Source organism: Camarhynchus parvulus, chromosome 2 (genome assembly GCF_901933205.1).
Source record: "Camarhynchus parvulus chromosome 2, STF_HiC, whole genome shotgun sequence".
Classification (NCBI taxonomy): domain Eukaryota; kingdom Metazoa; phylum Chordata; class Aves; order Passeriformes; family Thraupidae; genus Camarhynchus; species Camarhynchus parvulus.
In genome coordinates this window covers 81,756,327-81,878,222 of record NC_044572.1, presented here as the reverse complement: position 1 = coordinate 81,878,222, position 121,896 = coordinate 81,756,327, and the positions used below count along the sequence as shown (strand labels likewise).

Sequence of the window (121,896 nt, the reverse complement as noted above, 5' to 3'; positions counted from 1 at the left end):
ACAGAAGACTAGATTGTTACTTTGTAAAAGTTATTAATATGTTTTCCAGTTTAAAGACTCATCAAATGTAGGGAGACTGATCTTCATTAGCAATTTCCTGTTCATGAGTCACCCTTCTTTTTTTAATGTTTTCATCACATTGTTTCCAGTCTCAGTCACTTGGTGATTGTGCCTACTACTAACATCCCTCTCTTATAGTTCTAACTCTTGTGCTTGTTAACAGCATTGCAGACTGCAATCCTCATCAAAAAAAATTCATTTTGCTGGGTCAGCCACAGCTGTTCTGAGAGCTTTTTCCGACTTTTTGACTTGTGACCCCTGCTAGGACTGGACCCTCCCCTAGCTGCAGTAGAAAGAAAAATAAAAAATAAAAAAAAAAGAAAAAGAGATGAACATATTTTCTTTAACTGACCACGTATTTACATTCAAACTACAGCAGCAAAGCAGCAATGAGTATGATTAAAAAAAAAACAAACCACTTAGGCCAACATTAGTGGAAAAAACTGCATTTGCAGAAGGGGTTTTGATGGCATGTACCACTAAGAGGTAAACTTCAGTTCTCCAGAAAAACTGGGAACCATTGCAACAGTCAGTGCTACATCCTGAGAATAGAGATGAATACCAATTATAAAAAAAAAAAAAAAACAAAGTAAAAGCAAGCAAAAAAAAGGGTTACCATAATACAGGCCTGTGGACTTGCTGTGCATCTCCTGAATGCCTTCGGTTCCTCTTCATAAGCACGAGTCTTGTTTCAGCAAAAGATTGCTAGTACTTCAATGCAAAATTACTTAATGCATAAATATCTCCTGGGTATTGATTCAATTCTTTAGTTAAAATATTGCTGGATTAGTATCTAGGCAGTACTGCTATTCAACAGTTCAGTGTCAAGTCCTTAATGCTTAGAAATTTCAGTCCCACACTTTGCAATTTCATGAAATTTTAATATATGAAAATAGTATTGTTTATTTGTCAAAGTCTGCAAAAAAAAATAAACTGCATTCACTTTAAGTTTTATTTACAAGTGAAGAAACAAAGACAATTATAACTTATTTAATTTTTTATAACAACAAGAAAATTATTCAAATTTTTAAGTTAATTTGCTGGTATGCATGTACTTGGCCATAAAGTTTGATCATCTCTCTAGTTTTTCCTTTACAGCAGAGAAAAATAAAGCTTTTTCATGTATTATCACAGACTTGTCCTTCACAACAGATCCACTTTCCAATTCGCAGAAAAGTGAGTTTTCTATCCAGCAATGCATAACTAAGCAAACCTTAAGTGAAGTCCTTCAGCATATTCAGTTCCCAAAGAGCAGTGACATAAATGATTAACTTCCACTGACACACGGAATGCTGTAAGTTACTCTGAGGGAAAAGACCTGCAATGCACTGAAGGCATAACCAGATCTGTACAAAGGCCTTCTCCTGCTCTAAAACACGAGATGGATATTTCATACTTTCCCAAGACTTTTCTTAATGAAATATCCCACTAACTTCTGTGGCCTCTGCTGGTACTCCACAAGGACATCATGTGGGCTGCTGATCTGATCCCCTTCGAGTCGATTCAGAAGAGTGACACACACTACAGCAGCTAGAAATGAAAAGACAGCATTAGTTAGGAATGACACTCTTACATTTTACAGTCCAAAAGCATAAACATTTGAACAAACCACTAAAAGAACAGAAATACAAGAGAATACAACAAACTCCAAAAAAGAGTGTGCAGTACCATGAGATGCTAGGGGACTAGCATGCTGTGGATGATACAAGGTAGAAAAAGCCCGAGCTGTCAGGCAGCTGCAGACACTTATTGTTATATCATTATTTCTATGTTTTCCTTGATAGGAAGTGTATTTCACAAGTACCCAGGACATGCCTGGTAGGAAGTGCCTGACACAAGGTTCTAGCAGAGCCACAGTCCTGCCCTGAGTGCCTGTGCTGTAGGTGCCATCCCTCAGGAAGCAGCAGAAAAAAGCTGCCTCCACATTCATGGACAGGGAACGCTGCAAGCACACAGGGACCCCAAGGATCATCTCAGGTTCACATGCTGCCTTTCATTAATCAAAACCCCAAAGGCAAAACCCCTCCTTTCACTCATGCTCAGGTCTATCACTCAACCCTATAACTCTGCTCTGTCTGGGGTTTCTGCCAGTGGCAATTTGCAGAGCGCAAATAGTAAATACATATTAGGGACCTACAAAGCAGAGACAGCCAAAGGCCTCCTGAATTGCTCGGGGATAGTTCTAGTTGGGTTTTTAATTCCTTTCAAGCCAGTAAGAACTCAATGTGTTTGATATAACCACTGGCCTTTTTGCTTATATTTCATCATTTGACTTTGAGTTTAAAGGAGATTGAGAAACATCAGTGTTTTAAATCAGCATATTCCTTGCTAAGGAAAGTGAGAGAAGACAATTAATATGATAAGAAAGACACTGTATTACATTATTTTTAATTTCCCTTTTTTATTTACCATGCATTAAAAATTTTTAACTCATTTTATGATTTGGAACAGTTTATTCATGACACTGCTAAAAATCCTCAACTGTTTAAGAATCATAGTCTTAAGTCTACAGAAAATAATTTTATGTTCCATTTGATATGGAAGTATAGAAACTGAGTATAGTTACATATATATAGATCTGAGAATCACCTGATTGATTGAACTAAGCAGTTGCTTTCTGTAAACTTCAAAAGCTACCTGGAAAAAACAAATTAATGCCATAGGGTAATTAGGCACTTTAATGATTTACATGGTTGCCATGGGCTGGAATAGCAAATGACAGAAGTAAACTGTGTAAAAACTGCATGAGGAATTATTATAAGTTGTGACAAAACTGACGCACATTGAAAAGTGATAGCAACAAAATTATAAGCAGAAATATCTTTTATATATATGCATATGTGCAGAAGGTATATTAACATTTCTCTGCAGTTTTTAGCCACAAACCCCCTGCAATACAAAAAATTTCCTATAGCTAGGATAAAGTGACTAAGTTAGTTTACCTTTGACACCACTGAGATTACACATTGCAGCAAATACAGAAGACTCCATCTCGATGTTTCTCACGCCAGACTCATAAGCATTCTTCAAATATTGCAGCTTTTCTTCCTCATCATATAAGCAGATTGCACCATCCAACCTGCCCTGTCCTAGAAAGTAATTTTGTAGAACATTTCAGACTGATGAAGTCACAGACCAAATTCAATTTTGAAAACACCCAGTTATTATAGTGTCCTCCATATAGTGCTCAGCTTTTACTACTACTCTTCATTTTTGTGCATAAGACAAATAGGACAAAATGATTCTTAGCTATTGCTACAGCGTATACATATTATTTGTATTCTTTATAATCATGGTTACTTAATCGTAATTGGTGAATCATGGTAACTTAATTAGTCCTCTTCAGCTTCAATTCTCAAATTTACAAACAGGAAAATGTATGTTGTACATTCCCACACATACAAGTACCAAAATTCCACAAGAAACTTAAAGTTTTATGGAAGAGCTGCATTTTTAATATGTTTAATCACTGTCTAAAAAAAGCACCAGGCTTAAAAATGCTTTCCTGTTTCTACCTTAAAAGGATGAACATTTTATTACTTACAGACTTTCCAAGGTAAGAGATGTACAGTCTCTTAAACTAACTAGCTAATACTGTTGTACATTTTGAGAAAAATTTTACTCAAATTATTCAAGGACATCACCTACAGACAAGACAGCAGCAGGCTAAGTATAGTAGGGTTGAAATACACTGTATTCTACTTAGTCTCTTCTTGGGTTTGGGAGATGTACTCCTAAATTAATGTCCTCAATCCTGTTCTCAGCTTTTGCTGTATGAATTGAAAACATCCCTGACACTTTTTTAGTGTTGCTTGCACCTGTGGCTGGTGCCTGAGATACACAAACTGACAGTGTGTGCTTCTGCCCAAGCTGGACCACTACGATGAAGATCATTTGTCACCTACTCAGCAACAGACAGAGAAAGTGGGATGAGGTGCCACGTACAGTCTGTTCTCGCAAGGTTTGAAACGCGTTTCTGAATGAACATCTAGATTTGGGAGATCAGAAAAGCACCTGAATGCCTGTATGTTTATCCAAAATAGGCCTTGCCCATTTGTGTCTCCTACATAGCCACACTGACACAACTCAGCAAAATACTATCTTTGGTTGTCTGATCACTGCTTTGCTCAAACTGAAACAAGTTTCAGCCTTTCTTTCATAAAATATTTACTTTAACGAGTGCAAAGAAAACCAACCCTAAACAAGTCGCAAATAATTCCCACTCCTCTAATCCCCTAGGATACTTCAATAAATCACATAAATTTTGTGACAAATATACCTGACAGGTACATGAGAAATGTATAGTAGACTATATCTACTTCAGAGGATCTATTAAAGCTGGGGAGAAACCTCCACAAAATTAAAAGTTTGATGCAGCCAACTGCAAAGTACAATGCTTGATTTTACACAGAAGAAAAAAATAGGCTAATTGAGATCTGTGAGACAAGCCAGAGTAGGGAACACATTCTGTTAGTGAACTGGAAGCTTAATGTTATATATTATTCAATATTTATCTATTGCTGCTTACCAATATTCTTCTGTTAGTCTATCACCAGCCTTACCTTCATAAAAATCCAAAGTGCACATGGTGTTTCCAATGACTGTATTGAACTGACCAATTTCTTTACTGCACTGCATCAGCTCCTTAGCCAGCTGTTCATCGAGGTTGGTGCTGCGAATTACTGTCTTTCCCAGAACAACCTGTTCCAGCTGAGGCTTGAAGGTGGCATCTACAGACTGCCTAGTTATAACCACTGAGCCTGGCTCCAGACCTGCAGCAAAAGGAAATAGATATATCTTCACAATGCAGTTAACCAGTGGTTTCCAGACACATAAAACATACATCTTGACCCAACCCTGCTTCTCTTAAAGGTGGGGATTTTTCCTCTGAATCCACCATGAATTTTTTGTCCAGGCCTAGCTGCTTCAGTTAAATTATTACAAATAATTTCTGAAATAATGACATTGTTCATTTTTCACTTCTTTCTTATATTTCCATACAGGACAGGAATGTCCTTCTTCTCACATTGTCAGATCTTTAAGTGCATTTTCCCTATGCAAAAGCAGATGTTGCCTTTACTTTCAAAATTACAGAAGGAAAATTATGCATCTCCTGTGGAAAACTGTTCTGACCATTAGTATCTTACATGCAGAGAGATGCTTTGCTCTCCTGCAAAGACACTTTGGTTTGCAGAAATGAAGAAAGAAATCAAGAGGGGAAATACCTATTCCACCAGAGGTGCCAATGCGAATGATGGTTATGTCGGAACACTTTGCATGATACAACAGTTTGATCAGCTCGTGCAACATGATTGAAATAGAAGGAATGCCCATGCCATGCTGAAAAGGAAACACAAATTAATATTCCACATTCACACAGACAACACAAAATATATATGGAAGAAGCAGCTGGACATTATCTCCTGCCTGATGCTGTTTTCCCAAATGCCACCTAACTCACTCCCAAAAAACCCAACCTCTGGGTCTACAGAAGGATACTGAAAGGGCCTACAAATAGACTCCCACTAACTTTGACAGACTGTGGATGAAATACAGTATTTCCAAAAATCATGAATTACAGAACATTTACATTCTCAAAAGTATAGAGTGTCCTTTCTCAATAGCTGACTAAAGCACTTCATCACGGAGCATTTCCTAAACACAAGAAAAGCCCCACTCTGATTTTTCACGAACCTGAATTGCTAGTGAATAGTTAAGCTAATTTTCTTCACAACACAGACACCATGGTTTAGTCTTGACGTTCAGCAAATATAAATCCACATTAGCTTGCACAATATTCTGATAATTACAGCTTACAAGAAAGGGTACAAAATAATACTACGGTTTTGCAATTGCAATTGAAGCATGTAATTCTATCTACAAATTGAAGCTATGAATTTCTTTAAAATGCATACCTGGGTTGGCAGCACCAGTCCCATGGAATGCTACTCTTAAGCACATTTGACAGTGCCATTGTAGATACATAGATCTGGGTGTGATACAGACATTTTCCCAATACCCCACATGCATCAAGTGACTTTTTTCCCCCCATTTCAGGGTACAGAATGAGGCAACAGTAACAGCTTAAAAAATCTGTGAGACCATTCCTGCAACGCCTCAGTGGTACACTGAGGAAAGAGGGATGCAAGAAGGAGCAAACAAAGTTATTGGAGATTTTCCCTCTTACAAAAAAGGGCTGAAAAGGAATCCTTAATTAGCTGACTGCCCTATTTTGAGCAGACTGTTTAGGACTGTGAAGTATTTAAAAGAAACATGCATTCAAATTTTCTGCTTTGAACGGCATCAAAACTGGCCCATGTCCCGTGTCAGAGGAGGGAGGCACTTACGCTGACAGACAGCACGGGCCCCACTTTGTACATGGCGTAGCGGTCAGTGCCCGCGCAGATGTTGGGGTAGTCACACCCGGGGCTCCCGAGCCCCAGCTCCTCTGCTATGTAGGCAATGAAAGCTTTCATCCTGGAAGGGCTTCCTCCAACACACACAAACTGGGGTGGAAAGGGTTCAACAAAACAAAATCAGTTGTGTGGTTCCGTGTGTCAGAGAACATGCAAAGAACAACATGAAAGCAAACGCCTTCAGTTAGCACAGATTTATCCCCAGATATGGTGCTTCTCATTATCATTCTAAAATGCCGTGAAGAAGAATTATGGAAAAAACTCAGCTGTCTACAGCACTCAAATACTTTCACCCTGTTTAAACTAATGAAAGACAAATATTGATATGAAGACCCAACAAACTGAATAGACCCTATAGCATTTGCCTTTTTACTGGATGAAAAGAGACAGTCAAAAACAATTACCCTCAGCTTTGCTAGATAGCAAAAGTGACAAGAACCCACAAAATTTTTCCCCTTTTTTACTCCTCAGTCGCTGGTAGTCTGACACATTTAACCTTATTCTGAAGCCAGCTACACTTTCACCTTTTACAGAAAAGCTCAGAAGCTTTGTTCTGCTGAACAAAGCAAAGCATCTCACCTTTACATCCCCAAACAATGTTGGAAAATCATGGGTACCGGTCCCAAGAGCAAAATGGTACAGGATGTCTTCTTTCATTTTCTCCAGGTGAGGGTTGCAGAGATGAATAAAATTCTCTCTACCAAGAGACCAGCATTGTGAAACATATAGAATATATACAAATATATATAGAATATATACAAACATTGAACAGATGACAATTCTTCAAAGTCAAGCAGTCAAAAGTTGGGAAATGCCACATGTACAAATGCCTGTACTACCTTATTTTGTTTCCTTGTGCATTGTGTTAAAGAAACCCTAAATTTCATAACAGGATGAAATTGCTGAAGAAAAGCCCAGATGTTAAGATGCATTTGCAGCAGTGCAATCTTTATCTCATTTTATCTTGTTTTCTTAAATAGTATTAAAGCTGGGTAGCACAGTGGGTCTTTACAGTGAGCAGAGCAATGGGAGCAGGACCAGGGAACAGTCAATAGCCCACCATACTATACAGGCAATCTATAGCAAAGCTGAAAAGCAAAACTTGACCTCTGTTTAGACTGAAACTCTGTAAGACACCTGAGAAGGATGGGATGATTTCAGCTTTATGGACAAGCACAAACTAGATTTCTGGCAATTTGTCTTACTCTGTCATACAGACAGGAGAAAAAAAAACCCTATGGCATGAAACTGATAACAAGGGTACAGAGGATCTGAAAAACAAAAGAGAAATGTGGAAATCTGAAGCAAGGAGAAAACCATAGAAGTGAAAAAAAAAAGAAAAGGGAAAAGAGAGGAAGAGGTAAAAATAATTCACTTCTTCCTAAGTGCTTCTTGTAAAGAAATGACACATCTTCAAAGAAAAATAAAAATTAATCTGTCTGAAGAGACAGCAAATGATAGGACAAGGAGGGAAACCTGAACTACTTGGCCTGTGGGATCACATTCATGGAAAATTCAGTAGTGGACTAACTAAACAAGCTGAATGATTTATAAAACGTCTGCTTTCTGTTTGATGTTTTAAGTTGAATTGAAACAGGTAGGAAAGACTAGTCAATAAGTACAAGCTTAAGCAGAACACTGGCCAGTACTTCAAAGTAATTTCTGAGAGATGGAATCAAGCAGTAAATACCTTCCAGACACAAGATGACTTAATAGCTTAATGAAGTCTCAATGGAGGCACAGCATGGCTCAGCAAATTCAAACTGCTTTGTCAGAGGAGATGAACAAAAGACTTCACCTGGACTTCATTCAAAAAATCATTAGGACAACTTAGGAACAACTCTGAAGCCTAAACAGAGGTGTTTAGCACTATTTTAGATGGTCTAGGTCACAAAGTTATCTTATCTGTCTTCTAATGCCTCTCCAGAAAGGAGATAAGGCAGAAAGGAACTATGCTTTTCCATTACTTCCTATGCCTTATCTACCTATGCAGGATGAAGGAAGTCTTCAGTTGCCAAGATGCCCGTGCTGAGGTCACTGAACTGTTCCTCAGAAACCAAATAGTTCCAACCCAGATATTCTGAGGACAGCAATTTCTTCTGTTCCTGATGGTCTCTCTCCAGCAGCATTAATTATCCAGTAAAAGCTGCCCAACCAAGGAAAGAGGTGTCATCCCAGCCCACCCTATCTGTCCCTGCCCACTGCAGACAATCACCTTTAGCAACTGAAAGATCTGCCCACCCAGGCAGCCAGTCCATTCACCCCTTCAGTAGGAATGCCACTCCATGTCCTATGGTCTCCATTTGCATCCTTTCATACAAATCCTGCCTGAGGTGGAACCAAAGGCTTTGGCTGCCTTTGTTCTTCCTTCCAAGAGACCTGTTTGACTCTGGGGGAACTAGAGAGCAGGTTTATGGCCTGTCATGAAGACACAGACAATATAGGAATTCACCAGCTCATATTAGCAGAATTTCTAGGCTGCCTCCCCTGAATTATTCCTGTTCAATTTTGTGGGACTCTCTGCATTTATTTACTGGGTCATTCACTAATGCAGATCCAATATCTGGGTATGCTGATGTCCATTGGAATGGTTGTCACATACAAATAGGATAGGCTATGATTTGAAATCATTTTACAATCTATCCCCAAGCAACCAAAAAAAATTTCCTCCCTCATAAGAACACTGGCAATAAAACACTTCCTCATAAGAACACTGGCAATAAAAGCCTCTCTCCCGGAAATAAATCAGGGAAAGGCGAGGCCTCTATTAAAAGTTCAAGGAAATTCATGAGATATGTGCCACCACCACTGTCCTCATGCCTGGCCAAAGCACAACCTCCTTCCTCATCAGTAGCTATATTCCACCCTTTTCACCTCACAGCCCATCAATAGCACTCTCTGACCCACAGCCTCAACACAGTGAGAGGCTGTTATCAACTCGCTCAACTTATCCACACATCTGATTGCAGACTTGGACCCTGAGGTAAAACGAGCAATAAAAACTAGCATGTTGTTATATGTACATACGATCAATGCCATGGATTTACAGGAGAGGCAAAGTTTGCTTGATAAAAATACTTGGCATGCAAAGCTCAGGAGCAGAAAATTTATTTCCCTAAAGCTGTTGTAAAGCACCTACAACTTCTAAGGGTGTAAGTAAAATATAAATCCAAAGACAAAAGAAGCATGTAGCACGTTTTAGTAAAATAAGCTTAAAGTAAGGATTAGAGAAAGACACTGAAATATTTGTTTGAACTCTTGAAGCAGCAGCCAAAATCAACATTTCAGCAGCTCATTGGACTAAAATAAAAATAAATAAAAACATCACCCTGCTTTGAAGTATTCACTGTTGAGAGAAGTTCAAATGGCTCACCAGCAAAGTCCTCTGTATAGGTGTGGTAAAGCAATAAAGCATCCAATTCTCAAAAGAGCTACTACCAGGTACTTGGCACTAGTATCATAAAATTTATCTTAAACTAAATGAGTGTGTAATGAGTTTGGGGAGGAAATTTAAGTGTAAACTTGGACAAAATAATTCATTTGTCAATCTTACTTTGAAGCCTGTCCATCATCAGTTTTCTTCTTATTTGAGGAACCAGGAGCCATGTATGTCTTATACCTAGAATTATATTAAAAAAAAAATATAAGTGCATCAGAATAGTCCCATCTGTAAATCTGGAAGCACTAACAGAGAAAGAAACCTTGTATTGTATTGAGGATAACTACCATGAATATTAAATTCCCAAATAATCCAGTCACACCACAGCTTTTATAACTGGAGCAAAAGGAGCAAAATTATCATCCACAATTTTTACAGCTGAGCATCACCACTTTCAAACATTTAAGCCTAAATTAATCCCTTGCTATTGCAACTCCCACCTCATCACTAGCTCTGTTCTGTGGGGTGAACAGCTGCAGGTTCACTGGCCACAGAGAGGCAAGTCTCATTGCTAACTCACTCACCCTCTTTCCTCCATACCTCCCAACAACAGTGACTGCTGAACCAGCTTCACTCCCCTTCCACCTCTGGCTCCAGGTCTCCAAAGCTAGTTCAGGCTGGCAGACACCTGACACCCAAGTCCAGGAAGCATCTTACTCATAATATCCTCCTCATTAAACTCCTCCTACTGACCTTAAGTGCACTTCTTTCTCCAGCATAAAGCAAGGAGCATGAAACTAAAACACAGCTTCAAAAAGCCACAGCTCTCAGCTTATCATCTATCCTGAATACCTTCTTTTCTGATCCATTACCTTAACCTACATGCAAAATCTTCTCCCTATTGCATTCTTCTTTACATTTAAATAGACAAATGTATCACTGAGGCTTTCATGCTGGTCCGAGGACAGAATCATAATTATAGGATGATTAATTTGTTATTATTTTCAGAAGTGACTAAGGCTACATGCCGAAGCTGGTACTTTCTGGGGATGTCCTTATGGGAAGTATTGAATCATAATTTTCTCTACCCTCCATTAAGCAGGGCCTGACAGCACAGAGATTATAACAGAGACAGGACTGTAATCCTTAAAAAGCCCAGGATTACACCACAAGGAAACAGGAAGAAATTGATCTTGCAACAGAATTACATCATATGTGATTTTCTAATGAAGCGCCCAACCTAACAAACTAAACAAGAGACCTGCCTGTTAAAAGCCACTGAATAATGGAAATGTATTAAAATTTATAAAGACAATTCATTTTCTTCATTGAAAATATCAGCCTTTATTAAGTAGACCCAAATTTGCAGGTACTAGGTATACTAAAAGTACACAACCAACTATGATCAAGGAGGGGAAGTATAAAAGTTGCATTTATAATCAACTACACTTCCTTATGGTGGTATGAAGTATAGTCAGCTACTACTGGGCAACACCACATACCACACACATTACAGGAAAAAAACATCATTTCTTCCTTCAGTGCCACGAATCCTGATAAAGAGGAGTTAGAAGCTAGGAAGAAGAAACAGAAGAGTGATTTTTATGTAGCAAGAAGAAAAATGGCTGCAAATAAACCAGGGATATTCATTCATCTCTTGTTCACAGTATTAAGCATCCACAAGATTTTTAATTGTTCTGGGTTCTGATCCCCTAAGTAATCACAGGTACACTTGACACAGGTACACAAGGTACACAGGCACACAAGTGAATACACTTCAAAAAACTGAGAACAAAGTTCTGACAGTCCAAAGGTCCAGCTTACCCCTTCAAGAGCACCTAGCTGGAGGCGTCTTGGCAGGAATTGAAGGACGCAGCGAGCATAAAGCAGCCTTCCCATGGCAGACCCTGACAGCAATCAGGTAGTTGTTGACAAGCTACCAGTTAATGTAAAACCACAAAACTCTCACGCTGTCTAACCAAATGGAAATTTTTACAGACGTGTCAAAAGTTACTGCAGTCTTCTTCAGCCAAAGTTAAAAATGATGTTCAACAATAATATGCACCCAGCAGGACTCAGATAAAGAAAGGACACAGCCTGTTTTAAGGTGTGTGCACATCCTAGAATGGTTTGGGTTGGAAGGACCCCCAAAGATCACCTGGTTCCAACCCTTCTGCCATGGGCAGAAGCACCTTTCACTAGACCAGTTTGCTCAGAGCTTCATCTAGTCTGTCCTTTAACGCTGCCAGGGATGGGGCATCCACAACTTCCCTGGGCAACCCGTTTCAGTATCTCACCATCCTCAGTGAGACAGTGAGTGAAGGATTTCTTCCTGATATCTCATCTAAGCATCTAAATCCTCGCACTGGTGCTTTAAACCCACGCAGAATCCACTATAATTGCCATCTCTCATTTCCCCCCGCCATCCCTCATTTTTGAAGGAAGCCCACAGTCAGTGGTTTCTGCAGGGAAAAGCTCTTGTTCGGTGTTCGTCCATCATCAGGAAAAGCTGAAGTCGCTGCAAAATCGATTTTACCCTGCTGGTCCCCTCGCTGCTGGCGGGGCGCTCGCTCCCCGGCTCCGCAGACTGAGCGAGCGGCCCCATCCGCCGGACGCCGCGGCACGGCTGAAAGGAGCGCTCGCCCGGACCCACGCCCGCGCCCGCCGCCCCCGCTTCCCTACCCACTCTCCGCCCCCGCCGTCCGCCGACCGGGGGTGGGAGACACGTCAAGCATCCCACCATCCACCCGGGAGCGGGCCGCGGGCTGCCGGAGAGCACGGTGGGACGCGGTTCTCACCGGGGCAGCGGGATCCGCCTCTGGGAAACGAGGAGAGCGGCTTGCTGTTCCCGGGCGGGCTGCGGGGCTCCCGGCCGAACCACATCCCGCCAGCGGCGGCACCGCCCCGCCCCGGGCCCGGTTAACTCCCTGCGCGCCGGGGAGGCTGCGGGAAGTGCCGCGTTCCGGGGCGGGTACAGGGAGCGGCTGTAGCGGTGATGTCGGGAGCGGTGAGGATGCAGCCCGCGGCTTCGGGCATCGGCGGGAGAGCTGCTGCCAAGGGCACGGGCCTTCGGGAGGACTTTATCATGGAGATTACAGATACAGATACAGATACAGATACAGATGTAATATATGTTAGAAATAACTCATGCTATTAAAGAATGTATGTTATAAAGATTGTAAAATCCGAAACGTGTCTCTGACCACACACGGCCCCAGAGCAGATGTCTATTCAGACTCCAAAGAATTCCCGGACGCGGCTAAGATAACGATCGACGCTTTAGCGTAAGAATAAACGCTTCCAGGACGATGATCACCGGTATCTCGAGTCGTCGGAAACCGCCTAAGAGCGAACATCGCCCTGCAGATTACATCAATCAAGATAGCCAGCAAAGCCAGAACTATACATCTGAATACACGGCTTCTCCAGAGCCCATCAACGCTGACTACACGCCTGGAGCCGATCTTTGTCCAGCTCTGCACGTTGAAACAGCGATGAACATGAAGAGTTACAAAAGAAATTGGGACTCCTTCGCCTCGGGCACAACAAACTGTATAAAACCTCGCCGCTAGAAGCGGCTCTCGTGAACGGGGTAGGGTCCAATGCTACAGAGGTCGGATCCAGGTTCACCCAGCGCCGATCCCGGGCCCGACACTGTCTCTTTGGCTGTGGCGGTTTCGAAGACCGAACTTCGGTTGTGCAGAAAGATTAATAAATCTTTTCGCAATTTTTGAAAATTTGGCTCACGACTGATCATTTATAACACAGATGATACAGATACAGATACAGACGCAGGTGTCGGCCGAGGATGGCGGAGTCGGCTCGGTGCCTGTGTCTGCCCTTGCGTGTGTCGGTCGGTGCGCACACACCGTGTTCCTGCTCTCATGGCCATGTGGGCACGGCAGTCACGGTGCGTTTCGGCTAGTGGAAGTGTAAATTTAACACTGTTCATGTTCATTGTTTCAGTAATTGAAAACACTAAACCCACAATCCTGCAATGCAATTTTAAAAGTAAGTTTTCCTACCAGAACCACACTGTAGTTTGTCATAGTAGGGAATACTTGAGAGATGGAGCAACTAAAATCTTCATGGTAGAGAACTTTCTGTGCCTCAGGACACAGAAGGCACAGTAAACACATTGGGCACAAGGCATTGCTGAGATGTATTTTTTAAAAAATCATGTATTGGGCATTTAGAGTAAAATCTATTCATATCCTGTCTCACACCAAAGGACTTTGATGGGAATATAAGAAATGTTCCTTGCACAGATACATTTCTAGGCGTAAACAATATGCAAAAGGAATTGCTCAACAAACTCAGCAAAAAGTCACCTGTTCAGCTTCTTTAGATTTCTAGTGGGTGAAACAGGACAGGTTCCTAATCCATCTTCCATTTTCCTGTTCTTTAAATATTTGTCAAGACTTCCAAGCTACAGTAGTGGACAAGCACCTTATAAGAGTGTTTAATTCTGTAGAAGAAAGTTTTCCCTTAAACAGGAGTATTACCTATCCCTTCATCTCAGGATCCAGTGAAAAGTTTGCTTTAGCTTTCAGGTTATTTTCCATTCAGCTATATATTAAGAGAATCAATGTAGATTGCTTTTGTGTAAATAATAAAGTTACTGTAGTTACCTTGTCTGAAATGTTCCATAAATTATGCATTTCTATGAGTCTAATAATTGGTAGTAACCTTTGCTCTCAGTTATCACTAAAAAACTTTAAATCTCCTTTTAGCTTCCTGGTTTTGTAGTGTAGTGTTTTGGTTTTCATTCTATTTTGTATTTTAGCGGGAATGATTCTAATGTCGTTTAGAAGGGTGAAAAATACACAGCTATATACTGGGGTAATAACAACAATATGCAGCCCGTGTCTGTTTTCAGGTTTTTATATTGCACGGGTGAAAATTTGAGCTATGGAAAATAAGGCTGTGTGTCATATTCAAATGTATTCTCCCTTGTGCTCACCATAAACCATTTTCACAATCAATTGGTCAAATAATTCAGTGCAGCTGTTTTACCCACTTCATTTTGATTTTTCAGTTATTCTGGATGTTTTGTATCATGACAACTATTAACAGAAGGACAAAATGTGCTAAGACTGAACTTCTTTATTTCTATTTCTAGCTTTTTCTCTCACACTGTAGCATAACATATAACTATATTCTGAAAAAATATCTGCAGAGAAGAGCAAGAATATGAAGATATTTATTTAGAGAAAGAAATTGGGCTTCATCCTACATCTTTTACAACTCAGCCTGCATATTCAGCACAGATAATAGTATTTAAGAAATAGATAAGCCTAAATCAAGGGAATTTTATATGCTTCAGAAGCACATGGGGCAATTGAATTTTTGTTTGTATTGCTACACAAAGAAAGTTAATGAATATGGACCCTTGATCTTTGGAGGCATGTTTATATTGTAGTCTAGTCCAAAAAGACAGAAGTGGTTAGAATTATGTATTAGTTATATATTAGACTTCATTACAGTGAAATGGCTGTATATAAAAGGAAAATTACTCTCCAGTCACTAAAGCACCAAGTTATTGTTAAATCTTTATCTAGAATTCTCTTTTAGAAACATTCATATACTCAGTATCTTGGATGCAATTCATAAAATCTAACTGCACTTTTGTTTTATCTTTGGACTTGCAAAGCAATCAGTATTCAAAAAAAAGAAAAAAATCTCACTACTTAAAGGCATTCCGGGCAGAAATAGAGCACAAGACAATGAAACAAATGTTTCAGCATTTAAAACAATAAGGCAAGATTTTGTAATAAATACCCAGCTTTTGACTTTGGCATTTCTCTGAAAAACAGAAATAGAAAACCAGAAGCTTCCACCACTTTTACATGGAACTGCTGATGACTTTGAAAACTGCCAGCTGCATGACTGCATTGACTCAGAAGCAAATAGAACAACATTATTACTCCGATAAGGTGAATTCAAGCAGCACACTTCCACCCTTGGGGTCAGCTGGAGCTTTTTGATTTGTTACACCACTTTGACTTCATGGCCCTTGGAGAACAGGCAGGTTATGTGTCTGGAGCAGCTCTCTGTTATTCTGAATGCACAGATTCCAGGATCACCCTCCTCCTCTTGTGAAGAGAAATCTCAGGCTGTTAATACTCTAACTCACAGTATTTAAACTGTGATCGATTCAGATTCAGTTGACCAACAGTGCAAATCAAAGCTCTCCTTGGCTTCACTATGGAAAGCTGAATACACATTAAAGACCATCATTTAAGTTGGAAAAGACCACCATGATCATTAAGTCCAACCTTCAACTGAACACCACTTTGTCAACAAAGCCATAGCACTGTCATGTGTGGTTGCTTCTTGAACACTTCCAAGGATGGTGACTCCACCACTTCCCTGGACAGCCCATTCCAGTGCTTAACTGTCCTTTCAGTGAAGAAATTCTTCCTGATGTCCAACCTCAATCTCCCCTGGCTGTTTCCTCTCATTTTGCCAGTGGTTGGCTGGGAGAAACCTACATCCACTTGTCTACAAACTCTTTTCAGGCACTTGTAAAGAGTGGTCAGGTGACCCCTGAGGCTCCTTTTCTGCAGGCTAAACAACCCCAGCTCCCTCAGCTGCTCCTAGGACTTACTTTCTCAAACCTTCACCAGCTCTGTTGCCCTTTACTGGAGTCACTCCTACAAGTTCTATTCCACCTTATTTTCTTTCCCCTGTCCGGCTGTGAAGGGGAGTGACAGAGAGGCTTGGCAGGCACCTGGTGTCCAGCCAAGGTCAACACACAACTGGTCAGGTTTTAATGCTACGAGCTCCAACTCTGGCATCCCCAGATAAGGGTGGCCTAGAAAACTGGATTTCCCCAAAAGCTCTGCTTTCACTGCAAAATTAATGGTTTCAATGTATCTGGACAAAATTCGCAACACAAATTGTAAGTGAAAATAGATACAAGGTAAGTAATCTCACACATCACTAAAGTTACAGCTCGATGTAAGCTTTTTTATATTTAGAAAATTTTGCTGAGCAGCCAATAACTGTACATTTAAGCATTTGCATATGTCTTAGCCTTTTATTTTTTAAATATAATTTAGTTGAATTGTTCAAAATGATGGATAGCAAAGATGGACACAGGTGCTAGGTCTAACAACATCAACAGCAAAATTTCTACAGTTTGCTGAAAATTTTGAGGGTTCAGATTAGCAATGGTTTACCTATTTCCAATCAATTTTTACATCAAGATTCTAAAGGAACAGTATTAAACCAAATACTCTAAACATTCTGTTCAAAGAAATCTATATTTATTAATACATTTTAGAACCTTCAGGACCTGGATTCAAAGGTGTAAGATGTATTGAATGTCATCTGAAGAGGAAATTCTAAAAATTAGGAGTTTACTTTTCATGGTATTAGCAAAAAACATGGTAATGAAATTGCACCCACTTTCTAGTGGACTTTATAATCAATATTTAATTATTAATAAGATTTCAGGGATATATCCTAATCCAAGTAGATAAAATAGCAAGTGTTGAAATATCAGTGTATCTTAACTTCTTCAAAATATTAAAGTACAACATTTATACATTGCTATTTCAAAGTACAAACTTCTGCTGCTGCAAATAAACACAGTGATCTAGCATATAATATTTTTGCTACAGTCAAGACTTCAGGATAGATATTTTTTTTATGTAACAGCTGAAAGTGCTGACATCATAGATAGCTGAGTCCATAGAACTGTTAAGTAATGATTCAGCTTCTATACAATGAGACTATACCAGGAAATGCCACCAGATCTTTAATTATGTGGCTGAACACTATGACTGATCAACTAGTTCTTGTGCAGTAGGCACAGCAATAGAACTGTCCTAGAAAGCTGAGTGTCTGTTCAAAGTAAATGAGCTTTTGGGATGAAGAAGCAGTCTTTTCAGTGAAGGTTTGACATTTTTACTGCAAGTATCCATACCAGTTCAATTCTTTCTAGCTACATTTCATCCCATATCATACAGTTCCCCTTCACCTTTCTTTGTGGCATAATTCATGAGTACAGCTGTACCTAACTAAAGAAATTTGCTGATTTGACACAGCATGCCTGTGTCTAGTCAAGTCAGCAGCAATATGGTAATCCTGTTTGAGAACAGCAAAGCAGCAGGAGTCTTGTGCAGGAGAAAACCTCAGCTTAGCTTTGTTTATTACATTAAGAAAAGGTCTAGGACTAAGCACTGACAGCTGTTGTCTGTTCTTCAGAATTTGCTGCAATCAAGCCCAACGAAGTTCATCCATGTCGCAAACATCTCAATCAGGGATGCGTTAAGTTACAAAAATAATCTAGCCAACATGTAAATAGTGGGCTGTATAAGCAATACAAAGCTTTTGTTTCCCCAAGAATCTTTCAAGTTACTTATTACATCCCTCAAATGGTGGCTTTTAACTCATTGCTTGCAGGTGGTGATTCAGAGCATTCTGAATCTGCAAAAAGGAAAAAAATATTAAAGTTCACAGAGTAACTTCAACCATAATGATAAAAAGGTCAGCTAAAATTTTTGGTTTCTTCCTCATGTCAAAATACACATAAATTCCACTACTTTTAATTTTTAATTAACAAGATAAACAAGCTACCTAAGAAATTTGCAGATCTGTACCCCAAAACAAAGGGATTATAGATTTACATATGGAATGGGTTGTATCCCCTTCCTGATGTGTCTAGGGCTTATTCTGTGCAAGTAAGAACAGAGACAGCTGCATCTCAAAAGGGAGCTGCAAGGTGCTTATGCTGCCAATTTCTTTGGATAAACAGAAAAAAGTACACAAGTGGGAAAAAAAGTAAAAGCACTACCATCAGCAATCATCTAAAAGAATGAAAAGGACATGGTCAAAACTGAAGGAAGACACGCATCTGGATGAAACCATACTGTTAAGAGCATTAAAAGCAATCTCCTTTTACACTGTGATAAAGAACCAATCTCAATTGGAATAGCTATGACTGCAAACAAAGGCAATAGAAGCAAAGCAGGTATCATCTTATCAAAAAAAAATGAAAAATAAAAGCAACTCAAAAATTAGACGTATCTATATGTCAACCTATGCAGCACACTGACTTTTCAGAAGCCTTTACAGTGTACCCATATTTTTCTTCTCTTTTGCCTAAGTGGTATAACCAAACCAATTTCATGCTTACTCTGAAAAATATTCAAGTTTTCTTTATATCTCAGATGTCTCATTAGAGGCACACATATTAAAGAAATCAACTGTTACCAAATTAAAGAAATTAAGATTTTGAAATCCCCTTTAATTTTATTCAGAATAATGGGAAAGAAAAATGACAGCAAACAAGAAAGTTGAATAGAATCTGAAAACAAAGAATATTCAAGGCTTTCTTTCATTATGAGGAAGAGCACTTTTAGACTTCATGGTTGAATTGTTGGGTCATTGAACCTCTCAAAGCAACATCCTCTGCGTGATCAGAGTTTGGATACTTAAGTTAACTTGAAAAGTGGCTTCTAAGGTTATGCATTCTCCTTCAGATCCAGACCAAGATCTGGCTTCATCCCGCAGTTTTATGACATTTTTACTTCTGAACAAAACCACACAACTTCTAGTTCTCTGTTTTCTCCTGATACTCACCTGGAGGAAGAGGTTTTGTACACACAACAACAACAAAAAAAACAAAAACAAAAACAACACTGTAGATACATTAATGGAAGACACAAAAATTAATTCAGATAGGCTGAAGTGTCAGAAAATTAAAATACCTGGCCTCTAAGACTTTCATACATTAATATATCAAGGGATACAAAAGGGATACAAAAGGATTCCCTGACACAAATTCCAGTGCATGGAATGGGAGGTCCAATAGCATTTCCAAACATTGCCTTAGAAAACTGAGAGCCAGCATGGTTACCAAAGCAAAAGGCCTTTGACAGAAGTATGAGAAATTTTCCCACTCTTTAACCTTTATATTTGTTTCCAAATGAAGTATTTCATAGCTATTACTATTGTGAATGATAAAGTAAGGTTTGAAAGCATGACATTGGATAACTTTTTTCTCTTAAACTGCTGAAATTCCACGGCCTTCAACAATGCGCGTATATTTATTTTGACAAATTTCTACAAGCAATGCTCTATTTCTTAAACATGAGAATCAATGACACTTGTGACAGAAGTTTTTGGAAAAATACTAGGAGCAAAATAATATTCATAACAACAAGGCAACAAATATTTTACTGTCTGCTTAAATTTAGGCAGGATGGCCGTGTATCTGCAGCATTTTATGGAAACACATCGCAGAGAAGCCCCTGGATCAGAACACAGAAGCCCCTGGATTGGAACAGAGCATACTGCAATTGTAGAGATGAAAAAAGTCCATGAAAGCGCCTGCCTTCACTGACTACAAACAGGAGCACTCCTTTCTTTAGCTGGTCACAGGGTATTGTAAACCAAGCACAATAATTCAGTGTGTCTCACCATATTCACAGAGCCGCACAAATACTGAGGCTGCCCTCTGCTGTTACCTTGAGAGTCCAGCTCATTTTAAAAGAAACAGCTTTCAATAACGTTACCTTCAGAGTGTCCACTGTTTTCTGATATTTCTTCAATCTGTTTTTCCCATCCAGTACACTGCTGCAACCAGTCAGTCCCATAACCATTGCTTATTAATTTGCTAAAATTTACTGCTTCAATTTTTCTCTGAGCAGGCCTGTAAATACAAATGTATTAAAGGAAAACAAAAGCACAAGTAAACAGAAATGGGGGCTAGATGGAAAAATCATATTCTTCACAGAAAAGGCCTTATATTAGAATTTATTTCTAATTATAACATCAATTTTAAAATATAACCATTTCTAGCCTTATAATTTATTTTTTAAATAACAAAACATATATTCTACATGTAATCATCTAAGACGAAAAACCAAAAAAAACCCAAAGAAACAAAAGCACAGAACTGAGCCTGATTTAGTACTGTGCAAATTTACATGAGAAGAGATATCTGTTTCACTGGAATTTCACATTTATAATGCTTACACAGTTCTGATCTTAAAGACAAAAAGTGCAAAAGAATGTGTAAATGAAAAAGACTGACAGTATTCATTCTGTGGTGCACCAAAGTGAAATTATGTTACAAATTTTTTCTTAAATTCATTTGACAGTTTAATCACTTATTTGGCAGCATTAACATAGTTCTAAAAAACCCAATCTAGAATATAAAAAAAAATCTGCTACATGAAGATATGCCACTCTGTCCTCAGCTTTCCTAACACAAAGTTATATTGAATAATTTTCTAATATGAGTTAAAGTACTGTTATTTTAGTTGCTTTAGACACTTTTAAAACTATTTAAGCATCACATATGATACCAAATTTAACAGCAATAAAGATCCACAAGGACCATACACATATCTGCTAATTCCTGCATTTTCACAATGAGCAATTTTACTTGTACACATGAATAGTTGCAGGCTTAGGTGGTCAATGATTTTCGTACATGTACTACTTACACGGGTGGCAAGGAAAGCTTATTTTCTCCACTAAATTCCTGGTTTGTAGAAACAGTTGGCATTCTGCTTGGATATTTAGGGCTTATAGGTGGAAGCTTTACCTGTGTTAGAGAAATCTTAGCTCAAAAAAAAGGAGTTACGAAAAAAATAACCAAGATTATATGATAGCATAGGCTTAGAAAGTGAGGGTGATACTAAAGGCCTAAATGTGTTCAAATTTCCATGTCTTATCTACATGATTTCCATAAGTACTAGTAATGGATTATTGAGGAATAACAAATGATTAGTTATTCTACATGAGATTCACTGTTTGCTCTCTCCACAGCGTGCTGTACACAAACCTTTCCTCACAGTACACTTCAAATCAAGCTTCAAATTCAAACTTATCCATGGCAACTTCTCATCTTGGTCCATTTCTCTGTATGCAGAATATGAAAACAGACTAGTCTTACTAAAGTCAGGAGGACTAGAAATTAACTTATGGTTTAATTGCTACTTCTTTTTTAATTTGTTTGGGTTTTGTTTTTTAATAAAAAGCATAAAACTTCCTATATAATAAGAAAACTGATGTGGTATACTAATTAGAGGTTTGATATTCAAACAAATACATATATATTGGGGGAAGCCTACAACAGAACAATCTATTTTACTTTCATCATCTTTCCAATGACAGGTAAAGAGACTCAGTGTTGACTAAAAGACTGAAAGATGACACCTAGAAAGCCAGGGAAAGACAACACACACTCCAGAACTGAAAGTGGGAAAACCAAGAAGTAGTGGAGAAACATGAGCAACATATACCAAAGCTCTTTATTTTAACTTTGATCAAAATCAACAGCTACTAAAGGGTCACCTTACCTCCCTCCTTTTATTTGATAAAAGCATGAAATTAAATATCCTCAAGAACTCACAGATATTTTTCACTAATAGTTGCTAAGAAATTCTGAGTTTAAAAAAAAAATCTTTAAAAACTACTTACAGCTTCCATCATTGCACAGAGAAAAGTGGACAAGGGGGAAGTCCTGAAGATAGCACAGAATTTTCAAAGCTTGTTAACAAAGTTTTTGTGTTACACTAACATATCCTTTTAGTTATAACCTACATATTATTTGACCATTTTCTTTTTTAACATGCGACACAGGAGTGTGCCCCATGGAACAAGAGATGTTATTTGCAGGTTATTTACCAAAAAATCAGGACAGAGTAACTAAAAGTGAAATGTATTGCTCTGTAAACTTTACAAGTACATTAAAGATAACAATACTTTCCACCTATGTGGACATAGATACTGCAATAGAGTTAGAAGAACAAAAAATTATGAAGTGCAAAAATTAGATGCATGAACAGCAGTCACACTTCGATTGCAGACACTACAAAACACCTATGAAAACCTCTATAAGGAGAAGATTCCAAAATGTAAACGCACCAAGGACTTCTCAAGGAGCTTGTGCACAGTGAGTATGGAAAGAGCAAACAAAAGCTTAATGGCCTTTGAGTACATCTAATCAATGAACTAATTAGGAAGCCACAAAGAAAAAGTAGATCTGAATGTTCAGAGAATGGAAGTTTCCTTATTATCTCAAAGAAAGTGAAGCCTGGGACAGACAGTTGTACCAATTCTGAGCCAGCATGTCAATGCAAGCATGTGTAAAGTCAGTGCTGAGACCCCTTCAGACTTCAGTGGAGTCAGACTGGGACATTTGTCAAAGAAGAGATCAGCCAAGAGCATGCAGTAATATCAGAGGCATCTAAGTGAGATGAAAAGGAGGGTCTTTGTCCAACCTGGAGGTTAAAAACCACATTAGCTGCTTGGAACTGCTTTTCAAGTTTGTTCACACTGCTTGCTTAAGCAGCCTGTTTGTGCTTTACATTTCAGAAATGCCATCCCGTTGTGCAGAAATGATAGCACTGCCTTCCCTCTATCACCGGACCACTTCACATTTGACCTGCAAGTTTCAGATCCAGGACACAATTACCTACAGTTTCAACTGACAAAAACAACCTCAGGTGACATTTGTCACATGCTGAAGGCAGGATGGCACACAGGGCAACACAGAAACACAACTCAATTTGATAGGATAAACAAATAGCAGATGGAGAGAGAGAGATTTCCCTCTTGGCATCAAACAGAAGCACAAGGAAAGGAGCTCTAGTAATTAAAGAGTTAATTAAAGGACAAAGGGAGAGCAGAAGCTGGAGAGATTTTGACTGGAGACAGAAAAAGGTTCAAACTGTCCAAAAGAAAGTCAAGAAAAAGAAAGGGGAGAGGAAAGGCAAAGTCTTGAAGGCTGCAAGCAAGAGCTTTGTTTTAAATGTTGCCTTTCTTGACATTAAATGAGAGGCTAGCTTATACTGCAGGGATCAAAACACTTCCTGCTGTTCAAGTAAACTAATTAATGACAAAAGTAGCAATGGAACAGATCAGAAATTGGCTTTGGAGGGCACCTGCAATCCATTGAGGTGCTATTTGCTACTTTGCTGGGCAAATTCAGCATTAAAAGCAGACTCTTGTGCCACTACACTCCAATGATTACAACTGAGGGGGATTTTTCCCTTTGACAAGTCTCTATGTAGTAGCAGCCATCAATTTTCCCAGATAAACTGCACAGGGCAATTTTTTTTACAAACAAACTACACAGGACATGTTCTTGCTTTAAAGTGTTTTCTCCCTCTGTGCAGAGATGGCAACAATATACTGTAAAAATTACTATGTTTATTATAAATACATATTTATTAATCTTGGATTCAAGAAACATGACCTAGAATATGTACTGTGTCTGGCTAGTATATGAAGAACAATGGATATCTGCAGCCAGCATGGTAAGATGAAAGCCTTTAGATAAATCATGGCTCCTGTGTGATAAAGGACAAAATTTCAAATCTCTCTCTGAGGTAAAATCCTGGCCTCAGATGAGCAACAATTTTGCACATACCTAAGTACATATGCATCTATACACAGACATTTCAGACAAGTGCCTGAAAGAGAGGACTTTGGAGATGAAGGAGTAATCATACTGGTGGTGCTGCAGGGATATTGTCAAATGCTGATGCAAACTCTGATGACACCTCCAACTGATCTCTCACCCCAACAGGCCTCCCTCCTTCTTAAAGTTGTGGCTTTTTCAACCCAGCCCAGCTGGGCCATAAGATGCACAGGCAAAAGGATCACTGAATCACAGAATGGTTTGGCTTAAAGATCATCTAGTTCCACCCCCCCTGCCACAGGGACACCTTTCACTAGACCAGGTGTCTCAGAGCTCCATCCAGCCTGACTTTCAAGCCTTCCAGGGATGGGCCATCCGCAATTTCACTAGGCAACTTGTGCCAGGGCCTCACCACTCTCACAGTAAATTTTTTTCCTAACATCTAGTCTAATCCTACTCTCTTCAAGTTCGAATCCATTCCTCTTTGTCCTCTCACTACCTGCCCTTGTGAAAGGTCCCTCTCAACCTTTCTCACAGGTCCCTTCAGGTACTAGAAGGTCATAACTAGGTCACCCCAAAGCCTTCTCTTCTTCTAGATGAACAGTCCCAGCTCTCTCAGTATTTCTTCATAAAAGAGCTGCTCCATTCCTCTGATCATCTTTGTGCCTTCCTCTGGACTCCCACAGTTCCCTGTCCTTCCTGTGTCTGGGGCCCCAGAGCTGGCTGCAGCACTGCAGGTGGGGTCTCACCAGAGCCAAGCAGAGGGGGCAGAATCCCCTCCCTCCCCTGCTGGCCACACTGCTTTGGATGCAGCCCAGGACACGTTTGGCTCTCTGGGCTGTGAGTGCACACAGCTGGGTCATGTCCAGCCTCTCACCCACCAACACCCCCAAGTCCTTCTGGGAAGGGCTGCTCTGGATCTGTTCATCCCCCAGCCTGTGCTGATAACAGGGGTTGTCCCAGCACAGGTGCAGGACCTTGCACTTGGTCTTATTAAGCCTTGTGAGATTTCCATGGGCTGCTTCTCCCTGGGCCAGAAGTCCATTACTTTGCCATGAGCACAAAGGCTAAATCCTTCATGCAGTAATACTTTTTGCTGATTTGCAAAATTCCCACGTAATAGTCCCCCAGATCTCCAGTCCTCCTCTAATCAGCAATAACCACAAGGACCAGCAGAGATTTTAATACTTCAGAACAAAGCAGCATAATACTTCAGAGCAAAGGCCCACTTGGGAACAATGTTTTCCAAACCAAGCAGAAGAGGTACCCTTAGAGGTTAAATGGTTTTGCACTTGTTCCTAAGTGTGCCCTTTGGGATTTAACTCCACAGTTGCATCATGCATGTCTCTTCTGAATAACTACTTAGTCACACTGGACTGAAAAATATTTTCAATACATTCAGTCTCATACTACCAGAAATACTTGAGGTAGTTTGCTGCTGCAATATCACCATGAAGTCAAATAAATAAATTGAATATTCCTTAGAAATTTGCCTGTGGTGTTTTGGAATGCATTATTCTTACCTTTCAACATACAAGATGTATGGCGAAAAACTAAAATTGAGACTCTTTGGTAGTTAGTTACCAAAACTGGTAGAGTTAGTTCCCTTGTCTCACTTGGAAGACTCTTTGGGAAGGTACTCTAAGAGCATGGGATAGAAACTTCCCAAAAGAGGATATTCAAAAAGTAGCTGTGAAAGAAGCACCATGTGACATTTCAAGATACATGATACACTTTTCAGCGTACAGCAAAGATACTGTGAAGCACAGCCAAATGAGAGTTGGTGGTGTGGAGGTAGAGCTAAACGTACCAACACAGAATTTGTCTTCCCAGGCACCTAATATTACAGAAAAAGACTTGGTAGATTTAGAACCTTAGGCAAAACTTAACTTCAGCTTCCAGGAGAATAGTGTAAATTATATATGAGGGCCTCAGCACATTTGCAATCTGAGCTGAATATTGAACATATATTCACTTTGTATTTAGTCCTAAATAAAGCACATGACTGAATGAAACTGGGTCTCAAGCAAACTCCACCAAAACTGAAATGACCCTCAGTTTCACTTTACAAGTCAGCACATGGGCTTGAATTACTGTTATCAAAGTTAAGTTTGACTCTTAGAGCACTGAACATAATTGGTTCTTAAGTAAAGGAGTGAGGAAGAGAACTTCCTTTCTGTCCTAGTTCAATTCCTTTAAGAGGCACAGCAGCAAGTTTTTATTTTCAGTGCCTTAAATCTATGATAGGAAAAAAAAAGAAGCTTCACCTACAAGCATCAGGCAAATTACAGTTTAAACATATGTCACTTGTTTGCCTATTGCCACAGACTCTGTAAACATTCCCAAGCCTATTCAGTAATGAGGTGTTCCCATTTACACAAGACATCATTCTGAATTTGCACCAGTTATTCATCTCAGCAAAGTCTGAGGACTTTTTCTCCTAAAATGTCCAACATCTGCCCTTCTGTTGAAGAAGGGAGGTACTAGTGTTCAAGTATTGTAGTAGTGTGTAGTAGTAGTAGTGTTTAAGTGTTTCCAGGTATACCCCAAAGGCCTATGGGAGATGCAGCAACTGAGTTTACAGAGGCTATTTAAAAAACATAAGGCTTCAGCATCTAAACTGGGGAGGGGCAGGGAAGATGGAAGAGGGAGGATAGTAGAGAGGTCTTCAAGACAAAGTGTCAATACAGAAAGGTTTGTTTGGGGCATAGTTTGTTCTATACTTACTTTGTCTTGGAATCTTTCAAATTCATTCAAATACAGCTAACACAGTATCTCTGGGAACTCTCCTGCATTTCAAACTAAATTAAACTCCTTTGTCAGAATAGTCTTCTGTTCTCATCTTCTTTCTTTCCCCCCCACGATTACTAAACAAGATGTCTCTTCACCAAGAATGAATTGCAGGGGAAATAAAACATAAGATAGAAACTAACTACTGCTTTTTATTTATACTGATGTATATATACCATATAATGTGATGGGAAACTGCATTTCTGGTTCTCACACTACACCTGCAGCACTTGAGAAAACATGGCTTTCTTTTTGTTCTCTAACTGCACTATAAAAATTGATTCTGGAATACAGAAATATGGATTACAGCTTCCCTCCTATAAGAAACAACAGAGATGTGTTCACAAGCTCTACAAACAAAGCATCATCACAGCATGCCTCTCCATCCTACCTTCTTTTTCTGTGCATTTTCTTTGTCCTCAGCTTCCCGCTGCCAAACATTTTTTGTATCAAACTCAAAAGGTCCTCTTCTTCTCTCATAACTCTTACCATGATGATCATCAGCCATAAACTCTCTGTGAACCATAAAATCTGGTAGAGAGGAAACACAGCTCCTGCAGGCAAAGATTTAATGCTTCTTTGTACAAGGTATACAAATCTTGCACTCTAGTACTGAAGCATTCAGAAATGTTAATAGGTGAAGAGAGAGGCCAAAATGTGTTGGGCCTCAGCAATCTTACCGTGGCTTCTCAATCCCTGCAGAATTTACACAGTGTGTGAACCAGTCAGGTGCAGCATATGCTGCTGGAGGGGACTTCATTACCACAGGAGTGTAGTGCTTCAGTAGGTCTGGAGAGAAAAAGACAAAAGCCAGTACTTTTCTGACTTCTTATCTAGTTGCAAAAGCACTACCTTTGTTTTCAGACTGCTGTTTTGTCAGGAATAAATTCATTTACAAATTTTTTCCATTAATTTATTTCAAAAGTCCAGAGGATCTGGACTGTAGTATCTATGAGCATTTTACACTGGACTCAAGCAAAACCAAAAAAAAAAGGAAAACCAAGTAAAACAGATGCTCACCAGGTCGGCCTCCTTGCTTTGCCAGCTTCACATAGGCTGAATCAGTCTCTTTGATCCTCTTCCTGTGGCACCCAGGCAGTGGCATTTCAGGGGGAGCTCTTGAAAGGTCACTGAGACCCAGAAACTGGGAGGGAAGTGGGCTCTTCTCTGGTTGTTTCAGTGACATGGGGTATTGCTGTCCTGCAATAATGGAAAAGAAAATATTTATGGTAAAAGTTAACTGATAGCATCCCTTTTTCAGGCTACTTAACAAATTGAGCCCACCTGGAACATGAACGAGGTGTTACATTTCATTGTGAAGACAAAAGACCAGGCTTGCTTATTCTGGGGGATATAGCACAAGCCATTTCTAGAGAATCAGATGCAAAACACTTGTTTCAGTCCTTTCAGTTCTGAGACAACATTCAAGTTTTCCCATAGAGTGCTCTTATACAGAGGATCGTGCCTCTTCATTCAGAATACTATTTCCAAGGACACATCAAAAGCTGCGAGAGGCACACAAGACAGCAGAAAACACTTCAGCCTTTGGTTTCCTTTCCTTCCCATGTACTAACTAAAAGCAAAGACAGTAGCTGTCCATTGGCAGGTCTTTATTTGTAAAACCAAACCTGATCCCGAAATAAAAAAAAATAAAAATAAAAATAACATAAAACGCCCTACTTCTCCATACGTTACTTTCTCAACTTCTAGTGAGCAAAAGAAAATATAAACAAATCCTTCAAAATGGGAAAATGAACGGCAGATAAAAAAGAAAAAGCCAGTCCGAGGTACTGTGCCATAAAAGATGCACAGGCACCTACCGGCGCGACTCCAGCCGCAGCTGATGCCGTTCGTCGCTGTAAGGACACCACTTCCAGGCAGCAGCTCGCTGAGGAGCTCCTGGCGCACACGCACACGCTCTGGCTGTTCCCAAACCCAACCCCAAGAACAGCCCAAAGGCAGAGGCACCACCCCGCTCCCGCTGTCGCCTCCGGGCGGGTCCGTCCCCGGCGCTCTCCCGCTGACGCTGCCCGGGGTCCCCGGTACCGCCGCGCCTGCAGTTCACAGACCCACGGGCCATTCCCCGAGGGATGACCCGCACCCCCCTGGAAAGAGGCGGGACGGAGCCCGAAGGGGAGAGGCGGGCGGAGCCGGACCCGTCAGGGGCGGAGCGGGACAGCCCGGCCCACGGCGCCTCCTTCCCTCCTTCTTTCCTCTCTTGTGCCGGGCTGAAGCTCGGCGCCTTGCTCGCCACCGCCAGCAGCAACAGGGGCGTAGAGCAGAGTGGGGCCGCTCCCGGCGGGCTCCCGGCTCGGGAAGCGGCGGGAGCTGTGCCTAAACGCCTTCCTCCCAAAGAGGGAAAGACGCTCTCCCACTGTGACGCCCGCCCGGACCTTGCCCCTACTGAGAAATTCCATCCCAGCTGAAACGAAGACAAAATCCATCCTTTATTCCATGGCATTTACCATTCTGTACTATTTAATTTTTGCCTTCCAGCCGGTCCATATACTGAAAGCCTGCTGGAACCTTTTTGGGTCCTTGAAATAACCGGCTCTGAGATTTTATTTGTGTTCCTTGAGCTGGCAAGCCACTTTATCCACCAATGCTGCTTCTTCATCTTTCCATGTCTGGGACCTGGAGAACATGGAAGGATGATGGGATATTGTGGGATGGTTGGATGATGGGATATAGTGGGAGAACGTGGAGGGATGGAGGGACATGAAGAAAATGGTGGGGTGATGGAACATGGAGGATGTAGTCAGATGTAGAGGAGATGGAGGGCCAGAGAGGTGGTGGAATGGGGGCATGATGAGTCATGAAGATGTTGGGATGTGAAGAGAATGGATAGATAGTGGGACAAAGAGATTGTGGGATGTGTAGGGACATAGAGGAAATGGAGTGGTAGAAAACATATAGGGATGGTGGGATACAGGGGGACAATGGCCCATGGAGGGACAGTGAGAAATGGAGGGTAACAAGTTGGAGGAGACAGGGCTGTTGGGCCAAGGGGTGGTGGAACGATTGATGGAGAGGCCAGACAGGTGAAAGCATTTGGGACAGAAGGACACTGGGACATCTGGGGAAATGGAACATAGTGGGACAGAGCAGTTGGTGGCTAGGGGAACACTGAGGCCAGAAGCAGCACGAGCTGCAAGCTCAGGAACCAGGAGCTGAAGGGCTCACCCAGGCCCTTTGCTACATGTGGAGGTACCAGATGCTGCCTGCCACCTCCTGGGCACTCCCCCTCCCATTCCACAGGCACATCTCTTCCCACACACAGACGTGGATTGCTGTGAGGCAGGTTGAGATACCCTGTGAGGCAGTTTGAGGTCGAGGTACACCCCATGCGTGAAATCATATTGCATGTGGGGTGGGCTGCAACATCCTGTGGGGTGCACCAGGTCCACACGGGTTGGCAGTCCACAAAATTTTTAGGGTTGGAAGGAACCTCAGAAGATCATCCAGTCCAACCCCCCTGCCAAGGCAGGGTGACCTAGAGAATTTACACAGGATCGTGTCCAGTTGGGTTTTGAATGTCTGCAGACAGGGAGACTCCACAGTCTCCCTGGGCAGCCTGTTTCTGTGCTCTGCCACCCTCAATGTAAAGAAGTTCTTCTTCAGGTTGAGGTGGAACTTCTTGTGTTTTAGTTTATGGCCATTGCTTCTTGTCGTGTCTCTGGGCACCACTGAAAAGTCCAGCACTACCCTCTGGACACCAGCATTTGAGATGCATTGATGAGATCCCCTCTGAGTTTTCTCTAGACTTAGGCCCAGCTCCCTCAGTCTCTTTCCCTGGAGAGATGCTCCAGATCCCAGATCATATTCATGGCCTGCTGGACCCTCTCCAGTAATTCCTTGTCTTTCTTGTGATGAGTAGCCCAGAACTGGAGCCACAGCAGATGTGGCCTCACTATGACTGAACAGAGGGGCAGGATCATCTCCTTTGACCCTCTGGTCACACACTTCCCGATGCACTCAGGACACTATTGGCCCTCCTGGCCCCAAGGACACACTGCTAGCTCATAGTCAACTTGTTATCCACCAAGACTCCCAGGTCCTTCTCCACAGTGGTGCTCTCTCATCTGATTCAACAGTGGCCTCATATTTTCCCTAATCTTCCTTTTGCTGCTGATATACCTGTAAAAGCCCTTCTTGTTGTCCTGTTATCCCTTGCTAGATTCAATTCCAAGGTGACTTTGGCCTTCCTCGCTGCATCCCTGAATGCTCTGACAATGCTCCCACATAGCCTGTCCCTTTTTCCACATCCCATAAATTTCTTCTTCATAAATTTCAGATTTACTAGAAACTTGTATGGGCTCCATCGATATTACAGGTGCCATACAATGGGATAACCCCACCCTCCCCACACAAATCCAACCCCACACAAACGGCTGCTGCTCAATGGTTTTTATTGGCTTTCCAAGCTTGGGGGGCTAGGGGGAGTTGGGCAATTGGAAGTCTAAATGGGACAGCTGCAAGTTCAGGTAGGATACTTGGGGATCCGGATCTTCACTCTTCATTGAGTCCCTTCTGATAGAGAAGAAAAAGGGGCTGTTGTGGGGCACCCATGGGGTTGCCCATGAGGCACCTTTGGGCAGGGGAAAGTCCCACCTTGGCTCCAATGTCACGGCTCTTGGCCCGCAGCTTGTTGACCTGGGACTCAGCAATGTCGGCACGCTCCTCTGCCTCATCCAGCTCGTGCTGCGCCTTGCGGAACTTGGCCAGGTTGGTGTTGGCCTGTTCCTCCTGAGGATGCAGGGACACCAATGAGGCTCCCACACAGCTCTATCTGACCTCCTGCCACCCCATCTGCTCTCCATACATCTGACTTTTTTATTGCTCCATCTGGCCCACAAGAGAAACACCTGTTTCTTTAGACATTCTATTTTTGAACCACCCAATCATCTACCTAATGATACATTCATTCATCCATCCATGCATCTGTGCATCCATCCATGCATCCATCCTTCCATCCATCCATTTAATCTTCCACCCACATAAACTTTGTCTTCCTTCCTTCCTTCCTTCCTTCCTTCCTTCCTTCCTTCCTTCCTTCCTTCCTTCCTTCCTTCCTTCCTTCCTTCCTTCCTTCCTTCCTTCCTTCCTTCCTTCCTTCCTTCCTTCCTTCCTTCCTTCCTTCCTTCCTTCCTTCCTTCCTTCCTTCCTTCCTTCCCTCCCTCCCTCCCTCCCTCCCTCCCTCCCACATCCAACCATCATCTCTCAATCCCACCACCAACCCACCCATCCCATCCCCTGACCACCTCATCTCAAGGTCTCCTGCTACTCCTTACATCCTCTCCCACATCCTAAACCCACACTGTCCCCTCCTGGGGGGTTGTCCCATGGCTGCCCACCCAGTGCTCACCGCCTCCTCTGCCTGTCGCTTGTAGGCCTTGACCTTCAGCTGGAGCTTGTCCACAAGGTCTTGGAGCCGGACCATATTTTTACGGTCTTCCTCCGTCTGTAGGGTGAGACACACATGGATCATGACCTGACCCTACCTGCGCTTGGAATCGCCACCCAGCGGCAAGGGTCAGAAGACAGTTAATGATGTTCTGAGGGATTGGAGCCACTCTAGATCTCTGGGTGGCCTCAGCTCTGGGAGGCCACCCACAGATCTAGAGATGTCTTCTTTCCCTATATGAGGTCCCACCTGAGGTCCTGGATCATGCAAAGACCCCATGGGTGCTGGGACACTGAGAGGTGGCCTGGGTGGCTCACAACCCAGACAATATTCTGGATCCCACTGCAGTATCAGACATACATGCAGTGAGTGCTCTAGTTTATTGATGTCTCTCTGGCCAGCAGGTCAGCCATATTCTAGGTCATGTACAGGATGAGATATGAGGCCCTGTGGCCAAGGGGCAGGAATTGACCTGGGCCAGCTCAGAAACCCCACCTGGTAGCTGAGTTCCTTGACACGACGCTCGGACTTGCGGAGACCCTTAATGCTCTCAGCATTGCGCTTCTGCTCAGCCTCCAGCTCATTCTCCAGCTCCCGCACACGAGCCTCCAGCTTCTGCAGCTGCTTCTTGCCCCCTTTGAGGGCCAGCTGCTCAGCCTCATCCAACCTCATCTGCAGGTCCTTGATGGTCTGCTCCATGTTCTTCTTCATCCGTTCCAGATGGGCGCTGGTGTCCTGCTCCTTCTTCAGCTCCTCTGCCATCATGGCCGCCTGCCCGAGGAGAGAAGCAAGCAGAGAAGGAGGACCAAAGCAAGTTCTCCATCACCCTCCAGTGGAAGGTGTCCTAGATGCTGGTCCCACCATGGCACTCACGTCAGTGATGGCTTTCTTGGCTTTCTCCTCAGCATTCCTACATTCCTGGATGGCCTCTTCCACCTCTGTCTGCAGCTGGGAGATGTCAGCCTCCATCTTCTTCTTCTGGTTGATGAGACTGGTGTTCTGGAGTTAGAGGAGAGGATCTCAGGAGGTGTCTCTTGAACTGCTGGCCCATCCTTCTTCAACCCCCCAGTACTTAATGACCGCCTACTCCCTGCCAACTCTGTGGGCTTAAAGGATCTGAAGATCTGGGTAACTCAACCCTTTAGAAGCCCACATCCATGGATGGAGGTGACCTCTATCCTTGAAGGTATGTGATATCTCACCTGTGAGTGGAGAAGCTGGACCCTCTCACTGGCCTCAATCAGCTCCTGCTCAGCCAACTTGCGGGCCCTCTCAGTCTGTTCCACCACTGCCTGCATCTCCTCCAGTTCGGATTGGAGAAGGTTGTTTCTCCTCTCCACGATGGCAATATTCTCCTTCAGGTCTTCATTGGCTCTTACCACATCATCCAGCTGCAGTTGGGTGTCCTGTTGGGATAAATAAAATGGACATCAGCCAGCAGCTCAGAGTGCAGGGAAGATCTCCTTATAGGGTAATCCCACCTTGAGGTGAGCCTGGGCTCCTTTCAGGTGGGACTGAGCTTCAGCAGCCACGCGGTTGGCATGGCTGAGCTGAATCTCCATCTCATTGAGGTCACCCTCCATCTTCTTCTTCAGCCTCAGGGCCTCGTTGCGGCTCCGAGTCTCAGCGTCCAGCGAGGTCTGCAGTGAATCCACCACCCGCAGGTGGTTGCGCTTGGCCTGCTCCATCTCCTCATCCTTCTCGGCCAGCTTGCGCTCGTAGTCTGCCTTAACCTGGTTGAACTCCAGTTGGGCCCTCAGGATCTTTCCCTCCTCATGCTCCAGAGAGGCCTGGTGGAGACAGAGGGAAATTAGAGGGCCACAGAGAAGACTAGGACAACATGGGACTCATGGGAATGTGATTTGGCTCACCTCAGCCTCTTCCAGTGCAGCTTGGAGCTCCAGTTTCTCAGCATCCAGCTGCTTCCGGACCTTCTCCAATTCATGGATGGTCTTGTGGCTGCCACCCAGCTGCTCCGTCAGATCCGAGATCTCCTCTGCTCAAATAAGATCTCATCAGACTTGGTGGAAAGTGGTGGAGAACAAGGTGGGCAGGCGGAGTACCACAGTCTCACCTTGGAGGTTCTTGTTCTCCCTTTTGAAGGTTTCCAGGTGCTCAAGTGACTCCTCATACGCATTCTTAAGCTTGAAGAGCTCGGTGCTGAGAGACCTGGCCTCTTTCTGTGATGCCTCTAACTCCATCTGTGACTCTTCAAACTTCTGCTTCCACTCAGACAGGATCTGGAGCAAAGCAAGGGGTCACTCTCTGTCCCCATGTCTCCCATCTGCTCCTGTCTCACCACTGTGTCCTCCCACCTTGTCAAAGTTTCTCTGCTTCTTGTCCAACGCAGCTGCTGCTGCATTTGATCGCTCCACATCTGCCATCAGGTCTTCAATCTCATTTTGCAGACGGTGCTTGGTCTTCTCCAGGGAGGAACACTTGGCATTGACCGCCTCCACCGCCTCCTCAGCCTCCTGCAGCCGCTGGGCCAGCTTCTTCCTGACGTGGGAGAACACCTGGCTGTGGTGACCCATGGACCAAGTGGGCCAAATCAAAGCTTATTCTCCCTATTCATTGGCTGAGGCTCTGGATTTCTACCATCTCCAGATCCCTATACCTTCTCCATATTTTTCTACAGTGGAAGTGTATGCACTCTTCTCTGCCCCATAGAAGCTCCCTTCATGGGGAGATGACTCACTTGGCCTCCTCCAGTTCCTCAGTGCGCTGGATGGCATCTGTCTCATACTTGGTCCTCCACTGTGCCACCTCAGAGTTGGCCTTGGAGAGTGAGCGCTGGAGCTCAGCCTTGGCCTCTGTCTCCTCCTCATACTGCTCCCTCAGAAGGTCGCAGTCATGCCGGGCTGACTGCAGGGCATGGGCCAGTGCATTCTTGGCCTGGGAGGGAGAGGCAAGGAGTAGGTGAACTTGACCTATGTGTAGGTCCTCAAACTGAGTAAGCACCAGTATTTGTCAGCCAAACCTTCTCTAGATCATTCCAACCAAATTCAGCACATCTAGACCAAGAGTGATCTAAAGATGGGTACCTCTTGTCTGGCCCAGTTTGACTTCCCCTCATCCAGTGCCACTCAACCACCCATAGACCAACCCAGCTGCTTCAGAACTGACCTGCTCAGCCCAACCTCTCAGCTGTTAGACCAATGCAACCCAACTCAACCACTCTTAGATGCAACCACCCCACTGAACTGGCCTGAACTTGAATTCCATTTTGGTGCTACCACCATGAGGGTGAAGGACACCTTGTCTTGTGGTCCTCCTGGAGACCCTACCAGCCATCCCACAAACCTCACCTTCATCTCCTCCTCCAGCTGCCTCTTCAAGTCCTCCATCTGCTGGGTGTATGACTGCTTGCCCCTAGTTAATTGAGAGACAAGGGCCTCCTTTTCCTCCAGCTGGCGGGACAGCTCTCCTGCAGAGGTAGGGCAGGTTTTCAAGGTGTGGCAGGGATTGAAGATGTGGGACAAGGGCTGAGGATGTGGGATGAGGGCTGTGGTGGGTCAGGGTTCACACCATTCTCAGTCTGGAGCTTGGCCCGTTGGGTGCTGGTGTCATTGAGGACTCGTTGTGTCTCCTCCAGCTTGGCCCGGTGTTCAGCTGCCTGGTCTTCCATGGTGCGAGAGATCTTCTCCATGCCCACCTTGGAGAAGAAAAGTATGGAGGGAAGGAATGAAGAAGGAGAATGATGCCCATGGTGGAGATAAGATGTCCACCTCGGCTTCCTTCTACCTTGGCCTTTATCAGCTGCTCCATGTTGGAGCTGAGGTCATCCAGCTCCAGCTTGAGCTCACTCTTCTCCTTCTCCAGCTTCTGCTTGACGCGCTGTAAGTTGTCGATCTGCTCGCTGAGCTCGGCCACACTGTCGGCGTGCTTCTTGCGCAGCGCAGCAGCCGTGGCCTCATGCTGCAGCGTGGCCTCCTCCAGGTCCCGCCGCATCTTCTGGAACTCTGCCTCCCGCTTCTTGTTGAGCTCAATCTGCACTGAAGTGGCACCACCCGCCTCCTCCAGCCGCTCGCTGATCTCCTCCAGCTCCCGTGACAGGTCTGAGCGCAGCTTCTCCACCTTGGCTCTGCCTGTCCGCTCTGCTTCCAGCTCCTCCTCCAGCTCCTCAATCCGCGCCTGTGCTCCAGGGATGGAGCTGCTGTCAGCAGACTTGGCTCCACCCAAATCCTCTGCTCAACTCAACCAATTGAGCTGGAGAGTTTTCAACCCAACTCACCCCAATAAGCTGAAAACACTTCAGCTCATGCCAGACATCTGAACATTTGTCAACCAACTGAAAACTCCTAAACTCAGCCTAACCAGATAGAGACTCTTCACCTCAACCCAACCAGCCAGTGACTCTCCAGTCCAGCCCAAATAAGCAGAGAAGGGATCCCTCACCTGCAGCTCTTTCAGCTTCTTCTGGAGCTGCAGAGCCAGAGCCTGCTCATCCTCAACCTTGCTGTTCTGCTGGTTGATCTCAAACTCTTTCCTGAACATGAAAGCAGTTACCAGTGAGGTCCCTGCCCTTGCCCCCAGTTTAGATTGAGGAAAGAGGTCCATTTTTACTTCTTGAGCTTCTCCTCCAGCTGCTGCTTGTCATTCTCCAGGTCCATGATGTTCTCCTGGGTTAGCTTCAAGTCTCCTTCCAGCTTCCTTTTGGCCCGTTCCAGGTCCATCCGGACCTTCTTCTCCTGTTCCAGGGAGCCTTCAAGCTGTGTGGAAACATGGAAATGGGGAGAACCTCAGTTTTCCATCATATCTGCCCCAGAAAGCTCCTTAGCACTACTCATGGTAGGACCAGACCACACTCACATCATCCACTTGCTGTTCCATCTTGAGTTTGGCCTTTGTCAGGGTGCTGACTTTGTCTTCCTCTGCCTGCAGGTCATCCAGTGTCTGCTGGTGAGATTCTTGCAGGGCCTTCTTTTCCTTCGTTAGTTTTGCAATGGTTTCATCCAGCCCAGCCATCTCCTCTGTGAGGTTCTTGACCTGAAGGAGGAGAAACACTAGGCCTCCAGCTTGGTACCAGAGGTAGGATAAAGCTGGGTGATGCTGCTGTTGTCCTTGGCCAATGAGGCCACTGCAGTGGTAGAGAAGCCAAAGGATGTTGGGTCTTCATGTAGCCCAGATCAACTAGCCCTGGATTTCCTCAACCCTACACAACCAGGTTGTGTTGACCCAAATCCCCACAACTTAAGGTCAAGACCTCTCTCCACCCTCACCTTGTTCTCAGTGGCATGTTTCTCCTTCTCCACCTTGGCCAGAGTCAGCTCTAGATCATCAATATCCTTTTTCAGCTCCGAACACTCATCCTCCAGCTTCCTCTTCCTAGCTGTCAGCTCTGCGTTCATCTCTTCCTCATCCTCCAGTCTCTCTGTCAGCTCCTTCACCTTGGCCTCCAGCTGGATCTTGTTCTTGATCAGCTGGTCACAGCGCTCCTCAGCATCATTGAGGTTGTCCTGCTCCTGTATTGGAGTGGTCGATGAAGTAGGGTGGCCCTGGAGGGCTGCTGGTCACCCCCCCGACATGGTTTTTTGAGGCAGTCTCACTTACGGCCTGCACTTGGAGCTGAAGGTCATTCTTCTCCTGCAGCATGGAGACCATCTTCTCCTCCAGCTCCTTGCGCCGGCTCTCCGACTTCTCCAGGGCCTCTTTCAGCCGCCCAAACTCTTCCTTCATGTTCTAAAGAAGAACGCAGGCGACCAGTAGCCGCATCCAATCCACTCCATCCATCAACCCCACCCAACCCATTTTGGATCCCAAGCTGCCCATCTCATCACCTCCTCCCACCTGCATCTCCTTCTCTGTCTCAGCACTCTTCAGCAAAGGCTTGATCTTGAAGTAGAGCTTCATCCAAGGCCAGTTCTTCACCCCCATGAAGGCCCTGATGTTCCACTGAATCACCAGCAGTGAGTCCCTAGAATGGTGGCACAGATGTCACTATACCGCCAATCTGGTGACCCACCAGACATTCCTTCTCAAGGAGAAAGACCCTTCCCCTCTCACCGGCGCTCCAGGATCTTCTTGAACTCAATGCGCATGAGCTGCCCTCGGGCCTGAGCCTGGATGCGAGTGATGATGCGGGAGAGGCGCTCGTCCCGCATCTCCTCCAGCAGTCCCAGCAGCCCAGCCTTGAAGAAGACCTGATGGAGGAAAGAAGCAAATGAGAAGGTGAATTGGTTGGAAAGAGTTCGTGGACAGATGGATGGGTTGTTGGGGGAATGAAGCGATGGATGGTGGGGTGGATAGGCAGGTGGACACATCAGTGGTGAGACCATGGGGTCCATATGACCCCATGGGTGGTAGGACCATGGAGACACCATGTGCCCTTACCTTGGTGTGTCCAAATTTGTACTGGTTATGGTCAATGTCAATGGATCCCAGGAGCTTCTCAGCACCCTTGCGGCTGTCAATGAACTGCCCCTCAGGGATAGCAGCAGGGTTCAGGATGCGGTACCTGGTGACCAGAGAGGGCATGAAAACCCTGAGGTCAGCCCCAGCGGGGTTGTCCACCCCATCCCCACATTTTCTCCTCTGTACCTACCGCTGTCGGAAGTCCCCATAGAGGATGCGATTGGGGAAGCCCTTGCGGCAGATGCGGATGCCCTCTAGCACCCCATTGCACCGCAGCTGGTGCATTACCAGGGGATTGTCCATCACACCTGGCAGAGGGTCAGAGGGGTGGTGTCAGCCACAAGCCACACCTACCACCCTTTTCCCTGCCCTCAGCCCTGCTCTTTGCTCACCTGGCTCCTTCCGCTCATTGGGGATGATGCAGCGGACAAAGTGAGGGTGGGTGGTCTTGAGGTTGGCCATCAGCTTGTTGAGGTTCTCCTGTTGAGGGCGGGAGGAGAGAAGAAGCTGACTAATGAGAGAGCAAGAGAGGGTCTGTGGGACTGAAGGGGTCTTCCATCACTCAGGAGATTGTCCTCTCATTGCCCCAAACTGGGTCCACTATGTACGTCACTCACCCGATGCAGGGCTGAGACGGTCTGAAAGGAGGAACCTTTCTTCTTGGCTCCTTTCCCCTTCCCTCCATCACCACCTGGAGAGAAGACAGGTAGGGTAATACAGGAAAGAGGGTGACTAGTGGATAGTAGTCTTCTCCATCAACTCATTGATCCATCACCCTATCCTCCATTCACCCACCAGCATCTGCTCCAGCATAGTTGGAGAAGAGATTGGCCAAGAGCTTCAGGGCTGATTTCTGGTAGAGCCCCACCACTGTCTCATTGAGAGGGTCCTTGTTCTTCTCCAGCCACCCAATGATGTTGTAGTCCACTGTGCCAGCATAGTGGACAAGAGAGAAATGGGCCTCTGGCTTCCCCTTGACATTGCGTGGCTTCCCAAAGTTGGCTGACTTGCCCAGGTGATTATCAAAGAGCTTGGCCTTGAAGGTCATGTCTGACGCTTTGGGAAACATGCACTCCTCCTCCAGGATGGACATGATCCCCATGGGCTAGGAAGAAAAGTGGTGGTAGAGGACACCAAGCACAACCCTGCTAACCAACTTTGGGGCTCCTGGCAGGCTCCAGCTGAAAGGGCCCTTCCCCCAAAGTCCTTTCAGCCCCCACGAGACCCTGGGGGAGGTGGTACCTTCTCAATGAGGTCAATGCAGGCCTGGAGGTCCATGCCAAAGTCAATGAACTCCCACTCAATGCCCTCCTTCTTGTATTCCTCTTGCTCTAGCACAAACATGTGGTGGTTGAAAAACTGCTGCAGCTTCTCATTGGTGAAGTTGATGCAGAGCTGCTCGAAGCTGTTGAACTTGGGAAGGAGACAGAAGATGAGATTAACTGGATCAAGTAAACACCCAACAGGGTCTACAGAATGCCTGATGAGATCCATAGGTGAACCTGAGCCCCAGCTGGGTCAACAGAATGCCCAGTAGTATCAATAAAGTCAACTCAACACCCAAGAGGATCAACACAACCCCCAAGAGGAAAAATACCCTGCCACCTCCTCAGTCCTCACATCAAAGATCTCAAATCCAGCGATGTCTAGCACACCGATGAAGTACTGCCTTGGCTGCTTGGTGTCCAAGGAGTTGTTGATCCTCACCACCATCCAGTTGAACATCTTCTCATATACAGCCTTGGCCAAGGCCCCGATGGAGTAGTACACCTGCTGGACATTCTGCCCCTTGGTGACATATTCATTGCCCACCTTCACCCGGGGGTGACACAACCCCTTGAGAAGATCAGCTGAGTTCAGCCCCATTAAGTAGGCTGACTTGTCAGCATCTGCAGAGCATCAAGAAAAAGACGTGCTGTCAGATTCCACCTAACCTGGTGACCCCAAGACCCATGTCATCCCGTACCCACTCACCTTCAGTACCATCTGGCTCTGCCTGCTCTTCACGTTGCTTCTGCTTGAACTTCATGTTGCCGAAGTGCATGATGGCACCCGTCAGCTTGTAGACACCAGCCTTCTCCTCAGCCGTGAAGCCCAGGACATCAAAAGCACTCTGAGTGATAGGGAAAGGGCCTTGCCACCAGCTGTGGTCATGGCCCTCTGCTGGCCACCATTTGTCTCTCTGCCCTTCCAGCTCATCAACTCCTCCGTCCATGTGCAGACTCATCCATCCATGGACTCACCCATTATGGATTCACCCATCCATCCATCCATCTGAGGACTCATATATCCATGGTTCTGTCTGTCCATCCATCCATGGATCCATCAATCCATCCATCTGAGGACTACATACATCCATTTACCTATCCACAGACTTTTCTAACCATCCATCCATCCATCCATCCATCCATCCATCCATCCATAGACTCATCCTTTTATGGACTCATGCATCCATGGACTCATCCATTCACCATTAACTCCATCCATGCACCCATGGACTCATCTATCTGTTTGAGGACTTGTTCACCCATGGACACATCTGTTCACCTAAGCACTCCCCCTGCTGTTTATATCTCCATCCAAAACCTCCTCCACTCCCTGCCTCCTGTCCTACCTTCTATCCCTCACTCCATACCATCCCACTCCACCAACCCACCATCTTCTGCCCTTCCTATCCTCCACCTCTCATCTCTATGTTCCTCCTCTCCTCCACCCACCCATTTTCTATTATCTCAACCATCCACCTGGCACTTCACCTTCAATTCATCACGGGGATGTCCACCTGCCCACCCCACCACTTACGTCAGTTGCCAACAGCTCTTCAGAGTCATCGATGGAGGCCACAGTCACCTCTCCTTGGGAGACATAACTGTAGTCATAGGGGTTGTTTGTGATGAGAAGCATCTCTGTTCCGTGGGGCCAGGATAGAGAGAAAAACTGAGCATTTGCACTGGCTAAACAGCCCCAAATCATCCTCAATTGCCCCAGGAAGGAGCGGAGAATTGGAGAAGAGGAGGCAGAAGACTCAAAGCCAAGCACTCTACTCACCCAGCAGCTCTGGCTTCTTGTTGGAAAGGATCTGGTAAAAGATATGGTAGTTCCTCTCAGCCTTCAGCTGGAAGATGACACGGGACTTCTCCAGGAGGTCTGAGGTGGATATGGAGAGAAGGAGGATGGAGGTTGGGGTGAGGAGATGGATTGAGATATGGAGAGATGGATGGTAGGATGAGGAGATGGAGGGAAGAGAGGAAAATACAAGGTCAGATGGATAGTGGGATGAGATGATGGATCCATCAACCATGAAGACAGATGAAGGGATGGGCATGGGTGAAGGGGAGCCAGGCAAGGAGGGAGGGAGGTAGACACAAGGAGATGGAGGGACAAAGAATTGGAGATGGAGGGTCAGGTCAATGGTGCGATAAGGAGATGGAGATGAAGAGGCGACTGGATGGAGGGAAGAAGGGAGATATGTGTGGATGAATGGAGCTCCTGGGTGGATGGATGAAGTTCATGGGTGGATGGAGGAGTCCATACATGGATGAGTCCTAGGATGGATGAATAAATCCATGGATAGATAAGTCCATGGATGGATAATGGACCACAAGACAGCCTCTCACTGAGCTCTCAACCCACTCACAGGTCTCAATGTCAGCTGATGCCAACTTCCCAGTGGCCCCGAAATGGATCCGGATGAACTTTCCCTGGGAAAGCAGTGGCAGGAGGTGGAGGTGGCTGCCTTCATGCAGCAGATCCCACACCATAGACCCTGTCCCACAAACTGCCCCACAGACCCTTCCTCATACAACCCACCCCCATCACTCACAAATCGGGAGGAGTTGTCATTGCGGAGGGTCTTGGCATTGCCAAAGGCCTCCAAGGCAGGGTTGGCCTGGATGATCTGGTCCTCCAGGGTGCCCTGCATGGGGTGGGACAATGCTGGGTGTGGATACCACTGGGGTACACTCTTGCCAAGGGTACATGGACTGAGGAACTCACCTTGCTGCTATTGGTCACCTCCTTCTTGCGGTCGCCAATGGCAGCAATGCTGGCAAAGTATTGGATGACCCTCTTGGTGTTGACTGTCTTCCCCGCCCCGGATTCTCCACTGGGGGAGCAACAGTGAAATACTGGATAACATCCTGGTGGGTCCTTCATCCCACCCCGCTGCTCTGGGGCGGGGCTGGACAAAGCAGGGCCTTACGTGATGAGGATGGACTGGTTCTCTCGGTCTGCCAAGAAAAAAGAGGAGTCAGGTGGGATGAAGTTGGGAAACATACTTGGGGTCTTGGGGTTGAGGCTGAGGTTCTCCATCCTCCCAGGTGAGAACCAGTTGTAAGTCAGGAGCCATTTATTGGAGTAGAGTCTTCTAGTTTGAGGTCCTCACAGGACATCCTTACCTGTCAGCATGTTCTGGTAAGCATTGTCAGAGATGGAGAAGATGTGGGGTGGAGCTTCACTCCGCTTCTTTCCCCGGTAGGCAGCCACCACCTCGGCATTGTAGACAGGCAACCACTTATAGGGGTTGACAGTCACACAGAAGAGCCCCGAGTAGGTCTGAAGAAAAGGGCAGGCAGGTCAGAGCCAGGAGGTGCCACCCCACCTGGTGGGGACATCCTAGGTCTAGGTGGCCTAAGGGATGTGGTGATGGGATGTCCTGATCTTGGTTGTCTGAAAAGGGGCTGGAGAAGGGACATCTTGGGTCTGGGTGGCCCACAACCTGCAGAGATGGGACATGTCTTGTCAGGTGCCCAAGGGGTCTGGGGATGGAACATATTATGTCCTATCAAGGGAGCTATTGAAGTGGCATATTGTATTTGGGTAGCCACAGGGGTCAGGTGATGCAACATCTCAGGTCTTGGTGGCTGAGGCAGTCTAGAAATGGGATATCTTGGGTCTGGGTGGCCCAAGGGGGCTGGAGAAAGGGCCACCAGGTTCTAGGTGTCCCAAAGTCTGTGAAAAAGCCACGCCAGGTTTTAGGTGGCCCATATGTTCTCTGAAAGCCCCATCTGTACTAGGTATCCCAAGATCTTTAGGGAAGGGTCACTAGTTTCCATCCATCCCACAGGCTGTGGGGAAGGCCCCGCCTACTTCCCAGGTGCTCCAGGGGCTTGTGGGAAGGCTCACATAGATCAGCCAAGAGGCATAGCGCTCCTTGAGGTTGTAAAGGACAGCAGGCTCATGGAGGAAGGTCAGCATCGCCATGTCCTCGATCTTGTCAAATTTGGGCGGGTTCTGCTGGTGAATGTCAGCTTCCTTCACTGTCACCGTCTGGGGGGAATGGGGAGACATGGGGATGGGGTTGGGAAATGTCCATGGCTTGGGGGGTAGGGGGTGCTCCATTGGTAGGATTTCTTCCATGGGTTGAGAGGGGTCTCCTATGGTTTGGAGGGTACCTCCCATCCGTTGTGATACTTCAGTGGGTCAGGGCTCCCACCACTATCAGCCTGGTTTCCCCCTCCTCTGTTTTCTCTCTCCCAAACCTTCAACCCCCTCCCTCCTTTAACCCCTCCCCCATAAATTTCATCCCGTTAATCCCTTCCTCCTTAACTCTTCACCCCCCTACTTCCCACCAACGCCTCATCCCCCATGATGCCCAATCCCCTCTTTTTTCCCCCATCAGTCACCCCCTATGGCCCCACCTGCCATCAACTCTTGCCATCCTTATCCCCTCCCTCCATTACCCCCTCATTAATCCTTTGCCCCCACGTGGCCCCTTGCCCCCTTCCCCTCACCCCCCCATTCCCCAGCTGCCCACCTCTCCCAGCTCAGTTTGGACGGTGGCCTCCCCTCCTTGCCGCCCCGTCACCCGTCCCCGCACGAACTCCTCCCGGGGGTGGGGGACGAAGCACTCGCTGCGGGGATCGAAGGGTCTGGTCTGCGCTGCCAGCCGCTCCCGCTCCCCCGGCCGCAGGAACGGCGCTGCCGCCCCCAGCGCTGCCAGCACCGCGTCCGCCATCCTGCCCCGCACACACACGGACCCTGCATCACCTGGGGGCTGTCAGCCCGTGGCCACAGGGTCCTGCCCCTTGTTCCATGGCCCCACACAGCCCCACTGGCCAGAGCCCGTTGCCATGCATGGGCCCCTTAGCCATGCCCAGACCCCTATGGCTGTGGCAGACCCCTATGGCTGTGGCAGACCCCAAAGCCAGACACAGAGCTTTGCAGCTGTGCACAGCCCCATGCATGGGTCCCTACAGATGTGCAGGGAGCCTTATAGCCCTCTGCACACCCATGTCGTCATACACTGCCCCATGCACAGACTCCTGCAGTCATTCAGGGACTCCCTGCAGGGACCCCTATAACCATTAAAGGACCCCTAATGCTGGTGTACAGGGCTTCATAGGTGAGTATGGCCCCATGCACAGTATCCTATAGCCATTCATGACCCCATGTATTGAACCCTACACAGTGCATAGTCCCCCTATAGCTGTGGGCAGACCCCTATAGTCATGCAGGGACCCCAGTCCCATGCGCAGTCCTGTGTACAGACTCCTGTACGGATGCAAGCACCCCCACAACCAGGGACCACCAACCCCTGGAATGATCCATGGCCCCCTGCAGCACAAAGGCCCCTATAGCCACGCACAGACCCCCATAATGATTCAGGCACCCCTACAGTGATGCACAGAGACCCATAGCAGTGCAGGGACCCCTATAACAATGCAGGGAACCTTAGAGTCCTGCACAGCCCCACATGCAGACCCCCACAGCAAAGTATAGATCCCCTGTAGTGATGTGCAGACCCTATAGCAACACACACACCCTATAGCAGCCACACCACTCCCCCCAGCCCCCAAAGCACCCATCCCCATGCTGCCCCACAACACCACCCTCACCTGGAGTCTGTGGATCTAGCAGGTAGGATGAAGGAAGCTGGAAGAACATGTAGAGGGTGAGTAGGGCTACACCCCTTGCCCCCTATAGACCCTCTTTGCCCCATAGACCCCTTTATGCCCCATAGATCACTTTGCCACATAGACCCCATGTGCCCCATAGCCTTGCTGGTGCCACATAGAACCACCTGGGTGCCCCACTGACCATCAGTATCCCCTAGATTGCTCTGCCCCCATACATCTCTCTCCCCTACAGTTCCTCTCAGTGTTTCTTATATCTTCTTGCTTCATAACCCCATGTGTACCCCACAGGTCCCCACACCCCAGAGAACCCCTATGTGTCCCATAGGCCCCCTGTGCCCCATATCCCCCCACAGATTCCTGTGTCCCATAGATCCCCATATGCCCCATAGCCCTCCTGTGCACCCCATAGCCCCCCATATCCTCCCTCAGCCCTTCATATCCACATCCCACATTCCCACTATGTCCCCCACCCTCTCCCTCTCTGCCCCACGCCGACACCTATGCCAGCCCCGCAGCCCCAAGGCCTTTATAGACCATCATGGGATGGGGAGGAGCATTCCTGGGGAGGGGGTGGCTGATAAAGGAGGAGGGGGGCACCTCCCCCCCGCTTCCCCAGCCACAAGGTGGCATCTCTCCTGTGACTCTGGCATCCAGGACCCACATAGTCACCTCACAGGATGACCTGTGGGGCAGAGCTCTAGGGGTGAGCAAGGGCTCTCCAGACCCCTTGTAGGGGTGGGATGTGGGGTGGGCTAGGGGCCTGGATGCCTGGGTCCCTTGTGTAGGAGGTGTCTGTGGAGCCCAGATGTCTGGATCCATCGTGTGGGGGGCCGGGGGGGGCGGGAACTAGGGAGCCCGGACGCCAGGGTCCCTTGTGTGAGTGATCTCTGGGGACCAGGGCACTTTGGTGGCATTTGTGATGATTCTATGGGTCTCAGATGCCTGCCTTTCTTGTGTGTGTGGGAGCTACGGAGCCCTGATGCCGCCCTGGGTTCTTTGTGCATGGAGGGGATCTATGGGGCTAGGGCTCCAGGGACCTATGTGGAGGGGGTGCCTATGGGGCTGGGACGCCTGGGTCCCTGGCCAATGTCCTGTCACCCGTGGGGTGGTGACAGCTCTACCCTGCCAGGTCTATATTGGGACACGACCGGAGAGTGGGGGGGAGATTGTTATCTCGTCCCCCCCTCAGTGAGGCGCCGTGGGGCCGCCAGGGGTCTGAGGGACGGGGGGGTCTGGCAGCAGTCCCCGAACACCGTGTCCACTTTGTCATCAAGGAGGTGACAAGCGTTCCCGCGAGGTGACACATTCCCGCGGGCGGGGAGGTCCCCACCTCCCCATTGTGCCCCACAGATCCCCCTCTCCTGCCCCACCGATCACCTCCTCTACCCCACAGAGCCCTTACAGAGCCCCGTAATTGCTCCATGGAGTCACAGAGAGTCTCCACAGATCCCCATAGAGTCTTTTTAGAGCCCCATAGGGCCCCACAGAGACATTACCACATTTCCCCACCCTCCCTAGGCCCCAGTCTGGCGGGGGAGGGGAGCCGCCCGCACGCCGGGTCCCCTGGGGTCCATCCTGCGGCGCCGCCAGGACCGGGAGGGATGGGGCAGCGACAGATGGACGGCTGGAGGGAGGGCGAGGGGGGAAGGGGGGAGGGACAGGCAGGAGACAGAGGGACAATGGGACATAGAGAACCTGCAGGGACTAGGGGGTCATGGAGAAGGCAGAAGGACTGTGGGAGATGGAGGACGCAGGGCTGATGGGTGAAGAGGTGGTGGGGTGATGGATGGCAAGTCCAGAGCAATGGAGGGACAGGTCAGTAGGGAATGGGGGGCTGTGGGACATGGGGTGCAGTGGGATACAGCAGCTGGTGGCTAGAGGAACACTTGAGGCCAGGACAGAGGGACCTCAGCACCTGCAGCAGGAGAAGGTGCAACCTCAGGAACCAAAACATGCCTGAGGGGCTCTGCCCCACATGTGGGGATCCCAGATGCTGTCCCCCACATCCTGGGGTCCCCCTCCCCACCCCCACATCTGCCCCCAGACGAGTGTCTCCCCCCACATGGATCTAGGCTGGTGTGGAGCAGGCTGAGGTTACAGATCACCATGGGGCAGACAGTAGCTGCCCCACAGCGGATACACTGTGAGGCAGCTCAAGGTCGAGCTCATGGTTCGCATCACATTGCACTGTGGGTCTGGTTGTATCATGCTGTGGGGCACACGGTGCTGCACACTCGTTGGTGACCTTGTGTGGGCTACAGACATCCTGTGGGTGCCATGCCAAGGGGAAACCGCACCCTCCCCACACAAACACAGCCCCACAAAAACTGATGCTGCTCAATGTTTTTTATTGGCTGACCAAGGTTAGGGGGCTGGGAGTGGGGGTGGGCCACTTGGCGGTCCAGGGAATATTGTTGGGGGTCCAGAGCTTCACTCTTCATTTAGTCCCTTCTGATGGAGAATGAGAAAAAGGGACTGTGAGCACAAGGAAGCTGTGGGGCACCCATGGGGCAGCTGTAGGGCAGGGGAAAGTCCCACCTTGGCTCCAATGTCGCGGCTCTTGGCCCGCAGCTTGTTGACCTGGGACTCAGCAATGTCGGCACGCTCCTCTGCCTCATCCAGCTCGTGCTGCGCCTTGCGGAACTTGGCCAGGTTGGAGTTGGCCTGTTCCTCCTGAGGGGTCAGGGACACCAGTGAGGCTCCCACACAGCTCTGTCTGGCGTCCTGCCACCCTGCCAGCTGTTCCTCCATCCTATCTTCTTATTGCTCCATCTGGCCCACCATGGACCCACCTATCCTTCCAGACATCCCATCTTCCAGCCACCCAACCATCTCCTTAACAAACCATCCATCTAACATTCCTCCCATCCATCCATCCATCCATCCATCCATCCATCCATCCATCCATCCATCCATCCATCCATCCATCCATCCTTCCCACCACCATCTCCATATCCCACCACTCACCCACTTTCTCCACTTTCTCTTGACCTACTCTCCTCACCCCCTGATACCCCACCCTGTGACCACCCTAAGGCCCCCTGCTACTCCCCACATCCTCTCCCACACCCCAATCCCAAACTGTCCTCTCCCAGGGGTGGTCCCACATATGTCCCTCCAGTACTCACCGCCTCCTCTGCCTGTCGCTTGTAGGCCTTGACCTTCATTTGGAGCTTGTCCACGAGGTCTTGGAGCCGGACCAGGTTCTTGCGGTCCTCTTCTGTCTGTGGGGTGGGACACATGTGGGTCAGGACATGATCCTACCTGTGCTTTGAATCACCACAAGAGCAGTAAGGGTCAGGAGACACTTAATGATGTTCTGGGGGAATGGAGCCTCTCTAGACCTGTGGGTGGCCTCAACTGTGGGGCAGGAAATTGGTTGTCTCCCTGTGTGAAGGTATCTTCCTGCCCCTGATGAGGTCCCACCCAAGGTCCAGGATCATGCAGAGACCCCATGGATGCTGGGACACTGAGAAATGGCCTGGGTGGCTCATGACCCAGACAATATTCTGGGTGCCACTACCTATCCGACAGTAGACAGTATCAGAGATACACACAGTGGGTGGTCTAGCTTACCCATGTCTCTCTGGCCAGCAGGTCAGCCATGTTCTAAGTCATGTACAGCTAGGGACATAAGGCCCTGGGGCTCCAGGGAGAGTGGATGACCTCCAGCACCAGCTCAGACAACCTACCTGGTAGCTGAGTTCCTTGACACGACGCTCCGACTTGCGGAGACCCTTGACACTCTCGGCATGGCGCTTCTGCTCAGCCTCCAGCTCATTCTCCAGCTCCCGCACACGAGCCTCCAGCTTCTGCAGCTGCTTCTTGCCTCCTTTGAGGGCCAGCTGCTCAGCCTCATCCAACCTCATCTGCAGGTCCTTGATGGTCTGCTCCATGTTCTTCTTCATCCGTTCCAGATGGGCGCTGGTGTCCTGCTCCTTCTTCAGCTCCTCTGCCATCATGGCCGCCTGCCCGAGGAGAGAAGCAAGCAGAGAAGGAGGACCTCCTTCTCCATCACCCTCCAGTGGAAGGTGTCCTAGATGCTGGTCCCACCATGGCACTCACGTCAGTGATGGCTTTCTTGGCTTTCTCCTCAGCATTCCTACACTCCTGGATGGCCTCTTCCACCTCTGTCTGCAGCTGGGAGATGTCAGCCTCCATCTTCTTCTTCTGGTTGATGAGGCTGGTGTTCTGAAGTTAGAGGAGAGGATCTCAGGAGGTGTCTCTTGAACTGCTGGCCCATCCTTCTTTAACCCCCCAGTACTTAATGACCACCTACTCCCTGCCAACTCTGCAGGATTAAAGGATCTGGAGATCTTGGTAACTCAACCCTTTAGAAGCCCACATCCATGGATGGAGGTGACCTCTATCCTTGAAGGTATGTGATATCTCACCTGTGAGTGGAGAAGCTGGACCCTCTCACTGGCCTCAATCAGCTCCTGCTCAGCCAACTTGCGGGCCCTCTCAGTCTGTTCCACCACTGCCCGCAGCTCCTCCAGCTCTGACTGGAGGAGGTTGTTTCTCCTCTCCACGATGGCAATATTCTCCTTCAGGTCTTCATTGACCCGTACCATGTCATCCAGCTGCAGCTGGGTGTCCTACAAGGTGGCATGGGGGAAGAGGGTGAGTGGGGATGGTAGGGAAGTGACTCAAGGTCTACTTTTCTTCTACTCTGGGGTGGTGGGACCTACTACATGTCAACATGCTTATGGGGTAGAAGTCTGATGGGTACCTTGAGGCAGCCCTGCAGTGTCTTGACTTGCTTCTGAGCTTCAGCAGCCACACGGTTGGCATGGCTGAGCTGAATCTCCATCTCATTGAGGTCACCCTCCATCTTCTTCTTCAGCCTCAGGGCCTCATTGCGGCTCCGGTCTCAGCGTCCAGCGAGGTCTGCAGTGAATCCACCACCCGCAGGTGGTTGCGCTTGGCCTGCTCCATCTCCTCATCCTTCTCGGCCAGCTTGCGCTCATAGTCTGCCTTGACCTGGTTGAACTCCAGTTGGGCCCTCAGGATCTTTCCCTCCTCATGCTCCAGAGAGGCCTGGTGGAGACAGAGGGAAATTAGAGGGACACAGAGAAGAACTAGGACAACATGGGACTCATGGAGATGTGATTTGGCTCACCTCAGCCTCTTCCAGTGCAGCTTGGAGCTCCAGTTTCTCAGCATCCAGCTGCTTCCGGACCTTCTCCAATTCATGGATGGTCTTGTGGCTGCCACCCAGCTGCTCCGTCAGATCCGAGATCTCCTCTGCCCAGATATAACCCATCAGACTTGGTGGAAAGTGGTGGAATACAAAAAGGTGGGCAGGGAAAGACCATGGTCTCACCTTGGAGATTCTTGTTTTCCCTCTTTAAAGTCTCTAAATGATCAAGTGACTCCTCATAAGCGTTTTTCAGCTTGAAGAGCTCAGTGCTGAGGGATCTGGCCTCTTTCTGTGATGCTTCCAGCTCCACCTGTGACTCTTCAAACTTCTGCTTCCACTCAGACAGGATCTATGAAGACATCACCTGCTCAGCTGCTGCTTTGCTCATGAAGAACCCTCTTTCCATTCTCCTTATCTTTTCCCCAATACTCTCCTGAAAGAGACTTGAGGGCTTTCTAAAACATGGCCCTTGAAAGTTGTTCAGCTTTCTTCTGGACTTCTCCTTTTTTTTTAAATCATGGGACCCCCATTTCTCTACCCCCTTCCCACCCTTCTCCTTTCATCATTTCTTGGTCCTCCCACCTTGTCAAAGTTTCTCTGTTTCTTGTCTAATGCAGCTGCTGCTGCATTTGACCGCTCCAGGTCTGCCATGAGATCTTCAATCTCATTTTGCAGCCGGTGCTTGGTCTTCTCCAGGGAGGAACACTTGGCATTGACTGCCTCCACCGCCTCCTCAGCCTCCTGCAGCCGCTGGGCCAGCTTCTTCCTGACGTGGGAGAAAACCTGGCTGTGATGACCTATGGACCAAGTGGGCCAACTCAAACCTTATTCTTCCACCCACTGGTTAGCTGAGGCTCTGCTCTGGATCTCCTCTACCATCTCCAGATTATTATACATTCTCAAGATCTTTGTACTGTAGAAGATTCTCCCTGTGCCCCATAGAAGCTCCCTTCATGGGGAGAGGACTCACTTGGCCTCCTCCAGTTCCTCAGTGCGCTGGATGGCATCTGTCTCATACTTGGTCCTCCACTGTGCCACCTCAGAGTTGGCCTTGGAGAGTGAGCGCTGGAGCTCAGCCTTGGCCTCTGTCTCCTCCTCATACTGCTCCCTCAGAAGGTCGCAGTCATGCCGGGCTGACTGCAGGGCATGGGCCAGTGCATTCTTGGCCTGGGAGGGGAGAGGGCTACAAGGTGAGGAGAAGTTGGGTCCATATCAAGTTGAGCTGTATTGGCATTCTCCAACTCCAACTACGTAGTTACCAACCAACCAATCCAACCCAACCTAACCCAACCCAACTTCCCTGTAACTCACCAGCACTACTGAATTTCTGAGGACCCTCGATTCATTTTCTCCTACTGTGAGGGCAGGCTCATGATGCACTTCTCAATCCCAGACCAACCACATCCTTGGCACTGGAGGTGTCTTTCAGCCTCACTGACCGCCCAGCAAAGCCCTACCTTGACTTCTTCCTCTAGCTGCCTCTTGAGGTCCTCCAGCTGTTGGGTGTAGGTGAGTTTCCCTCGTGTCATCTGGTTGATGAAGGCTTCCTTCTCCTCCAGCTGCCTGGAGAGCTCACCTGTCAGGTGGAATGGCAGATAATCAGTTTCAGGACACACCCCAAAGCCACCCCACTGGGGATGAGTCAGGCAATTGGGTTAGGGAGGAGCAAGACCCTCACCATTCTCAGTCTGGAGCTTGGCTCGTTGAGTGGTGAGGTCATTGACCATGCGTTGAGCCTCTTCGGACTTGGTCCGGTGCTCATTCATCTGATCTTCCATGGTGCGGCACATCTTCTCCAGGTTGGCCTACAAGCAGGAAGGGTAGAAAGATGAAAGGGAACCTTGAGAGGGCAGTGGAAGTGTTGTTCCTTCATGGCTGGAGGCCTATTTCCTACCTTGGCCTTTATCAGTTGCTCCATGTTGGAGCCGACATCATCCAGCTCCAGCTTGAGCTCACTCTTCTCCTTCTCCAGCTTCTGTTTGACACGCTGTAAGTTGTCGATCTGCTCGCTGAGCTCGGCCACGCTGTCGGCGTGCTTCTTGCGCAGCGCAGCAGCCGTGGCCTCATGCTGCAGCGTGGCCTCCTCCAGGTCCCGCCGCATCTTCTGGAACTCTGCCTCCCGCTTCTTGTTGAGCTCGATTTGCACTGAAGTGGCACCACCCGCCTCCTCCAGCCGCTCACTGATCTCCTCCAGCTCCCGTGACAGGTCTGAGCGCAGCTTCTCCACCTTGGCTCTGCCTGTCCGCTCTGCTTCCAGCTCCTCCTCCAGCTCCTCAATCCGCGCCTGTGCTCCAGGGATGAACACGTTTTCAGTGGACTTGGTTCCACCCAACTGCTCCCCTCAACTCAGCCAATCAAGATGGAGAGTCTTTAAGTCAATTCAAGTCAACCCAACAAACTGTAGACTCTTCAGCTCAGCCCAGACAGCTGTAGACCCTTCACCTCCACCAGTCTCAATCCCATCCAGTTCTTTTCGACCTAGTCAAGATCTGAGCTCTCCAGATCAACCTGGCCTTTGAACACACTCCACCTTCTCAAATTACCTTGAGATTCTTCAACTCAGCTGCTCTTGAGGACATTCCAATTGGTCCATTCTAATTGGACCAACAGACAACTCAGCACAAACTTCTCTAAGGACATTAGAATGAATGTGATTCAACCCAGGTGGTCTGCTCAGCTCAGAAGATTCTACCCAAGATGCTCCCTATACCCCTGAGCACTCTAAACCCATTGGTTCAGCTCAACCCCCGTGAAAGCCAACCTGTCCAGGAGCCCGTGAGTCATTTCAAGGCAATAAATGACAGAGAGGTTCTGGGACAAGGGATATGCTATGGGCTTCCAACCTCAGGTGGATGGCATACTGGTTCTCAAAAAGATATGAAGATAATGGGGAGGACCAGTTCCTCCTTCTGCTTGACCCCCAATCTGAAGCCCACCTCACCTGAAGTTCTTTGAGCTTCTTCTGGAGCTGGGCTGCAACTGCTTGCTCATCCTCAATTCTGGCGTTGAGGGCATTGAGCTCAAAGTCTTTCCTAGGTGTGGAGAGAAACACCAGTAAGTCATACTTCTGAGTGCTCAGCAGAGGTGTTAGAGGTAAAGAACAAGCAAGGGTGCAGCCCTTACTTTTTCAGCCTCTCATCCAGTTGTTGCTTGTCATTCTCCAGGTCCATGATATTCTCCTGAGCCAATTTCAAATCACCTTCCAGCTTCCTTTTGGCCCGTTCCAGGTCCATCCGGATCTTCTTCTCTTGCTCTAGTGAACTCTCCAGCTGCAAGTGAGGAAGAGACACAGCCATCAGTCCCCACAAACTCGCACTCCAGAAGGACTTCCACACCCCAAGGGACCAGTTATGTGCTTGTCATGGACTATACTCACGTCATCCACTTGCTGTTCCAGCTTGACTTTGGCCTTTGTCAATGTGTTGACCTTGTCTTCCTCTGCCTGCAGATCATCCAGTGCTTGCTGGTGAGATTCTTGCAGGGCTTTCTTCTCCTTCGTTAGCTTGACGATGGTTTCATCCAGCCCAGCCATCTCCTCTGTGAGGTTCTTGACCTGCAGGAGGAGAAATATCAGGCCTCCAGCTTGGTACCAAAGGCAGGACAGGAGACAGGAGGTTGTTCTTGCTCTTTGTGAAGCTGGGTCTAAGTCAGGAGATGCAGGAAAACACAACCAGCCTTGGTTCTTGATGATGCAGTCCAACTGGTCTTGCATTATCACAATCCAACCCAAGCAGTTTTGGGTCTTCATGACTCTCCAGCCTTGAATTTGGCAGCCCAAACAGCCTTGATTCTTGGCAACCCAACCCAGCTAGCCTTGGGTCTTCACCAGACTCTATTCACTTTGGCTTGAGTCAGCTCAGTTCCCCACAGTTTGAGGTCAAGACGTCTCCCCACCCTCACCTTGTTCTCAGTGGCGTGTTTCTCCTTTTCCACCTTGGCCAATGACAACTCCAGGTCATCAATGTCCTTCTTCAGCTCTGAGCATTCATCTTCCAGCTTCCTTTTCTTTGCTGTCAACTCTGCATTCATCTCCTCCTCATCCTCCATCCTCTCAGTCATCTCCTTCACCTTGGCCTCCAGCTGGATCTTGTTCTTGATCAGCTGGTCACAGCGCTCCTCAGCATCAGCCAGGTTGTCTTGCTCCTGGAAGGGATAAGCTTGGTTTGAGATGAATGAAAAAGGAGCATGGGGCTGGGACATTTAGGTCACTCACAGCCTGCACTTGGAGCTGAAGGTCATTTTTCTCCTGCAGCATGGAGACCATCTTCTCCTCTAGTTCCTTCCGCCGGGCTTCTGACTTCTCTAAGGCCTCCTTCAGGCGCCCAAACTCTTCTTTCATGTTCTGTGGGAGGCACAAAGGTGCCATGTAAATCTCATTTCTTCCTTTTTGTCCCCACCTACCACTTCCTCTCTCCATCCACCCACCTGCCTTCCCTACCATGGCCCTGTCCTACCTGCATCTCTTTCTCTGTCTCGGCGCTCTTCAGCAAGGGCTTGATCTTGAAGTAGAGCTTCATCCAAGGCCAGTTCTTCACCCCCATGAAGGCCCTGATGTTCCACTGGATCACCAGCAGTGAGTCTCTGGAGAAGCCACATAGGAATGTGGGTCACCAGGGGCTTCCACTCAACATGGATACAACACCATCTCCATCTCACCACCTACCTGCGCTCTAGGATCTTCTTGAACTCCTGACGGGACAGGAAACCACGGACTTGGGCTTGCAAGCGGGTCATGATCCGGGCCAGGCGCTCATCCCTCATCTCCTCCAGCAGCCCTAGCAGCCCAGCCTTGAAGAAGACCTTTGAGGAAAGATGAAGATTAGCGCTGCTGGCATTTGAGGGCATGATGGAGGGATGGGTGGTGGTGTGGATGGAGGGAGCTCAGATGGGCAGGGGGACAAGCAGATGGTGGGACCATAGAGTCCATCTGGTCCCACCATGAAAACCTTGTGGATGATGGGACCACCAGAACTGAGATCAAGTGACCTCACCTTGGTGTGTCCAAATTTGTACTGGTTGTGGTCAATATCAAGGGATCCCAGGAGCTTCTCAGCGCCCTTGCGGCTGTCAATGAACTGCCCCTCAGGGATGGCAGCAGGGTTCAGGATGCGGTACCTGGTGACCAGAGAGGACAGGAAACGTCTGAATTCAGTCCCAGTGGGGTTGTCCACCCCATCCCCACATTTTCTCCTCTGTGCCTACCGCTGTCGGAAGTCCCCATAGAGGATGCGATTGGGGAAGCCCTTGCGGCAGATGCGGATACCCTCTAGCACTCCATTGCAGCGCAGCTGGTGCATTACCAGGGGGTTGTTCATCACACCTGGTGGGTCATCAAGACTGGTGAGTCAAGGCCTGCCCCAGAGCACTGCTCCCCACCACCACCATTGGGCAGAGCCCCACAGGGTCCTCTGGATCAACCCTCAGGGGCTGACTCACCAGGAGACTTAGTCTCATTGGGGATGATGCAGCGGACGAAATGAGGGTGGGTAGACCGCAGGTTGGTCATCAACTTGTTGAGATTCTCCTGAAAAATGGAGGAGGAGATGACAAAGGGAATTAAGACACCCCCCCAGCCTGTCCCACCAAGGGTTATCTCTTGCCCTGTGACATGTTTTTCATGCGCACACACCCTGGGGTCCACCAATAACCCTTGAACGCTCACCCGATGCAGGGCAGAGACAGTTTGGAAGGAGGAACCTTTCTTCTTAGCTCCTTTCCCCTTCTCCACGGCTGTTGGAGAAGAAAAAAGGATGAGATAGGACAGGGACAGGGCAGAAAGAACCCCAGATGCTGAGGAAAGGGGTTCCTCTTACGTGCATCAGCCCCAGCATAGTTGGCAAAGAGGTTGGCCAAGAGCTTCAGGGCTGATTTCTGGTAGAGCCCCACCACTGTCTCATTGAGGGGGTCCTTGTTCTTCTGCAGCCACCCAATGATGTTGTAGTCCACTGTGCCGGCATAGTGGATAAGGGCAAAGTGCGCCTCTTGCTTCCCCTTGATGTTTCGTGGCTTTCCAAAGTTGGCCGACTTGCCCAGGTGATTATCAAAGAGCTTGGCCTTGAAGGTCATGTCCGTGGCCTTGGGAAACATGCACTCCTCCTCCAGGATGGACATGATTCCCATGGGCTAGGAAGAAGAGACCTTGTTGGCTACAGTGAACAGCAAGTACAACCCAACTGAACATCTTTGGGGTTCCTGCCAAGCTGCAACTGAAAGGGCCCTTCCCCGGCCCCATGAGGCCCTGGGGGAGATGGTACCTTCTCAATGAGGTCAATGCAGGCCTGGAGGTCCATGCCAAAGTCAATGAACTCCCACTCAATGCCCTCCTTCTTGTATTCTTCCTGCTCCAGCACGAACATGTGGTGATTGAAAAACTGCTGCAGCTTCTCATTGGTGAAGTTGATGCAGAGCTGCTCGAAGCTGTTGAACTGGGGCAGGAGAGAGGAGATGGCCAATGGGGTCAACAGAACAACTATGTTCAGCAGGGTCAACCTGAGCCCCAGCGGGGTCAACACAAAACAAAGTCATCTGACCATCCAGTAGGATTAACTCTGCATCCAATGGAGTCAACACAACACAGTCAACCAGGGCTTACATCAAAGATTTCAAAGCCAGCAATGTCCAGCACACCAATGAAGTACTGCCGTGGCTGCTTGGTCTCCAGTGAATTGTTGATCCTGGTTACCATCCAGTTGAACATCTTCTCATACACAGCTTTGGCCAAGGCTCCGACAGCATAAATCACCTGGAAGAAGGATGCTCCACCAGTGAAAGGGCCTCTTGGTGTTCTCCTTGCTGGAGATGGCACCATGTTGCCCCAAAAGGAAGACATTTTGTGATGTCGTACTCACCTGCTGGACATTCTGCCCCTTGGTGACATACTCATTGCCCACCTTGACCCGAGGGTGGCACAACCCCTTAAGAAGATCAGCTGAGTTCAGCCCCATTAGGTAAGCTGACTTGTCTGCCTCTGAGGATGAAGAAGTGAAAATATGAACCTGGAAGGATCATGGAGTTCACCCCAGTTTCCGCCTCAACCTTGGTTGGACCCAACCTTCTGTGCCATCTGGTTCTGCCTGCTCTTCCCGTTGTTTCTGCTTGAACTTCATGTTGCCGAAGTGCATGATGGCTCCTGTCAGTTTATAGATGGAATTCTTCTCCTCTGGAGTGAATCCCAGGACATCAAAGGCACTCTGTGGGGAAAAAATGTGTTCAAGATCTTCTACAGCCCACAGAGACACATACACACTGCGTGATGGCCTCCCGTCTCACATCCGTGGCCAGAAGCTCCTCTCCATCATCAATGGATGGAACTGTGGTCTCTCCTTGGGAGATGAAGGCATAGTCGTAGGGGTTGTTGGTCACCAGCATCATGTCTGAAAGGAGAAAAAGAAGTTGGGACAGGCAGGTCCCAAAAGGGGTGGAGGATCAGGTATTTACGGGATCAGGTTGGGAGCATAGCTCACCCAGCAGCTCTGGCTTCTTATTGGAGAGGATCTGGTAGTAAATGTGGTAGTTTCTTTCAGCCTTCAGCTGGAAGATCACACGGGACTTCTCCAGGAGGTCTGGGATGGGAATGAAGAGAAGATGAGTGGAATTTGGGATGAGGAGATAGAGGGTCAGATGGATGAATGGAGGGAGGCTTGAGGATGTGGAAGGATAGATAGATGGTGGCATGAGGAGAAGGATGGACAGGTGGATGGAGAGATAGAGGAAGACATGGTGGACAACAAGATGTCCTCTCATGGAGCCCTCAACCTACTCACAGGTCTCAATGTCAGCTGATGCCAACTTCCCAGTGGCCCCAAAATGGATCCGGATAAACTTCCCCTGGAAGAATAGTGGAAGGAGGTAGAGGTGGCCACCTTTTCCCAGAACACCCCAACCCACAGACCCTTCCCCACAGACTCCCCCCCAGACTCTTCCTTACAGACACTACCCCCATCACTCACAAATCGGGATGAGTTGTCATTCCGGACAGTTTTGGCATTGCCAAAGGCTTCCAAGGCAGGGTTGGCCTGGATGATCTGGTCCTCCAGGGTGCCCTGGATGGAGTGAGACAGTGTCAGGGGGGTTCTCACGGTAAGGTGCAGGGCATGAAAGGTGCGAGGTTGAAATGGATGGATGGGAGAACACAGTGGTCCGTGAAGGTTTGAGTGGGTGGCTGGGTTGATGGACAGGGATGTGTGTTGATGCCATGGGTGGATGGAGAGATGGTTAGTTGGTTGGATGGGGATGGGACAGATGAATGGAAGGTTGGATAGATGGTTGGTTGGTTGGTTGGTTGGTTGGTTAGTTGGATTTTTGGGTGTTGGGTTTGGTAATTGTTTGGGTGGTCGATCGTGTCATTGGTTGACAGACAGGCGGCAGAATGTTGCCACACCCCAGGGTGTCATGCCCCACCTACTGCCCTTACCTTGCCCGGGGCCCCTGCCTCCTTCTTGCCGCGGTCACCGATGGCAGCAATGACAGCAAAGTACTGGATGACTCTCTTGGTGTTCACAGTCTTCCCCGCCCCGGATTCTCCGCTGAAGGTAGCCAAGGAGAGCAATGGTTCGATACTGGTGCTATGGTGCTGGGGGTGGGAACTCACTGGGGAGGGATGGATAATGGACCTCCACAGACAAGTCCATGTAGTGATAAAGGGTTGGCCAGTGGGCATGACTTCAAGAGGGAAGGGGAGGGGCTACGTGCCAGGTGGGGGGGTCTTAGCTGTGAGCAGGATTAAGACAGTGTTTACAGATGAGATTACTCACGTGATGAGGATAGATTGGTTCTCCCGATCTGGTGGGATGAGGAGAAGAAACATGAGGTTCTGAAGCCCACCTTGGCTCTGCCCCACATCTCCTGCTCCCCGAAAAGGTTCAGGGAATATGGTTATGGGGTCCCTGCAGAAGGTCCCTACCTGTCAGCATGTTCTGGTAGGCATTGTCAGAGATGGAGAAGATGTGGGGTGGAGCTTCACTCCGCTTCTTTCCCCGGTAGGCAGCCACCACTTCGGCATTGTAGACAGGCAACCACTTGTAGGGGTTGACAGTCACACAGAAGAGCCCCGAGTAGGTCTGGAGAAAGGAGCAGATGGGTCAGAGCCAGGAGGTGCCACCCCACCAGGTGGTCCAAGGGGTCTGCAGAAGTGATCTCTTGTGGCTAGGCAATATCTTGGGTTTAAATCACCCCTGTGGTCTGGAGATGGGACATCTTGGGTGTGGGGGACCAAAGAGGTCTGGAGAGAGGATGTCCCAGTTCTGGGTGGCCCATGTGATCTGGAGAAGGGACATTGTGGTCTTTAGTGGCCCAAAGGGTTGGGGATATCTTGGATCTGGGTGGCTCAAGGGGTGTAAAGAAGGATCATCCCAATTATAGGTAGACCATGAGATCTGGAGAAGGACCATCTTGCACCTCTGTGGCCCATGAGGTCTACAGAAGGGGTGTCTGAGTTCTGGATGGGGTCTGAAGACCCTCATGGGCTCACAACTCACATAGATCATCCAAGATGCGTAGCGGTCCTTGAGGTTGTAGAGGACAGCAGGCTCGTGGAGGAAAGTCAGCATGGCCATGTCCTCAATCTTGTCGAACTTGGGGGGGTTCTGCTGCATGATCTGGTCCTCCTTGACCGTCACTGTCTGCTCAAGGTAAGGAGGACCCCATGGAGCAGGAACACAGGGCAAGGAGTTGCCCCAGTTTTTCCCTCCCAAAGGGCTGGGAGCTGGGCATCTGAGTGTTCACTTGAGAGCCAGAGGAGGTCTAGGTGTCCCTCAAGTGTTAGAGAAGATGTTTTGGGGTCTGGGCGTCTCTGGGGTAATAGAGGAGGTTGGATGGGGTCTAGCTGTGCAGTGGGTTCTGGGAAAGGTGGAGCAGGATCTAGGTATTTCCTGGGTTCTAGAGAAGATGCTGTGGAATCTGAGCGTCCAGTGGGTGCTGGAAAAGGCGTGTTGGGGTCTGGATGTTTCTTGGGTTCTAGAGAAGGTGGGTTGGGTTCTTTGTGTCCCATGTGGAATATTCTGGTGTCCCAGGTGTGGCTGGGGTCCCCCCACCTTGCCATATTCGGTCTCAGCAGTGATCTTGGAGCCCTCGCGGCTGACAATGGTGGCCTTGACATATTCCTCTTTTTCATCAGGGACGAAGATGTCCTTCTTTAGGTCGAAGGGGCGGGTCTGGGCAGCCAGCCGTTCCTTCTCCGACTTGCGGAGGTAGGGGGCGGCCTCCCCAAATTCAGCCATCTCCACATCAGGCATGGTGGTGCTGGACAGGGCTGGGTGAGGTAGGAAGGATCAGACCCTCCAAGTGCTGCCACTTCCTCCCAGTTGACCCAATTGCAGCTCTTTCCTTGGTGAACCCACCATTCCCTGTTCTTCTCCACATCTACCACTTCCTCCTGGTCAACCCAACTCCTTCATTCCTCCCCAGTGCTCCCAGTTCCTCTCCAATGCTCCCACTCCTCCCAGCTGGCCCATCCCAAGTCCATCCTCAGTGCTTCCATTATCTAGAGTTCCCTCTCTATGCTTCTAGTTCCTGTCCAGTGCTCCCAGTCAGCCCCATCCAAAGTCCATCCTTGGTCATCTCATCTTCTCCCATTCTTCTCCAGTGCTCCCTGTTCCTTTACAGTGCTCCTAGTTCCTGCCAGTCCTCATCTCCATCCCAAGTTCCTTCTTGGAAGTACCAGTGCCCTCCCCAGTGCTCCCTGTTCCTTGCAGTGCCTCACAGTGCCTGTCCTTTATCCCACCCCAGCACCTTCCAGTACCCCCCATACTCCTGCATGCCTCCCAGTCCTTTCCAGTTCCCTACAAACCCTCCCAGTATCATCCCAGAGCCTCCCAGTCCCCCCCAGTCTCCCCAGACACCCCTCAGTTCCTTCCACTACTCAGCCCCACCTCTCTCTGTGGTCTCCGAGTCAGGGGATGACAGTGCAGACTCAGGGCGGTTCTGGTCCTGCTCCGGGACACAACAAATCCCCCCCACAGTATGTCCCAGTACGTCCCAGTATATCCCAATATGTCCAATTACATCCCAGCATCCCTGCCCAGCCCTGCCAGTACTTCTTTAGTATACCACCACACAGACACACAGACACACAGAAACACACACACAGTACTGCTCAGTAAGTTCCAGTATTCCCCTAGGATTTATCCAGTACCCTCCCTCCTCCCCCAGTATCACTCCAGTCCCTCCCAGTTACCACATATACTCTCCCAGGATCATCCCAGTCCCACCCTGTTTCCCCACAGATGCTCCCAGTATCATCCCAGTCTCCTGCAAAGACCCTCCCAGTTCCTTCCTAGATCCTCCCAGTCCCTCCCAGTCCCTCCCAGTCCCTCCCAGTTCCCCTACAGACCCTCCCAGTATAATCCCAGTCCCTCCCAGTCCCTCCCAGTTCCCCTATAGACCCTCCCAGTATAATCCCAGTCCCTCCCAGTTCCCCCATAGACCCTCCCAGTTCTCCTATAGACCCTCCCAGTCCCTCCCAGTTTGCCCACAGACCCTCCCAGTTCCCTCCCAGTTCCTCCCTGTTCTTTCCCAGTCCCTTCCAGTTGCCCCTAGTTCCCCCATAACCCCCTCCCAGACCCTCACGGTGCTCCAAGTGCCCCCTGCCCCACCTGCCCCTGGGTCTGCAGGCGCTGGCTGCGGGACCCCCCTTATATCCCCCCCTCCCCCCTGCAGCTGCGTCACCAGGAGGGGGGGGGGGACATGTACAGACGGGTGACCTCAGGGCCACCTTACTGCCCTATAGGGACACGGTGACCCCTGTGGATCTACAGTACACTCCCCAAATCCATAGGGCCCTCCCTCTGCTCTGTAGTCCTACAGGATCTTCACTGCCCCACAGGGTCCAGTGACCCCTATGGACCCATAAAGCTGCACCAGTCCCGTGGGACCCCCATATCTCACACCCACAAGGACCCTACAGCTCCCCCCTACCTCACAGGACCTATTTCCAGCTCCACAGGACTCCCCCAGCCCCATGAGACATCACTCCAGCCCTATAGGACACACATAGAACCCTTCTCAGCCCCACACGGTTCCCATTACTTCCTTTCTATAGTATCCCTGTAAGTGCACACAGCCCCACAGAACCCACTCCCAGACACCCCTCCCCAGTCCCATGGTCCTATAGGACCCATTTCCAGCCCCGTAGGACCTCTAAATGTTTCCCTGTAGGACCCTCATAGTTTCCCCCCCCCTTAGCACAGGCCACTCCTAGCCCTATGGACCTTCCATACAACCCACTCCGAGCATCACAGAATCCTCATGGGCTCCCTCAGACCCATAGGACCCCCCAGACCCACAGGATCCCCCACTCTCAGCCCCCATAGGGGCCCCCTCTAACTCCCCTTGCCCTCCACTCCCCCAGTTTATTACGGGATAGATGAGGCAAGCCAAAAGACTCGCCTGGATGCCTGGGTCCCCCTGGGGTGGGGAAGGGAACAGACAGACAAAGGACAGGTGTGACCCCCCTTCCCCCTCCAAGGGAACTCAGGCATCTGTGCCCCTCCTCCCATCCCTTTGTTCCCTCTCCCTCCCCCCACAATGGGATATTTTTGGGACATCCCCCCCCCACAACCCCTGATATCTGATCAGCTTGTGACGCCAGTGGGGCTGTGGGGCACCTTCACCTCATAACCATATATGGGGCTGGCCCCACAGGTTCCCCTTCCTCCCCTCGACCCCCAAAGCTCACCTAAGAATAGACAGGGGCACCCAGGCATCCAGGCCCCATCAATCCCATTAGATGCTCTACAGAGGACCAGGTGTCTGAATTTCACCTAATTTTTCTGATTCCCCACAAAGTTTCCTGATTTTCCCCCAGATTTCCTTGGTTTTCCCCTGATTTTCCTAAATGTCCCCTAGTTTGCTACAAATTTCCTTCATTTCTCCCTGTTTTCCCTATATTTCCATCAATTTGCCCTGAATTTCCTTGGTGTCCCCTAATTTCCCCAAATTTACCAGGTTTTTCCCCAAATGTCCTTATTTTATACTGCAGTTTCCCCCAAATTTCTTTGTTTCTCCCTTGATTTCCCCAAATTATGGCCAAATTTTGTTTTCCCCAATTTCCCCCTAATTCCCTCACTTCGCTAATTTTCCCTCAATTTCCCCTTATTTCCCCGAATTTACCCTCATTTTCTTATTCTGACCTTTTAGACCTAAATTTCCTCTTATTCTCACTGTAGTTTCCCTAATCTCCCTCAATTTGCTCCACTACCCCCAAGTTTTTCTTTATTTCCCCTACACTTTCCTAAATTTCCATACATTTTCCCTGATTCCCCTAAGGTATTTCATTTTTTCCAAATTTCCTCGATTCCCTCTATTTTTCCCAAAATTTTCACCAGACTATATCCCTAATTTTCCCTAACTGAAATTTATCTCCCAAATTTACCAAATTTTTCATATATTTCTTCTAATTTTTTATTACTTTCTCCAGATTTCTCCTAATTCTATCCTACTTTGCCACAATCTCCCCCAATCTTCCCCCATTTCTCTGAATTTGACAGTTTTCACAGTTTCCACAGTTTTCTCAATTTCACCCTGATTTTCCCCTGATTTTCCCCAACATTTTCATAACTTATCTTGTTTTCTCCATATTTTACCTAATTTACTCCAACATTTTATTGGATGTGGGAGGAAACATAGCGACAGGGATGAGGAAAAGGCTCAGGTGCTTAATGCCTCCTCAGCTTCAGTCTTTAATAGTAAGAGCAAGTTCTCAGCATACCCAGGACCCTGAACTGGAAGACTGGGAACAAGAGCAAGGCTCCCAAAAACCAAGGACTGTACCACTCAGGCATTTCCCTCTCAGACATTCCCTCCCTGAAATGCACTCCTGGTCCTGCGGAAGCTCCTCATCCTCCCAGGACAGGTGGGGGTCTGCTACAGCCTCTCTTTTCGCTGAACAAGATTTGACTTGAACTTGGTTCTGACTGACAGAGCCAGAGCTTTCCTTGACTTTACTTTTGGCAATTTGGCCTTTTGTGTCTGTCCAGACAAAACCTCTCTGGGCTTCCAACCCTCTCCCGCCCCCAGCCGCTCTCTAATGACAGGGCTTCCTTTCCTGGTGCTTCCTCAGTGCCAAGAGTGGTCTCATCTATTCCATTCGACTATTTGTGTTCCCTGACCACCACAAAGAGCTGTTTCTGTGCTGCCCCATCTGCCATCCTGCCTTCCATATGTGCCAAGTGCTGCCAGCTGCCAGCAGAGCCACCTCCCACCCACCCCAGCTGTGCTCCCCTGCCCATTTGTATCCCCAGCACAATGGCCTTGCAGTCAGTCTGGGGAAAACAAATGGGATCTACTGCCAGATAAAACTGACCCAATACCTGCCCCTCTTCTTCGCCAGGATCCCTGTGGAACCTGACTCAAGACAGGCAGGAGCTGTGGCTCAGGTTCCACAGTGGCCCATCATCTGCAGCCTGAGGTGAGAAAAAAACCCAGAGGGCTCCTGAAATGAGAAGGGGAAATGGAGTGTCCTTTTCCTCTGTGGTGTGTGACAGAGCAGTGCCACAGAGATCAGACCGCAGCAGCACGTGTAAACACAGACTGCTGAGAATGTCCTTTCTTTACAGTACTCCCTTGAGGAGGACTCAAGACATGGATGGAGAGGAAGATACGACTAAGGCATCTCTAATTCCCACCATGGCACTCTCTTCCTCTATCAGGAAGTGTGACACAACATGAAAAGGAAGTGTGGCCATAAACAGGGCCTGCTTCATCAGCACCGATCTTTTGGCTGGCTATGACAGGAAACTAGAGGAGAATACATGCTGGAGGGAGGAAAGAAACTTCTGCAGCATGCCGTTCCTCACAACTCCAGTAAAGCCTGGGACCCCAGCCTGGTCCAAGCTTGGCAACGGCCTTTCTGCTGCCATCATGGATGGAGTCCTGCAATTCACTCTCAAAAGAAGGGACAGTGGATTTTATTGATACACAAGTGAGTTAACGAAGTTCAGTAGCAAGCATGACAGTGACTTAACAAGTCTCAATGTCAGAGCTTCACTCAACATCTCTTTTAATTTTTTTTCTGCAGGGCAAGAAAAAGGGAGGAATAGAGGCATGGGAAGGCAGTTCCTATAGAAAACAGCCGTGGAAACCACAGGTGGTTAGCTTTTTTCTTTTAAAAGCAGTCTCCAGTCGGGCTGCTGTGAGCTCAGAGGCAGCCGACAGGTGCACAGCATTCTGATCCAGTGCACGTCTGCCCAGTCTGAACTCACAGCTCCTGCTGTGCCTGGAGCTGGGGCAGACACAGGGAATGCTGCACAGTTCAAAGAGCAAGGGAAAGCTGCTGCTGTTGCCGAGTGTTTCCTATGAATGACAGTGCTCTCCTCTTTCTTGTTTGTTTCCTTCCCTGAACTCTGGTCCTACCAAATGCCCTGCCTGACTCTCCTTACACCAGCCCTGAACTGCTCAGTCCTTTGGGGCACTCTCCAAAAAATCCTCTCTGTCCATCAGGGCTCAAAGCAGTTCTGCCCACAGCCAAATTTCTGAAATGGCCCCATGCAGAAGGTTGGGGCAGCAGGGCTCTAATGCTGATCAAAACCAAAAGACTCAAGTGTTCATACCAATACAGTGCTCTGCTGAAACCTTCACGGGCCCAGCTCTGCCTCAGCACTACTCTCTGTCAGCTGTGTGCAATGCCACAGACTGTGAGGACACTGCTGTTGGGTCCAGCTGACCTTTGCCTGAATGGCCTTGGTGGGTGACCAGAGGGTGCCCACTCAGAGCCCTGACCACAGGCCGTGAGTGAGATGCACTGTGTGCTCTGGCATTGCACAGGAGAACCAGCCTTGGCCCAAAGAAACCCCAAGAAATCTCCCGCTGTTGAAGGGGACAAACACAGAAGGAGATGCAGGCCTGGCACACTGCTGCTTCCTCTGGAGGCATTCTCCACCAAGCTGTCCCACATGGTAAACACCTGTCAGACACATGCCAAAGCTCTCCTTACACTTGGAACTCAGTCCAAGATGGGATCAAGCCTCAGAGTGCCTGCTCCTCTTTCTGTGGTCACACTGGCACTACAGTGGCTGCAACAGATGGACATCCCCTACCCTAAAACATGCTCTTGGTCCTCCAGAAGCTCCTGGAGGACCAGGAACCTCCTGGGTCAGGTGATGTTGGCTACTGCCTCTCCCTCAGCTTCAGAGAACTGGCTTAGCCCCCCTGCAGAAGTTAAGCCCCCACTTCCTCTGAGGCAGGGGACACTGGCACATCCCTGTTGGCAGCTTTTTGCTCTTAGCTGGGCTCCTCTGGTCACAGCAGGGGAAGTTGACCAAGGCAGAAGAGGGCCCTGGGGATATCCTAAAGCACCACCCTCAGGTGTGAGCTGCAGAGAGACTTGCTGAAAAAGAACAGGCAGACACATAACACCAGGGTCACGTCTTCAGAGCCTGTACAATGATTTCCTGCAGGGCAGCAAGGAGGAAAAGCACCCTGAAGCCTTCAGTGCCCATGCAGTTCAGCAGCAGACTCAAGAGCAGCAGTAGGGACTGCAAGTCTTGAACCTGGCATCCCCGGCTTGGATCAGCTTGGGCCTGCGTAAGCCTGAGTCAGTTGTAGAGTTGTCACCAAGTGCACCAAAGGTCACCTGGAAAGGCAGTGTTTGGCACCATTTTGTTAGGGATGAAGGGCTTGGGCTCCAGAAGAGGATAAGGAGCTGCTACAAAAGCTGTGGCCAGACCTCTCATCTGTGAGGGTGGAGAGGAGCTCTTTGGAAGTGGAAGGGACATAATGAACACCCATTGCTCCTGTCACCATCCCATTGGTACCTGTGCTGTTGCTATTCCCCTCTCCATCTCAAGAAGAGGGTCTGCCCAGTGCCCAGCAGTTCAACAGCCAGCAGGGCTTGTGTTTCTCCTCTCCAGCAGCATTTCTTTACTCAGTTGAAGTTTGTCAATGACACCAAACTGAGTGGGTAAGTGGACCCTTTGGAAAGGAGAGACGCCCTGCAGGAACACCTACATAGGCTGGAGGAATGGGCTAGCAAGAACTTTATGAAGTACAACAAGGACAAATGTAAGGTCTTGCACCTGGGCAAACATGAGCCAGGAGGGCAGCACAGGCTGGGATCCACCTGGGTGGAGAACAGCTACATGGGAAGGAACCTGGGGGTGCCTGGTAGGCAAGCAGTTCAATATGGGTGAACAGTGCAGAGAAAGTTAACAGGATGCTGAGTTACATCAAAAATTATGTCACCAGCAGAGGCAGAGGAGTCATTATGCCATTCAATACAGCACTCATCGGGCCACATCTGAAATACTGTTCAGTTTTGGTCTCCAGTATGCAAAACAGATGTGGATGGGCTGGAGAGAGTCCAGAGAAGATGACCCAGTGACTGGAAAGCCTGATACATGGAGAGGCTACATTTGTTCAGAGGGAAGTAGGTTTGTTCAGCCTTGAAGAAAAGAGGCTTACGGTACACTTTATTACCATGTTCTAGTATTTGAAGGGTGGTCACAAAGATGGAGACTCCATATTTACAAGAATCCCATGGAAAGGATGAGGGGTAATGGGTAAAAGTTATTCCCGGGGGAATTCTGTTTCACCATAGGAAGAACATTTTTCCCAGTGCGAACAATCAGCCATTGGAATGATCTCCCCCGGGAAGCAGTAGATTCCCCAACACTGGATACATTTAAGATCCAGCTGGGCAAAATGCCTTGGCCATCTTGTCTAGACAATGCTTTGACAAGAAAGGTTTGATCCTCCAGCCTGTCATTCTCTTGGTTCTATGATTCTATTACTTGTACCAGAAGCAGACAGGGAGGAATTTGCTTCCACCTGGCATGGATTCCACTACATACATTTGCTCCTTTTGTTCACATTTTAATCAGTTGGACCACTGCTGTTTTGTCGGAAGAACTGGAAACATTCCCATTGCCACAGGAGGTCACTGTTGGGCAGTGTATGTGTGCATGGGGCACTGATAAGCACTGTCATTCCACTTTTGAAAAGAAGCTGTTACCAGCTTACAAAGGACTGGCAGGGACTGAACCCTTGACCCAGGGAAGGAACGTAAAATTGCATTGCCAACACCTATTCTTACACCTATGCTGGCTGTTAAAACACTACCTTTAGGTGCAGCATGTAAGACCCCTGTACAATGTTTTGCCACCAGATTTTGCTACACAGTCAATGACACAAGTACAGTCAGGTAGCTTTTAAAATAAATTAATACAGAAATGTTGTCTTGGGCCTGGAGTTAAGTGGACTTTGCAGTAACTATGTTGACCTCAGAGTAGTGGTGTAGGAGAAAGATTAAGCCAGCTGTTTAAAAAAATGGTGTCACTAATTAGGAAATAAATTTATCAGAGGCCATGCAATTTTTTTAAATCCTGACAGACAGCAACTGATAGTCACTGTATAAAAGTTTTGAACAATCTTCTGTGCTGAACCAACAGAAGCAGGATGCTTTGAACACCTCAGTGTGTCATCCAGGACATCAGGCAAGAATTCACCACTGTTGCTTTGAAAATGCTGGGTTACTTTGCAGTGTGTTTGAGGGAAAGGAACATAGGAAATGGAAGTGAAATTTACCATTATAGAGTAAATACAGTCCAAGTCATAGGTCTTTCCCATTACCAAGGAGCCACTGATATCCTGGACATATGAGTGAAATGTGTTTGTTTGCTGTGGAAAGTGTCCATCCAGCAAATACCATACCTATTCCTTGGAACTGCATTAACACTCCCTGTGGTGGGGTGTTATCACCAGAGGGAATGTTGGCAACATCTAAAAAGTCAGTATCCTTCATATATCAAACAAGCCTGACCCTTCCATTGGGAATTCTCTGATACTGTTAGAGAAATGTTGATGCACTAATCAAGCACACATGGATGATGGTATAATCAAGCACACCTTTTCCACGACAAGGCTAAGAGGCCCAGTATATTCAAAACCCACTAGTGAGGTAGCAAGAATCAGATATCTGTCTGACTGCTCATACCTTACACTTGTTGAAAGATCTCTCCCAGAATCTGGCAACCTGGGCTTGGGTGGAGAAGTTAATACATTTTAAAGGACCCCCCAAAACAATCACAACACTATTGAAGCACCTGCTCTTCTGTGTAAGTTTTTCCTCTGGTGCAGTTGTACATGTGTGAAATAACAGATAACACAACAAGGGATGGTGATGCCTGCTGGGAAACAGAGCCATTGGAATTCATTTTAAGTCTGTGAGCCAACTAGCCATCAAGGTTGCATCCCAGTACAAATTTTGAAATTTCCCTGGTTCCCATTCCCACTACTTCAGCAGTAATAGTTAGTCAAGGATTTCCCAAAAGATTTGCAATTTTTACCTCTGAAGTTTTTGGATGTTCCATTTGGGTTTGATGGGACAACATTAGCTCGGGTATAATCCCATTGCTTATAATGGATGGTACTTATATGTGAACAATGCTGCTGTCCCACCAGAACATCTGCAAAGTTAGGAATTTTTCTGGAGGATTCGGAACAGTTAGATTGGGCACAGGAGCATTGGACTCTATCAGTTCAGAAATCCTTAATAATTAAGTATCCAGTCTAGGACTATTAAGCAGACAAGCTATAGTTGAACAGACCCTGGATATAATAAATGGCAAGGATGCAACTACGGACATCTTGATAATTAGCCTAAACCCTTGGAGAAAACGCCAGAAGATTTTCAAGGAAGTGTACGCTGATGTTCACAAAACTGTTTCAAATTCCAGCAGTGCCATTGCTTGTGTTGTGATGCAAACCTTTATTATAAATGAATATGGACTGCAAGCCCATTGGATCCATAACGGGAATCTTGTGATGTTAGGGACCTGGTTATTTGGATTGATGCTGGTATCATAACTTCCATTTATCAAAGCTTAGGAGTAGCATGCAAAAGCAGTCTGTTGGGTAGATCTGTTTAGCACCACACCATAAGTAGGGAAGGTGAAAATGAACCCATTTACACACCCTATTCCCTATTATTAGATAGAATGTGGCTATGAGTTCAAGGGGCCAAGTACATGGATAACAAAGGTAACTCAATCAATACTCATGGATGTAAAATGGGGAAAGCACTAACAGTACTGCCCTGAACATTTAGAGCTACAAGACCCTTGTGCAAATAATATGGCCTCAAGTAACTGCTATTGAGGCTAAGTGTGTGATCACTGCATGCTTGTACTCAAGTAAAAATTGGGTTGTATATGCATTTGGTTTGCTTTGTGATGTTTTCTGTAATGGCAGGATGACTTTATAGAAACTAAAAATCTAATTCATGTTTTTGCTGCTGGAATACTATCTTACAACTTGTACAGGACCCTTAGGAATGTTGTGGGACATGGTACATTCTCGAACTGAAGAACTGAAAATTTTAATCAATAAGTATAAGAAAACAATTGCTTATCAAAAACAAATGGCTGCTTCTATACTGACCAGACTGTCAAGACTGTACCAGGAATTGAAAAAACTGCTAAATATCATTGGTATGAGATTTTTATGGATTGTGCACCATCTGCAACTGGCATATTGCATCCTAGGTTGAAACTCAGGATCATTGTATTTTTTTTCTGTATTTTGGTTTTTTATGCATCCAGAGTTAGTGCTAACATCATGCTGAAAGCATGTTACCTAATAATAAACTGTGATGCTAGACTTTCCAATGGGAATGGACTTTCCAAGGCTCAAAGCTTTGCCCTACCCTCACTCACAGTGGGGCAGGAAGAGTAGCAGTACCCCACCCACTGCAGTGTGGGACTTACCAGACTTTTTGCCTATATTTAAGTGGGGAAGTGTGGGTGATTACTTGACTCCTGCCCAGGTTTTGGCCCAACACACAGCTCATGCTAAAGCCTGGTGTATGGCAGTAGCAGTACTACTAAGCTAAAGTGAGAGCAACACTGTCACTGGCTGAGAGACTGAGTTTGTGAGCTATTGCCTTTGTCAGCTAATGAATTTGTGAATTAGTGAAAATATGAATTAGGGAGTTTTCAACTAGACGAGTCTGCTGAGAGAGGATTGGGGCCTTGTTTGATTTTTACCTAATGAGGTAATGAAGTACAGATTGGCACACAAGAGAGCATTGTCCTTTAAATTTGAGAGATCCAAATGAACTCTGGCATGCATGTAATTCAGAATCTGCTACATTACTTTGCTGGCAGTCCACTGCCTGTTTGTTCTTTAGCAGGGGATAGGTTTTCATTCAGTTGAAAGCATTCAAGTGCTTTCTGTCCCCTAAGTATTGCTTAGCTATAATAGGACAGAAATATTTATAGGGAGCTGATACCTGTAACAGTACTGTGAAAATTGTCATTGTATGCTGACAACAAAAGAAAACTTCTTTCTAGTTTTGTCAAGCTCTGATGGCAAGCTATGGTTTGTTTTCTTCTTTCTATACTCCCATAAAATCAAAGATAGCAATTTATTGGTGCAGGGAGAAAAGAGAAGAGATGAGAGGAATGGAAGAGCTTTGCATTTCTTAGCTTCATTTCCTATTTTTGTGCTGGGTGGCTCGCTGAGATATCAGCTTTCGCTGAACAAAAAAATTCCTTCCTCTGAGAGACTGGAGTCATGCCATCATGCTGCTTCTTGCTTGACAAGTGTATATTAACTTAAATGGTTTGTTTCATCTGCTCCTTATGGTGCTTTTGTATTAACACCAAGTGATGAGTAAGAAAGGTCTCTTTTCTTTTTGATTCCAACTTTAGAAGTCACGATCACAGACACATTGTAGGGTAATAAGGTACATATTTTTTACATGTTTTTTTCCTACCAAAAGAATTAGAGAGTTAGTCATGTGCTAAACAACATACTTTATTTCAATAGAAACACTACAGAAAAGCATAGTTAAACTTCATTTTCCATACATGTATCTCTTCTTTTCCTGCAACAGCCTAAGCCATTCATAATTAATGTTTTTCATTTTTTTTTAAAAATGTAACTTTTTTACAGTTAGGTGAATGAAAGCATGCCAGATTTCTGTACAGCTTACTTTTCCCAAGAGAAATTATGTATTTTATCAAATTATTTGCAACAAGCTTCCCCCCCCCCCCAGCATTAATTTTACAGTATCATTGGGGTTTATGCCAGGAAGTGATTGCCCCTGAGCCAGGAGCAATTGCAATTTGCAAAAAAATTTACATTGCAAAAATTGTGCTCAGACACTTTTTCCAGATCATCCTGGACAAGTTGGAAATGCTGACAGGACAGGAGGGCTGCTGCTGGTCTTTATTCAAAGAAAAGTTTTTAAAAGATTATAAATAAAGAAAATATACAGAAATAAAGAAAATAAAGATTATACATAAAGAAAAAAATTTAAAATATTATAAATACATTGCCTTTACAGAGTCAAGGCCCACCCCAGCTCCTGGAAATAGAAATTAAAGGTGGGACAGGGCAGCAGCCTGGTCAGGACAAGAAGAAGGACGACAAGCTGTGCCAAGAAATGGAAAACACAAGAAAAAAGGTGATCTGTTCTATTCATCACCTCAGGTAGTATTTTTCCTATGTTGCAAGTTGAAACTGTAGTCAAGGAGTAGGAAAAGTGGAAAAGAAGGGGTGATTCCTTCACTGATGGAAACCATTGTCCATGGGAGCAGACCATAACCAGGGTATTGGTGTTTGCAGAGTCAAGGCCATGGCCATAGCAGCCTGGGGAAGGCAAGGGGAGGTGCTGCCTGGGCAGCTGAGTGAAGGCTTGCCCAGCTCTGGGGAAAGGGACAGACCTGTGGATATGAGCCATAGCAATACCACTCACTCAGGCACTGCTGGTAGACACAGGCTCTTTCAGAGAGCTGGGCTGATTTGTGACCCAAATCTGATGTAAAATGCCAGAGATGTAGCTCTTTCTCCTACCATTCAGCCATCAGGCTGTTTCCCATCTACAACTACATCAGGCTAGCCACATGTTTGTTTTCTCCAAAGACACATCTGGGCAGCAGGAAGCTCGTGTTGAACAGTGTTGGTGATCAGGGATTAGGTAATGCTCAGCTGTGAGGGACCAGAGTGGGAGGATTGAACAGCTGGGTGCCCCCTGAAGTGACCCCTTTTTTCACAAAAACTTTGTTCAATAGTGTGGATGTTGAAGTAAAGCTGACTCAGAGCAGGGGCAGCTTTTCCTGGGTAAGCTCCCTGACAGCAGGTGCTTGTAAGAAGGCTTTCACCCACAGCTTTTTATTTGTAAAGAAATTGCAGATGGCACCTGGAACAAGATGATGCTTGTCAGTATTCAGATTGTACCTCAACTACACTTTTTGTGATGCAAGATTAGTCATTTTCTGCTTAATTTTTTTCCTTTTAAATGAAGATTCTAAACCCCTCCTTTGTTTCAGCTGCTGCAGATTTTAACTGAACAACAGGAAATCATCTGGGAGAGGTCTACTGTTCTTTTGGTTAAAAGATTCAGGCAGAAAAATGTAAGTCATAGAAAAATTATCAGATATAAGGATATGTTTATTTTTGGTTTGCACAAGAGCAAGAACTAAACTTTCTGTGCAGCTTTAAAATCTGTGCCTTCTGCTCAATACACAAAGTTTCTGTGCATTAACATTTTCTGCAAGTTACTCCAATAAAAAATAAACTACCTTCTCCTAGTTGTCAAGAAGTTTTCATTTTTTTGACTAGTATCCAACTACCAACTTCCCCAGGAACTGGTTTTGGGTTACATCTATAAAACATGTACAGCCTTTACTTACCACCCCTAAAGGCCTGGGGAAAATGGACATAAATCCAAAATTTTTCGAGATTATCTCAAAGGAAACTAGAAATTTGAAAGGCTAATAAAGCTTGCTTGAAGCTGCTGTTGGCCACCTTTGTTTTGAGTGAAACTGAGCCTGCCTGCACTGAAGGAGTGATCTGGACATGGGATTCTCTCCAGGAAACACATTTATAAAAAAATGTAACGATAAGTGCTGTCAGAGTTCTGAAATATTTGTAATGAATCATTCATTGCTACATATCGGCCTCCTCTTCTCCCACTGAGTCATAATTTTCAGTAGGAGTAAGCATGGGCAAAATGAAATTTCATTATCCCCTTTTGCCTTCTCTGACGACTGGTCTACTGAACGTCTGAGTTAATTAAAATGCTGTTAGCAGGAACTGAATTTGGTGATATAAAAAGGGCAACTATCATCAGCTTCAGTGGTGATTATAATAAGGAGAACGTACAGGAAAGGCTCTCAGTGCCAGATACAATATATGGATAAATCTCAGGGTGTTGAGGTTCAAAATTACAGATGAGAAAACATCTGTTCAGTTGCTAGATAAACTTGAAAACACTTGAAATTCAACAGTCTCATGTCCCAGAGAAGTTTCAAGGTTCTATATATCCTACAACTGAAGTTCTGCATCTGCTAAAATATCTCTTGGCTGAAACTGGAAAGAACAGCAGTGAAATCCCAAGCTATGCCCAGTTTTTCCTTGGACAGTGGTGTTGGTGACCATCCTTCTCTCATGAACCAGTGCTTCATCCAGTCTTAGAGCTGCAGGGAGAAGGTGAATTCCATAGGTGCCTTTGTATTACCAGATGATTATGCCTAACTTTTGGAGCCAAGAGGACAAGAAGTAAGAACAGCCTGGACTCTGTGTATCTCTAAGATAATTGTATTTCTGCTCCAGCAGAGATCTGAATCCAGAAGTCCCACTACTAGGCAAACAACTTAGGGCAGGAAGTTTCAGGCCTTCAGCCTTGCTTATTTCAGAACCACTTAATCAATTCTCTGTCTGTAGCAAACTTGCAGCAAACCCCTCTGGAATAAAAAGAAAAAATGCAATGCTCTTCTGCAACCACTCAGGTGCCCCATGCTGTTCATGGAGAAAGACAGGCTGCTCATTCTGTTACTGACATTAGTTTCTTGGTAAACATGCTGGATTTGAGGCTGTTATGTGAAGTGTCTGATCATCCTCATGCAATGCACAGGAATCACAAGTATGTAGCTATGATGTCTTATATTTCTGGGGTGGGTATTTAAATCCCAGCCTCTAGAGCCCTTTTGTAAACTTCAAAGTATGGAATGCATCATTTAGTAGCATTAAAGATCTGAGTATACATCATCCCTGTATTATCTTCAAAATGTCTGTGTACTCTCAGGCAAACAAGAAATTTTACCAAAAAAAAAAAAACTCTAGGGAAAAAACCCACACTGCAAAAACGTACAACTGCTTCTAAAATGGCATCCTCTAAGAGCTGGTATAAAAACTGAAAAATAAAAAGATGCCAGCAAATTCTCTGTGCTGACTCACAATAGGGAAGGTTTTTAGAAATCCTTCAGATCCTGTTTTACTTTCATCATGTTCAAGTACAATCTTTTCAATAACACAGTTTAGCTAACTCCAAAAGCCAAAAGTCTGTACTTTACCTGCTCCATGCAGTCCTGGAGCCTTGATTAAGAATAGTCTCTGATATATCAGCATGGTTTAGATTCATGGACAGGAGCTAAAGCTGTGCAGAGATGTTGAGTAAACATGTACTTTCTGTTGCTCTTATTTAGATAGTGCTGTTCCTGCCTTGGCTTGAAGGAATGTCCATGATATATATGACAAAGTCTGAAAGATTTGGCCTCAAATTTATGAAGCTGGCATTCATGTCTAGCACTGTACAAGCGTTTTACAACAAGCTAGAGTTGTAACAAAGGACCTCCTTCTGTGCATAGCACTGCTAGGGGCACCTCAGCTGTGTCTGGCAAACACAGATACACACTTGGAACAGGTTGCTCAAAGGTGATGTGGGGTTTCCATTAAAAAACAAAAATCTCACAATATAGCTGGAGAAGATCCTGGACAACCTGGTCTAATCTGACCTAACTTGGGGAGGCTGGTAGTGGGGGAACAGATAACCTCCAAACATCCCTTCCAACATGTATTATTTTATGAATTTCCAAATTAATGGAAACTCTGGTAGAGCAGGAGAGCAGTAAGAGAGAGACTTTGCACCAGTGAGAGCAAGGCAGTGGTTCTGAGCTCTTTTTAGATAATTTTAAGCTATAGGAAGATACCACTCTTGGATGAGAACTAGTTTCTATCAAGGCAGCTGTGTGGGGCAGGAGCAAGATCTGAGGCCTGTCTGCTCCTGCTGGTGTTGATGCATTTTATCAGCATAGCCTTGAGCTTCACATAAGAATTATTTCACTCATATAAACAGTGAATCCAGACATTTGGAGGGCACCTCTGAAAATCATCTTGTCCCAAGCTCTTCCACGAGTGAAAGATATTCAAAGTTAAGTTTCATGTAACTTCAACATGTTTAATAGAAGGATCCTCAAGTTAAAAGAAAATCAGAAATGATAGTCACCTCTTATCTTTCAGTGTTGCAAGGAAGTTTAGAATGACTTCGCATATTTTGTTACTTACCTTAGCACACTGAAATGAAAAAATACAAATAAATATTGAATAACAGACTAGAAATCACTTGCTGTGACTAAAGAGATAACAGATCATATCTAAGTTATTACTGACATTTGATAGATCTCATTTTTAGTTTGATTAATGAAATGTGCTTATATCAGTAACGATCAACTCTGACGGAAATATGGAGAGAAGCTGAAATCTTTCCATAAGTCCAAGTATTAGACACATTTATGAATTAAGACTATTTAGTATTAACTATCAAAAACTGCAGAAAAAAATAAAGCTAAAAATGAAATGTTGAAGTAATGAAAAAACTGATGGAATTATGAGCTATAAATCTAAGATTAATATATTTCTTGAATAATTTTGTATCTGAATAAATTTCAAAAACATGTTTTTTTCTTTGGGAAAAAATCTGCAGTTGGGAACAAACCAGACTCCAGTTCTGGACAAGTTAAAAACCTCTGTGAGTACTAGTGTTTCTATCTGACAGCTGTTGAATAATTTATAGAATGACATCTTCTTTGTTTACGTCTAAAAATAGTACTAGTAATTTAATAGCAAGTGTAACTATTTTCATTCAAAATATCACTGGTGCCCTTTCTGCAAAGGAACCTCATCTGTCTCTGTACTTGAACAATAGAAAAACTACATAGATGGTTTCTTTGGGTGTAGGGAGTCAGGAAAAGGGTCTTCCAGAGGGCCTTTGGGGAGCCAAAGAGACTAAAATGTACAAAGAGTCCTGTGTTTGGTCTCCCTTCCATTAGCAAAAGAAACTGGTAGGAAAATGGTAGGATCCTTTCTTAAATGCACTTGTCTTTTTCAGTAAAAACAGTTAAAAGATAAACTTTTCCCAAATATACTGGGAGCTAACTGCCAGGAGTTTCCTTGTTTATGACACAAAATCTTCTTGGTCAGTGCTGCTCCGAGGGCTCGTTCTCCTCAGTTCGAGTGGTTTGCTGGCTGTTGTCTCAGCTTTGTCCTTGGTGTACAGCTGATAACAAGTGTTTATGGCTGGCTGGTACTGCAGGAGGCAGCGGGACACTTGTGAGCATTCTCCCTGCTGGCCATGCTGATGGAAAGGATGGTTAGATTGCTCTGCACGTTCCGAGGTCATTGCAGGATGCATGAAACCATAACTAAAAGGAGATCCAAGTACCTGGAGAATGGAAATTATAACTTTAGGTATTGCAATACTTCAAGGAACTTCTTTACTTCTCTTATTAATTATTTGCATCTTTTGCTGATATGATTCCTGTTTTTACTTTTATGTTCTTGATGAATACCTTTTCCCCTCATAACAGATAAAGTTGGGGAATTTAATAAAGAAAAATTCCATGAAATTTCTTTAATGCAAAGTTTCATTGGTCCAGAATGATATTGGTACAATACAATTTTCTCTTCTGTGATTCAGAAGCTCATGTAAGTCATACATTATTTCAAAGGCAGTCCCAAGGGCTCAGTCAAGGAAATATTTGGGCACCATTTAGTGCTGCTCTGTCCTTTGAGTCCTAGATGAGACAAAACCAGTAAAAAGGAACACAGCAAATGAGTGCCCTTGGAATGAAAAAAATGGCATGCTTTTATGTATTTTCTTTATTATCTTGTATTTTTATGATACTACTGAGGATGAGATTCCCTTTACATTGGTAATTATAAAGGAGAGCAGATGGTGAAGGCTTATCTTTAAGTGTTAATTAAAATATCTTACACAGCCAAGTCTCTACTTGAATAAAGTACATCAGGAAGATATAAGACATGAGTGAGTGCCCTATTCCAGTGAATTATTCTTAAATAAAGCTACCTTGGAGCAAATCCATCAAAGATACTTAACATAATGTCAGTGAAATCTCTTTCTCTCAAGTTCATGAAACAAGCACTAAATGACAGGTTCTAAGTGTATGTTTCTGGAAGTGAAGGGAAGTATGGGTTCACTAGGAGGATTTGTATTCCTACCTACCTTAGTTGATATTCAAATAAAACAAGTGAATCTTCCTCACTGTCTCTATAGGTTTGTTGGCAGGCATGTGCAGGATCACTTCTGTGTGGGCTGTGCGGAACTGGAGGAATGCCAATTCTCCTTCAGGATCCATCCCGTTAATTCATCCAGGTGACTCAACACAAGACAATTGGTTCAGAGGTAGTGCCAAAGCCTCCCACCTTCCTGAAAACCAGTCTGAGGGTGGTAGCTGTCAGTCTGAAATACTCTGCTGTTGAAAGAGCTTGTCTTGGTTACTGAAGACGTGGTTTTAGATGCTTGGGTTTTTTTTTTTGTTTTTTTGTTTTTTTGTTTTTTGGTTTTTTTTTTTTTAAATTTGGGACGGAGCTCTGTAAGTCCTCAGTAGCAGCACATCATAGCTACCTAGATATTTTATAACGAAATGTGAAGTCATCCATTGGATCAAGGACTAGAACCCAGTTGCCCATATATGCTCTTAAATGATCACTAGTCACATATACAAACTTTTTTCTCATTTTATTATCTGAGCCACTACATTTTTATTTCAACTGTAAAAAATATTGAAAGGCAAAGAGAGGAATAGCATTCCCTCTTCTTTTCTCCATTGGCATTCTGAATAGCTGAACTGATGACATTGGAAGCTATGAAGATTGAGACTGGACTGCCCTCTTCAGTTCATTTTTGTGCTGTTAACAATTTCGAGCTCTGGGTTAAGAAAATGGAAAATACAAAGTTACATTAATGTGCGCCAACTTCAGTGCATTCATCTTAAGGGAAAATTTTTCCCCAACCAGATACTGTAAACTTCTGTACAGAGCTTTGTTTTAAAATAATAATAGGTTAGGGGAAACAGTATTTCTGTCAATTCTTTACATCACTTATATTGGGTAGGGTTTGGCAGTAAAGACAGAAAATATTAAACATCATGTAGTAAGATAAAAAAGGTGTTAAATGCTTTGACTGCCTTTCCTTAAGGGCTCAAGCTCTCAGACATTTTTATTTTCTGAAAGGTTACAGAAATAGCTCACAGTTTGTCTTTCTAGCTGCAAAATTGTTCTTTAACCTTGGCTTGCTTAAAAAGTACAGTTTGGTACAGTCTGGAAACATAACCAGTTAAATAGCTTCACAAATGTGTTTGCTGTGTTCTTCTGTCATCTGCCCTTTTTACATGTCATTAAATGTTCATTTGTCCTGAAGTACTGAAAAATTCTGGATGATTGAGAGTTAAACTGTGCTAAATGCTTCCTGGTCCCTGAGTACAGCAACACCAAGAAGTCAACAAGTTCCAGGCTGGAATCTTCAGTGACTTGTGGCTTTATGGTAGATCCCAAATACATCCTGGCCTTGTGGAAACTGGAAGGTGGAAGAGGTGGCTGTGGGTCACAGTGGAGGACAAGTGGGACAAGCACAGGAGAGGAAGCATTCTTTCTGACTAAGCACTTCAAAGCAATTCTGCCGTTTGTAAATAGCCTACCTGATTTTTCCTGTGAAAAATTAGTATTCAGGTCATATGCAAGATGGGAAACTGCATTTTCTCTTCAGGCTCTTTTTTCTTGCCTGATGTGCTTTGACCAAGTGCTTTGATGTTTCTGTTCTCACCGTGCTCACTCTCCTGTAACAAGCTACAGTTAGGAGCAGCTTATTCTGGGTTTTGTCTGAGCACTGCGCATGCCTTTTAGATGCTGCACCTATTGTCAGGAAGTAGTCCAGATTTCAGACTTCAATAGGGTTTTATAATGAATGTGGGGAAATTGGAAGCCCATTCCATTTTAAAAAATCTCTCTGATAGGCTCAAAATTGAAGCAATATATTTTTGCAATAAAGTCAGCTATCCACCAGGAACAGAATATTCTGCCCTCAGCATTTTAGAAAGTGGAATGAGGCTATTTATCCTCTGTCAGTTCCTACTGCATCCTGTCATTCCCAAAAGACAGTCCCTACTGTCTCATTCAGATTGTAAGCAGGAATTTAACTACTATGGTTTTAGTGGCCTCTAAGTTCTAAGCAAATCTCTCCTACCCAGTGTTCTGAGCATTCAAGGCTTCTCAGAGAAAATAAAACACTGCAAGGAAAAAGGCTGAGATATTGTCAGATAACCTGATATGAAGACTTTTTGTACAGTACACTGTGTGATTATTTTTTCTCCTGTTCTAAAGCTAACAAAAAGTCACTTCAGACCAATATTAGACCGAAAAATTATTTATGAACCAGGTGCTAAGCAGATTCCTTCTAAATCTCACCTGACATTTCTGTTTCAATTTATAATTGGAAATATATGATATTAAAAATTGCTTTATAAATTGCAGGTTTATTGCAGAGCTTATTCAATCATTATTCCATGCCATTACTTAGCTCCCAATGATAGCATTGTTCCTACAGACTTAACATGGAGAGGCTCAATAAACAAAGGAGGCTCTTGCACCTCCTTTGTTTAGTGAGAACCAAAACCTGCACTTTGACTTCTCTAACTTATCTCTGCGATGTCATGTACATAAAGAGACAAAAGCCCCTCCTGAGCCCTTGTCTCCTCACTCTGCCTAAAGCAGATATCAGAGTCAAGCCATCTTGTTATGACGATGCAACTATGAATAAGCAGAAGTAAAAGTTAAATCTAATTGTGAAGTTTGGATTCAATCACACACAGTCGGTCTTTGTCCCACTGAGACCTTCCTCGTGCTCAGCCAGAGATGGGGGCACGATGAGGCTCTTGGTGCCATATGTGTTTGTGTGTGTGCTGAGTGTGTCTGTCTGTGCTGCTTCCTAGGAATAAAATAAACAACAGTGGGGTCTAGGAATGCACACAAACGCTTGTTTTTAAATAATAATAGGTGGGGGGAAACAGTATGTTTCTCTTGTATGTAGGTACAGAAGTACTCTCTGTGTGTAACAATGTGCGCACAGTCTTGCTGGAAATACATGCTGGATTCAGCCACTCCAAATTCTGAATTCCCAGTGGAACTGGGAAAACTTTATCTACCAAATTTCATTACAAAATACCAAAGTGATATTCCCACACATGATGTCCCACAAAACAGAGAACAGATAGTAGCTGATCAGGGTTCATTTGTTTAGATTGGTAACTGGGTACAGAGGCTCTTCCAAAACACATCAGAAGAACTGGCTATTACGTAGGAGGAGATAGGAAGGAAAAAAAAGGAAAAAGTATAATGATGCCAAAAGAATAAATTAATCTGGACATGTCACAAGTAATTTTGGACCAAAGCTACAACCTAAGCCCCAACTAAGCTTAGTTTTTGTGTAGCTTAAAGAGACTGTCTGTTGGGCACATTCATTATGGTCAGGTGTTGGGAAACATCTGAAGGAGAGGAGAACATACACATCATGAGAGAATCCATTGGAAAGCATGCTACAGGCAAGTATAATAGTCTTCTCTCATTTGTATTAGAACCACGCTGCCTTTTAATGATCTCTGTGTTATTATTAGCATGGATTGTCATCACTTCATAGTCTTTGACTGGCCAGTAGCTGAACTGATGCCTACATCAATGCTTTGCAATACAATTAGGCAGTGCTGTGCAGAATTTCATTATGTTTTCTGATTAACATTTATTAGAGCAATTTTGCCAGACCAACATAAGGTGTTTCACAGTTTGATAGGTCTCCTTTCCTTTCAATGATAATTGTACCAGAGAACATTTTGAGGCTTTACATGATCACACTTCTTGAGGGTTTCTAAAGATTTATTGTTTTGCTTCCTCTGATTTCAGAAAATCCTTGCCAAAGGGAGTGATTGTGCATATAACTAGCATTTCTTTCTTCTCATCTGTGGCACTAATTTAATACCACTCCAGAAAATTTAAGCTTTTGAAATTTGCGTCTGCAGTCATTAGTAAACTTTTGTATTCTACATGTTAATTACTTTCAGTAAGCCACAAAACGCTTGTTTACTGAGATACTGCCAATAGCTTGAACACGAGCACAAGTAGTTTTTTTGGGTGACCATTTGGGGCTCTAAATTTGCCCACAGTGTTTCTGTCAGTATATTTCAGTTCAACGCTTCAACAGAGTATGTTGACTGTAGCACATGTATTTGAACACCCTGACTTCTGCAGTGAAGACTTTTTCATTCTTTGAATTAGTCATAAAATAACTGATATCTGTAGCCTCCAGGGCACAGGTAGAACCTCTTAATCGTTAATATTTGAATGGGACATCCCTTCACCAAAAAATAGTCTATACAGGTTGTAGACAGAAAACTGAATTCAGATTCAGATGAAAATCTAGCTTCTGGTAGAATCATGGATCTGAACCTTATATTCAAAATATTATGGATATATTCTTTCTCTACCTCACATTCTTCCTTTTTTATCTTTGTTGGGGGGGGGGTGTTTGTTTTTTTTGTCTAAGGTCAACATGCCTATGGAGGTGTAGAAATGGCCATCCTTACTTTGAGAAGTTTTCTCTCTATCTGGAACTTCTCTGGTTCAAAACTTCTTTTGTCAATCCGTGATAATTTCCATTTCTTGTTTGCAGAATCAAGTCAGCTAGACATTAACTTAATATTTTCAGTCTATGTTCACATGATTTTGATATCTGTTCTATGCTTTCTATTGCCACTCATTAGTATTTATATCCTAGACTGAGTCTGTAGAATAATGGTTGGGGAAGTTTCTGTTTAATTAGTAAACCTAAGACCAATAAGGGCTCTTCCTGGAACATGTGTGATATGAATGTGATGAATTCAAGATGTTCTGTATCTTAAGAAAGGAAAATATCCATTGGGATGTGTCAGCTTTTTCAGGAGTCCTTGCTAGGCCATGGGGGTGGTGAAGTGGTGCGTGGAAGGATATATGGGAGAGTGTGCAGGACTGTGATGTGGTTGATACTTTGTCCTTCTAACAAATAAATTGGGATTATCTGACTGCCTGTGGCTACATTTTCAGTCGGTTCAGTTATCTGTACCATTCCTCCTGATGTACTTTCAAGTGCCAGGGCCCTGGCCTGAGCACAAAGTAGCTGAACTGAACATGTTAAACTGCTGAATGTGACATGAAAAATTCATGGACTTAATAAGAATCTGAGTGAGAAGTGGTCAAAAGTTGCCAATAATGCTGTGAGGGACAGGGCACGTGAGGGGAGTTTTGTGGAAGGTTTGGGGACTGTCTTTCTATACTGAGAACTTGCACCCAACCTTGCTGTGAGCTCCACATAAAGATTGCATCACCCCCACTGAGCACTGCCACTCGGGGCTGGAGAAATGCCCAGGGTCCCAGCCCTCACTTGCCAGGAAAGAGGGTTGCGCTGCATCCTCTATCATAGAATCACAGAATGGTTTTTGTGGGAAAGACCCTTGAAGTTCATCTACTCCCAGCCTCCTTGCCATGGACAGGGATATCTTATACTAGACCAGGTTGCTCAAAGCCCATCCAGCTTGGCCTTGAGCACTTCCAGGGATGGAGCATCCATAGCCTCTGTGGGCAACCTGTTCCAGTGTCTTGCCACATTCACAGTGAAGAATTTCTTCCTAATATCTAATTTAAACCTACCATCTTTCAATGATGAAAAGCCAGTTGCCCTTGGCCTGTCAATACCTGGCCATTAAAAAGTCTCTCCACAACTTTCTTGTCTCCAAAATTCATTTTTTTTCCTCTCTGGTTCCTGTAGCAAACACACAGATACAGTGGGCATGCAGTTGAAGTACATGGGCTGTGGTCATGCAGAGTTAATTTTAGGTGTATACGATGTAAGCAATAACCTGTTCTGCAGTTGCCTTCATACTCACTGGGGACAGCACAGATACAAAACTACTTGCAGGGTCAAAACCAAAGGTATGAGACGGTCTGACCAAATGGTTTTCAAAAAACTTTTGCTGATTATTACTAAGGGGCTTCCAGGCAGTGAGCAAAATCTGGGACCTGTTCAAAATGAATGACGCTCCAATGTATTCCAATGTATTTTGCTATGCTGCAGGTTGGTGTTGCCATGGTGTTTGAGATGTGAATAGCTTGCCAGAGAGAGAAATTTCTGGCTAGACATCAGGCGGTCATAGCTCTCTTGCTGGCCCCACTGTTGTTTATTTGAGTGCAATATGTGTAGACAACTTCGGGTGAGTGGTCTTTGAATTGGCCTAATTGCAGTATATTTGTTCAGAAAAGCACTTAAACACACAGGCAGCTGTGTGCCACTGAGAGCTGTGCTGAGGGCCAGCTTAAAATGTGGTGTGTGTGCTAGAGCCACTCTGGTATGGGCAGGAATCACAAAGGCAAAATAAAGCAGTGCAATGAGTGTTATTTTCTGCTTTTTGTCACGAAAGGTCTTTTGTGGGTCAGTCTCCAAATTACAGACCTGGAAGACTCAAGAAAAAAACTTTTGCAATAATTCTGGGTGCATATTTGAGACAGGAAGGCATATAACCAAATGCAGTTCTGGGATGAGCCTGGAGCTGGGGAAATCTAAAGAATTTAAAAGTAAAGAGCCTGTTAGGAGATGTGTGGGCACAAAATGTGGGGATGCAGGAAACATTTTCACAGGTTGAAAAGGCCATTTTATAACATCTAGCTGCTGAAGGAAAGGGAAAATCTGATCACTCACGATCTGATGTGTGTAAAAGTAAAGCTTCTGGACTGACCATTTCCTTGAATTTTTTGTTTACTTTAAGATTTAACAAACTTCACCACTATATGGTTTAAAGTCCCTAAAGAGTTTGGGGTTTCCTTTTTTCTTTTTTTATAAAAATATACATTTTGTTAACCATTCCAAAGACAATGATAGAATGAAGTCCAGGAGCAAGCTGGAGTTCTAAATAAAAAACATCAGAATATGACTGAAATTTTTACCCTTCAGAAGAAATGTTTGTACTTATTGCTGTCAGATGCTAAAATTTTAAGGTCAAGCTGAACTCTATGAGAAAGAGAAGGCAGAGCAGGCAATTTTCATTAAAAGGAAATAGAAGTGAGAAAGAAAAAGGGTGCACAGATCTTCTCAAGTAACCTGCCAGCTGCTTGGCTGTATAGAGGTTTGTGTAATTAAGGCACAAGGCACAGGATTTCTACCTCCAGGCAGCTGTTACAGACTTATTGGTACAGTGGTGGACAGATATCTTGCAAAAGAAATCTTGAGATTTATTATAGATCATGGGAGTGCAATTAAAAGACGTCTCTTTTTTGAAGTTACACTGTTGTTGACAGAACACCTTGAATATAGATTGTTTTTCCAAGATTTTTGCTATTGTGAAACACAGGGGAGTACTTAATAAGAAAAAAATACTGTTTTCTTTATTACCAGATATAGATCAAGATTGGATATCTTAATTAGTTACAAGTTCACTGAAGGAATTCCTGTTGGGAATACGACAGAAAGGCTATGCTGGAGTTGGGTGGAGAACTTTGCTTAATGCATTTCAGCTCTCCCTCTGCACCCCTCAGGTGGGAAAATCCATCAGGAGGGAATGCACAGCCACACTGCCTGAAAACATTCATTGCCTTTGGGCACAGATCATGATGGGTGTAACAGGGGAGGAGTGTGGGCATGGTCAGCACTGCTTGGAGATAAAGTACTCCTTCCTTTTTATGACTAGGTGAAATTACACCTCAAAGAGGAAAAAGGGGGTTTGGAATTTCATGTATGATACAGCGCTTGGGATGATAGGGGAAAGAGAAACTCCACCAAAAGTGAGGTGTGTATTTCTATGGCACAAAATATGTACAGAACAGTAGCATGAAGTACAGGAACAATCCCATGCTTACCCTCATTGCAGCACATAGTACTGAATGAACTTTGCCTAAGGAAAAACATTGATAAATCTGTGTGGTAAACTTAATCGAAGAAAAATCCTGATTTTTTTCTTTTTCTGTCACCTTTCTTTACAGAACAACTGGTTTCATCCTCTGACTTAATCAGCAGTGAAATGGCATCTTGGATGTATGCCAAAGACTATAATGCATCTATCAGAAACATGCATGTGTTAGGAGGCTATTTTCCAGTCCTTCTATATGTTTAGGATGATACAAACATGGCTCAGCTTCTGTGGCATTTCTGATGCAGGGGGTTAGCAGAACCTTCCTCAGAAGTTGCTTTAGGAGATACCCCTCTGGTAGCACCTGGTGGCCCCAGCACATCATGCTGTTTACACACCTAAGAAATTCCAGCTTGGTAGAGGGGTAGGAAGCCTGCATGACAGTCGAAGGGATTATTTGAAATGCTACAAACCAGTGGGGTAAATAAATCTATTTTGACTATATAAAAAGAGCTGGTTGTCCCCATATTATTTTTATATATATATATATATATATATATATATATATATATATAAAAAAAATGCAGAAGAATAAAAACAGGGTAAAATTATGAAAATAACCCTTAAACACCTAACCAGAAAGATTGGTTACATAGAAAAGGATTTCTCACCAGCTGTTTTAGAAAACAAATGTATATTAGAAACACCTTTTGAAACTTAAAAAGTGAACTTCAGGAAAAAAAAAATAAGAGCATGGTGGTGATGTTGTCTGCTGTGCTGCAATCCTCAAAAATACTGTGCAGTGTTCTAGTTGCTTGAAACTTCTGTACAAAGGATTGCTTGGCTGATTCTTGTTCAATTTTTTCTGTTGGAAGGATATCCTTTGGCTAATTTCCAGATACCAGAAAGCATGGTTATTTTTAGATAATTTGATACACTCTGCTAGCAAATGAGAAGATGAAAGGCGATGAGTAAACGTGGAAGGAATGGAATCTGAGGATCACAGGCATCTTGATGTCATGCAGGCAGTCCAAATTTTCTTCCACCAAGGAAAAACATTCAAAACTAGTTTGAATACCAAGTGTGTGTAATCCATGACCTCCACCTCCACCATGCAGGAGCTCTTGGTTACAGCTTTCTCAAAAAGGCATTATCCTTTACCTCCTAAGAAAATCTGCTTCATCCTTTGTAATCTTAAGCTGCCTATTTCCTTTTGTTTCTTCATTTTGGGTGTCTGGTGGCTGGAGTAATTCTTCTTCTTCTTCTTCTTCTTCTTCTTCCTCCTTTTTCTTTTCTCCTTTCTTTTTTCTCCTTTCTCCTTTCTTCTTTCTTCTCCTGCCAATCTTGGATCGTGACTCAAGGAGCATGACTCTGGATCATGACTCATTGTCCAGACTAATACGGTTTTGGCTCTGTTTGTCTCGAGTTTCTGTCTTGTGTCCCCATAAGACCTTAAAGCAATGCTGTATCACATTTGTGCTCTTTGTTTTTTCTGTGAACTTTCTTTCTCACACAGAAGATGTGTGGGGAATTATTTTTCAATATTCTCCAGTGAGTCCTATTTTAGTTCCCCAGTCCATCAGTTAGTAAGTTTGTAAAGAGCTATTGTTTAAGCTATATTTAACTTTGAACTTTATTAAAGCCCCTTTAGATTTTTAAAGTTTTCTCTTCTTCATCTCTTCAGTTATATCTATCTTTTCCCTTTTATCTTAATTATTAAAATGCCTATTGGAAGCCCGAGTCTACTTCACTCTGCTATTACTGAATTTCTCTCCAAATGAAAGGAGATAGAAAATGGTTTTAACATTTGAAAAGATATTTTGTTCTCCTTTCAGCCCTGTGTTTATGTCCTTTCATTTTAAATATGTGCTTTTTAAAATGCTTTACTGATATGGGCTACCCACCTTTATCAGTGCAGTACCCAACCAGTTATTTCCCATTCTACCCTTTACTAAGTTCTTTAGTTTCCAGATCCTGAAATATCAGTAATTTCTGCAGCTCCTCATGAGACTTTTTCTTTTTCCTTCTTCTCCCCTGTGGTATTAGGCTTTTGACATACAATGGAAAGAGGACACCTCTCTCAGGTTTGTGTGTCTGCAGAGTGGGCTACAGCTAAGTTAGTGACACATGATTCTTTAAGGATCTGAGTACAATCCTTCTTCCCATACTGGTTCACAGCAGGTTCAAGCATTAGGAAGTGACCTGGAAGGGCAAAGCATGACACAACAAGTCAGCAAGAGCCCCTGACCTACCCGATTGCTCCACGTGAGTAATGTGGCAGAATTCTGGAGCAAGACAGTAAGGAAAAACAGACATGAGAAATGGAGTGTGAATAGAGAAATTGGCAAATTTAAAATGAGGCAACAGTGTAAAAGAAGATGACAGATGGGCATAAAACACAGATGTAAAAAAATACATTATTAGCTTTAGTATTAATCAATACTCATTGTCATACTTCTTTGTCTGTGTTTCTCCTGAGAACATGAGGAAGATGATACAATGAATTACTTAACGATTTAAGCTCTTCATCTCAGAAAAATCTCACACCACAGCATAAAGAGGTAAATGTTTTATGATAACAGGATCAATAAAGACCATTTGCAATCATAAGGGAGGAAATGCAATGGCTTAATGACTTCTAAGATCAGGAAAAAATTATGGGCTTGTACCAGTCCTTCAGTCATATCACTATATTCTATGTGAATGACCACACAGAATTTAACAGCTGAAGATCAAAAAGAGCAAAACCTTTCATTTACATTATCTGATAAAACAATTTTAACTTATGATTCTGCAATCAGTCTTAGTCAGCAAGTACTCAATGCTTAAATGTAGAAATGATTCATCAGATTACATAGCATTACAGCAGCTGTAGGTACTGTCCAAATTCTGTCACTTCAAATCAAACAGTGAACACCCAGCCCAATGCTTTACAAACTCAGACATGCCACTACTGAATGCATTATTTCTGCTGTTTTCTTTGCCTTCGGTGTTTTGGCAGTTTTTTCCTGGTTTTGAGCTTCTGCAGGAGGTACAGCTTAGATAAACCTCTTTAAATTTGATGCAATATTGATACAATATGATCGTGGATACCCTGTGACCCCATTTCTGCAAATCATGGAATCATTTTAGCTCACTAGTATGAGGTGTCTGTGCTCAAACTACACTGGAGCAAGCACTTCCTGAATTATGTTTGTTTCTGTTTTCTGCACTAAACACATTCTCTTCTCTCTACAGGGCCTTTTTTCACTTCCTTACCTTCTGTATAAGCAATGTCAAAGAAGTACACCGTGGTATTTTAGTCTGTAGTCCTGCTTTATACTCTTTTCCGCAGGCCATGGATAACTTTTCCACCATACAATCCACATAGGAAAAGCTGTGCAAGGCTGAGAGGTGTAAAATACCAACAACAGACTTCAAAGATATACAGGAAAGAAATCTCAGGGAGTAGAGAATGAAAAACAATCAAGATTATATTAAAGACCCCTGTGGCTGCCAACCATCAGACTTTGTTGTAAAGGGGTAGCATTAACTAACACCACTCTTTCTGGGTTCAGCTGCTGATCTTTTCAAAGATTCAAATTCTTGCAGGAAGTCAAAGCTCACTTAAATAGGTATTAAGAAACAGAGTTAATATCTTTTGAGTATGTCTGCTTTAAATAATAATACACATAGGTAGAATGAAACACCTACTGCTGAAGAGGCAATGCTGGACATAGATATGCTTCTGGGAGCTTTATTTTGATCAAGCCTTGGCCTGGTCTTATGTATTGAGAGGTCATGTGGATCTGGAGTAGATGAGGTGTGCTGTTGACACACACTTTCTAGTTTAGTTTCCTGGCAGAACAATTCAGTCCCCATCCTGTGGCACCCCTGCACGACGTGCCCTGCAGCAGAGTGGGAGTGATCAGGACACTTGCTTGAGGAGTGTCCTCATGACCCAAACTAAAGCACTCTGCCACACAGCCATCCTGGCGAGTGCCAGAGCAGCAGCCTGCCTCCTTCATCGTGTCCTACACCAGTGGAAGCAGAGGAGTGTGCCCTCTGGAATCACTGTATTAGGAAAAGACAGAAAGACTTGCACTCAAAGTTTTCCATGAGCCCTTAGTTAATGCATTCCATAAAATTAGTTAACCAAATCACTTTCGCTAAGCCCACATTACCATGGTTACATTATTATTATAATTTAGCTAGCATGTCATTGCCAGCCAAAGAACAGCTTCACAGTAATAAAAATATAAAATCTCTTCTTTTTCTTCATGAAGAAGGTCACTGTGACCTTTCCATCTAAGAGAGTGCTCTATTTATTAACCTACCTGTTAATAAATGCAGCTCAGTTCTCAGGCCTAAGTATTCTCCACTCACAGTTTTGCAAAGCTGAAACACTTCAGCTGGGTAAAGGGGTCCCACTACTCCCCTGTGGTGTGGTGCACATCTCATGTGCCAGTGATTCTGGGCCCAGGAGCTTTCATAGTTCACTGCTTACTACATCCCAAACAAACCCATGTTATTGAAGTTGCATCTGAGTAGTAAACAGCCTGTTTACAGCTTAGGCTCCAAGATTACTCATCTCTGCCCTATTTTCTGGTTGTCATTTATTCCTAAGTTTTCTGTACACCAATAGGAACAGATAATTAATTTAGAAGTTAGTCCTGATTTCAGTTGAGGCACTAAACTTGATGACTTTGGAATGTCCCTTCAGACTTTAGGATGTCCCTTCAAACCCACACTCTATATTGAATCTATGACCAGGAAAAAACTGTCTGTATATTTGTCCTGGAAAACCTACAGTTCTCACAGCAACGAAGCATTTTTTGCAATGAGTGCCTTATAGAATACTGTATGCTATTGTCCACCTGAAAGATAAACCAAAGCCAAAGTGATCAGCGTAACAATATGATCAAGCAACAAGACTTGTAGTGAAGGAATTCAAGCTTCCCAAAGTCTACCTTATGAACACTGAAAGAGCATTTCAAAATACTAGACTTATCTAGATTTCTCAAAAAAGCCCCCAAGTAGGCTGCTCTTGAATCACAGGATGTAGTAAATTCGTAAAGTTTTGCTCCTCTTAGTAATGTAAGGGAGGGAAGATCCTTGATTGAAACTTCTGTGTTTACATTTGGTTTAATTAGAAGCCCACACATAAAGTAATTTGATTAGGACTGTGTGATCTAGATTAATGCAAATTTTCACCATGTCTTTATTTTGTTCAAGATAGACCTTTTCAAGGATCAAGATATCTTGAGTAATTCTTTTGTTAGCTAAATACTTTTTTTTATGCACCAGACAACAGAACCAAAAACCAGGGATTAACATTTGGTTAATGTTATAGCAAAACTAGCTTCCTGATCAGCTATAAATATATATATAAATATGTAGAAAAATATCTTTTTATGTGTGTGTGTATATATATATATATGTATATATACACTCTTATATGTCACCTACCCTTGTATCTATATTTAAATTTTAAGAAAGCTCTGACAGAAAAGCCATATGTCTTTATTAGTTTTAAAAAATCTGCCTGGAAAGGCATAGACTATCCAGGGATAGACTATCTAATATCACTCATTGTATACTGAACCCAGCTCTTTTGGTTATCATCAGTAACTGGTAGAAAGGTTATACACATGTGAATCAAAACAAAATTAAATGGAAGAGGTGGTTCAAACTCCTCCTGGAATGCTCTTCACACAGATTTTTATGAACCATGAATTTTCAAGGTCCTTCTTAACAACTCTATCACTTTCAACAAGCACAAAGGGCTTTAGAAACTGGGAACTCAAATACAGTATTCCTTGGAAAGGTGAAGGAAGAAAAACATCTTGGAAAACACAAATAAGAAATGATAAATAGCAAAACTATTTCAAAATCAGTGGTTTTTATTTGGCCAGATTGTAAAACAGATTGCCGACCAGCCAAGTGTGTAATCTATTGCTTAAATCTATTTTGCTACCAGTAAAATAGAAAGTAAATGTCATGGAAATTTTGAAAACTGCCCCTAGGTGTACGAGTCAGGAAGTCTGTCTTTGATGTAAGGAAAATTGAGTGAAAGTGGAATGTAAGAGAAAATTAATAGATCTGTGATCAATGATTAAGCAAGCAAAAGTCAAGACAGTTTTTGTAGAGAGAAGTTATCCCTCACAAATTGATGATTTATTCTTTTAGGCAGTGAACAAGGAAATGGATAAGTATATTTGTATTTTAAAAAGGAAAAAAAAATCCAGTCAAGATGTCTCCTCAAAAACATTCTCATTAAAAAAAAAAAAAAAAGAGGAAAAAATAGAAAGAATAAAATATAAGAAAAATCACTCATTAAAAGAGAGAAATAAAGGATAAGGCTAAGTAGCCAGATCTTACCACAGATCTCTTACACTAACAGGAATATACCCTATGATGTAGGCTCAATATATTCACAAATTACCTAGAAATGCCATTGAGTAATGAGAAGTCAAAATTATTAAAAGTTGACAAAACTGAAACTGATCTCAAAGATTTGAAAAATGTCTTAGAATTTTAAAAGGCCATCAGATCAAATGGCAGAGGGAATTTAGTGTTGCTAATGACAGAGCTGTAGGAAGGGCAGCAGGAAACAGCCCTGGCTGCACAGGTACAGCAATGAGCCATTAGTGCTCCTGACAGGAATCTTGGAGCTGTTGACAATCATTCTTGGTGAACACTAGTGCCCAAGGAAGGAAAAAAAATGGAAATTAGGAATTAGAGAACCAAAATACTATTTTACTGTGCACTTCCACAGTCTATTCCAGAATCCTGTTTGCTGGTTTGGCTGCACAGTCTTTAAAGGATGAGTCACAGCTTAAAGGTACGGAGGGATAAACAACAGTGAGGAGAAAAATCAGAAAATCAGAAAATGGAAAATCCCACGTGGTCTCAAATAAGTGAAATATCATTATGTCTTTTGTGTTTATTCTCATTTTGGAGGTCTCTCCTCAGCCATAAAGCAATCACAGCCTGGCTGTCAGCCCTCCACAGCCCAAAGACTCAGTTTGAATAGTAACAAAGTGGAGGCTGAGGATGTCCCAGAACGACCTCTGCCATCAGCCTGGGATGGCCCAGAGTTTATCAGCAGAGATTATCAGAGTTTATCAGCGCATGTGCTGCCCAGGCTTTTGCCAGAGCTGAGGCAGAGCAGGAGCAAGCTCTGGATGCTCCCATAACTCCTAACATGCCCCACTGCTGGAATGCAGAAGGGCAACTCGCTCTGGTGAGCAGGCACTCGCCTGGGCAGGAGATCTGAGCATCATTTTGTCACAAGCATTTACTGTCTCATGTCGTATCAACCAGCTACCTTCTTGACACTTGACACCTTTGGGACTGGAAGAATAGCTCTCCTCTTGCCAGAGAGCCAAAGCTCCAAAAATGCCCAGAGTATTGCCCTGCCTTCTGTATGCTCCATGGGGAATTTCCTGAGCTGGATGTAGATTAATACTCAAAAGCCAAGGCAGCTTACAAGCACAGGCACAGGCCTCTTCATGCCAGCTGGCCTCAGTGCCAGGGTATGTTTGCTACCAGGCATATTCAATTTGCTGGTAGAAACACTTGTTAGGGTTCAGTGTAATATTCCTTTCCCATGCTGTCTTCTGATTAATTTCTACAGAGCACTCTTGCTGCTGTTCCTTCTGTGATTTTTGTGTGAAGTCCTTTTGACCATGGATGATCTGCCTTTGTGCCTGGCTCTGCCTGCTCTCTGGCTGTGTATTTTTTGCCCAGGCACCATCTGCCCTAAGTTCTGAGGGCAGAAATAAGCCTCAACAGCCCTGACCCAGCACTGCCTGGGACCTCTACCTAACACCCTGTCTCCAGGACCAGGAGCTCTGTTTAAGTTCAGCTCTGATGTTCTGTTTCTCCCTGAGCCCAGTCACTGGAGTGCTCTCCCACTCAGCTGTAGTCCCCACTGACTCAGTCCCTGTCCTGCAGACTAAATTTCCGGCTTGACCTGGGCCCTGCCACAACAACATGAACATGTCTGGGGGTCTGGACCCTTGGCTGAAGCCAGTCACTGTCCCTGGTTCTGCCCTACTCACCTTGCACAGGGGCTGTGGGACTGGGCTCTGGCTGAGACACCCGCCCTGTCATCTGAGTTATTGCTCTTGATTCTTGTCTCTCTGTCCTTTAGGGAGCAGCAACCCATTGCTGTTCTTTGATGTGCCCAATCTGACTCATTTTCAAAAGAATAATTGTTTCTTGCAACTAGGATTACTGGGACCAGGAATAGGACCCTGCTGCTGTGTGGTTTTGCTTCAACAAGGCAAGCATTTTTATACCACTTATGAAGTCAGTCAATTTGTGATATGTAGGATAATTGCACGGCATTTTCATTCTGTCTCTGCATGAAAATCTGTTAGCTTAGTAGATCCCCTCTTCTGTCTCTTCTGTAATCTTCTGGCCAGTGTTAACATAGTCCATGGAGTCTGGGGTTATGTCTATTGACATAACATGAGTCAAACTGTGCCAAGCACATAATCTAATAGTGATACAGGATTCTCCAGGCTGATTAACATATAATAAGCCCCAGTGGCAAGTGTTCAGCCTCTCCAACTGGCACACTTGTCAGCTATGCCTGGGCATGTCTGGAAGTGGGAGCAATCCCAGCAAGCAGTATGGACAATATCATGCCCTCTGCTGCGTACACTCTGGCAGTCTTTTACTCTATCCCAGCTGACCTTGACACAGTAACCTCTCTTCCATGTTTATACTTCATAGAATCAGAGAATCACAGAATGACTTGGGTGAGAAGGGAGGGGACCTTCAAGTTCCAATCCCCCTAAAAGGCATACCCTTTATTAGACCAGGTTGCTCAGAGTTCCATCCAGCATAGCCTGAAACACCTTCAGGAACGGAGCATCCACAGCTTCTCTGAAAAACCTGTTCCAGGGCCTCACCACACTCAAATTAAAGAATTTCTTTCTCATATCTAATCTAAACCTAGTCTCTTTCAATTTGAATCTATTCCCCTTTGTCCCATCACTGCACGCCCTTGTAAAAGTCCCTCTCCAGCCTTCTTGTAGGCTCCCTTCAAATTGAGGTACTGAAAGGTTGCAATTAGGTCACCCCTAAACCATCTTTTCTTCAAATTGAAGAATTTTGAACAATCCAAATTCTCTCAGGCTTTGCTCATAGGAGAGGTGCTCCATCCCTTTGATCATCTTGATGTCCCTCCTCTGGACTCACTCCAACAGTTCCATGTCCTCCCTATGCTGGGGCCCCCAGAGCTGGATGCAGCACTGCATCCAGTGAGTCTCACCAGAGCAGAGCAGAGGGACAGAATCCCCTCCTTCCCCTGTTGGCCACACTGCTTTGGATGCATCCCAGGACACGTTTGGCTCTCTGGGCTGTGTGTCCATGGCTGGGTCATGTTCAGCCATTCCAGCACCCCCCAAGTCCTTCAGGGCAGGGCTGCTCTGGATCTGTTCATCCCCAGATTTTGTTGGGGTTGTCCCTTAGGGCCACATCAAACACAGCCCTAGCCCTTTCTCTACTACAAGGGAAATACCTATTTTTCTTCCTTCCTAGAATGTCAGCTCAAGGGAGAAGTTTTTAGTTCCCATTACAGTCAAAGGACAATAGATAGCTGTGTACACTAAGGAGATGGCAACCATTGCCTCTCTGTGTTAAGATCTCCCATAGGATTGAGGGTTTGGAGAAGATTTGGATAACAGCTGTTGTGTTTCTTGCCACTTGAAGAGAGCTAACACAGCAGCTGGAACAGATAAGCCACAAGCAGATGAGCAGTCATGAAAAAATATAAATGTTTAAGGAAGGGCATACAAAGGATCAAGACTGCAGCCCATGTTCTGGTGTAGCTCAGCATGAATCCCACTCCTTTGATAATACTGAGCTTTTGGCCACTGGCAACCCAGGCTGGAATGCAGTGGCTCCCTTTTGGGGTCCCATTTTCCAGCTAAGCCTCTTGGCCTGGTGTGCTGTGAGGGAAAAAAGAGGCAGAGGATGCCATAAAGGGCTGCTACCACTCAGAGGGTATACGCTGCAGAGGGTGTGCGTGAGAGAGTCTTGCACTATTCCCCTGAGTGTGAGTGATTGCATGCAGGGCATTATTTTATTCTTGACCAGGCAGATGTAGGGTCCTCCCTTCAGCAAGGAAAACTAATTATGTGTGCCCATCTGCAACCCTGAAATTGTTTCAGCTCAACAAATTATTTTGTGAGTCAGAAAGCACCAGTGTTGCCACCCCCTACCAAATGATGGATCAGCCAGGAGATGTGTGGGTGGCTCTGCTTAACATCTGGCTATTTAACAAACAACACCTTGAAAACATCAAGGAATGCAATGAACCTGAGTGTTCCTAGTGTATGTACTTTTCCCTCATGGCTAGGGATGCCTGATATGAGGGAAGGGAGTATACTGAAACTAGTTACATGTCAAAGAATATTTGAAAATAGTATCTTAAATTAAACACTAGTGTCATTGGGTTTCACCTCTGATTAAATAAAGCCTTAACTCTTTTCTATAGGCAAAGAATGGAGATAGCTCAGTGGTGCTGACAAGGGCCACATCTCTGGGCTACCTCTCTATTCTTTGTCCACGGCAGAATCAAGGCAGCTTGGTTTCCATGGTTTCCAGCCGGGGGAGAAGGAAGAAAATAGGGATAGATTTTTGCCGGGATCGGATGCTTGGTATGCAGGGTACACAAAGCTGGGCAATATGCCATCGAGAGTGAGGGGAGAAATCTTTCATCACTTCATCAGATAGTCTCCTATAGCAACTGCAGCAGTAAAAGCAGGAGCTGCAGAGGCAGACAGCTGCATAGCAACCAGCTGTGTCATACCAAGGGTCCACACCCCCTCCTCATGCATGCACACTACTATTACAGGGCAATTTGGTTAGGCACATGCATCTCCCAAACAAGATCAAGCTTTGCAGGCACAGCACCCAAGGGATTCTACTTCCCTGCCCTGGAAGAGGATGGAGTATCATGCATGCTGACCTCAGAAAGGTTCTCTAGAAAGCAACAAATGCTGCTGGATTTGCACAGTACCAGTGAGGTGAAGCAGTGGTCATGGCAACAGCTCTCTGCCCACACCTGTGTTAGCCACAACTCCACCGCAGGTTCCTCTGCCTCCTCCCTTTCCACCTCAAGGAATGGAGCACCTTCCACTTCATTTGGTGCCCATATCAGCTCTCGAGCAGCCCTGCCTGCCCACTGCTGGTAAGGGATGCCCCTGGTCACTGAGCGCACTGTGCAGGCTGCACTGCCCCCACCACCTCAGAGCAAACCTGGTGGATGCTGTCCAGGGCTCTGCTGTCAGGGAGACATCTTGGGAGCAGGAATGTTTACAGCACAGATGCCAGAATAGAGGGTGTCACAGAAATGGGGGAAGGTGGTACCCATTTGCTGTGGGCATGTTTATTCAGTGCTGGTGTCTGGGCACACCCAGGAGTGGGCCAGCAAAGGGTGGAGTGGTGGCCACTGGCTGCCCTCTCTAGGGCCCCAACACCAGAGTTCTTCATGTAGGAGTACATCTCATCCCAGTGGAGAGTCTGGGCATTATGCTGTGCTCCAAGAGAAGCCCAAAATCCAGCAACTGATTTTTTCTTTCCCTAGTTACTCTTGAAAGACTTCTCTTCCTGTCATTTAAGGCCATGATTCCTTTCTTCTTTCCCAGGCAGGTAAAGGAGGTACTACCCCTGTCCTTTCATCTCACTGGTATGTCGGGCCCAGTGGGCTCTGCTCAGGTTATTCTGGCCAGCCAGTGTAAGTGTCTGGAGAAGGAGAGACATTGGGAGCAGAAGGAGGAGCTGGGCTTTCTGAACACCAGATGAATATTGCTCCAGAGTTCATCCTTGTCAGGAAGTGTGTGTGCCCTGCTGTGCTAGCTGCATCCATCTTCCTTGTACTTGAAAGACAGCAGTCCATCTGACAGGGATGCTGGCCGTGCAAGCCTACTCTCCAGTGGCTGATCCTTTGGTTTGTTTTCAAGTCAGGCTGTCAGCTGAAGAGATGACAGATGGCCCACAGTGCAGACCTCTGTGTTTGCTGCCCAAGTACCATGAAACATCTGATTCCAGCAAAGAGTCCACATTTTTTCCTTTTCCTTCCCTTACCAGCCAGAGGGAGAAGGATACTCCTTGTACCTGCCTCTGTTCTCAAGGCAGATGCTGTGGGTGGTGGTAATGAAGCAGGAGATCTGTGTCGAATCCAGCAGGAAAAATAGACTACTCAGGAATGGCCCCAAAAGAGGCAGCCTGTGATGCTGCAGGCCAGGATTCTGGCTAAAGACCATGGAAGCTGAGGAGGATGGGAGGTTTTGTAGGGTCTTACTTCCCAGGGGCAGGGTACAATGTCACAGCCAAATATTCAGTGAGATTAGCAGAGTGGGGTCAGCCATGACTGGTTACACTGGATCAGCCATTCAGGTCCCCAGTGTGCCTGGAACCCCTTATGGAGCTCTAAAATTTACCCTGACACTGGCTCACAGTCTCTATTCCTCATACTGTCACACTGGGTCCCTCCAGACAGGGAAGAAAATACAGCAAAGGCAAACTTCTTCCTTCTACCTGCACTTTTTCTTCACAGGGAACTGCCAGAAGTGGGGGGAACCTGAATTCCCACCAAACCAGAATGCCCCTTTTCCATTTGCCAAAATGGAGGTTCATGCAATCTGGGGGTCAGATTCCCTTAAGCACATAAATTAAAAAATTGTTAATGCTATTTCCCTAGGTAGGTTGTTAAATAACCTTCTCTTTTGACTATTCATGGATTCCAGTGATCAGCCTTGCCTTCCTGTCTGGAGAATTTGCAAGCCTCCTTGGAGATAAGGCAAGGTACAAGCAAAAAAAATCAAACATCTGCTGCAGACTTCTGCAACAAGAGAGTACTGAGAATGATGAAAGAACAAACTGAAGAGGGAAATCATACATATAAATGAGGCAGAAAATCTTGGACATCTGGAGGTGGTGACGTCTGAACGCAAGGAGGAAAAAAGTGAGCTGAAAGGGATCAGCAAAACAACCAAGGACTTAACTGTAGGAGGGCTGAAGTCTGGCTCTAAAGCAGAACAGCAGGTGCAGTGTATATATTATGCTGTGACAAGGTTAATTCATAAAAAAATCTTTGCTAATTGGATTTGGCACAATGATTTTGTAATAGAACTGGTCATTGTATCTTTTGGGGCAAAACATTCTTAATGCGATAGTAATAAGCTTTAAAGCTGAACTCTGAACTCAGTCAAATAAACACAAATGAGGGAGAACAAAATGTAGCTCTTACTAACACACACAAGCACATCTTATCAGCACAATGAAAAAAACAAAATATTAGCACATCTTATAGCAAGTACATAAATGAAATTGATCTTGTGGTTCTAATTATGCAGCCAGAACACTTGTCTGCAATAAAGACAACTTGTCATTTTCTTGAAGATTGGATCTACTTAGCATGTCCCAAAAGTGATAGCATCTCAAGACTGATAAAGAGTAAAAACATGATTTACAATAATTGGAAAACACATTAGGCCCTTGCTTGTGTATGGCCCATCTGTACCAGCATTTACACCTTTCTCTTCCACAGGAGGAGCAGTCAGAGCCTTTCAGACTTTTGAAAGCTTCACAGTCCTGTGGATTTGGAGGTCAGGGACAGCCTTAGCTGCCATGACTGTGAGATGGTGGAGTTCAGGGTTGTGAGAAGAAGGAACAAGACAAATTGCTGAATAACAACTCTTGGCTTCAAGCTCAAGTATAATTCATCCTGACGTGAAGAAATTCAAGAAAAAGTAGCCAGCAACTTTCATGTAGCTTCTAACTAAAACAGGAACAAGGAGTTCCTGACTGAAGATACATCTAAAAAATGTGCAAGAAGTGGAAGCAGGGAGATATCAACAAGAGACACAGTCTGAGCCCACAAGGATGGGGCTGGGGAAGCCAAAGCCCATCTCATGTTGAATCTGGCAAGGGACATGTAGGAAAACAAGGAGGGCTTCTACTGATGCATCACCCACGAACAAGTGAGGTAGGAAAACAGGGCCCAGTGCTGCATGGGGCAAGTCAGGAAAGAACGACGTGCTCAGTGCTTCCTGGCTCAGATTTTACCAGCAAGACCAGCCTCCAGGAGGGCGCCAGGCCCCTGCAGCAGTGGAACAGTCTAGGGTAAGGAAGACTTCACCATCATTTGAGTTATTAAATTAGGGATTGTTTAAAGAAACTGGACAGGGTCTGTGTGACCTGATGAGATGCACTCACAGGTGCTGAGGTTGCTAGCTCAAGGGATATCCCTATGACCTTACATAACCTTATCCCCCAGTCAGAAAAGGATATGCTGCTTGCTTTTCCTTACAGTTACAGCCATCAGAGACTGCTAAAATTTACTTACATAAAAAAGTAAAGTACTACAGTTCTCATTTCAAAAGCATTTGAAGCATCAGGTAGAAACAGAGCCTTTTGCAGAAAATCAATGCATTGATTTGCTTGGCTTTTTTTGTTAAACAAAGACAAGGAGAGAGCAGAGAAAGAGATAAGGGTAAAATTAGAGGGCCAAGCACGAAATCAGATATTTGTTTTGGAGCAAGGAAGCCAGAAGCAGCAAAGGAAAAGAAAAGAAAAAAGGAGCAGTCTTTGCAGCAGGCATATATGGAAATTCAATTTAATTGAAGATACTGTAATTTCTTTTTCAATCTGGTGGTGTAGTGATGGCTTGATCAAAATAATGCAATTGACATTGCATAGGGTGATGGCATTTTAATTTCCACATAGCTGATCAGACAGACACATTTGTTGTTTTATTCCTGCTTTTTATAGCCATCCATGACCATTTGCACATCTGGCCATCAATCTTTAAAAAGATTCAACACATCACAGAAAATTGCCCACATTTCAGTTTTCATCAGCTTTGTAAAAAGAAATATGTTCCATAAATGAAAAGGAAAAAAAAAAGCAAAACACAAAAAACCATAAGGCTCAAATTGCTTCCTCACGAGCGGCAATTCCTCAAGGCCATTATCTTATTTAGGAGAATACTACTACTACTACTACTACTACAGTAACTATTATGTGCATCTATGACGTCTGAAACATGTAAGACTACCATTAATTTATCACTATGTCTCATAGAAGGGCTTGACTTTGTGGTTCTTCTCTAAGAAAGAATGAAAATAGATCTTTTTGTAAGAACAAATATTTGAGAATAAAACATTTTGCCTGAAAAAATTTTTAAAATAATTTTTAAAAAGAAACTTATTTTTAAAATACCTACAAGCATCTTGTCAACATCAGTAAAGAAAGGCATAGGCAGAGGGAAGTCATGAAGAAATCACAGGAACCACTGGCTCTTGCCATGCAGAATCAGGACAGGTGAGATTTACTAGAAATAAAAAAGCAAATAAATATGAGAGGGGAAAATCAAATGCAGAAAAAACATGGAAATTATCAGTAGGACCTACAGGGTCATGATACAAGTAATTTGGAGATAAAAAAGGCTGCACAATATTATAGTCAGGCATTTTAAACCATCAGGAGAATCAAAGAATTGATGTCTCTTGTGAGTGACACATTTAGAAAATGTGTTCCTTATACCAGGGATTCTGAAGAGATTATAATGGCAGTATCAATGCTTCCATACCACTAGAATTGGTTTTTTTCTTTAAGAAATTGAATTTTCAGGAATCAATATATTCTAGAAGTTGTAAATTACATTAAAATGTTGTCTTTTTCAAGAAATAGGAAATCAGGAGCTATAAAAATGCACTGAAAAGTGTATCTTCCTTATTTTTAAAACTTAGCCTGCTTTGTGGGGAGAAGTGTAATGGTAACAGGCTTTGTCTAACACTGCCACAAACCTCAGTCAATCAGAGTTCCATTTGCGTTGTAACACCTCTACAGATTTATTTAAGCCATCCCTAATGTGTGCAGCTCAATAGGCTTCAGTCTGTACTGAAGGGCATGTTTTTAAAGAATGCACTTGGAACTCCTGATTTGATTACTGATATACTTAAATCACAAAATGGTTTTGCAGAATCAGAGAGGTTTAATCTCTATATGATGAGCCCTATAATGGCAAGAGGGCAAAAGTCAGCCACCACTTACTTTTTTCAATCAAAAAAATTGTTTTGTTTTTCCATTGAGGCTGTTGATTTATCATAGAAATGCAGCTCTTTACTGAATTTCACTTAACCTGCATCTTTGATTTGCCTATGCTTCATGTTCTAATAGTTCAAAAGGCAGATGCAATGCACCTTCAGATCTATGCACCATAACCAAAATATAGTCAGGATCACACAGATACCACTACAAAAAACAAAAAACCAAAACAACAACACAAAAAAAAAAAAAAAAAAAAAAACCCAAACCCCACACCAACTATTTAATTCTTATGCAAGCCTCTGAGTAAATCAAGATAAAAATTGACAAAAGTAGTTGAACATACAACTCTGTCCAGAATAGATGCGAGGTATATGCTTTAATCTTTTGGTTTAAGGTAGGTTTTTTGCAAAAAAGGAGTTTGGCTGTTGGCCAAGGGGAATCCACCACGCCCTTTCAAGAAAAAAATAATGTTAAGGAAGCTATTGAAATTAAAAAAAATATTTCCAAGCAATAAAATGGTAAAAAAAATCACTGAGTTTTAAACTTGTAAAATTATAATAAACCTGAAAAGGGATTTTCCATAGCTTTAAATTAATCTGACAGGATCTCCTCTTGTTTCACAAGAATTTATGCTAACGCTGGTTTGTGGTTGGATTAAAAAGAAACCAGCTTTAATAGAAAAGTCAATTTATTGGAATTCAATCACAGATTTTCTTCACAGCTCTTAGCTAAGAAAACTTGGTTCAATACAATTGAAGAAACCTTTTGTTATATTCTTAAACAAAGAAATAAAACTCAAAAAATATTTAGAAAATAAGGAAATATTACCTTTTTGTGCAGCTGTTAAAAATGCATTTTTTACCCAACTCAGAAAAGCTTCTTTTGTGTCATCTTCAAAATTTTATATTTTTCCTTAGAAATAATAGGGCAGATTCTGGGGCTTTGCCTCCAGGTAGAACCTGATGGAAATCAAGGATTGTTTTGTGCAACTACAGAAAGTTATCAGCAATTCAAAACCCATGTCCTTCTTTCAGTTTTACAGATACTTCAATGCATTGCAGACAGAAGTATTTCTCTATTTTATTCTAATAAATTCTGATCTGGGCTAGGGTCTCTGTTAAAATTGTTTCTTTTTTGAACACATGAAAAATTAGGCCTCTTTCACTCAGAGGGCGTGGAAAAAATTCTACATTTTATTTTTCTGATGTTGTCTCAAGAACAAGAAGGCATATGTAATTGTTTGTGTAGAAGTTTTTGCTTTCCCCAGCAACAATTTCAGCGCTGCAAATGCAGTCCAGCATCTCTGACTGTAAACACAGAAATCCATCAGACTTTGCTGGGAGATGAACTCAGTCCTTACTGCCAAACGTTGCTATTTAATGAGATGGTCTCTGCTGTGTGTTGTGAATATAAAGGAGCTTATTGACTGCTGTTGTAAAGCAATACTTTTAGGTGAGGGGCAGAGGGAAAGGCTCTATAGTTTTGCTGAAGGTAAGAGAAGATGTAAAAGTATTTCTTTGCTGTATTATTACAGCTTTTTATGTTGATGTTAGTCCCGAGGAACTCATGTTAAGCAAAGGAGAAATTCCTGAGTATCCTTCCTATTGAAAACATTCTGTTTCTTTCAGCTATAACACTGAAAACGTGCCTTCTACGTCACAAAGGGAGATGAAAGGATATTTTAATAAAAGGATGACCCTCTCAGTAAAAATGCCTATTTTCCCCATGTGCAGCATGTAACACCTGCTGTCTCCCTATAAAACAAATGATTGATTCTGAATCACTTTGTACGGCAGAGTTACCTTGGGAACAAAATCGTGGAGCAGCTGTGTCACAGCCATCACTCAGCAATTAGCTGAACTGGTCCTCAAGCAGAAACAATGTCACTTTATCTCACAGGTCAAAGATTTCAGGTCAAAAGAACACAGCTTTGTATTTAATTTTGTATATCTAAGGCAGTCTGCAAAATGCTGTAAAGAGATTTATGGGGAAAACTAAGAGGAAATCTTATTCTGTTGCACAGAGATTTAATAAACTGAAACTGGCCAAAATTAAATATTGCACTTGTTCTCTGAAAAATATATTTCACTTTCAATACTGAGGCAACAGACCTTCCCATAAAATGTTACCCAGCTGCTAGATGAATCATGCGATAATTATGATAATCATGGACTTCATGATATTAGAGGTCCTTTCCAACCTAAATGATCCTATGATTCCATAAAATGCAGTCTTATTCTTGTAACATAATATAAAGACTAAAGATTTGTTTAATTCTTGAGTATTCTGTATTTTGAAAAATAAATAAAATGCTAATTTAATCAATTCAAGATCCTTTATTAGTGAAACTAATACTGCTAAAAGAGCTCAAGTGGTGACTTCACAGGATTATATTTGCTGCATTGACCTCAAACTTCCAAAAGCACTGTGGTTTTGATATTTTGCTCATAAAACCATCTTGAGTGGTGGGACCCCAGTTCCCTAGTAAAGAATTCTATTTTACTGAAGGCTTACAGGTCTACAGCAATTCTTTGAGATTACACCTTCCCTTATGAACCTGAATGCCAAGGCACGGCTACAGAATAAGAGTGCAGGCAGTGCAGGGATGCAGGTGCAATGAATTTTTTTCAACCCTACCCATTCCTTCTCTCTCTTTCACACACCAAGGAAGCAGTGAGAGGAGCAGCCAGTCAACATATTCTGGAGTAAAGGAAAAAAAAAGGCAGACGCATGCCAGCCCTAAAAGTATACAACTCTGACTATTCTGAGTGACAGCTTGCAGCAAGTTCAGTCTGGAGACCTGGACCTGAGCTAGGTCCTTGAAATAATTTTACATGTTTTCTTAAAATTGTAGGAAAAGTTTTGCTAAAAGGGATCTCTTGAGGTCTAGCACAGTCCCCAGGTGCTTGCTCTCATCCTTTTACTTTTGTAACACATCCTCCCCACCACTATAGTTTTTTGCAAATGACAAAAAGGATCAGTAAAGGTGATGCAGGGCGAGGTGGAGATGGATACAAAACACAATGAATACAAAAATAGGTAACCAGTTTTAATCTTTCACCAACCTTGATGACAGAAGAGTGGAATGTGTGAAAACCAACTAATCATCTGGATTCCTAGGAACCTTCTAACAGGTGCATGGCAGCTACCCATGGAGAGCAAGGCTTCTTTATTCCACAGCTCCAGCTTCCCAAGTTCAAGCAATGGCCTAGGAATGTGCAATCACTGCCAGAGGTGACACTCTGCTTTACAATTATCACTGATAGTTCCTTGCAGCGCAGACATATCACACTTGAGACAGGATTTTGTCTGAATGTATGGATTATCTTGAATTAGGAAACTAGTTACCCAGGGAGTTTATACTATTTGGGGGGGGGAAGTTTCTGTAGGGACAGAAAATATCAAAGAGAATTTTCAATGTAGAAAAGAAACAATCATTAATTGTTCCTTTACAATGAGGGTATTATGAAAAAGGTGAGTTGGGTTTTTTAATAATGAGCTGCAGAGCAGAAGTGCAGTGATCTTTATCGGATTTAACTGTTAACACTATCCTCTGTCTTTCTAAATACCTCTGGATTTGTATGTTTGGGTGCCTAAGAAATATTCACACTTAAGATGGTATCCACAGTCTGTGGATTGATAGATAATATTGGGTATTAGTTACAGAGGAGGAAGTAAATCACCTATTGCTACAGAGATAAAGCTACAACAAAACTAAGGACTAGTCAAGGCTGTAAGGGATAGGTTAGGAAAATATTAATACTAACAGTAACAAAGGTTACAGTGAAGTTTTTCTGCAAAGGAAAAGTCTCCAATTAAGATAAAGGCACAATTTGTGTGTTATTCTAACATGAAATAGTTAATATTGCTTTAAAAATCCTGGACATTTTGAAATATCTGACAGAGATGAAAGAAGCAACATGTAGAGGTAAATTTTTATCTTTGATGACCTGTCATGAAATGTATTGAGTACCAGCTGCTGTGAATTTAATTTCAAAGTTGTTTTTGACAGCTTGTTCCAATTATATCCTTATTGAAAGGCTAGATTTTTGGTAGATTGACAAGTTTCCTTTTTATTTTTACCTTCTAATGAGCAAAACAATCTGTTACAGTATATTGATCCAGCTTATTTATTTCTGGATATTTAGATTATGGTCTGTTGTCCTTCTCTTCAGATACTCTTACCACCTGCAATATAGCAATAAATACACTTGCATTTTCAAAAATAGGTGGGGGGAAAGGTCACTTTGAAGGAATTAATGCTTTTTCTGTGAAATGAAACTATATTAAGAGCTGTGGGCTTGTATTACTTAGAGAGAGGATTAAAGCACTTGAATGTGATGGACATAGGCACACTAAGGATCATTAGCCCTCTCCAGAAACACAATAGTCCATGTAGCCTCCTTAAATGGATCATGACTAACATTTAGTTACTCTCAGCACCTGTTGGCATGGTTCTGAGCAGGGCATGAGGACCTGATTGAGGATATGGCAGTTGCAGAGTCATCCTGTGAGAGCGATCGTAACACATGCAGAGCGTGGGAGCAGCAAAGACAGTCCCTGCATCCATTCAGCCCCTGCATCCATTCAGTCCCTGCATCCATTCAGCCCCTGCATCCATTCAGTTTCAAGACAGACACTATCAACACTGGAGAGCTCCTCAAAGCATGGGAGACAACAGCCACAGCTAGTAGCAGGGAACATTTTGAATGAGGCAAAGAAATGTTTACTAAAGCAGGTTTAGACACTGCCCAGAGAAAAGACAGAATCACCATCCTTGGGAGATTTTAAAACTGCCCAGAATGAGGCCTTGGCCAACCTGATCTAGCTTTGCAGTTAGCTCTGCTTGGAGTAGGTGACTGCAAGAGGAGCTTCCAGCCTAAAACCTTCTCTGAGTCTATGATTTATTTGTTTTTTAAAGAAGCTATCAATTAAATAAACTATTCATCCAGGCAGCAGAGAGAGCATTCTGATCATCCATCACCTTGGAAATCCAGAGCACATTCCACTTACTGAGGAGAACTTCAGAAAGGCCAGAAAGGAGCTAGAATAGTTGAATGGTGGTGTAAAAGAACCATTAGCAAGGACCATTACGATCCTTCAGTAATAAGGAAAGAGGGAGGATGATCAATACTACTGGATTAAATGTAAAAGTATCCTAGGACTGTGCAGGCATGAAAATTAAGAGTAAATAATTTTTAAATGCTTCAGGAGATGAAAGGCAGAGAGACGATCAGCAAAAATAATAAGGAAAGGATACAAAAGAGGCAGAGAAAAAATAACTCAGCTGTAAAAAAAATATTTATCACCAATTTATTATTTCTCTACCATTTCCGTCTTACAGGATACATGAAGGATCAATATATTGTAACATGAAATCAGTTCAGGGATACAAAACTGTTTTAATTGTTTTAAGCTTTAAGACAGGAATGCTGCAAATGAACCAGCAGAAAAATTCCCAGAATAAAAGTTCACAAGGTTAAAAGAAGGACTTAGTCCTGAGATTGCAACTGATGGTATAATCAATAGGGTACACCTGATCTCAATAATTCAGCAATGGGGGTTGGGTCTCAACTTTGTTGATACTAATTACATTAAATTTTCATTTAACTTGCTTTTCCTGTTAATTTAATAGTGGTCCAAGGTATTAATGCTATTACAGCTAAAGTAGCATCCTAATGAGATGAATCAGATTATGACCATAATAAGAATTTTCACCTGTGTGAGCATTTGAATTTCCATTCTGTGAAACAAGAATGGAGATTTCAAAAATACACCTGTGGCTTTTCATACCATGCATGAAAATGCACACATACACGTGTAACATCATTAACACTGCAAGACTGCATTACTGAACATTCTGCTCAGGACATATTTCTACAGTAATTGTGTTCTTGCTTGTTTATCTTGTAACCTGAATGTTAAAAATAAATTCTGTATGCAGGGTAAAAGCACATTTTTGTTTATTCTTCTGGGATAATGTGCGTTCATACTTTAGTAGTATAACAGAGATTTGATTTGTTGATAATTCTTAAAAGCATGCAGTATTTTCCATCTGTTCATGCAATGGGATTGAGAATCAGAAAAGCGTAAGAATTTCACCTTATGCTTTGATGCTGGAAAATGCCGAACACATTCATTTCCCATTTAACTTTAGGATGGTTGATCAGAGTTTAAAAACTTTGTACTATGGACAAGGAGATAACAATGTTAAATTTGATACTGTTTATTAAAAAAAATCGTGTACTTTCATCTAATACAACATGCCCTCCCCAAATATTAAAAATCTATGAAACTTTATCCATATTTTCAAAAATTATTGGGAACAGACAAACCAGATAATACAATTATTTTTTAAATATCATAAATTAAATAAAAATCGGATGGGTTTTTTGGTGGTTTTAGCAATGATGTGCGTAAATATTTCTGACAGATGGCTGTTCAGCTTGATTTAGTTTCTAGTAACTTCCCTGTATATGGTAGATGATTCTATCATCAGGTACCCATCATTCATTCACAGTTTTCAGCATTCAAAGTTAAGCACAAAAATATCCAATTTTATTTCCTCCTTTTCTGCTATTTATTATTCTAAGTGTCTTTATTTTGCTTTTTGAGGAAAAAAAAATAAAAGTAAGCTCAGGCATTCTTTATCCCAAAGTAATTCTGTTATTTTGAAGAAACATAAGAATGCACACAGACCCTTATTAAAGGAGATGGAATATTGAGTATTTTGCAGTTCATTGCTTGAAGAGAGTGCACAAAAAATCAATTTGGCTAATTGAATATAGTCCTACAATGTAGTTAAATGTCTTTAGAGCCCTTCCAACAAAAAAAGCAGGTCTCGGTACATTCTTGTACATATTCCATCAGAGTTAAAATATTTTTGTCAGCCAATGCTTTATCCCACTGCTAGAAAGGTTTTCTGCACTGCAATCTAAATTTCTTTTATTGCGACTTCATCATCTTTATCCTTATTAATGTTTCTCTTTTTTGTTGTTAATGAGTTTTAACTACTTGTAGAATAAATTCATGGGTTTTAAACAAGAAATACTGGCTGTTATTGCTTTACTTTGTCATGTATCTTCTCAGAGTTGAGATCATTTTGACTCTCTGCTTTCAAACCTCTCCAGGATGTCAATACTGGGTAACAAGAACAGCCAAACAAGATTGCAAATAGAGTCTTTGTTGCTTAACAATTGCTTAGAGTGCCTGTTCCTTTCCTGGTGTGAGATGTTGTTCTTCATGTGCCAAACAAAACTTGGCAAAACACACTGCACTCTTTATGATTTATTGTCATTGCCTAGTGTCTTTCAGACTTTATATTGCTGAAAGGCAAGGATACTTGGGCAAAGTCAGTTTAACCCTCTCTTCTTGTTATGCAGCTCAGGGGGAAATAACGATCCACAGGAGCAGCTTGGAAGGTCTCCCAGTGTGATAAATTGGGAATAGCAGTTGTTTAAGAACAGCCACAGTGCTTTGCTATAATTTTTATTCACCACTCAGTCAGGTAGCATTCTAACTTCTTTTTTAAAAAGACAACTTTTATTTGAAGAGAAATTAGAGTAATTCTCTAAGCATGTGCAATTTGCCACTGTCTTCATTAAAAAAAAAGTATACTTTCATCTAACTGGCCCTTTCATCTAATTGGCCCAATTGTGTTTATTGGCCCTTTCACTTATTTATATCAAGGCATACCATCCTCCTCCTGTCTCCAAAAGGAGAAATATGCAACAGAAAAAAAGACTGAGGAGAAATAAATATAATAAATAAACAAATAAAACTAACATGAGGGAGAGAAAATGAAAGTAAAGGAAAGGAGAGGAGTCAAAAAAGTAAAGCTGAAAAAAGAGCAGGGGAGTGTATCATCCTTGTCCTAAAAGTCTTGCATTCTCTTGATTTGGCTTTAATATTATTTATTGAGCTCACCATCTGTTCGTAGATACCGATGAGGGCTTCTGCCAGCTCTAGGGCAACACTACTCAAGATGTTTCTTCCCTGTTCCCACTAAATTGTAGTGTTAATGAATCAAAGCAAGATTTTTGACTGCACAGATTGAAAGCACTGAACAAACTCTCATACATGCCTTTTCAAAACATCCACATGAATCACATATATGTGATTTATTTGTGTTTAACCTACTTCTGAAACAAGTACAATGTTCTTCTAGATCACAGGTATAGTGAGAAGAGGTAGAGGGTCTGTCATTCCCGGTAGGAATTTTACCTGTCCAGAGCTCTGGTGGTGGCTCTCCACATGTACACTCATCATGCTTTCTCAGGATCAGCACCATTCATTGTCATGCTTGCAGTAGTTAGGGCACCTTGCCCAAACAACCTTCCCTCCTTTAGCCCTCTCACTCTCCTTCCAAACTGCCCCAATCTCTTCAATGTCAATTTGTTGTGGCACCTTTGGGGATGCATAGTAGGTACAGGAATGGAGAACAGGGAAACTGACCAATCCAATTCAGGGAAGTGAAAAAGTTCTGCTGTGCTACAAGTAGGAACATGTTTTGGATGAGCAATTTAAGTATTAAATTGAACTTCATATCTCCCTGAAAACAATACCTAAAGTGTTTCCCCCAGTAATGGTTTTACAACCTTCTTTCCTTCTGGCAGCAGCTCACTGTGTGCCAGTAAATTCCCCCTCTTGCAAAATCTGCAGAATCTGCCAGCTGGAACGATGTACAGTGGTGTCCCATGGACATGAAGAGTGCACTGGTTTTTGGCAGCGCTATGGACAGCTGAGGAGTGCACTCAGCACTGGTGTGGCATTGCTTTGGAAAGGATCTACATGGGATAACACTCTCAGGCACACAGTGTGATTCTTGGGGTGTCCTGTGCAGGGCCAGGAGTTGGATTTAATTATCCTGATGGGTTCCTTCTGATTCAGCATATTCTACTCAGTTCTATGATACATCTGCATCCAGGGTTCTCATTCTACCTGATGTAAAACACTTATGGAATGCCTCTGCGGACATGTCAAGTAAAGTCTATTACACTGAGATGAACTGCAGTTAGGAAGTGGGGAGCAGGTACCCAATCCTACCTGGGTTAGGCAAATCCATTAATCACTACAGAAGGCAGAGTCTGAAGGTACTTCTTTGCCCTTCTCTTTTGCAGACATCTTCTAAAATAGACTAAAGTATTCCTAAGGTATTCCTCTATAGATATGAGCAATTTTGAATTTGTTTAGGTGTGTGACCAAGTCTTAGTAAATTTTTTGAATTATTGTTTGTCTGATCCTTTTCACTAAAGCATCTGTGACAGACAATGGGAAATACCCAGTGGACAATAATAATCCTTGTTGTTTTGGCTATCTTATCTTATAATATGCTGTTAATTTTGTAATAGGAATGTCCAAGAAATGTTGAGGCAGTATCTTCACTCTCCAGTCTAAAACACTTAATTCATAAAGTTATGGTTTTTCTCTCTGATGGATGATACAAATTTTTTGTCTCCCATCTGTATCTGTTTTATCAGTTAGACACTTCTCCTGGACTTCTAAATTGTTTCATACTTCACAGGAAGGAGATGTGCTTTAAAGACCCATTTCAACTGTAATAAAAATAGAATCTAATATGGAACAACATATTACAAGCAAAGACATCTGTTCACATTATTATGAGAGTCTCAGTCCAATTACATTCACTATAAATTATGGAAGAACAATTGAGATAAAAATGTGCATATTATTGTTTCAGAGCTTAAGGCTGAGTTGAAGATTAGGGCTCTGTGCATCCTGAATTCTGAAAGCATTCCCTGAGATATCACAATCCACACTTAATGCAATAACATAAAAAAGCAGGTTAAACACAACTTTGTAAATATATTTAAACATTGGTTGGCCAAAAAAAACCCCACAGGATTTAAAATATCTAGGATTTAAACACTGTCTCCAAATAAGAAAGTGTGTCATGTCATACTGTCCTGGACAGATACTCTTCCAATATAAAATTTACCTTCTTTTAAAATTGATACTTGTTTTACATAGAATTCAGGAATATTCAATGCAATTCCATTCTTTGATGCAGCCATTTCACTGGTGAATTTAACCTACTGTTTTAAAAAAATATATTTCTAAATAATCTGGCTCTGTTGAGATGAGAAAGGATTTTAATTTTTTCTGCAGGCATCAGCAGGATCATAGGATTATAGAACTTTGTATGTTGGAAGGGACCCATAAGGATCATTTTGGCTCAAACTCTACCTCTTAACAGAACCAACTTAGATCCCATTATTCAGGGCATTGAGCAATTACATTTTAAATAATCCTGAAGTGTGACATTTAATGAAGTCTCTCAGCAATCTCATTAATTTTTCCCCCTAACAATTAATTAGAATTTCACACTTTGCAATGTCTGTCCGTTTCCTCTCACCCTATCATTTTTATCCCTAAAAAGCATCTCTATCTTTTCTAAACCTTCTCTTTCAGTCGTCAAAGAAAGCAACAAGATCCTTCTCTTATCCTTCCCATAAATAGTAACGGAGTGGCAAAACTGGGCCATTTGTCTCCACTGGCCAGTTGTCTCCATACAACTTCACCAGTGTTGAACAGAGAGGAGAAAACACTTTTCTACCTTCTGGCTTTACTCCTGCTTATGCAGTTTCAGTATTCTTTGAGCTTTATCACAGGGCTGCATGGTTGACTCACCATGCTGTGTTCCTGAAAATCCCCAGGTCCTTTCTGACAGCAAATGAAATCAATTAAAGGGAACTGTTTTAGGCTGGCATTATTTCTTTAAAGAAAAGATTTAATAAACAGGAAGAATATGAGATGGGTCCACATTCTAGCAATTCATTTTGAGTTTACCAAAACCTGTTGATTTACTTCATATTATCGCTACAACTTCAGGGTGTCACAATCTATGAATACCTCAGAGCTTCCTCTTACCTCCATAATAGGGCTTTTTATGAAATTAACCATAATTTTCTTCTCACTTTTGATACTAATAACCTATAATTGTTCAAGAATGTGAAATGTAGTCTGGATCTACTCTGCAAATGAAAACTACCTTTGCTTGCTGCCTTCAGTGACTCTCTCTGGTCAGCCACTGAAAGCTGTCAGGCTGCTCTAGTATTCTAGGTGTGTGAGCACCTTCCCTTCATATTTCCTGATGTGAGTGTAGGTTACTTGCCTGTATGCTGCAATTAGACACAGGAAGTTTATGAACAAAAATTCCTGCTGGTTTTCCTAACTTCTGGTAGGATTCCATATTTCACATGCTCTTTGCTCGTTGTGATTAGAAGCCACAAGCTGGAAAGAAAATACATGTGTTTTGCATCTTGATTCACAAATGACTGACACTTGAAATCTCTAACAATTGGCAACAAAATGGGAATAGCAGTGGTTGGACTGAAAGGCAGGATACAGGTGAGAAACAGTGGTTCAAACTTTGGAGGTCATATACATATACACATTTATTCGGTATATAACCTCCATATAGACAGTATCTGGATTTCAGTAGCTTGTAAGAATGTTCCTTCTCATTTCATCATGCTGAATCTTTTGGTTTTCAGGAATTCTACAAGGATCTCAGATTTCTGCAAAGAGTGGAAGTTACTCAGGACTATGAACTTGTGTGGGGTTAACAGGGTAGGAATACAGGGTAGGTTAATAGCTTGGAATGATTATGTCCTTAATTTAGTGCTGCAGGTACAGCAAATGCCTTGTTTTTCACTCAGTAAATGAAAACTAAACTGAGTAGAGCATATCCAGCACAGAATCATCTACTTGGGTATCACCTTCCAAACTAATTTTCTTCTCCCCTACATAGATTTGCTGGTGGAGAGCTAATGCTTAGACAACAAAATAGGAAACTCAGATCACTATAGGTATCCAGAATTATTTTATAAACGTATTCATGGAATACAGTTGTTTGCCATAACTGTTATCATCAAGGATGGCATCTACCACTCTTAAATTTCTATCTTGCTAAGCTTTTCTATTTCTTCCTTTTTTAACACAGAAAGCCAAGCAATTTTATCCACCTTTCTATTGCTTTGATCTATTGCAGTAATCACTGCTTTTCTTTTGCAATTGATAAATAATGGGTATTTTTCCCTTTTTTCCTGGCCTAACTTATTTTCTCAGTCCCTCTCTGCATGAAATTTTTTCTAAAATGCTCATATCCTTCCTCTTAAAACTCATTCACCAGCCCCTGGATGCAGATCTAGTCTGGTTTTCTTTGCATGTCCTGGTCTCTGAGCTCCTGTTACAAAAAACTTCCTTTAGTGATGAGATACCACCACTTGGGGTAGATCTGTTGCACCTTTTTTAAAATAAACCCTACCAAAAATATCCAAAATGTTTTTAACTCTAAAATTAGGTCTCATGAGAACACAAACTGGACTGCAGTTATTTTGCTGACAATGAAAATTCATGTATTTAGGGAGAGACAGTTCATAACCATATACATAAACAACCGTAAACATACCATAAACATAAGGATAACCATAAACAACTTTTGTAAACAAGTTTAACTGTGCTGATTGCCCAGGCAAAATTATGTCAAATATTTAGCTATAACAAATACCTAACTGGAAGTGTGTGCAAAGCCTAGTGCAGTACTCACTGCTTCTTTCTTCAGGAAAACAACCGAGGGGGAAAAAAAGAAAACCACACCAAAACAAACCCAAAACTAAACAAACCCAAACCAATCTTCAAAAAGTAGTTTTCAATTCTAAGCAAAAATAGTCCAAAGTCCTGAGAAGGAGAAATTACTCTGAGCAAGTTTCAGACACGTTTTGTAACGCATAAAATGAGCTATGTGCATACCTGGATTGTCCTTTTGGAAAAGGTATGACAACAATGTCTAGACTTCTAGTGTGACCTTGGTTTTTGACTATCATCTTATAGTGCAAGGATCTCCTGGTAGGAGCTGAGAGATTGTTCCTTCCCTAGGGAAGAACTGGGTGTGCTTATGGTGTGGCATGCAGGAGAAACCAGTGACAACATGGAGGCAGAAATCTACAGACAAAGAGAAATCTGAACAGCTTTAGACTTAGTTTGTGCTTTTCTTAATAGATCTGAGGGAGCCTATGCTTGACTTGAAGTGCATAGTCTGAGGTTTTCTTTCACATTTTGTATAAAAAGAGGCCGACTTCTTACGTGCATTTAAATATTTACTTTGCAGCTTCTCTTTATATATAGGCCATTGAAAGACTGTCAGAAATGACAACTTCACTGAGGCAAATGTGCTACCCATTGGTCAAATACAGTGTGCTAAATAGATTTGCTCTGTCTGTAAAATTATCAACTGCTTTCATGGAGTTTCAGGAATTTCTTTTATTCCTGAATCCAAATCTCTAATCCAGCATATGTCAAATTATGACTCTAGATAATCTAAAATATTATCTGGGAACATCTGTCCTATCAAGTAATTTAAGTTACATGTTCATGTTACATGCCAGTTCCCTGGTTGTTCAAAATACATACACACATGTAGGTTTATTTGTTCCTGAGCACCAGCTCAGAGTAAGTCCAACTAGTTTACTCTGCAAAAAATATAAATGCAGTTCCACTGCATCACCAATTGAAACTGGAAATATGGGCAAGAGCATGGCAGAACTGGCTCTTTCTGCCAGACTCAACCACCTTGACACAAGGACCCATGGCCCAGAGCACATGGGCGCACATTATACCAATGTTACAGAAACACCCATTCTGGTCAGCTGTGACAGAGTCCTTCAGGGCGTCCCAAAGGCTTTGAATGACAAACCCACAACACCTAATAACTGTATCCTGGGCCTATGGGCTTGGCCTTTGGTCTAAAGACTGTGTGGTTCAGGCAACCATCCTCTTGCTCTCAGCTGCATGGAGCTGGCCTTGCTCAGCTCCACTTACCCAAACCAGGTTGGGCACTGTAGGGGGATAGAATATAAGAAAATAAAGATAGTGTAGAAAGTAATCTTACCCCGAAGGAGTTGCAGCTGGGCCAATTATCAAATATTGTCAGTTGGCTATTTTGTGAAGAATAGAGTCAGTGCTCTGTGGAGCTGCCCATGAGACACACCAAGAAGGTATGAAACTTTTGTGGTAAGGAGACAATGGTATGGAACCCCTGTGATGACAACAGGGCAGGCAGGGGAAATGAATGGAAATTTGAAGCACACATGAAGGACAATGCCATGGATGAAGGCCAAGTCATTTAAGCAGTTCCAGCTACTGGGAGGCTGCTATAAGGACTCCCCAGAGCCTTCTCTTCTCCAGGATGAGCAGCCCCAGCTCTCTCAGCCTTCCCACATGCTGAAGATGTTTCATCATCTCCGTGACCTCGTGCTGGACTTTCTCCAATAAGTTCACATCCCTTTTTGTCCTCAGGAGCCTGGAGTTGAACGCAGCAGTCCAGATATGTCTCACCAGTGCCAAGCAGAGGCAAAGAGTCATCTCTCTTGACTGCTTCACCTAAAGCAGTCCAAGATGCTTGGACTTGCAGGCCCCAGCCCCTCGCTCCTCTCCCAGTTCCCTCAGATTTGAGGTCTCCTAAAGTGCATGTGTTTATCAAGCTTTCACATTGTTTAGTGCTTTGAAAGCAGAAATTTATCTATTCACAGCAATGCTCCTTCTGCAGCTTGCTTTAGTCATTGAAAATTCCTTACAAGTTTCAGTTTCCACAAGGAGTATTTTTCATAAAAGGGCTGTAAACAACATATAGTGTGAACATTTTCACAGCAACACATCCCACCTCCCAAGACAGCATTTTATCTGGCAGCTAAGTTCACAATTTTAGCTCCTAAAGATGGCAGTTGTAAGTCTTTATATTATTAATTGTTGTGGCATATAAAGCAGTCAACATACCAATTTGGCAAAAGCAGTCTCATAATGCAGAATATGCATATAGCATGTGGACTATCAATAAGGAAGTCCCCTGCTGGTGAACAGGATTTTTCTTAGTATCATTATTATTGTGATAGTAAAATTACCTTGATCAATGCTATTTTACTGGTACATTTCTCTTGAGTGCTTGTAATGGTACAATCAGATGTGTGCAGGTCAACCACTGATTTTTTTAATATAACATTTCTTACAATGAAGAATAGAGTCGTGGCAAATTTTTGGATATAAATTACTATCCTCATTGGAGAGAAAAAAAAAGTGGAAAGAATGTAAGAATAGGTTGGTTTACATAGAGACATATTGACGTGCAAAAGTTTCAGTGCACATTCTGTCCTTGAGTTACAGAAACAAACTGAAGAGTATATTAGTGCACAAGAGGCAAAAACAAAGTAAAGTAAAAACTGAGGAGAATCAAAAAAGTGCCAGAAGCAAACACCACTTATTATTTCCCACTTTTCTTACTCTGCCCAAGTGCTGCAGTCCATTTAGAGCTTCACCTAAACAAGTAGACTCAAATGGCTTTGTCCTTCTGGGTACATCTGCCCTATTGCCAGGAAACACTAACATATGCCTGTTAGCTGTAAACAGGACAAACTTGCCAGCCACACAACAGAGTCAGATAACTGGATAAATTGGCACCAGAGACGTCCTGAAGCTTCTGCAGGGACTGGATTCGGGGACCTGCTGGAGGTACCAGATTCAGCATGTTTATATTTGTGTTTGTTCTGAATGCAGAGAAGAACTGGGAGAAGGAGAGGCAGGTTTATATTGGGTTATAATATAAGATGATTTGGACATATTAAGCACGGTTCTGATTTAATGCATCCTCATACAGAAAAAAGGTCATAATTTGATCTTTTTCTGGGAGTCCTGCACGGCACTCTGATCAGAGAGACAAACATTTTCAAGATTAACAAACCTCTGTGTTGTGCCTCCTCATGGGGCTCAGCTCAGTTTGTGAGGATTTTTTTCTGTACTCTATCTACTGCTCTTTTAAAGCTTTCATGATCATTATTTTATTTCTCCAGGTTGTTGTAAGTGGTCTCTTAAGCCCTTTTTTTCAGGCTAAGGGATAGTGTGGATTCATTTTGACATTTGCTACTGTTGGTAAAGCCTTCAAGTTTCATTTTTACATGATCACTAAATGGGAGTTTGATCTGACTGACAGATCAGTCCATGAAAATGGCTGCAGTAGATTGCAGTCCTTTCTGCTGTCAAGCTTATCGAGACCCTTTCACAAAGAAAAAAACCTTTGCAGCTGCTGAGATTTAAAAAAATGTACCTTTTTTTTAAATATGTTGTGCTCCTGTATAAATGCACTAGGATCCTTCTGTGAAAATAAACCAATAAAAAAATCCTGGAAAGCTTTTGAAGGTCTTACACAGTTTCAGCCTTAGGTGAAGTATCATAGGTATGCTATAAATCCCCAAAATCACACAGGTTATAATGAAGATGTTGGCTCATCCCCAAAAATACAGATAGAGTGTGATACTGTGTCTTTTCTGATTTTGATCTAGTACACTGAGGCACTTCATTTCATGCAGATTGATCAAAATCAATGTCTAGCTCACAGATTCTTCATTTCATTCTGTTGTTCCAAAATACCTGTCCTCACTGAATCACCGTGCAAGACAATATGTGAAAAAATAAATAAAAGGACTGTGATCTAGATATTGCTTCAAGTAGCAATAATCTATGTTATTCCCTTTGTCTGAATAAACTCAGTGTGCATTGGGTGATTACCTCTTTCCCTCTGCTTTAGTTGGCCGCTTAATTGAGGTCCTGTTTTACAATACTGAATAATGCATATCGATTCATAGCTTTCAGAAAAAACTGCAAGAGTAAGATTGGCATCTGGTGGACTTGACAGATGCACGAGGTGCTCACAATGCTTTTCTGTCAGGCAATTCAGTCCCCAGAAAAGGAGAGTGCATGACTAATGAGTTTTGCACCTCCTCTTCATGTGCTCATCTGCTTTCCCATTGATGTAATTTATGAGGCACTTCTGTGAGTCACGGTTAGCACACTGAAGTGGCAGCGCTCGGTGGCAGCCATTATAATAACCATAAAGCAAATAAAACAGGATTCAGGAAAGTGGGAAATGAAGTCTTGGCAGCAGAGAACACCTGTTTTCTGTTTATGTCGTCGCTAAATATTTGCAATTCATTAAATAGTCACAATCAGAGTTAAATAACGTATTTACATTCACAACTGCTTTTACAAACCAGAATTCTTGCATAATTGCTGGACTTCTGAAGAGCAGATTTTCTTCATCTCCACTAAATGAAAACTTCCATACCAGTTTGCTATGATGAAGTGAGTAGTTTATGTGACATCACTTTAATAAAACTTTTGACATTCACATGACCATCTGCTAAAGGGAACAGAGCAGATATTCCTAAACTGTCACAGGGAGACACTTCTGCAACCCCTACAGACACATCTAACCAAGCAGCAGATGGGGCTCAAAATAAACTTAATGTGTTTGAAATGCAGTTGTGTCACAAAGACACATTTGGAGACGAGGACAGAAAGTCTTTGGTACCCATCAGAAAACTGCTGCTGTCTACAAGGGTCAATAGGGAGCCATTTAGCTGGTTCTTAGGAATGTATCAGTACAGGTACAGTACATGACAGTTTTTTCTGGGTCGCCCACTGATTTTTGAGATGAACAGAAACACTGTGTTCCATAAGAATGAAATAAAGCAGGGAAGACTGTGTTCAGTCAGGAACACAGATTTAAGATAGACCAAGACAGACAGTGATGTTACTGTACATAGGATTTATTCTGAAGGAATATAAAAGTAGGGTTGTCCAGGGTCTTTTAGGTACAAGCCAATAGGACAAGTCATGAATTTTTATTAGCATCCCAAAAGCTGCATTGCTAGAAGTCCAGAAAGCTGAGCAATGCTTGTATGCATGTTATAAAAGAGGACATAACAAAGTGAATGTGTTCAGCAAGTCATTAGATATTTTTATAAAAGCAGACTTTTGCTGACCGTGACAAACGTCTAGCAATCCGAAGCTGAGCTAATCATTAGGGAGAGCAGAGACAGGAAGTTCAATAAGAAGTGCAAAACACTGAATCAGCGTTGAAACTGACTGCATGAACAGCAGTCCTGCTGAGGAGAACCTAGAGACAACAGGGAATGGCAGGCTGAGTACAAGCTGACAGTGTGGCACTACTGTAAATAGGGCAGGTTATGGACTGCCCCATGTGAGGATCATGGCAAGCAGGCTGAGGGAAGTTCTTAGCTTCCTTCTCTCAGTATTACTGATGAATCCCCATGTACGTGCAGATCAGGGTCCTTAAGTTTAATAGGGCCATGGAGAAACTGGAGAGGGTCCAGCAGATAAAAGCTAGGACGGGACACAGAACGTATGTGAGGAGCTGGACTTTGCTCTTGTGAAGAGCAGACAGAGGAGCTGGGCTTGCAGAGGGGTGATCAGCCTAAGTCTCTGCAAATGGCAGCTGAAAGCTGATGGTGCCACTCATCGCTGCAGAAGCTCTAGATGGACTTGTGTTGCAGTTTGGGAGGCTTAAGGTGGACATTAGGAAAAGATACATTTACCCAGAAGGTAGTGCAGCAGTGAAATGGGTTAGTCATGGGGCAGCCAGAATCTATGATTTTGGAGGTTTTCAAAACTTCTTAAACGTAAACATGACTTACTTAATCTGCTACAGCAACAGCCCTATTTCAACCAGAAGTTTGGAGAAGAGACCCCAAGAATTCCCTGCCAAACAACATTTTTTACAGTTTTAGGATGGTCTCAGGGTTTAAAACCAGCTGGCAACGAAGTACCACACATCCACTTGCTCACTTCCCCAGCAAGATCAGAGAAATAACTGGGAGGAGAAAAGTGAGAAAACTCATGGGGTAAAGACTGTTCTAAAGGTAAAGCAAAAGGTACACACACACAAGCAAAACAAGGAATTAATTCATCCCCTCCTGTGGTCAGCCAGGTGTTCAGCCATCCCCAGAAAAGCAGGGGATGCTTACACACTGATTTGGGAAGACAAATGCCATCATTCTAGAGATCTCTCTATTAGTTCTTCTCTCCCCAGCTGTATGTACATCCCCAGCATGATGTCATATGGTCTGCAACATCCCTGTCATCAGCTGTGGTCAGCTATCCTGGCTGTCTCCTTCCATCTTCCATGCACCCCCACTCCTCTCACCCTCATGCCAGTATGAGAAGCAGAAAAGGCTCTGTGTGAGTCCTGCTCAGCAACAACAAAAACATCTCCATATTATCAACCCTGTGCTCACCACAAATCAAAACAC

General features: G+C 44.2%; 4 protein-coding genes across 10 annotated transcripts; all 4 read right to left on the bottom strand.

Annotated features, from left to right (window-relative positions):
* Positions 1 to 1,009: 1,009 nt before the first annotated feature.
* UPP1 (uridine phosphorylase 1) lies at positions 1,010 to 12,738 on the bottom strand. 3 transcript variants are annotated; one of them, XM_030971887.1, is made up of 8 exons: positions 12,654 to 12,738; positions 10,030 to 10,095; positions 7,056 to 7,173; positions 6,408 to 6,566; positions 5,286 to 5,400; positions 4,623 to 4,832; positions 3,003 to 3,149; positions 1,010 to 1,590 (listed from the first exon to the last, which is right to left on the bottom strand). In XM_030971887.1, exons 2-8 carry the CDS (start codon positions 10,080 to 10,082, stop codon positions 1,451 to 1,453), a joined length of 942 nt encoding a protein of 313 aa, XP_030827747.1. In that variant the 5' UTR covers positions 10,083 to 10,095; positions 12,654 to 12,738; the 3' UTR covers positions 1,010 to 1,450. The 3 variants fall into 3 exon arrangements, with proteins under 3 accessions (XP_030827747.1, XP_030827746.1, XP_030827748.1); XM_030971886.1 differs by having other exon boundaries at positions 12,538 to 12,728; XM_030971888.1 differs by lacking the exons at positions 10,030 to 10,095; positions 12,654 to 12,738 and adding an exon at positions 8,167 to 8,187.
* A 5,249-nt stretch (positions 12,739 to 17,987) lies between these two features.
* On the bottom strand, positions 17,988 to 29,134 carry C2H7orf57 (chromosome 2 C7orf57 homolog). Of its 2 annotated transcripts, XM_030943352.1 has the most exons (8): positions 28,852 to 29,134; positions 28,316 to 28,400; positions 28,052 to 28,231; positions 27,712 to 27,820; positions 27,423 to 27,585; positions 21,318 to 21,418; positions 20,382 to 20,518; positions 17,988 to 18,291 (listed from the first exon to the last, which is right to left on the bottom strand). In XM_030943352.1, exons 3-8 carry the CDS (start codon positions 28,215 to 28,217, stop codon positions 18,236 to 18,238), a joined length of 732 nt encoding a protein of 243 aa, XP_030799212.1. In that variant the 5' UTR covers positions 28,218 to 28,231; positions 28,316 to 28,400; positions 28,852 to 29,134; the 3' UTR covers positions 17,988 to 18,235. The 2 variants fall into 2 exon arrangements, with proteins under 2 accessions (XP_030799212.1, XP_030799211.1); XM_030943351.1 differs by lacking the exon at positions 28,316 to 28,400.
* A 2,406-nt stretch (positions 29,135 to 31,540) lies between these two features.
* Positions 31,541 to 44,745, bottom strand: LOC115916950 (myosin-6). 4 transcript variants are annotated; one of them, XM_030970687.1, is made up of 38 exons: positions 44,545 to 44,745; positions 43,914 to 44,057; positions 43,187 to 43,343; positions 42,991 to 43,018; positions 42,786 to 42,894; positions 42,613 to 42,705; positions 42,427 to 42,490; positions 41,838 to 41,936; positions 41,592 to 41,695; positions 40,764 to 40,902; positions 40,410 to 40,678; positions 40,032 to 40,202; positions 39,585 to 39,894; positions 39,407 to 39,480; positions 39,182 to 39,269; positions 38,980 to 39,097; positions 38,769 to 38,892; positions 38,442 to 38,578; positions 38,226 to 38,352; positions 37,989 to 38,117; positions 37,658 to 37,900; positions 37,248 to 37,424; positions 37,002 to 37,147; positions 36,834 to 36,924; positions 36,180 to 36,569; positions 35,964 to 36,090; positions 35,744 to 35,862; positions 35,134 to 35,330; positions 34,751 to 34,934; positions 34,510 to 34,675; positions 34,307 to 34,431; positions 33,917 to 34,225; positions 33,638 to 33,841; positions 33,309 to 33,434; positions 32,931 to 33,206; positions 32,397 to 32,492; positions 31,643 to 31,777; positions 31,541 to 31,561 (listed from the first exon to the last, which is right to left on the bottom strand). In XM_030970687.1, the coding sequence occupies exons 1-38, from the start codon at positions 44,743 to 44,745 to the stop codon at positions 31,541 to 31,543; spliced, it is 5,817 nt and encodes a 1,938-aa protein (XP_030826547.1). The 4 variants fall into 4 exon arrangements, with proteins under 4 accessions (XP_030826547.1, XP_030826554.1, XP_030826561.1 ...); XM_030970694.1 differs by having other exon boundaries at positions 31,541 to 31,558; XM_030970701.1 differs by having other exon boundaries at positions 39,407 to 39,468.
* A 3,232-nt stretch (positions 44,746 to 47,977) lies between these two features.
* Positions 47,978 to 61,021, bottom strand: LOC115916941 (myosin-7-like). Its single transcript, XM_030970678.1, is given in 40 exon segments — positions 47,978 to 48,097; positions 48,185 to 48,319; positions 48,775 to 48,870; positions 49,339 to 49,614; positions 49,712 to 49,837; positions 50,041 to 50,244; positions 50,379 to 50,518; positions 50,521 to 50,686; positions 50,769 to 50,893; positions 50,973 to 51,138; positions 51,372 to 51,555; positions 51,760 to 51,956; positions 52,247 to 52,365; positions 52,468 to 52,594; positions 52,684 to 53,073; positions 53,731 to 53,821; positions 53,913 to 54,058; positions 54,166 to 54,342; positions 54,690 to 54,932; positions 55,003 to 55,131; positions 55,244 to 55,370; positions 55,453 to 55,589; positions 55,781 to 55,904; positions 55,992 to 56,109; positions 56,226 to 56,313; positions 56,452 to 56,519; positions 56,603 to 56,912; positions 57,044 to 57,214; positions 57,382 to 57,531; positions 57,638 to 57,756; positions 57,841 to 57,979; positions 58,059 to 58,162; positions 58,253 to 58,351; positions 58,553 to 58,616; positions 58,739 to 58,831; positions 59,203 to 59,314; positions 59,543 to 59,570; positions 59,692 to 59,848; positions 60,266 to 60,409; positions 60,821 to 61,021. Coding segments are annotated over 40 exon segments (5,811 nt in total). The 3' UTR covers positions 47,978 to 48,076.
* Between the last annotated feature and the right edge of the window lie 60,875 nt (positions 61,022 to 121,896).

What these genes read in the sequence shown, in the direction of transcription:
- UPP1 (XM_030971886.1), bottom strand. Translation starts at nt 12,590, where the DNA reads ATGCTTGACGTGTCTCCCACCCCCGGTCGGCGGACGGCGGGGGCGGAG. An exon ending in CATTGTTTGGGGATGTAAAG is followed by an intron (nt 6,567 to 7,055) that starts GTGAGATGCTTT and finishes TTTCCACCCCAG; the next exon opens with TTTGTGTGTGTTGGAGGAAG. An exon ending in GGCCCGTGCTGTCTGTCAGC is followed by an intron (nt 5,401 to 6,407) that starts GTAAGTGCCTCC and finishes TTTCCTTTTCAG; the next exon opens with CATGGCATGGGCATTCCTTC.
- C2H7orf57 (XM_030943352.1), bottom strand. Translation starts at nt 28,217, where the DNA reads ATGTCACTGAAACAACCAGAGAAGAGCCCACTTCCCTCCCAGTTTCTG. An exon ending in AAAGCAAGGAGGCCGACCTG is followed by an intron (nt 27,821 to 28,051) that starts GTGAGCATCTGT and finishes TTTTCTCTCCAG; the next exon opens with ACCTACTGAAGCACTACACT. An exon ending in AAACAGTGGACACTCTGAAG is followed by an intron (nt 18,292 to 20,381) that starts GTAACGTTATTG and finishes TCCTTTTTGCAG; the next exon opens with ATTCAGAATGCTCTGAATCA.
- LOC115916950 (XM_030970687.1), bottom strand. Translation starts at nt 44,745, where the DNA reads ATGGCGGACGCGGTGCTGGCAGCGCTGGGGGCGGCAGCGCCGTTCCTG. An exon ending in TTACCAGAACATGCTGACAG is followed by an intron (nt 43,019 to 43,186) that starts GTAAGGATGTCC and finishes TTTTCTTGGCAG; the next exon opens with ACCGAGAGAACCAGTCCATC. An exon ending in AGAGCCAGATGGTACTGAAG is followed by an intron (nt 40,679 to 40,763) that starts GTGAGTGGGTAC and finishes GATGCTCTGCAG; the next exon opens with ATGCTGACAAGTCAGCCTAC.